Raw genomic sequence first — 121,951 nt, forward strand, 5'->3', positions numbered from 1 at the left:
TTTCAACTTAATCTAGCCCAGGGGTCAATTTGCAAAATTTTTAAAGGTTGAGGGACTTTGCATGAATTTTTTGAATAGGTTTTGATGTTAGTTGAAAGATTATTAGTTTTGGTAGTTAAACAAACATGTTTTGTTAAATGATTTTTAATTAATTTTGGATTTAGGGATTAAATTTTTAAAAGTGTAAATCTATGGATTTTATCATGAAATGTTGGTAAATATAGGTTGTTTCAAGATCCCTTGCAACCTTGGTTATTATGGATTTAGGTTAAAATGTATTATATTTAGGTTATGAGCTTAAGGACTAAATTGTGAAAAGTTAAAGTGTTAGGGGAAATTTTTAATTTTGCATAAATATGAATTATGCATTAAATTGAATACTAGAAGTACTTAATTTATTGAAATTATATATTTAGATCAAGATAAATCACATTCAGACTTAAATTGAGGAAAAGCTAAAGTTTCAGATTAGTTCGACCTTACTACTATGACGCTAGTTATCGAGGTAAGTTCATATGAACTGTGATCGTTTTTAGTGTTAGCTAAATTGAATGTTTACGATGTTGTTTTAATATAAATAAAACTATATATATGTAACCATGTTATGCTAAAATGACGGATAATAAGTCCTGGTTGAACTTTAAAAATTCCTAGGATACAAATGACGTGTCATTTGGGATTTCATGTTTCGGGTGCTAGTCTTGAATGTCCTACCGATGGCTGAGGTCCTGCATTTGTTACGAATCCTTCACATCTCATGTGAGCATCATCGTGTAGCTTACATTCTAACCCACAGCTTGTGTGAGTAGGCCCATTTCACAGCTTATGTGAGCATTAATGTAAAGGAAATGTTGCAGTTATATGTAAAGGCATACTATGTGTGAGCTTTCCCGAGTATCCGATGTAATTCTAGATGGTTCAACAGGTAAGAAAAGGGAAATGAAATAGTAAGTATGCAAATGGAATGAATCATGATCTTATGGCAACATTGATAAGTTAAATGTTATGTATATATATGGTAAACTACATATCTTATGGTTGATTTCATATGTATCATGAACAAGTATACTAACTAGTGAATTTGATGATGTTGTTAGGCTCTTACTAAGCTTATGGAATTGGTAATTATACTTAATCTATGAATTGTATTATTGGAAGTGGTAAGTTATGTTTAAAGTTATACGAGATTACTAAGTACTCATTGCTTACGTAGTTATTTTCTTTTGTTTTATATATTATTGGAAGCTCGATCGGTTAGAAGCTCATCAGAGACCTATCACACTATCCACAACTAATTTGGTAGATTTTGTGCATTTTGGCCAATGTTAATAATGGCATGTATAGGTTGTTTAGTAACGGTACTTTGAAAATGTGTTAATGGTGATTTAATATGTTTGAGCTTTGAATTTCATGTTTGGTTTGGTGAACCTTATCTTTTCACCAAATTATGCCATTTTGGTTATTTTCAAATTCTTGTTTATAAGTTTCTTTTGGCATGTTGATGATGGCTTGAAAATGGTTACTTGTGACATGTTTTAATACATATTTGAACTAAGTTATTATGTTTGGAAAATGGCAATATTGACTTGTTTAGGTAAATGATGTTTGGATGCAATTGTGGTGCCTTTGAATGGCATAGTGGTTAGGTGAATTAGGTTGTTTGAAATGGCATGATTATGTGTATTGGAATAATGCTTAAGTCCCTTAAAAGTTTGCACAAATGGATTGGTTATGAAAAGCCTTGATTTTAGGTAAATTTTGGGTTCACACGGCCGTGTGACCTACACGGCCTAGCGACATGCCGTGTCTCATTTAAGATCTTTTAATGTTCCAAGTTGGTAAGTTACATGGCCTGGGACATGGGCATGTGTAGCAACTCAGAGAGTTACATGGCCTAGCACATGGCCTGACACACGGGCATGTGGGGCATCTCAGTGAGTTACACGGGTGAGGACACAGGCTGAGACACAGCTATGTGTCCATTGTTCGAATGTTACACGGTCTGGGCTATGTCACATGGCTGTGTGACCCTTGTTTTCCAATTTTTGCAACTTTTCTTAAACTTTCTGTTTTGTTTCAAATTAGTCCTGAATTGCTTCTAAGCTATTTTTAGGTCCTCGAAGGCTCGATTTAGGGAAAAAATGCATGTCATTGAATGATTTATACAATTTTTAGTTTATTTAAATGTTAAGATTTTAATTATTTTTTGATTGTACAGTAATGTTCTGTAACCCTAATCCGACGACAGATATGAGCTTGGAGTGTTACACACATATTACTTTATTTATAAATTGATGAGTGCTAGACGCATATTACTTCAGTAATTACTGATGAGCATAAAGTGCATATTAGGTGTGGTGGTAGATTAATCCATGTATTCGATTTTAAGTTTGTATCCGGTTAATATGGGACACAAAATAAGTAAAACATGATTAATTATGCAAGGTGATATGTGCAATGGGTAGCTTACAATTGAATTGATCAAATGAATACAAATGCCAAGGTGATGAATGAAAACATGTAAAATATCATGTTCATTATTTATTATAAGCTCTGGCGGCCGATGATGTTATGAAACAAATTGATGTATTTGACTGGTCAAATGATAATAAATGTTAATATGAAAATTTCATATGCATTATGGAAATGAAATTGAGATAGCATTGGTATGATGAATTGCATCTAATTTTGATATGTGACATGGTAATGCAAGCCTTGGAGGCATATTGTTTTGTTCATATACGAAACTTAAACCGAATACAGATTCTATAAAAAAAACACTAAGTAATGAACTTGAGACAATGGTAATTGATATACATTTGTTTATATATGAATTTATAGCTAGTTTACATGCTTAATTTGATTATACATTGTGTTCAAAATATGTTAGCACCACTAAACTCTTTTGTTCAGCGTGTAGATTTGTTTATTTCCATGCTCAGGTGATGAATAGGTCTTGTGGACTTGAGAAGATTGGTAACATCTGGGATTTACTTCTCAGCTTAGCAATGCTTGTATAGCCTTTGGAATGTAATGTTTGAGTTGGCATGTACCTAGTGTCAAAGTTATCTCTGGTGTCCCTTTTGATAATTTGGTATCTATAATGCTAATGAATTGTAAATCTAAGTATTTATGAATATATGTTAATGATATGGTTATGTAAATATTTTGGTATGCATGTTCTTCATAATGTTTATACTATGAAACATATGTTGCTTGCTTGCCAACTAAGCTTATTTTAATATTTGAGTTTCGACATTTTGTGATCATGATGGTAGAAATATGTTTGGGTGTGTTTAGAAAAGCATGAATGGTGTTTAGAACATGTTTTTTTTGAGTTCCATAAGATTTGGAAATGAATTGGTAATGTTTTGGGTCAAAATAAGTGACTTTTTGGGTGATTTTTAGGTCATGGCATAGTTGTACTAGTATATGGGTCAGGTTGTATTCAACAAGTAAGTTTGTAGCCAAAAGTGAATAATAAAAGGAACTTGTATCGATACAAGTTACCACTTGTGCCGATTCATCTATGCTAGACAAGGGTTCCTTCTATGTTTTGAGTTATTTCGATCGCCAAAGACCTATACTCGGTCTCTATCACCCTCGTACACTTAAAATTCTTTTCTAAATATTTATAAATTGTTTTAAATACCGTAATAATGATTTTGAATCAGTGTGAATGAACTTTTTGGATGGTTTATATTTTGATATCTATGTTGGATTTGAAGCAGAAGTTAGTTCGAGTTGCTCTTGCAACGAATGTGGTGTTTCGCATTCAGGCCTGACGACTTGGTCGGGTGTGGGGTGTCACAATATGTGCATAAATAATAATTTAAAACATTCTTGTATTAGATATAATGGATTAAATGATTTATATATGAGAAATTTAGGGATCAATAATGAAATTAACTAAAATAATAATGCAATGGCATATATAATGAGGGACTAAAGAGGAAAAATCTCAAATAAATTAACCATATGTTTGGGTAAAAATGGAAATGTTGTATGTTTATTTTGTTTTGATAGATAAAATTAGTAAATGAAAGCAAAGTAAACATTTGTTTGGTTAATATATGGAAAGCAAAAGAAATGACTGATGATAATGATTTTTCCCAATTATATCCTTTGTTATAAAATAATTTGTGTGAAAAATTAATAGGATAAAATGTAATTTTCCATCTTTAAAGAAACCTTACTTTCCTTTCCATAACTTTATCCTATGTTTTGAATAAAAACAAGAGAAAGGAAAGTAAGGGAATACCCTTTCCCTTGTTTGGATAAATTTTTTTTCAGCAAGGAAAGTAAAAAAAGTTGAATATCTTTTGCTTTCCTTGAGTTATTTAGTTACTGTTTGAAAAGAGATCTAAGAATTGAATTTGGGTGTAATTTCTTATAATTACACAGAAGTGACATGTTTGGATAACCATTGTAATTTTTGTAACCCATTAAATTAAGTGTAACTGAAGTACCTCATTTACACTTTCTTATTCTTAGGGGGAGGGTGAGAATTGGAGTAATTACTTGAGCAGTTACACTCAAATCCAATTATCTTACGACTTTCTAAACACTCATATATAATTTAACTTTAAAAATAATTGGCCAAGAGTAGACTGGTTTTATTGCGAGAAGGAGCATTACTGAGAATATTATTATTTCCCAAGAAGTGTTTCACTCCAAGAAGATCAAGCAAAAGTCTATTAACTGCTTTGCAGTCAAGATTGATCTCGAGAAAGCATATGATCGTGAGCGATAGGAGTTCATTGATGCATCTATACAAGCTGCAAGTATTTTGAATTTTTTAAATAATGTTATTATGTTTGCTATCAAAATTTCCACTATGCAGATTTTGTGGGATGGCACACCAACCCAGAAGTTTCGACCGGCTAAGGGGTATGCCAAGGATGTCTACTTTCACTATACCTTTTCATTCTATGCATGGAATGGCCGATCACAGTATCCATTCAAGTATCAATTTGGGGTGTTGGAGACCTATTAGCTTATCTTGGTCACCTCTCCTCTATCTCACCTATTTTTTTTGTAGATGATCTCATTTTGTTTAGCCAAGTACAAGAGGATCAAGCCACAATCCTGAAGAGAATCCTAGACAATTTCTTTGTTTTTTTGGACACAAGATTAATGCTAATAAAACTAATATCTGCTTCTCGGATGGAGTAAGTGAGGATATAGGGGATAAATTCTGTAGTCTTCTTGGCTTTCGAAAAGTCCATATTCTTGGGAAATATTTGGGTGTGCCCTTGTTTCATGACAAAACAACACTTTGTGGTTTGTTGTTGATAAGGTTCAGAGCAAATTGCAGTGTTGGGATTACCTCTAGCTGGTAGGGCCATTCTGGCCCAATCGGTCTTACTGGCGATCCCCAATTACTTCATGCAGTCAATGTTGATACCCAAAGGTCTGTGTGAGGAAATTGAATGTATGGTGTGTCAATTTGTTTAGGAATCTTCGAGTAGTGGCAGGTAAATGGCTCTGGGTAGCTAAGATGATATCTATCAACCTAATGATTGTGGAGGTCTTGGTTTTCGGAAGCTTCAGGATCATAACACGTTGTTTATAATGAAGCTAGGTTACAAACTCATGGCAGATTCTAAAGCTCTTTGGGTTTAGATTCTCCAAGCTAAATATGGGGTTAGAGAGGGTTTGCGCGACTCACTATCACGCAGCAGAAGTTCATTTATGTGGAGAGCTCTTACAAAGGTTTGGCCACTTATTCGAGAGAATTACTTTAGTTAGTGGGAGATGGAAAAGTTTAGATGCTAGCAGGATCCGTGGGTACCAGGTATGAGGCCTCTTGTTAATATGATTCCCAGTTATCCGAACCTTAATTTGGACTGCGTTTTGATTGATATGGTACTCGGTAATGGAACTTGGAATCTGGATATGTTTCGACTTTGGTTGCCTGAAGTGATAGTTTGTAAGATTACAGGGATTCCCCCACCGCATTTAGCAGTTGGTACTGATAGAATTATATGGGGAGGCAACTCAACAGGCTCCTTTTCTGTTAAAAGTGTTTATGGTTAACTTCGGGAATCATCTTAGAAATTGAAGGAAGACATGTGGCAATTTCCTTGGAAGTTTCAAGGACCCCAAAAGGCTAGATTCTTAATTTGGCTTGTGTTCAAGCAGAGATTGCTGACTAATGTGGAAAGAGTTCGTCGAGGTCTAGGGCACAGTTCAGTGTGTGGGGTTTGTGGACATATCTTGGAAGATGTACTACATGTTATTAGGGACTGTAATGCAACGCGAAACATTTGAAATCTTTTAACCCGTATTGATAGACAATACATATTTTATTTTAAAAATCTACAGGATTGGCTCACCTCAAACTTACAGAGCCGTCATAATTTTTGTTTTGGTGAGGTTGATTGGCAATGTTTTTTGGGATTATTATTTGGCATAACTGGAAGAATCGTAATCTCTTCCTATTCTAGAGTATTTCTTGGAGCAATGTTGACTCCATCAGAGTTTCATATAGCTAGGCCAAATATTTTGCCTCATCTTGTAGGACCCTAACTTGTTCGACTCAGATTACTCATTGCACACATTTGGTTGGAAACTGGGCGTGTTTGTATATTGATGGCTCTATCATATAAGAAAGTGATTATGCTACTGTAGGGGGAACTGCGAGAAACCGAAATGGGGATTGGATATTTGGTTTCACTAGATTCTTGGGGAGTTGCTTAGTGTTTGAGGCGGAGCTTTGGGGAATCTTAGATGGTTTAAGCATTTAAATTGATTGGGGCTGTGATCACGTGACTATTCAGGCTGATAGCCTTGAGGTAGCTAAGATTTTTCAAAAGATACCTAAAGGAGGATCTAACTCGGCCTTGATAAGGAGAATCTTTCAACTGCTGATACAATTTAATCATTGGAGTATTTCACATATTTCTAGATGAGACAATCAGGAGACTGACAAGCTGGTCAAGTTGGCACATGGCGGAAGCCATAAGTTGCAAAATATTCAAGTAACCCCACTTGGGGGGTTGGGCTAGTCTTTGTAATCAATATTTAGCTTCAGTTCTCAAATTTCACCAAAAAAATATTTTTATACAAATTTAAGTTATCAAAATTATATTATATGCATGAACATGTTTGAGTGTTTGGAATGGTTATGAGAAAAAAATTCTAAAGTAATATTACATGTCCTAAAAGATTATATCTATAAAATATCATTTATGAGTATTTTATAAAGTTATAAAAAAATTATATTATTTAAATCCTATAAAAGTTTTAAAGTTATGACCAAAAAAGTATATTATAAAAAATAATTTAGTTATAAAATTTTGATTAAAAGTGTTATAATAGACTTATTTATAAAAAGTTATGGTTGAAAAGTGTGCGTAACACCCAAAAATTTTCCAGTATAGTAAATGGTACTATTACGGGACTTGGTATAGTGAAATATATAAGAAAATTTGAGGAATGATATTGTAACGACCTGTTTTTAGTGGTGTCAGGAGTAAAGGTTTTGGGACCACAATTTTGGTTAGTGGGTCAGTATATATTCATTATTTAGAATTGAAATAGTATTACAAATGTTGTGTAAAAATTTGGTGGTGAAATTTTAAGGTTTAAATAGTTGATTGAGATAATGTTTTGATGGCCTTAAGTAGCAATCATACCTTATTTACTATAGTGGACGGTTTTGGTTAGCAATTAAGGAAAATTTCTTTAATTTTTAAGGGCAAATTAGTAAATAAAAAATTAAATAAAGATAAGGAAAATTAAAAGATGAGAGCCATCTTCCTTAGAAGATTGACCACCGAAAATCACCATAAGAGAGGGAGCTTGAGGTTTTGGTTCCTTTGAAACCTTGCATGTAAGGGTTTTAAACCTCCATTTTTAATGAATTTTACATTTTTAAATCGTTGAAGCTAGACCAAGCTAATTTAGGGATTTATTTGATAAATTTAGGAAAGTATAAGTGATTTTTGGGAATGTAAATTATATTTGCAGCTGAAGATGAAATTTATAAATATTATAGTTCAAATTAGCTATTTTATGAAGTAATTGTTACTAGTATTCATCTCTAATGATGTGATTGATAGAAATTAAAAATAACGTGGGCTAAACTATAGAATTTCGATTGTTTAGGGGCTGTTGGGGGTCTTATAACTTTCGGTTAGCTAGAGATTTAGCTTAAAGATGATAATTGATTAAATGTGGAAGTAGGGATTAAATTGAATGAAGTTAAATTGTTAAGGGTAAATGTGTGAAGATTTTAATTATAAGACGAATGGATTGAGTTTAAATATTGTATGGTATGGAAGTAATTAATTAAATTAAATTATCGTATTTAGATCATGAATCTAGTAAAGCGGTCGTTAACCGAAGGAAGGAGAAAGTTGTCGAATAATCAACTTCGATCAACGAAAGCAAACGTGGTTTTGGTAAGTTCATAGTCCTTGAACTTGAACTCTATTTATTTACTTTAATTAATTTAATTGTTACTTGATATCTAATTCTATTGTATATGTAATCAATTGAGTAGTTGAAGTGAAGAATTATGGAGTTATATATACATGGTTATGGAGTAGATTAAAGAAATAATCATAGTCGTTTGATGCGAATGGTTGATTTATGAGATGAGAGACAGTGGTGATATATTAATTACATATGTATTTGTCGATATATCCAACTAGTGGTAGGCACATCAAAATTGTTGTAATGTCGGTATATCCAAACAATTCTAGGCACACCAATGATATCGCCGGTTTATTTGACCAGTGTTGAGCGAAAAACATCATCGGTTTATCTGACCAATGCAGGGCACAACTATTGTTAGTTTATCCGACTGGCGCTGGGTGCAAAACATTGTCGGTTTAACTAACCAGTGCAGGGCACAACTATTTTCTGTATATCTGGTTAGTGCTGGGCGCAAAACCTTACTACGATATAGCCATTAGGTATTGGGTGCCAATAATGGTATGATTGTTGATTTCGTAAAATTGATCCAATGAATGAGTTTGGCTAAATATTATATAATGGAATGAGTTGAGAATTGTTAAATCTATTTCTTGTAATATAGTATGTGATAAGGAACATTATATGTTATGAATACATAAATTATGGTTAATAAGAAAATGTTTAACTCTTGGAGTTTGCTGAAATTTAGTCCGTATTTGGTTATTCCTCTATGTGCAAGTTAAGTACCTATTTTTGATTGTCGACTCAGCATCCGACGATAATCCCGAAATCAACATTGGTGATGTCCTCTTTTTGTGTCTTGGCATGTACCATGGATATTAGTATTATTAGGAAAGGTCATTTTGTATATAGCTATTTGGTTATGAAAGTTATGTCTAGGGGTGCGCAAAATTCGGGTAAAACCGAAAAAATTCGATTAACCGACCGAATTCGGTTAATCGGTTGGTTAACCGAACTTTTTCGGTCGAGGGTCGGTTAATTATTTTTTGATTTTTTGGTTAACGGTTAATTCGGTTCAAAATCGGTCGGTTAATCGAATTTTTTCGGTTTAACTCAAAAAATTAATAAATAAAATTATAATATATAAATAGACCCACTATTCACCTAAACCCAATCCAAACCCAAGTATCCAACCCAACCTAACCCAATCACAAAAATTACAAATAATTTAATAAATAAAAATAAATTTTTTATTCTTGTTAATTTATAATCTATTCGTTTGTTTATATTATTTAATTTTCTTTAAATGCGTATACTTCTTTTATATGCTAAATTTTTGCACATGTTTTCTTTTGTAGGTTTAATGCAAATGGAGATCTTTTAGAGAGAAGAAATGGATACAAATGGAGAATATTAAAGACTTACATTTTAATTATGTGTTAATTTCAAGACTTATGTAATGTTAGTGATTCAAAGACTTATGTAATGTTTTTAATTATGTAGTGATTCAATTCGGTTAATTCGGTTAATTTGAGTAATTCGGTTAATTCGGGTAATTCGGTTAATTCGATTAATTTTTAACCAAAAATAAAAAACATATAATTTTCGGTTAACCGACCGAATTAACCGAAAAAATTTCTGTTCGGTTAATTTTTTTGAAAAAAATTTGGTTCGGTTAACAGTAAAAAATTTTGAAAGGTCGGTTAATTTGGTTAATGTTATTTCGGGTCGGCTAATCGGTCGGTTAACCGACTGAACACCCCTAGTTATGTCTATAGAATGAATGATATGTGGATATTGTATAGATTGTGCTTGTGCCAACACTTATGCATATAGTTGATGTATATGTTCTATGAAATTGGCTCTTTTGGAAGTGAATGATTTAAGTCATTTTGTTTGGGTTAATGTATGGTATGACATGGTAATTAAAATTGATGGTTCTTAATATTTGAGTAAGATGAATATATGATTTGGTTGTGGTTGAATGCCTTTGTATGTGAAGATTGAATTGTGGTGTCAATTAGGGCACATTGGTTAGGCACTTAGGTTGTATGGGATTGACATGTTTTGACTTATTTGAAGGTGCTTTTGGTGATGTTTAAAGGTTTGTTTTAGGCTTGGCTTGATACCCAAGGTAGGTGTAAAACGTGCCTTGTTTTAAAAGCAAATTTTGGTGTACATGGCCTGAGACACGGGCTGTCACACAGCTGTGTGTCTTATTTCTTTTCAGTGTAGGTTGGTCCACACGGGCATAGAGAGTTACATGGCCCGTCGACACGGTCGTGTGACCCTAAGCTACACGATCTAGTCACAGGGTCGTGTGATCTTATGTTACACAAGCATCGTAAGTTACATGGTCTGCGCACATAACCATGTTTCTAAGCCACACGGTCTAGGGTTTGTCACACGGCCGTGTGACCTCTGTTTTCAAAATTTTCAACTTTTTCCTAGTTTTTTTTGTTTTGTTTCGAATTGAACCCAGAATGTTCCCAAACAATTTTTAGGGTTCCGTAAACTTAGTTTAAGGCCCGTAAGTACATGTTTCTTATAAATCGAATGTGATTTGTTTATTTATAATTATTCTTGAATTATTGTTTCTATGCAATGTTAAATGTTTAAAATTTTATTTTCGTACTCTGTAACCCTAATTCGACGATGGAGATTGGAACACCCTATACCCAGCCTAGATGACAAGGCCAAGTCTACAGAGCCACATCAATTATTTCTCAAAACATAATTTCTAACACTTGGTTTCAAAGTCTTCCAAACCAAAAAGAATTTTAACAAACATAACATTTACTTCAAAAATTATCATTTAGAAAGTCAAATATATGGAAACTATTGAACTTGACTAATAATAATAGTTGATAAAAAATAAGTGTGACCCGGCTCCCAATCCGCTGACCAAATCAAGTCTGTGGGTTACCTGTAATTAAGTCAGCAAACATAATGAATTAATAAGGAAATAAGGAAATAATTACGCAAAGTTAAACCGATAAGGTCCTGAATTCATAGTCGAAATCAGATACAAAAGATAATCTGTTTAATTTAACAGATCAGAACATATTAGTCAGATAATAATTCAACTCATTCCAAGGCACAAAACAGACAAAAACAGACGAAATTCCTACCCTCGTCCACTACACACCATCACCGACCAACCTAACACAGCAAATTGAGTATTTAATACTCATCCAGCCCTACTCACCACATAGTTTCTTTAACACCCCTAACCATTATCCGTCGCCGGAACAAGGTTACAGAGCATTACCAGACTTTTTTAGAACAAATACAGACATTTCATATCATTTAACAAACATATCAGAAACTAATCATAATCACTCATATTGTCCCTTTTATAAGCCCTCGAGGCCCAAAATACACATCAGAAATAAATCGGGACTAAACCAGAAACTCAGAAAATTTTTCAGAAAATATCAACAAATTTCAATGGAGTAGGGGACGTAGGCCTGTGTGGCTAGACCGTGTGGCTCACATGGTCAAGAGACACGCCTGTGACTCAGGCTGTGTGGGCATTCGAAATAGGGGCACACGGCCGTGTCCCAGCCAGGGTCCAAATTAGGGTGCTTACTGACTTGGTTCACATGGCCAAGCCACACACCCGTGTGCTGGGCCGTGTGAGCATACTGACTTGTAATATTGAGGTGCAAGGGTCACACGGCCAAGCCACACTCCCGTGTGCTAAGCCGTGTGAAAATACCTGAGCATTCTATTTCTAAATTTTAAATATGCAGGGGACACACGGCTTATCCACAAACATATGTATCTCTGCCCGTGTGGACGAAAATAGGCCATTTCAAGGCCACATTTTTCACCCATTTTGATTTTAACCTAAAGACAACATTTTAACACATCAATAAATCCCAAACAAGCAATGAAAACAACCCAAAATCATGTTTTAAACATAACATAACATAACATCATATATACCCAAATACCTAAACTTACCTATTTAATCCATCTAAGTTGTCTACTAAAGTTAACCATAAATTGAATACAATAATAAACATATATCATTCACATCAATATCACCAATATGTGTCATTTCCGACCTAACACACATATATATAAGCAAAATTATAATTATTAACATTTACACCAAACATACATTGATTAAATCCACACAAACCCTATAAATTCCATATAAACTGTATTGAACGTAAAAAAAAAACTACCGGAATAGGCTAGATAGTGTGACTTGATATGCTGATCCGATCTTCTGACCTCACAAAAATCTACAAAGACATTAAATCACACAAGTAAGCTTAATGAAGCTTAGTAATTTCGATAGGTTAAACATAAATCTTACCGAACCTACTATAGAAAATCAATTAAATAAATTCATTCAATGTAAACTCCCTGCCAGTCACAATTTCAATCGATGAATACACTTATTTCAAAGCAATACCAATAACAAACAATATGTCTTTCAATTTCAATTACAATTTCATAAATCACTTACCAATCTTTCCAAATCGGAGAACGGCTTACGGATAAGAGTACATCATTTTTAGAAGCTTGAAGGTTGAGCAGAAGCTCATGGAGCTAAACAGAAACCCATAAGGGTTGAACAAAAGCTCGTAAAAGCTGAACGGAAACCCATAAGGGTTAAACAAAAGCTCGAAAGATTTAAACAGAAACTCATATAAGTTAAACAGGAGCTCGTGAGAGCTAAACAGTAAGTAAACATGAAAGTTCACAACAAATGCTGAACCTCAGTTTACTTGAGTAATTTTCCTCACGTTCCATTTAATCCGAATATTCAATTCAAACTTATAAATTTAATAATATTTCATTTTCAACAATAGGATAAATACATATTATCATTTATCAAATCAATATAAACATTAAAGTTTAACCATAGGAACTTACCTGGGTTAATTTGTGATATTTACAGAACTTTAGGGACTATTCGCTAACTTTTCTTTTTCACGAATATCTACAAGATCTTGATCTAAAATATAAAATTCTTCATTCATTAGCATATATTTCAATTCATTTTACAATTAATATCCATTATTTTTAAATTTACATAATTACCCCAAACTTGTACAACTTTTGCAATTTAGTCGTTAAGTAATTCATCTATCAAATTAACTAATTTCTTTCTCAATTAATAATCTATCTAAATATTCTCGATCATCATTAATAATCTATCTAAAATTTTATTAAGTAATTCAACCCTTAATAAAATAGAAATTTAATACCAAACCCTAATTCTTTAATTCTTCACAATTTTGTCTTAAAATCAATATTTAAAAATTCACTTTATAAAAGCATTATACAACAAAATTAAAGCTCTAAGTCCATGTTTATTAATCTAAAACATCCTAAATTCAATGATGGTAGCTTCCAAATTTTTCAATAAAAAAAGAAGAAGGTAATATTAAGTTAAACTTAATTGTAAAAGTTTCAAAAACATAAAAGTACAGGAAATAGGCAAGAATTGAACTTACTTGAAGCAAAAATATGGAAACTAGTTCAAAGAGCTCTCCTATGGCGTTTTTGGCAGAAAAAGTGAAGGTGAAATGTCTAGAAATCTTTAAAATCCGATTTGTTTAGTTTTAATTTCACATTATTTACAATTTTGCCATTGATTACATTATTTTATTATTTCTTTCTTTTTTATGCCACCTCAGCTATATAATTTGGGCATATTTGTCCTTTAAGTCCTCTCTTATTTATCAATTTAGCCATTTAATCACTATTTCTTATAATTAGCAAGTTTTGCACCTTTTTCAATTTAGTACTTTTTAATTAATGAACTATCAAAACGTTAAAATTTTCTAAAAAAACTTTTATCATAGATTTTTTATCAAACTGTTAAAATTTAATAACTATTTTGTCGCATTCAACACACATACAGATATTCAATCCTTAGTCTCATATCATAGAATAACAGTTTATACAGTCTGTTTCAGTTCATACAGACCCTACGGAAACCCAACATTCGTTTTCAATGACGTACGCAGCCTAAGGGTGAATTCCAATTCTTAATCCACACGCCCGTGTAGTTTCACACAACCTAGATAACTGACTCATGTCGCTTCACATAGCCTGGCACACGCTCGTGTGCCATACGTGTGTCGCACACGACCCGACACATGTCCGTGTCATTTGCCTATGTGGTCCTATTACGCAAACAGTGAGTCACACGACCTGGACACCCGCCGGTGTCCCCGGGCCGTCTGTCTCCAAGTCATGAATAGAGAGTTACACGACCTGGGACACACCCGTGTCCCTGGCCCGTTGAACCTTGTGCTAAACATTGCCACACACGACCTAAACTCACGTCCATGTCCCTATCCCGTGTGTCTCTAATTCATGAACAGTGGGTTACATAGTTTGCCACACGACCGTGTGGTGTCGACAACCATGTTTTTTGGCATCTAAAATTCACAGAAGTCGGGTTTTCGATACGCATGTGTTAGCAATTTGAAGTAGGGACAACGCAACAAACTTCTAAAGCCTAAAATGACCATTCAATAACACCATTAACAACTTAATTGAACTAAAATGCTAATTCCCAGTCAAAATTAAACTATGTCGAAGCTTCAACACAAAACCACGAACAAAATGAGAAATTAATGAGAATTTCAGGCATACTAACAATAATTTCCAACTTAGAGAGTAGCGTAAAAAATGAAACAAAATTACAGCAAGAAGAAACTTACGTAAAACTCTTCAATCGAAATAATGAACGACACAGTATCCCCGATTTAACCAGCTAGCACACTTACCAAAGTAATTGAACAAAAGAAAGAAAAGAGAAAGGTAGTAGAAAACGAAAACAAAAAGAAAGAAAAAGAAAAAAATGGGTTGAAGAAAGGAAGAATGTCAAATAAAAAGAAATAAACTAACCAAAAACGTTTAAAACTTTTAATAGATAGCAACACATAATGAATGTTTCTCTTTTGTCTGCGCAGAGATTTGAACATAGGACCAACAAATAAACAGAAGCTTAACCATTGAACTAGTAGGCTCATTCTTGACATAGATTCACACAGAATTAAACTTAAGTAAGTGGTTCAGGATTAGAGGTTAGTCTAAAATAAAATAGCAAACCTACTTAAAAGCTCTACTCAAATCCTCAACGTCACACACATATGAAAAGCACATAGCCACAGACACAAAGATTTAATTACACTGAAATTCAATGGTCAAACATTCAAATTTTAGGGCGTTACAGAGATGGGTTAAGGGTGTTACAAATATTATTAATGAAGTTTTAAAGAATTATTATGAATATGCAATCTTGGTATAAAATAGAGGTGATCATGGGCTGGGTCAGGTTCGGGTCGAGCCTTAACATAATTTTAGGTTCATTTTCTATGCTCGGGCCTAGCTCAACCCAAAAAATGGGCCTAAAATTTTGCCTAAGCTCGGTCCAACCCGCATATATTAGAATTTTTTATATTATTATTTTTATATAAAAAATAAATTAAAGATATAATATATCAAATACACTAAAAATATTAAAATAAATGTTTCCCACTAAATTGAAAAAAAATTAAAAAGTATTTAATATTTATGCTAACACCAATATAGGTGAAACTTAAAAAGCAAATGCCTCTAAAATAGCAGTAGTATTAACAATAAAACAATAGTTATATAATATCCAAACAATAACAACAAAATGGTAGCAATATAATAGTGTCATGGCAGCAAAACAGTGGAAACAACTTTTTTTTTGAAATTTGGGTCGGGCCAAAAAAAGCTTACCCTAAGTCCGACCCGTTTAGAAAATGGGCCTCATTTTTATTGTCGAAGCCCATTTTTTGTGCTTATATTTTTGCCCAAACTCTCCCACTTTTCAGGTGGGCCTTCAGCCCGAGCCGGGTAGGTCTAGTATAAAAATGATAAATTATAAAATTTAAAAAGTTATGGATGATGTAGTAAATCGATCAAATTAAGGAAAAAATCAATAATGATTGAAGGGCATAAGTATGTGTTTGATTGAGTATTAAATGGATGAAAGTCACTTTGGGACTAAACTAAAAAAGTTAAAAAGGATAAGGACCTACAATGTAAACTACCCAATAATGAAGAAATGAGTTGAACAAGCATTGATTAAGTCTTATATGATTAGAATAGTTTTTGAGTGCAAGCACAAGAATTTTTGGGACTAAACTGAACGAAAATGAGAGTTCAAGGACTATATTGTAAAATACTATTTTGATAAAATTTAGCCATGAAACAATATTTTGTTTATTTCTCGAGTAGTGCGTGATATGAGTAATATATTGATGATATAATTGATGAAAAGAATTAATATAGACCTTTATGATGTTAAGTGAATGTTAAATGTGCTAAATGTCATATTTGAAATTAATTGAAATGAAATGATAACAGAAAGGGACTAAAAGGGCAATTTCTCCATCAATGAGTATTCTAGACTTTCTATGATTTTTACCAAGAGGAATTTTGAAATTATTAAATATGATTAGTGAAAAAAAAGAATGTCCATAACTTTTGGATTTTTTTGCATGACAATGGCGGGTCACATGTTTAAATTTTTTGTTGGCTTTGACTAGAAAGAAAAGATGGACAAGCTTCTATCTTCTTTCGTGTCGTCCATACTTGAAGGAGAGAATTTTTTTCTCAAATTTTCTCAATTTTCTTCAAGAAATTTCACTACCCAAGTTACTTTCTTGTTAAAACCTTGCAGAAAACTCGTTTCTAAACTTAGTTTTATCATCTTCTACACCATTAAAATCATGGTGAGAGAAACCTTGAGGTAGTGTGGGAAAGTGAAGAAATGTATTCTTGTTATCTCTAATATAATTATTTAAGGTTGGTTGACATGGTTCCTTTATGAACTTGATTTTCGACATTATGTGTCACATGTGTTGTTGGAGAATAAAGAGTTGACTTTTGGGTGCTAGAGTAGAAACATAACATATCAGATTCAGAATCACAATCCTACCCTCATCTGCTACACATCACCCCTGACCATCCCTAAACACCATATAGGGTTTTATATACCCATCCCGCCCTACACACCGCTTAGTGATTATGAGTCACTTTTCAGAACATTTGTAGTCTTGCTGTTAGATCTTAAGGCGATAATTCGCCAGTAATAGAAATATATGTGTGGCTGAGCCACTAGATATGACAGATAGATTAAGCTGCCCACACTTCATCTGTAAACATATATCATATCCCACACCAATGCACATGCAAATACTAACAGACATCAGATGCACATATGCCATAAATATTTTTCACATCAGAACATACGAATAGAATTATCACATCACAAACAATTTACGAATTTCACATTTTAGACATTCTTGTAATTGAACCACAATCAATATCCCTATCACATACAATAGAAAAATATTAGATTTCACATTTTTGAGTCATTATTCAGCCCAACGGACCCGACGAGAGGTCTAATTATGAATTTCAAAGTCTAACGGGCTAGGTGAAAGTTTTCAAAAAATGGGCCCACATGCCCGTGTGACCTACATGGCCCAACTGGCCCAGCCCATGTGGTCCACACGGCATGAGACATGGTCCAACACATGCCCGTATGGGCTACACTTCCCTATATAGCCTAGACCGTGTGACACCGACTGTGCAGTTTTTGGTTTTATGCCATTCGTTATTTTTCGAGTTTTCCGTTATACACCTTACTGATTCTGAAACACGACAGTACAACACTTCTCCAGACCCTAGAACAACAGTTAAAAAGAATCAGTTAACCTTAAACACCAACAATCAATGCAACAACCAATAAACAAATGATTTGAACAACATGATTCAACCCCCTTTGAAAGCACTCAATTACTTACCCAAACAGACAACAGTCCTAAAAGGGAATCCCCTCACTCACTGGAGAACTTTTTACGCCTCACGAACCACTCCTATGTAAGCATCACAATGATCAATACTTACGTTAACCACCATACCGAAAAGTCTACTTAACCAAGCGAACCAATGAACAATTACACTACTAAAACGAATTAACAACCACCACTTACCAGTGAAAAACAAAAACAGAGGAAGAGATGACAACAATAGTGACAAGCAACTGTAGCACCTTAACAAATGGAATCTTCAAAGTGAATGAAAAATTGATTGTTTAAGAGAAAATATATGAAATAAGAAGAAAAAGGAAAAGAAAACAATAGAGGAAAAAGCAGCAAAAATTTTACAGTAGCAAAAACTAGTGAAAATCAAAATGGGAAAAATGAAAGTGTGGGACATGAAAGAGTGTGGGGAGAGAGGGATGGTTGTGGGGGAGGAATTTTAGGGGAAAATCCCTCACCACTAATTTTAAAACTACCCCACTAAATCCTATCATTATCCACATCAGATTTTTTTCTTCCGAATATTTTACAAAAAAAATAATCTTCACCTTACACACACACAAGAGATTCAAACACAAGACTTAGGGATAAGCTGACACCTTAGCACTAAACTAATAGGCACAAAAATAATATAAAAACTACAAGTTCAAATATAGGGGTTTAGGCAAAAATAACAAAAATTCAAGGGAAATGATTCAAACCCAGAACCTCGCATACACTACTCACATCTCTCAACCATTGAACCAGATTTATTCACTTAATAAAATTTTCACAATCTTAACTTAAAAATCAGGGCAAGACTACTCTTGGGTTCACGAACCTAATTTTTTCTAACCCGATTTTGAAATGTGACAACTCTCCCCTCCTTAAAAGAATTTCATCCTCGAAATTCCCGCTGTCACACCATACACTTAACCACAAAATTTAAAATTTTCTTATTCAAACTAATCACTCTATCGTTGCGCAACTCTGATTCCATTGCAAACCTGGCAATATTTCACTGCCAATCCAGACAATATTTCTAACGAACTCCTCACTCAATAACTCGAATTGTCTCCAGAAATTTTTAACAGAAGTAACACTAACAATTTCGCAATCCCAAAGTCTTAGCAATTCTAATGACAACCAAACACCTAAGTACCACCAAACACTTAATCAATGGAAGGTACATTTGACATGGATCACAAATGTACCTGTATTGTAACATCCCAATTTAGGGCTTAAACAGAATAGTGGTTTCAAAACCAAAATCTGAAGTAGAAAAATTTATTGTAATTAAGTTTTAATATTTACTGTGTAATTAAGTAGAAAAATTTATTGTAATTAAGTTTTAATATTTACTGTGTAATTGAATGACTGTGTGAAATTTTCTCTATGAAATTCTATCGATTGGGTGTCCAATTTGATGATTAGGGCTAAATTAAAATAGGTGAAAAATGTGTGTTCTAGTTCATAAAGCTAATTGTTTGTAATGGGTTTTTAAAGTGGAGGTCCTTAAATAGTAATTAGACCACTATACATTTGTTTGGACAAAATACCTAAGGAAGGATAAAATACCATAGTTTCTAATGTAGGGCATTTTGGTCATTTAGTTAATAAAAGAAATAAGAAAAGGGAAAATAATGCCAAAATTGTGTCCATCTTCTCCATGCTTGGCTGAATTTTTCTAAGTCTCCATAGCTAGGGTTTTTCAAGTTTCCAAGCTCAATAGTAAGTGCATCCTATCCCCGTTTTTAATGTTTTTTACATTTTTGAGATCTTCGTAACTCGATTTAGCTATTTCTACAATTATTTTGAACTAGGGTTTGTGTTTAAAAATTTACCCATGGATGACATGCATGTGTCTTGATGTTTTATGGAAGAATATGAAAGTTTGGAGTGTGATAAACAACTTTTACTAAGTGATTTTTGATGAAATTGCATAAAAGAACCTATTTGTAAAAGTTGTAAAATTATGTGTAGGAAAATGTGATTTAGTGAAAAATGTGGGCTGCTATAAGAGGGAATATGAATCATCTAGGCTTAGGATTTAAGAAAAACAAGTGCTTTTCATATTACGAGCCTAGGGGCAAAATTATAAATATGTAAATCTTTAGGGGCAAAAATGTAATTTTACCATAGTGTGATTTTTGGACTAGAATGAATAATGTGAGCATTAAATGAGTTAAATGTGTTATTAAAGATCAAGAAAGACAAGGAATTGACCTTGATCGGGGAAAAGAAAAGGTTGTGGACTAAATTACAAATTCGTCATATCTTGCACCAAGGTAAGTTTGTATGTAAGTAATACATATCATTTTTACTTATGTTATAATATTTTGTTATATTATATGAGATGTGGTTGTATATTGAATGATTATTTGATGTAAATTATGAATTGAGATTGACTATGGATGAAATTGACAAAGTGAGAATAAGTGAGAAATTTCCTGGGCGAACTTTCGAAATAGAAAAGGATACGAAGGACGTCATGAGAACTCGTGTGTATTACTATGTGTATGGCACTATGAGTATAAGATAGTTATGGTCACATTTGTAGTACTAAGTGCAGGCTACTATGTGTACCGGATAGCTTTGGTCACATGCGTAGTACTATGTGCTAGCTACTATGTGTACTGGATGGTATTGATCACATGTGTAGTACTAAGTGTACGCTACTATGTGTACTGAATAGCATTGATCATAAGGGTGTGCTATGTACGGAACCACCGTGTATCTGTTATTATTCCGAAGTGTTCATTGGGAAAATCGACTAAGTGAAATTATGTGTGACTATGTGGTGATAAGTGTAGATATATGTATGTGTATACTCATGAGCAATGTGTTCGGTATGTGATCAAAATGTAGTAAAGCTACAAAGGAGTAAGTGAAGAGATAAAGCCTTGTATCATCCATGCAAGTTGAATTATGTCATTGAATGTCGAGCATATTGTTATGATGTTTTATGAAAGAGTGAAATTTGAGATAAAACAGTTTTGGACAGCAACAGTTGTGTGATTTTGAAAAATCACCAAAAATGGTGGAAACTGAATTAGAAGTTGAATAAGATATTAAATTAAAGCTTATTGAGTCTTTTTTTCATATAAAAGAAATGGTGTAAACAAAAGAATTTCATATTATGAGATATTTGAATTTTAGTGAGACAGGGTCAGAATGATTTAGGAATCCCCTATCCCGATTTTGGAAAATCATTAAAAATTTTACAAAAATATTTATGGGTTGAAATTTATATTTTTAAAATCCTGAATGAGTCTATTTTCAAAAGAAATAAACAGGAACATCATCCGAATTTTGTACGAGAAGATAATTAATTTTTAGTGTAGAAAGGTCGAAACTGTCAGATAGTAGAACATGGGAAACTTTAAAGAATAAACTGTACTTATTAGCTAAACCAAAAATTCTAAAAATTTTATGGTAAGAAGATATGTGAGTCTAGTTTTAGGGAAAATTTGCAGAACTTAATTTGGAGTTCTTTAACTCAAGATATAAATAATTTAGTGACTACGATGCGAGTAGACAGCTAGATACGAACTTGAGTAAATATTGGAACTATGTGCTTTTATGATTGTATTATTTTGAGAAAATATTGTGAATATTGATAAAAGCATATTAATAATTTTTTTATTATTTACATATTCACTTATTAAGCTATATGCTTACCCCCTCTCTTTTCCTTGTCTTGTAGTGTCACTAAGCTAGCTTGGGGTATGGAGATCGTTGGAGTTCCATCCACACTATCAATACTTTTTCGTATTTTGAAATCAATATTTTGAATTATGGCATGTATAGAAGGCTTGGTTATTTTGTTATGTGTCTTAAATGATTTGGCCTAAAATGTTGGTCTATGTTATTTAATAATTTATTTTGTATAAAGTCATTGATGTTGGCTAATATTGATCAAGTTATATGTTCATGATGATGCATTTTGTGGATGTGCAAGCTTGCATGACTTGATCGAAAAGTTTAATAAAAAAACTAAAATATATATAAGTGTCGAAACCATTTTTTTGAAATTTGAAAAAGGGGGATCAACTTTTAAAATGAAAACGGGAGTCGCCACCGACCTTTTATTAAGGTGTGATCGGGTCACCTTGAAAATGATTTTGGTCTGCGAAATTTGAGAAAACAGGTTCGGGAGTCGGTTACACACGAGGAAGGGTTAGCACCCTCGTGACGCCCAAAATTGGTACCGAATTGATTGTTTAATGTCTTAATGTCAAAATTTTGAAAAGATTTTAAAATACGATCCTTTTCTTTTGACTAAAATGAATTAGACGATGAGATTCACTTATTTCAAAGAAATAAATCGTCACACTCAGTAAGTTAGAGTGCAACATTTTAAATCTTCAAAATTAAAATTATCTCTTGACTTTTAAAACTCATGCGTTTTGAGAAGGTTATCCGATTATTTGAACTAAATGAAAAAATCAAGACCCAGTAAGTTAGGGCTCGATTTCACAATATCCCTAAATATCTAATATTGCCTTAGTTAGAAAAATCCTCGTCTCGAGAATACAATACGTCATATCCAATGCATTAGGACACAACGTATTGATTTCTCGATAATGAGTTTTTATTTATGTTTTTTTATAAAAAGAGTAATCTCGATTGTTTAGATTCAACAAAGAAAATCAGAACCCAATATGTGAGGGTTCGATTCTCTCGAAGATCCCAAATACCAAGTGTTGCTTTTATTTTGAAATTTTTCGTTTTTGATAAATCCGAGTAAAAATAGATGCAAAATAATAATAATGATGACAATGTAAATAAAATGATACAAGCAAAACAATAAATAATAAAAACAATCATACGGGCAAAATAACAAATAATTAAAAACTAAAGTAAGAAAACAAATAATAATAAACATGTAAATAAATGAACAAAATTAACGAAATGATACAAATATAAAAGATATATAAACATAAATATGTATAAAATAATGAAAATATGAAAAACATATGTATGTGCATGTATTCATGAAAATAAAAATATGTATATTTATATAAAAATTATACAATATAAAAATATACGTAAGTATGCATCAAAGTTTAAAAGATATATAAACAAGTAAATGGTTATAATTTATATATGTTTAAATTAAATTAAAAATATGGGTGTAAATATATATACAAATTAGAAAGTATAAAAAATATATAAGTACGTACATATAAATATATACTTACAAAATTTAGCAAATATGTATATAGGTATAAATATATGTATATATAAATTATAAAAAATGAGTATACATGTATACATATATATATACACGTATAAAGTTATAAAATATATAAAATATAAAGGTAGGTATTTATGTACATGTATACAAATTTGAAAAATTATGTGTGTACGCATGTTAAAAAAATGTATGTATATGTATATATAAATTATAAAGCAATAAGTACGTACATATATGTAAAAATTAAAACATATATATATGAATTAGTATGCATGTATATATATATATATATAACAAAATCTAAAAATGGTATAAATGGATAAATAATAATAATAAAGGGATTACAAGATATTTAAACTTAGATAAACAAATAAAATAGAAATATGATAATAATAACAATGTAAAAATCATAGCATAATATGATAATGTAAAAGTAAGAAATAAATAAATGAATTTAAAAACTAAGTTAATTAATAAAATAGCAAAATAACAAAATAAAGGACTAATTTGAACTCAAAGACAAAGATTCGGGGCAGAATCGAAAGTAAAACAAAATGGGAGGACCAAATCAGTAATTAAACATAAAATTGGATCTTCAATGCCAATCACGTGAAACGACACCGTTTTAAACTGTACTTAATTGAAATCCGAATCAAATATAACGTATAAATTAAAAACTTAAGAAAAACCAAATTGAAATGAAAACAAAATGCGGAGGAATTAAGTGCGCAAATAGCCCCCTCAGACCCAAAACGCGTGGATCCTCCCCTCAGGTCGGGTCACCGCGCGGGTCAAAGGCTGCTAAACGGCGTCGTTTTATGGTCACTAGATCTGGCCCCAAACGACTCCGTTTTGAACACTTAAAAACCTCCTGAAACCCTAAAAACCTAAGAATCAAAAGGACCTCCCCTTTTTTCCCTCAGTCGCAAGTGAGAAAACATCTCCTCCGCCATTTCAAATCTTAACGACTTGTATTCTCAAGACCTCTGCCCCAAACTCCGATCAAGGTGAAGCGAGCAAAGATCTAACGGCGCTGAGAAGGTAAATCCCCTCTTCTTCTTCCCTCCTTCCGTTTTTCGTTTTCGTTTTAATAGATTCGCATAAAACATAACAAACAAACATAAAGAAACGAGCAAGAACACGAAGAGAAAAAAATGTTTAAATCAACCTTTTTTGTTTCTGGCTTTTTGATTTTTTAATAATCTCTGGGTTCGTGTGTGTGTGTTCGTAACAAAGAAAACAAAAAGAGATAAAATAGTGAAAAACCAAAAAAGAAAACCCTCAATCTTCTGTTTTTTGTATTTCGTGTTGATATTGTGTTTCTACGGAATGCCCTCTTCTTTTTTGATTCAGTTTTTATGGCCTATATAGCCGAAAATAAAAAGAAAAAGTACATAAAAATCTCCTATTCTTTTTGTATTTTTCCTTGCTGTTGTCTACCTTTGTTGCGTTGTTGCTCTGTGCAGGTACGGTGTCTTTGTTGCAGGTGTCGTTGGCGTGAGGCCGTAAGTTGACGTGGCACGGCTCGGCGCGAGGGCAAAGGCTCGGAGGCGCACGTGGGGAGGCCACACATGGGGGCTTGCGGCGGCTGAGATCTTAGAAACACTAGGGTTTCAGATTTTGCTTAGTATTGGGTTGTCGGGCTAGGGTAGAGATTTGGGCCATATTGGACCATTGTAATGGACTATTTAATTGTTTTTCATTTGGTTTGGGCTCCGGGAAAAATTTGGGCCCTACAATAAGTCTTAGTTTTGTACGATTGCATGTGTTTATGTTCTGGTAATGCCTCGTACTCTGTTCCGGCGTCGAACACAGGTAATGAGTGTTACACGTATTGCTACTAGATGCATCTCGATCCTCTTAACGCCTAATTGCACAAACTAGTATTCAATTCCCACTTTAAGCCGAAGCTTGCAACTGACTAAGAGAATGTCATGAACAATCCCTAACACGATGCTCAACAAATACACATTTAAAACGTGTTCTTGTTTTCAGCTAACATTCGTCCGTACGACATCTATAACAAAAACACAAATCAGAACCTGATTTACATTCACATCTGCTTCAACCCACTAAGGCTTGTTTATTCTAGCTTGTTTCCTAGGTCGCACATTCAAATCAGTAGGACTAGAGCTTCTCTTATTCCGCACTTTATTCCTTTCCTTTTTCCTCGCTCTCTAAGCAATTACTCTCTTTCATTTCCTTGATCACATTCAACTGAAGTCGCCGAGTCACTGACCTTGACCCACAAATCCAAATTGGACCCCACGGCCCTTTGCAGATCTCTAAGCATAACGCGAACACAGTAACATCCCTAGCTTCTTAATTACTGCCCTTAGATTTGAGCGTCTTAGCGGACTTGCTAATTTCCAGATTGGGCACACTGCTCGGAGTAAAAGACTTAACACGAGCCACTTAACTACGCTCACCGCGTCATCGCGTAGTGTATCCGTTTATACCGCGTGCATTCATAGTATTAATCTAAAATTAAGAAATCTAATGTTTAACTTCGGTTATTAAAAATCCTAAGTCTAAATTTTTATTGAAGTTAACTCAGTTTCTTTTCTAAAGCAGAAATTTATACTCTACAATTTCTAAAACTTAACAATTTACTAAACTACTACAGTAAATATATCTAAAGTAACTAAAGTAATGAGTTTCTTACTTGGATTAACGTCGGAGACTCAAATTCACATCTTATAACCAGATATCAAAATCAAAATTCCAAATTAAAATGATGTTCGTAAAGGAAAATTTGGAACCCAAAAATTATAGTCGAAGTTTTGTAACCTCGCTCTGATACCATCAAATGTAACACCCCAAATTCGACCTAGATGTTATGGCCATATCTGGAGAAGCTACCATGATACTTTCCGAAAATCCAAAAATAATTAGGGCTTGTAGAAATAACGTCAGATTTTAATAAAAACAATTCGGGTTTATTTTTAATGAAAATATCTTTCTTATTTAATTCGTAAATTCTATCAACTAAATATATATTTTCAATACATACTTATTTGTAGCGAAACTCTTAGTTAAATTCGGTTTAGAAAACATGAGTCGTGTTTTGAAAATCCAACATTTTGTTGATAGTGAACTTTAACTTTAAAATCGATAAACGCTTTAAAACAGTATATAAAAATCCAAAACCAAACAATCCCAAAATATTCAAAGCAGTCCAACAAAACCAAATCAGAATAAACCAGAATTTAAAATAGCATAATTAATAAAAATGTTTAATCGAGCTTCCGTCGCATCGGCCCGTCCTAAGTTTAGGGGTTACCTGAAAGTAAACAGACAGAGGTGGGCTTCTAGCTCACTTGTTTGTTTAATACATTTCACGTGGTCTTCAGATTTAAGACCGGACAGCGTGTGAGAGCTCGGATTAGTTTTCTGGTTAAGTAAACAAATCAATTTATGATTAGTTTATTTATGATCTTTTGCTTTGTAAATTTGTTTTATGATTTCTATTAATTTTCGTTGGATTTTGGTATTTTAAATGTAAAACGAAAATAACGTACGATTTATCAAATTCGAAATCGATTTTCAAAATTAAAATCGGTAAAAGGAAAAATCTGCTGTCACATGACTTGATGGTTTTACTGTGATGTAAAAGTATTCAAGTATAAGTTTTTCTAAAATATGTAAAAGTTTTACCATATTTACATTTTCAAAACACGCAATGAAATCAGAAGTTTTCAAACGAGATCAGGTTCGGAGTTTTCTATAAAATAAATATGTTATGTGCGTAATTTCCAGAAATAATGTATAAGTGTTTTGCTTGAGTTAATATTTTTAGAACTTATGGTTTCTAAAGCTGGGATTAGATCTTCTGGGATTTTAAACAAACTAATGTATTTTCTCCAGATTTGGTCGTAACGCCTAGGCCGGGTTTGGGGTGTTACATTTAGAGGTATCAGAATAAACTAACTTTAAAATAGCATAATTAACAAAAATATTTAACCGAGCTCCCATCACACCAACCCGTCCTAAGTCTCGGGGTTACTTGAAAGTAAACAGTCAAAGGTGAGTTTTTGAGCTCAGTGTGTAAATTATAAAAACAGAAGCACATACTTAATTTCAGATATGCTTTCAGAAATCATTCAGATATATTTTATAACAGAGCAAAAACAGAATATATCAGATATAGAATCACAATCCTACCCCAATTCGCTACACACCATCTTCGACCATCCCTACACACCATATAAGGTATTATATACCCATCTAGCCCTACACACTACTTAGTGACTGTGAGTCAATTTTCAAAACATTTGCAATTTAGTTGCCAGATTTTAAGGCGATAATTCGCTAATAACAGATATATATGTGTGGCTGAGCCACTAGATACGACAAATAGATTAAGCTACCCATACTTCCTCTGCAAACAAATATCCCACCCCAATGCACATGCATGAATAGCAAATATCGAAAATGTATATGACATACATACTTATTATAACAGATACAGAACATACTTAAAAGATAACATATTATACACAACTTATACAGATTATTCTTAATAGATAACAAATTATACACATATAACTTATTAATCATGCAGACATAAATAGAATTTACCACTAACTGAACACTAGAACTCATGCTTTGAAGCCCAATTTATACCGTATGGACCTTACGGAGGGCTTAGATTTGACTCGTACGACGAATACGATCCTAGGGAAAATTTTCAAAATTTGGGCCCACACGGCCTGACACATGGTCTCACACACGCCCATGTGGCCCACATAGCCCAATTGGCCCCAACTGTGCGATGTTGACAGTTTCAGATTTCGGCTTTCATCGTTTGTAGTTTTCTTGGGTTTTCGTTACACACCTGATCGGATCTTGATACGAAACCAACCACAAGACTTTCAGAACCTAAAAATGACAATTAAATTGTGAGAACCAACAATAAAACATCCAAAAACTAAGTCTTAACTCATCTCAAACACCCACAACACCACCCAACCAACGAAATCAATCCCAAACAGTAAATCACTTGCTTACCCCTTGAAGAATAGCAGCCTTAACGACGCCTAAGTTGCTGGTGTGGATTGAATGCTTCACAATTATTGCCTAACAACAACCCCACACAATTGAGTCAACAACCTGCGATTACCAAAACCATAAGTTACTCAAATAAAACTTATACCCAAAAATAATATTTAAAATATAAAAACGACTACACTTACCCGAAGAACAACAGAGGTTCGACAGCGTTGAAAGAAATAATACGATGAACAAATATTAAGATACCAAAATCGAAATAGCAGAATCTTTCCCACGTAATAAAGAGAAATAAATAGATGAAAATGTAAAGAACCAAGAGGAAAAAAACAAAGGAAAAACAAAGAAGAAAGAAATAAAAGAAAACCCAAAAATCAAAAGAAGTTGGACGTGTACAGAGGGAAAAATATGAAATAGAAAGGGGAATAATGGGGAGATTTTTTTGGGATTGAATTTTTTAAAGATAAAACAAAAAATAAAAACCAATTTTATCCTCACACTAACTATCCAATAGATTAAAATTCTAAATCCACCCCAACTCTTTTTAAATATACTCAATCGCTCACACGAGGGTTTGACCATAATATACTAAAGGTATGTAGAAGCTTAACCACTAAATCAAGAGGCTCATTCTTGTTAAAATTTGTACAGGAATTAAACTTAAGTCAAAAGTTCATAGATAAGGGTTGAGTAAAAAATTAATCAAAATTACCCAAGAGTGAAACTTGAACCTAAGACTTCAAACACACAATCAAGGCCCTAAACCACTAAAACAAATCACTTAATTTATGACAAAGTTTAACAAATCAAATGTAAAAATTTTGGGGCATTACATCAATTTTCTAATCGATATTGATACCATCGAATAAGTATCGATACCTACATGAACTTTTAGACATTTATGTTAAATGGGCTTTAAACATGCTTTTAACTTGTTTTAATGTTAATTATTGTATGTTTAAACGAATTTTAACTTCATCTAGGGGAGATTAGACTTAAACCTCATATAGTTATTTGATTATGATGTTAATCACATGTTAGTGAGATGTTTAGTTCTTTGTTGAGTGACGAGACAATGGTGTAGTGTCCTGTTACTCGGGCTCGACGATCAGGCAAGGTATAGGGTGTTACATAATCTAACAAAAAATTTTCTCCAAATAAAGTTTATATGAGTTTTGTAATAAAAACTACAAACTATTTGCATTGTGAACCTAAATATTATAGAGTATATATTAGTTTTTCAAATACAAAGTGTTTTCTTTCACCATATCATGGGGGTACGATTTCATTTTAGAGAATGGAGTGTTGGAAAAATAAAAAATGAAGTTACTGAAGTATAACAGCTTTGAAGTGTATAGAATACTTTCATTAAGGCTTTAAAATGCCCTCAACATTTTAAGCAGAACAGTCTAAATGACTAATAGAAAAGTCCTTTATATAAGATCCAATAGGTGTATCTTTCCGTGATATACCTTTTCATAGGAATATATCTTTTAATGAGATACCATTTCATATGATTGCGTTATTTTACAAGACAACTTTACATAAAGTTATATCTTTATAATATAACAATACATGCAAGGGTTATGTCTTTACAACATAACTATTTGATCAATAATTATAAATTATTAAACTCTTTTACATAATAAAATATTATTACCTACCAACATTATAAACTACTAACAATCTCCCCTAAGTTTAAAATGTTGGTATCTTACTTTATAGTCTTCCATGCAAACATATATTATGCATACAAGATGTTATCTCTCGATTTGAACCATCAATTAGCATAAATATATCAGAGTTCTAATAAAGTTGTTAGTGTCTGAAGATTGGACCACAACTCTTGGTATTAGAAGTTGAAATGCACCATACATAATATTCATTTATATTTCTATCCGAGGTTGTTCACTTTTAGCACTAACATGGTCATGTGCTTGTCTTGTTCATACTAATCATTTACAATAAAGACCTCACCTCTACTTGTGGAAGCGACACTACTTTTTTTTGTTTATATAGACAAAGTTCATTTAATGTCTCCAAACAATAAATAGTAACTCCATTAAGAGTATTCAAACTCATCATCTATATGCAATGGACTACACTAGTTTCCATTAAACTTGTTTTTAGAATGAGTTTTACTAGTGCATCACAGACACATAACAATAACTTGTTTTTACCCATTGAACTTTAAAATTAGTGGTTACTAATTGAAAGTTGGGTTCCCATTATCGATGTTTAATAATAGGGTGAAACTCTTTCTAATTGTATTATTACTAACAAAGAAAATTATTTTCTCACATTCGTTATCATAAATTAGAGATTAAATCTCTACTATATAATCAATTCATAAGCTAACATGTGCAAATGTCTATTTTACAATATTCTTTTGGACATTGTTTCCTTTTTCTAGGAAATAGTTAGCATCGGTTGTGACCTCGACTCATTCTCATTAATATGATTTCAACTATTCCATTTCCATAACTTTAATCCAACTTGAAGTTGGATAAATGATAAAAATAAGCCAATCACATTAATCCTTTAAGATTAAGGACAAATTCAATGGCTTCTTCTTTAACAATATACCTAAACTTATTAGCTTGTATAATTTCACAATGAATTTATATCAAATCTTACTACACTATGGTGATATTCATTAATCTTTTAATATTAAAAACAAATTCAATGGTTTCGGTTAATTCAATTAATACTAGTTCGGTTCGGTTAACTGTTTGAACACCCCTAATCTTAATAAACTAAATTCTAATTAATTAAAATCACTTATAAAATTAATGGCCATTAAACCTTAAGATTAATTTATGGTGGGATCAAACGGTTCACAAGGTTGAAGACCGCTAATCCATCCTTTATGAGGATTAATTGCCATTTGGTCCTAGGTTTAGTTACTCAATTAAACTCTCTAATATTTCTTCAATTAAATTTTATAATTTAAAACACTTGCGATTTAATCATTGTACTATCTAATTAATGAATTAATCAGCTTATTCACTAACAAATTTTCATTTCTTAACCCCTATTTGACTCATAATTTTCCCAATTAAATTCCTAGGCAACCCATCTTATTAATTCCCGTTCGAACTTGACTTTTCTAACATTGACAAAAATTAGGTGGTTACAAAAATGTATTTTTAAAAAGAAATTTAGGTGATGTTATGACATAATATTAAAGTGCCAAATCATCACAATCTAAGGGAATCCAAATTCAAAGACCAAATTAAGAAAAGTTGTCAAGTTCCAGGATTAATATAGAAAAAATTGTTCATAAACCAAAGTAAGAAAAAATGTGAAATTCAAAATCTAAATATTTCCTTATCCCTACAAAATTTAGGGTAAACTACACTATTAGTCACTAAACTATGGGTAAGTTTTCGTTTTGAATACTTAACTAAAAAAAGTTACAATTTGGTCATTGAATTATTCAAAAGTTTTTATTTAAGTCATCGGATTGTTAAACTCGACGTTATATGGCTTTCTTCGTTTGCATTTATTGCAACAATCGACAACTTTTTTTTCTCTTCTCTTCTATAATTTAAATTTTTTTCACGATACAACTTTGAACGTCATGAATTTGCGAACAAAATTCATACAACTTTTTTCTTTAATCTTCGACATTGACCGTTAGATTGACTTGGATCTAAAGTATATTTTTTTACTCGTCGATGGGTACTGATCCATCATATCAACGGTCTAATCATCGCTCGAAGCTCGTTTGCAAATTTTTTTTTATAAATTTAATAGCTTAGTTATTTAAATAATTTTTTTAAATAGTTCTGTGACTTAAATGACTTTTGAAAATTCAATGATCAAATTGTAACTTTTTTTAATTAAATGAACAAATGAAAACTTACCATAGTTTAGTAACTAATGATATAATTTACCCAAAAAATTAAGATGAAGATCAAAACAAATTAGTTCAAATCCTTAGTCAACAGGTAAACTTCAAAAATAGTCACTTTTGTTTGCCTCAGATTACATTTTAGTCACTTATGTTTGAAATGCTATATTTTAGTCACTTACGTTATCATTTTGTTACAAAGTGGTTACTCTGTCGTTAAGCCTCATTACTTCCTTAGCGACAATCCTACATGGCAGTCCAAGTGGGTTTTAAATGCTAACTTGGATGTCCAACTGGATGAGAATAGTTTTTTTAAACAAAATGGAAAATAAAACTAAAAGAAAAAAGAGACGAACATTTTTTTTTCCAGTTTAAGGTGTAATTAATTTAAAAATTTTCAGTTTAAGTTGGTATTTAAAACACATTTGGACTGCCACGTAGGATTTCCGTTAGGGAGATAACCAAATTTAACGGCAAAGTGACCACTTCGTAACAAAAAGATAACGTAAGTGACTAAAACGTAATATTTCAAATATAAGTGATTAAAATGTAATTTGATACAAACAAAAGTGACTATTTTAATAATTTACCCTTAGTCAACTAATCTATTGAATGATAAGAAAACCTTTCGTTACTAACAAATATTAAATATATTGATAAACTCAAATTTAAAAATTTAAAATTACATTATTAAAAGTGAGAATCAGAAAAAATAATGGTAAAAAAATATAAAAGGATACATTGGTTTAGAAAAAAAACAGTTTCACCGATTTGAAATGTTAGTTATATTAAAGTCTAAACCATCCCTTTTATATTAAAAAAAGAGAATTCATTCCTTGAATTGAATAATTGAACGAGAGGGTGTTCTTCAGCAGTAAATTCTATCCATGGCTTTTTTAAGTCTTGGATGTTGACTCTCGTCAATCAACGTTCAAAAATTTGAAGAAAATAATAATATTAATTAATACCACAATCCGTACTTGTGACAGCGATGGTGGCACATGCTCTGCTGTCATATCAGACCTGCAATGAACGTTCAGGATGTTTCCGTACGGATGAGTCAACGGCTCAGATTGTCTCTCCTCCAAACTCTCTCTCTACGTACTGCTCCAACTCCTGCTTTGGTCGGCTCCCCTATAAATACACTCTTCTTCTTTACCTTTCAGAACTTTTTTTTTCTGCTTCTTTTATTTTTCAGAGCTTTTGTGAGGTGATCGCGATACTCAGTATCCGTGGCGATGGTGCTTTTCTGGAAGAAGAAGAGGAAACTCTGTTATCTCCTTCTTCTCCTACTTTTCAACCCAAAGATCTAAAAATGGGTTTCCCTTTTCCCGCTTTCTTTCTTATTTTTTAGGAGTTTTAGGGTTTCCATTTCCTCTGCTATATGAGTGAGGGTTAGGATTTTTGTTGGAACTTGTAAATTTAGAGTAACACTTCAATTCCCCTCTTTCTCTCCTCTTTTTCCAAACAAAAAGCTAAGTTTTGATATGAAGCTTTCTGCTTCAGGCCTGGGTCAGCAGGCCGCTCATGAAGGTACTTTTTTTTCTTTACAAAAGAAATTAAAAAAAATTAAGTGATAAATTTTCATGGATTTTGATTTGGTTTCTTAAATTATTAGGGGAAAACAAATGCTTGAACTCAGAGCTATGGCACGCCTGCGCTGGCCCACTGGTGTGCCTCCCCACCGTGGGGAGCCGGGTGGTCTACTTTCCTCAGGGTCATAGCGAGCAGGTTCGTCTCTTTTGCTTAATCATATCTCTCTTTCTTTCTTTCTGGGCATTGCGTTTTGGTACTTACAAAATACAGTGGAAATGAAATGAAATAACATTCCAGGTAGCAGCCACCACTAACAAGGAGGTTGACGCCCACATTCCAAATTACCCTAATTTGCCTCCTCAGTTGATATGCCAGCTCCACAATGTTACCATGCATGTCAGTTACTTTCCTCTTCTCTTCCTTTCCAGTGATGGAGTGCCTCAAGACTTGTAACAGATTATGTATGTTATTTCAGGCTGATGTTGAAACAGATGAAGTATATGCTCAAATGACGCTACAACCTTTGACACCAGTAAGAAGCATCGCTTTCTTAATTTTCAATATACTTTTCTGGATCTTTTTGGTCTTCCCTCATCTATGTTTGAATATAGGAAGAGCAGAAGGATACATTTCTTCCAATGGAGTTGGGAATTCCAAGCAAGCAGCCAACGAATTATTTTTGCAAGACACTTACTGCAAGTGATACTAGTACCCATGGTGGTTTTTCTGTTCCTCGTCGTGCTGCTGAGAAAGTCTTTCCTCCACTGGTATTCTCTTTCTTGTATCTCTACCTTCCAACTGTTTTATGGGTGCTGATGTGTTGCTTATTTGTTTTTGCAGGATTTCTCGCAGCAACCACCTGCTCAGGAGCTTATTGCAAGGGATCTCCATGACATTGAGTGGAAATTTAGACATATCTTTAGAGGTTAGTTTTAATTGCTGTTCCTATCAAGCAGTGTTATTATGGTGTGTGCCTAGGCTCGCGTATGCCTTCTGCCTTATTGCTAGACAACGGAAGCATCTCTGACTCTTTTAGGCAAGGCTCATTTATCAGGAGCATGTGTGGTGCACCTAGGCACTGATAGGCATAAAAGACCTGCCTGATTGAAGTTCTTCTAGTTTCATTTATTTTGAACTTTTTTTTGCCTATGTGTATCTTTACTAGTAAGAAAGGGTTTAGTATCATACTTTCTATTTCCCACTATTTGAGTATCCAATAACATACATGGGACTATGGGAAAGTAATGCATACTAGCTACCAAAAATTTGCATGTTTTGTAGATAAACTGGACCACTCTTTAGAGTTCATTATCATAATTATATATCTTAAACATATTATACACACTTTCCAAAACACACATAAACTTATTGCACCCGACTTCACTTAGGCCAGCACTTTTTTCGCCATTTTCTGTTGACAGCCCTATATCAAGTATTCTTATAGGTTGTTTGTTGCTTTGATAATTTCTTGTCATAACCAATCGGTTGAACTTGCCAAATCTCATACAGCCCCTGTTAATATGGGTATCGTATTATTTCTTGTAGTCATAATGAGCTTTGTTAACCATGAACTAGTGATTAGGGCAAGTGTGGCATTTGCTTGTGCTTGTGTTGACATTGAATAACACTTTCTTTGATTTTGGTGGATAGCTGGATGCATTGGGCTTTTGTAAGTAGTACTTTAATGCTTTAAGAAAGAGTGAACATTCTCTGGAAGTTTCTCAAAATGTCTCACGCATATGGTTTTAAGATTTTTCTTTTTACTAATCCGATACAGTTCTCCTTGGTTTAGAGCTACAATGCTTTTGCTGTATGTGTTTCAACTTGGCTCTAAAGTAAAATTCATGGAACTCATGGTTGGATCTTGTGTAAAATTAAGGCAATGATCCATAGAGTAAAGGTACATTGCTCTTTGAGTCCATGTTGTCGAAACATGAATTTCTAAGTAATTTCCCCCCTAGAATCTATAAGGTACTCAAAGAGGTAAACCATCTTTATTCAAATTTAAGAAAATTAGAAGCTAGATCTGAGATTGATTTAAGGATGCTGATAGACTGCAATGGTCAATGTTTTTCAATTTAAGGGTTCAGTGCTAGAATCTGCACTTATGTATGCTTTACAGGGTTGAGGAAGTTACTGCTATGGTGTGTGGTCATCTTTGTAATTACAACTATGTTCAAGTTTTCACTGTATATTACAAAAATCCCGTGAGTATGTGGTTTAACATTGCAGGGTTAGGACCAAACAACTGCTAAATAAACTTAAAATCTCAAAACACATAAACTGAAGTTATGTACCCGAAGTTTCCTTCCGAGTTGATTAACTTGTATATTCTATAAATTTGGAGGTACTACTTTAGTGTATTAATTTTCCTCAACTGGTCGTTTTCTGCTTGTAGTTGAGGGAACCCTAGTTGTACCATATTTTTTGTAAAATGCATTGCATTCATGCTAATTACTGTTTTGATTTTTTTTTTGTTGCATGGTAAAATGGCCCATCAAAATTATAACCATTGTTTTTCTATTTAAGTTGACGTGATGTTACACTTGCATGGCTGCCTAAATGACACCATCTTAGTACTGGCTGGAGTGTGTTAATTTTCCTCAACTGGTTGTTTTGTGTTTTTAGTTGAGGGAACCCTAGTTGTACTGTCTTTTTGTGAACTGCATTGCACTCATGTTAATTACTATTTAGATTGTCTTTTGTTGCATAGTAATACGGCCCATCAAAATTATAACTGTTGTTTTTCTATTTAAGTTGACGTGATGTCACACTTGCAGGGCAGCCTAAAAGACACCTTCTTACTACAGGCTGGAGTGTGTTTGTTAGTGCCAAGAGACTTGTTGCTGGGGATTCTGTTCTTTTTATTTGGTATACATTTTCTTTTTTCCTAGTTCTGCTGTTGAATATGCCTTTGTTTTTGTTTTATACTAGTACATGCAGTTTATTGGGATACTTAGCGAGAGAGAAAGCTAGGAGGGTAATAGTATGTAAATATGCATTGTTGACCACATCTTTTCAATCATTGTCATAGGAATGAAAATAACCAGCTTCTTTTGGGAATTCGCCGTGCCACTCGCCCACAAACTGTTATGCCATCATCTGTTTTATCTAGTGATAGCATGCACATTGGACTCCTTGCTGCTGCAGCTCATGCTGCTGCAACTAATAGCTGTTTTACAGTATTTTATAATCCAAGGTGGTGATGGTTTCTTACCTCTTTAATTTAATCTTTATTTTGAATGTGTTTAACATGTTTTCTTTTCTCCTTAAATTCAGGGCGAGTCCATCTGAGTTTGTCATACCCCTTTCAAAATACATCAAGGCTGTTTTCCACACACGTGTTTCAGTTGGGATGCGTTTCAGAATGCTTTTTGAGACAGAAGAATCAAGTGTTCGTAGGTATAATAGTTCTTAGCGGTTCATTAAGTATTTCTTTGGTGGTTTATCTCGTGTGATTATTAGCATTTGTTTATATAATCATGTTCTTGAAAGCCATCTATATTCTTATTAAAATCTTTTGCTTACTTTTTGACTCGCTTGTGAGCTTATCACTGGTACACTACAAGATTTAGCACCCAACTGTTTTGTATTTGTCCAAAAGTAAGAATATGTTTTGACATATCCAAGTCTTTCATCTGAAAATGTCTGAAGAACAGATTTGAGAGCTTAGATACCTTCATTCTTACTAGCAGTAATAACAATATCATTAACATACACAACTAAAAGTATAATAGTTGGGATGCGTTTCAGAATGCTTTTTGAGACAGAAGAATCAAGTGTTCGTAGGTATAATAGTTCTTAGTGGTTCTTTAAGTATTTCTTTGGTGGTTTATCTTGTGTGATTATTAGCATTTGTTTATCTAATCATGTTCTTGAAAGCCATCTATGTTCTTATTAAAATCTTTTGCTTACTTTCTGACTCGCTTGTGATCTTATCACTGGTACACTACAAGATTTAGCACCCAACTGTTTTGTATTTGTCCAGAAGTAAGAATATGTTTTGACATACCCAAGTCTTTCATCTGAAAATGTCTGAAGAACAGATCTGAGAGCTTAGATACCTTCATTCTTACTAGCAGTAATAACAATATCATTAACGTACACAACTAAAAGTATAATAGCTGCTTTACTTTGTTTGTAGAACATAATGATCACAAGTACTCTTCTTCATACTAGACTTTTGAATAACCTCACTAATCACCCAGCCAAGCACAAAGACATTGATGTAATCCAAATAAAGATAATTACAGACCTAACCAAACTCCTCTTGAGCAACAAAGCCAAGTGGTTGCTCATGTACACTTCTTGCAAATCACCATTAAAAATGGTTTTTGAAAAATTAATTGGTGTAAAGGTCAATCAGTAGTAGTAGCAAGAGAAACGATTAGCAATTGAAGAGGTATCAAAATAACCAACACCATTTGCTTGAGCAAACCAGTTATCAAGAAACAAAACAAGCTTTGAGACAAGCCATTGAACCATCAAGATCAGCGATAAACACTCATTTACAGTTAATAGCTCTCTTTACCATAAGCTAAGTACCATTATCATATAAAGTCATCTGCTCTTCCACCATATGCTAAGTACACTCATTACCATTTAGCCATCTAGAATGTGCCAAAGCCTAATTGATGGTTTTAGGAGCAGATATAAAATCTAGAGAACCAATGAATCAATGCAAAGGAGAAGACAAATGCTCATAAGATGCAAATGAAGAAATAGGGCATGAAAATTGTCCTTTACCTTCTTGTTGAGCAAAAGAAGATCAAGATTGAGATCCTCAGATGGAGAAGCTAGTGGAGGATGTGAGTCAATATGCTGAGAACAATGAGAATACAATTGAGTAATAGGTGGTTCGGTGGTCATAATGGGTTCAACAGTTGTTGTCATGGTGTATTACCAAAATATCTTGCTCCTTCTTAGAATTATAGATAGTAGTTTAAAAAATGTAACATTAATTAAGGACCTAAAGCAGGATAGTAACATTTATACCCTTTTTGATGACGAGAGTATCTTAGAAAGACACAGTTGAAATACTTGGGATCTAATTTAGAGAGTTGAGGACTAACATCACAGGAAAAAAAGAGTAAAACTAAAATTCGTGGTTCAACTTGGATACCAGTGGGAAGGAAATAAAATGGATTAAGGAATATTGCTATATAGAATAGATGAAAGCATAGGATTAATTAGGGAACATAGATGAAAGCATCAGATTAATTAGGAAACTAGTGGATGATGTGAGTCAATTTGCTGAGAACGACAAGAATACACTTTAGTAATAGGTGGTTTAGTGGTCTCAGTTGTTTCAACTGTTGTCATAGTACATTACAAAATATCTTGCTCCCTGTCATGATTATAGATAGGAGAATCAGGAAAGAATGGAATAGTCTAAAAATTTTTAACAATAGTTGTAAACCAAGGACCTATACTAAGAGAGTAACATACTTACCCTTTTTGGTGTCGGAGGAGTCCCATATTCTTTACAGCCATTGATTAAAGAACCCTGAATATAAATTGCACTCTTTAATGAAATACTGGTTTCAGTATACACTATTTCTATTGTATCTGCTAGTTGGTTTTTATTGTCTGTCAGTTGAAACTGCAGTGCTAAAGGGTGTAGCTCAGTAGTGTGGACCAAAAAGCATTTGTTTCTGTGTTGCACGTTTATTTGCTCATACGAATGTCTTTTTTTTTCTCTCCAGGTATATGGGTACAGTAACTGGCATAAGCGATTTGGATCAAGTTCGCTGGCCAAATTCCCATTGGCGGTCTGTGAAGGTAATTATTAACATTTTGTTACATGGATCTCATAGTAGATGGTTTTTATTGTTTGGGATGGATAATATCATGTTCTATTTTATTATGCATGTCTAAAGAAATTTAGGTGTTTAACGTCCATGATTTCTTGTTTGATGTCTTTGATTTCATGGAGATTTAATGCTAATTGAATGATTATGTAATGTTAGAATCTTGAATGAAAGAGAGGTTAGGAATGAGTGTTTGACGTTGTTGGATTAGCAAATAAGAGTACAGGTAGCAAACAAGTGGGTATAATAATCTTTAGTTCGGATTATCTCAGGTGGAGGTTAATTTCAGGCATTTTAGCTTTTATGCAACTTGTACCATTTCAATCTCGACACATTATTGTTATCCAAGTGCATCTAGTCTTTATTTTACTTCTGTACAAGATTCTTGGATAAGCCTGATATTGCAGTTTCTAGAGTTCAAAGTAAAAAAGAAAAAAGAAAAAGGTACATGTATACTTACTTGCCCATGAGCTAGGTGAATGCTAGATCTGACATAGTTGGGCCTTGGACAAGACTATACATATTTTATTAATAAATTTATTTAATTTTAACTCTAAAATATTGATAAAGAAATGAACTTAAATGATAATGTTGCTGCATCAAAAAAATTATAGGTCAATAGTTCTCTAAATTGTAATCATCATAATTTATATTACTTTATCTTTGACCAGTTCTAATAAACTTTAAGTATTAATAAATTAAATTGATTTTTAAAAGTGTTATTGTCTTCGTTCACTTTCCCCTCGTCTTCTCCACCATGGCTTCAAACACCTAAAAGAGTAAGGAAATTAGGCACAAGGTAAAAACCCATAAATACTTGTTGCCAAATAAGTGTGATATCCTCAAAAAATCAAACAATAAATTCAATTTTAGCAGCAATCTGTTCAAGATGTGCAGGCATATATGATGGTTCAATGGTAAGGGTCAAATTTGTAAAATATAGGTGGTTGATTTTGTATTGCATATCTATATTATTTGTTATTTGAGCTAAATTCTAGAAAATGTAGGTTCAAATGTGATCAACTGGTACCGCTAATACTTTTAAGGATTATGTACTTTGTGGATTTACTTTTTTTAACGAGAGTAGGTGATATAGGACAAAGGTGAGAAAAGAGACGTGAAAAGTTTTCCATCTATTCATTTTCTATCAACGATAAGTTTGTTGATGGTGTTGAAGGAAGTTGTGGAAGAAGAAGTAAAAATGAGGGAGATAAATTAGAAAGAAACAAAAAAAAGAAGAACAAGTAGGTATGGAATACAATGGACAAGTTGATTGCTGAAAGAAAAGTGCAGAAAGATCCTAATATCTATTGCTCAGCCTGCAACTTTATAAAGCTTAATAGTACGTAAGTTACACATTTTAATTGTGTTGAAATGTTAGGTGATTGCATAAAGATAGAAGTTTTGGTTCAAATCGAGGGCAATAAAAACATAAGCTGACTCGTTTTGCTTTTAGTGCATCCTATAACTTTTAGCCTTTTTCGTATTTTTCCTTTTAGGCTAAGGGTTCTACTTGATTCACCTTCATAAGTGATTAAACTTGTCATGCAAATCTTAGGAAAGAAGAATGATGATCTTGGTAATTTGAACAATTCAGGTGTTCTTATGAGGTAAATTTGATGGTAAATTGATGAGAAATATCTTGGTCTGAATATAAGGGTGTTTTCTTTTTGGATTGCCAATGAGTATGACTGAAATTTTTGTGTATTATCTACTAACGGGTTGGTCTTCATTTGGTGCATTGTTCCTGACATACCAAGAAAATTGAAAGTTCATTGGAATTGATCTCTCTTGTTCATTTGTTCATGTAAAAAGGTAGTAGTACTTTTAAACGGGAAGAAAAGCATATGTTCTCTTGAATGCATGATTTAGTACACTCTAGTCTTTGTTTACTCAGCAACAGTTCATTAAAACTGAGACTTAGATTTTATACATTTTCTATTTTGTAAAACTGGCATTTGGGTTTGGGTATCATTGCTTTGTTTCTCTAATGAATAAGAATGATTAAAAAGGGAAAAAAAGGAAACATAAAGAAATGAAAAAAAAAAAAAAACTAGAATAAATCGTGCGATTTGATGTTCCTGTAACTTGATTTTCTGCCTGTGCAGTTTTGTAGTTCAGGCCCGTTATAACCCTACTTTATGTTTATGTTCACCTCTTATCACCACAAAAAACTTTTGTTTATCTTTCCAGCCTCTTAGTTGATCAGGCCTCACTATTTTTACTGTGTTTTGCCAACATTTGGCCTAATTCAACTTTAAACCAATCATTTTATGTGCATGGTAACGTCTTTAAAGGCTTATATGTTGAATTATGCCCCTTTTTTTTTTAAATCAAAAGGGATCCTATTAGCTGGAAGCTATCAAAAAGAGTCTAGTAATGTGTTCAACCTATTTAAAACTTATATTCTACTGACATTGCTATTTCAACAACTTCAACGTTGGGAATTGGTTATTTCAACAACTTCAACGTTGGGAATTGGTTTAAGTTTCTAGTGCTGGCTGTCAATGGTGGTGGCTTTGTGCTAAAAGCAATGTTGTGCTCTTAATAGTACTAGCTTTTAATGTCACGTGTTGCACGGGATTTTATACATATTTTAATTCATTAAATAATATATTTTTTATAATTTCAAAAAAATATTTTTGTACTAATTAAATGAGATTAACTTAATTTATACTAAAGGTCAATTAGTTTCGAAAAAATAATTGAGAGAATAAAATAATGTCTAAAAAATAATGAAATAAAAAATTGAATTAATACATAAAACTATTAAAATAATATACAAATTTGGAACTTTATAAGAAAGTAAATATGAAAGATATTTATACTAAATTAATGATCAAATTTGATCATAACAATTAAAAATAATTGTTTGAAATTTCTAATTATTTTAAATATCAATTTAGTAATATGATTGAAAATAAATGGTATACTCATCGGCTCAGAAGTATCTTCAAACTCGTGCTTTTATTGCTAATTAATTTTGAACTAATTATTTATATTTGCAGCATTTCCTTGGGCATGATTTGGGATACGCACTTTCTCCTGCAGTAGTCTAAAATTTAGGGTTTGAAGGCAATGTTTTGCATTATGCTTGTTATTAGCATATTAGTCCTTTAGGTTCAGTATCATTTATGCATGTTAATGTTTGCAGCATCTCATCAGGACCAATTTGAGAGATGCCCTTCATTCTACTATAGCCTCCATATTAGTATCCAAAAGTGCCTTAGGTTTTTTTATCATGTTTTATTGTATTTTGTATCATCAATGGATCAGATAGGATAGCAAAGAAGTACTTATTTGCTTACGCATCTATTACATCTATTTGCGTTGTGCTTCTAACACTTTCAAGTGTATGCCCAAAATCACCTTTCTTCTTTTTCTGTGTTTTCAAAGGTGAATACCATACAAAATGCTGAACTTGAGGATTGTCAACCTGTATTAGAGTTACTTTAAATTCAATTAGAATGCATGGCAATTTAAATGCATGTGTCTTCTATTTGACTACTAATTTGGGTGAAGAAAATTTGCTCCTAAATTTTTAATTGGCTGCAATTTGATTTCTTGCTCGCTGTGTAGGTTGGTTGGGATGAATCAACAGCAGGTGAGAGGCAGCCGAGGGTATCGTTGTGGGAGATTGAGCCTTTAACAACTTTTCCAATGTATCCATCTCTGTTTCCCCTTAGATTGAAACGCCCTTGGCATCCTGGTTCCTCATCTTTGCATGGTATTGTTCTTTTTGAGGTTCTAGTCTTAAGCCCCCTTTAAAAGAAATTTGGTTGACTTTAAAAGGAAAAAACAATTAATGCATTTGAGATTTATTAATCTGTCTTCTTATGAAGCTGTGAAATTAAGATCAGTTAGTTGGCTGAGGCAAGAGTGCTTAATAACCTGGGGGGGGGGGGATTGCTTACTGTTTGGACAGCAACAATAGGCTAAATTTGAAAATTCACCATAAATTATGGAAATCGAATTGGAGGATGAACAAAATATAGTATTAAATCTTATTGAGTCTAGTTTCTCATAAAAGAAACGGTGGGGTGGGGTGGGGATGACTAAATATAAGGATGTCTTTTTTCATTGAAATGACTTACGAAAAATATTTTGTACATTTTCCTGTGCTTGTTTTATTGGTTAACGGAAAATAAATTCCTTTTTTTTTTTTTGGAAAATGGCTTCCTCTTTTGAAAAATCCCTTTTGGAAAGCGTAAATCATTTTTCGGAAAACAATTCTTTATGAGAAACTTGATTTTTATATAAAAAATAATTTGAATAAAGCCAAATATTATTATATTAATAAAAAATAATTTTAATATTTAAAATATTAAAATATTTATATTTAATCATATAAAATTTTTAATATAATTTTTAGTTTAGTATTACAATTTTATTTAATTTATTAATAAATTTTAATATTAACAATAATTTTAAATTTTATGTAATATTCTTAATATTTTATTGAAAATTTATATTAATATTTTGATAATAGATATATATTACAATTTATAAATATTTTGTAATAAATGTTTTATCATATAAAATATGAATATTTTAATAATATAAATATGAGAATTTGTTTAAATAATCCTTTATTTCATTTATTCCTTTTCGTTCCAATATGCCATTATCTGCTCTCTTATACATACATATATATATACACATGTGCAACTTCAAACCTTGGTAAGAAGTTGAGGCATGAAATTGTGGGCTTTGGCTTTGCAATGCTAGAGTTCTTTTTGCATGAGATATATTGTTGTAACCTGCTCAAAGCTTTAAACCTAATGACTATTTTACTTGGGTATGAGTGATGGGTTTGGATATTAGATGCAAAAGCTACTAGTGTTACGTAATTTTTTTAGTTTGTCTTATTTATTAGTTTTTAAACATAAAGGTAGATGGCTAGGATTATAAGTTTTCTTTAGGATTAAATATAGAGTTAGGATTAAATGTTTATTTGTCACCCTAATATAAATAAGCTTTAAAATAAATTTACAGCCAACCCTAATATGTTCTTTGAATTAGTACTTTTCAGAAACTACAAGTTTTTATAGCCTTATGTTTTAGGGAGTTTCATCCTTTATCTTGTTTTTCAGCCTTAATTCTATTGTTGTTTTCTTCCTAAACCACACTGGTATGTGTCCAACAAGGGCATGTTCCATTTTCTAAGCTTTTTTCATGTATTTAGAGAGTCCTTAAAGGGTTACTTCTCCGTAGCAATGTTTGAAAATGTGACCTACAAGGTACTTTTAAAAAAAAGGTCGAAGCTATATATTCTAATGCTGCTTGTCGAGAAAGAGAATTTTGAGAGTCATTGAGAAGGAGAGTTTTTGAGAGAAAAAGAGTAGTTTTTAATATACATTTTGTGAGTTACAATAGCCTATATGTATACATGCTAAAATTTTAAAACATAAAACTATTACAAAGCATGCTATTAGGATCTAATAATGGGCACTAATACAAAATGCAACAGTTACTCCTAAATTATCTCTACCAACCACTAGTCAACAAATTATTCTTAAAGTCTCTCTACTAACATTAATCAACATAATTGCTACATAACACCTGTAAACATCCCTTGATTTCCTCACTCTCCCTTAAGTTGTGTTTTGAATATCTATCATGTCAAGCCTGGACTTCAAGTTCTTGAAAGTATTTTGGGGTAATGCCTCGTAAAAATGTTCATAGTCTATTGACTGTAGGTGTGTAGGCTTAGCTTGATAGTTGCTTTATTATCAGTGACATACAAGTCTTTTGGGGGATCAGTCTCCACATGATTAATTCAATCATGGTGAATGAGATTTTTCTCAATGCTTATAGTTGCTTTATTATCCGTGAAAAGTTTCATGGAACTTTCAATAGATTTCTTTAATTCTTTCAGCTTCCTTTGTATCCAGATTCCCTCACGGATGCCATGTGACATTTCTAATAAATTTAGCTTTTTCCCTTGCTTTGAGCTACAACAGATTGCTTCTTACTTCGCCCTGTAGTCAGGTTCCCCCTTATGAAAGTACAATAACTCCTAGTTGATCTCTGGCCTGTCTTGGAATTGGCCCAACCAACATTTGTTTATACATCGTTGTCTTTGTTTAATGTTTTCTTGTAGTACAATCCCTTGCAGAAACTTCCTTTTAGGTTTTAAAAGATACAATACACAGCTTTCAAATGCTTCTCAGTTGAATTGCTCATGAATCGACTTGCCATACCTACGACAAATATGATTTTCGGCCTAGTGTGAGCTAAAGTGAAGTAGTTTTCCTACAAGTTTTTGGTACCTTCCTCTCTCTACAAGAGGACTTCCATCCTCCATTTCCATCTTGTTGGTAGGGTTTATGGGAGTGTTTGCTGGATTGGACCCAAGCCTCATAGTTCCTTTTAAGAGATTGAGAACATAGTGGTTGACTGATTGAGATACCCTTTCTTGATTTTGCCAAATTCGTGCCAAGGGAGTATCTAAGTTGTCCCAAGTCTTTGGTCTCTTGTGGCTGTTAGCATGATATCATTGACTTTTACAATAGGAATTGTCTTTTTCCCTTCAGGAGAAGACTTGATGAATATAGTATGATTTGTTTGGCATTGTAAGAAACCATGCATCTTTACAATCTTTGTTAATCACTCAAGCCAAGCTTGTGGAAACTACTTGATACCATATGACCTATCAAGTTTTACGTGCTAATTTGCAACGAAGGGTAATCAAAACTAGCGGCGGCACTTTTAGGATCATCCACCAATTTTTCAATAAAATGTAGAGATATAGCCAAGCGCAACAACTAAGACATGAGAGACCTTTGACAACAAGAGCCAACAATAGACCTTCGTACCAACACCAAATAGAGCCAACAGTAGCAGGGATAGGCTGAAATGCAGCATTGAAGTCAACACAGTGATGATCGGAAGAAAGAACTCTGACGGGTGAGCTACATGTGCCGGCATGTGAACAACTAATCAGAATGCATTGGGAGGTACGTGAGATGCACGCATTAAGAGGATAGTTACTAGAGTTGTTGGGTTGACTGATGATGCTATGACTCCTCTAAGGCTGGGGGTGAGAACAGAAAAAAGGTCTAGAGGGAAGATTAGCAAATTTGGCTTTCTAGATTTTAAGAGAATTAGGGGAAAAAAATCAATTGGAACCCTAAATTAGTATTTAAGGCACTGGTACCGTGAAGATTTTTGAGAAAAAGGATTTTGGTGATCCTCTTATGTGTCTTTTACAATCAATTTACAGCGGTATTTCTACACAAGCTTGAAGCCTAACTAGGAAAGATACAATAAACGCAATAGAATCAAATCTCTACTAAGAATCTGCCTAAGATTAGTCGACATAAATTAGGGCCTAGGAATCTGCCTAGGATTAGTCAACAGAATCAATCTTTGAAGGAAAGCCTTTCCAATTCTTAATTGAACTTGTATCAGTGTAGCATCTACTCATTGAAGGGTGATGTGCTGCATAATTTAGAGTGTTCAAATTTGCCACCAGTTTTACAATTCATTAGGCTGGATTATTTCTATTGCATATGGTGGTTTTCATTGTTTACCTTAACTGTGGACGGTTTGATCATGATGCATGGGTGACATGTCTGTAACTATTATTTCTTTTATCTGTTTATGTGGATACCGGACCTTCATAATTGTCTCCTTTCAGATAACAGAGATGATGTATCTAGTGGGTTAATGTGGCTAAGAGGGGGATCTGGGGAGTCCTTCAGCACATTTCCTTGGATGCAGCAGAGAGTAGATCCAAATTTCCCTGTAAATGATCATAATCTGCAGTACCAAGCCATGCTGGCCAATGGGTTGCAGAACCTAGGAAGTGGGGATCCACTGAGACAGCAGTTGCAACAATCTTTGCCATATGTTCAACAGCCAGGCAACCATAGTTTACTGTTGCAGCAGCAGCAGCAACGAGGAGTTTCACAATCAGTTCCACACAACATTGTTCAGGTACAATCCCAAATTCTAAGTGAGAGCTTGCCTTCTGTCCTTGGACGGGAACAAGTAAGCAATCACCCGGAGGAACAGGCTCAGCAACAGCATAACATGATTCAAAGTGATCAGCTTCTGCAGAGGCAGCCAGCAAATTTGCCTTCATCATTTCTGAAAACGGATTTTATCAACTCAGGAAAGTTCTCAGGATCAGTCCCCCCTGTCCAGAATATGTTGGGTTCATTATGTCCTGAAAGCAGTGCAAATCTTTTGAACTTTTCCAGATCTGGTCAGTCAATGCTAGCTGGGCAGTTAACACAGCGGTCCTGGGCTCCGAAGTATACCCATTCAGAGGTAAATGCCTTTGGTAGCTCTACATCACTTCCACAAGTGTTTCCTGGAAAAGATGCTATAATAGAGCCAGATATTGGCAACTCTGGTGCCCAGAATTCTGCTCTTTTTGGTAATAACAATTCATATGGCCTTCTGCTTCCCACAATGATGCCTGCTATTGCAACATCTTCATGTGAAGCTGATGTGCCCTCAATTCCATTAGGGGACTCCTCATTCCAGAATCCTCTGTATGGTTGCATGCAAGACTCTTCAGAGTTGCAGAGCAGAGGGCAAGTTGACCCACCAACCCCAACTCCAACATTTGTCAAGGTATATATGAGCTTCTGTTTCTAAAGGTTATTTTCGTATCAGTCATAGTATGCTTAAGATTATAGTGATGATGGTTCTTTATTATTTATTTTGTAGGTTTATAAATCAGGGTCAGTGGGACGCTCGTTAGACATCTCCAGGTTCAGCAGTTACCATGAACTGCGAGAGGAGCTGGCTCAGATGTTTGGAATTGAGGGGAAGTTGGAAGACCCTTTAAGATCAGGCTGGCAGCTTGTATTTGTCGACAGGGAGAATGATATTCTTCTCCTTGGAGACGACCCATGGGAGTAAGTATCTTCTGTGCTGATAAATTAGTCAAACACTAAAGCAGAGGTAGACATGCATGCATGATATGCTAGTTGGTTTGGAGTCACACAAGTGAAAAACTGCATTTTCTAACCTATTTTTGCTATACTCAATGAAATTGAGATCCTTTTAATCGTTTCAAAGTTTGAATAATTGAATCTACTATGCCTTTTTACTTTTCGGCACATCTCATTGTTGCTCTTACTGAAGTTGCATTTCAAATGTTATGTTCAACACTATATTATAAATTGCTAAATCCATATAAAGAGGCATAAGTTCAATTTTCCTACTAAGTTCATCAATAACTAAGCCAATAATATGTAGTCTCGAAGCTGATTTTTTGTTCGAACTAGAGGTAGCAAGTAGAGTGGGTTTGAGCCATTTTAGAATTGAGTTTGAGGTTTTGGATTATTTGAACCCAGATCATTTCAGTCTAAATTATCAAGTTTAAGACTCGGAACATTTTAACTACAGATAATTTTGGGTCATTCTTTAGGATTTCTGTCATTCGGGTTTTGGTTGGGTGTGTTTAGATTGTTGATTGTTCCTAGTCCGAATGGTCAGCTTAGTATTGAATGGATTTTCTTTCCTTTTCTTTAAAAAGAAAATTCGCGCTGAATTTTAAACTTATTGGAAAAGTCTGTCATCTCATTACGACTCCTTAAGCAGTGTGCAATAAACTTGTTCCTTCTCCAAGACCCCTTGAATTCTAGTTCTTAACCAAACTATCATATTTTAGTAGTAGCTTGATTGATTGTTTTCAACGTTTTTCAATTTGATGATATTTGCTTGATTATCAATTTATGCAATGAAAGACTGGTTGTTGAAGTGATTAATTTGTTTCTTATTCAGGGCATTTGTGAATAATGTTTGGTACATAAAGATACTTTCACCAGAGGATGTGCAGAAGATGGGCGAGCAACGGGCAGAGCCTTTTAGCCCCACAACCCCAGGTCAAAGAATGAATAGCACCGGCACTGACACCGGCACTGGTAGACTCTCATCTGTTGGTTACCTTGAATACTAAACTGCCAACGGCCTCTGCCATGGCACTCAACTTGAGAGTATTAGGAAGTATTATCAGAATCAAACTTATTTCCACAATCTCCAAAGACTTATTTATCACCATCCTTGCCTGGACCAAGTTGTTTCTTAAGTTTACAGCATAGATTACAAGGAAAGATTAAATATTGTTATATCAAAGGCAAATTAATGAGTCCAACTTCAAGCAAATATGTTATAATAATTGTGCTATCATATTATGCCTCCTACTTTCTTTTTATATTTCTTAATTAATAATTGTGCTATAATATGTAGAAATATTTTATATTTAAAGTAGTAAAAATAATTTAAAATTCTATATAAAATTTCTATATAATACCAGTCCAACTGTAGTGTTTTTTTTTTTTGAAAATTTCGACACAAAAATATGTTTTATAAAAGCACTAAATATTATCCTTAATATCACCACTGGTAAATTTTTAGGTAATTTGTTCAGTTGAGCTTAGGGTCCAAGGTTTAAACAAGTAAAGCATGCAACACATTGTGTGTGGGATACGTATAATATAATATCTATACATGTAATACATATAGTATATATAAGGTATATAATGTAATATAATATAAAATGATGATTATAGCTGAGAGTGCAAAGTTGACATGCAAACAAGTTGATATTAAGATTAGCGGTGAGGTGGTTTTGGTTTTGATTTTTACATATTAATTTTTATTTTGAAAATTTGAAATTAATTTGAGAAAATGAATTTTACTTTATAGCTTCTGGATATTATTATTTTTATTTTCATAAAATGAGCATTATTTTATAGTTTTGGATATTATTTGTAAAGTTTTAAAAAATCATAAATGTTTCTAAAAATTATTTTATATAAAAATAATTTAGTAAATTCCATATGGTATTTTTCTTGAGAAATGCTTTTATATTTAACTTTTAAGTTATTTTATTATTTGAAATATAATTTTTATATCATAAAAATTAAAATTAATTACAAAGTAAATAAAATTTTGTTCAAATTGAGTGATTGTTATTTTTAACTTATATTTTATAAATCATTCAAATAATTTGGTTTGGATTGGTTTCTAATTTTTTCTCAATCCTAATTGACATGGTTTATTATGAACCAAATATATTCAAATATTTTTATTATCAAATTTATCGCAAAATATTCGAAATGGATTTATTACGATTTAAAAAGAGTTTAAACCATAGTTGTCCATCAGGTGACGCATTGAAGAACTTAACCGGATTTTAAATGCACTGTAATCCGTTATATATGAGATATTCTTATGAAAACCGGATTTTAATTGCATTGTAATCCATTATATATGAGATTCTTATGAAAAGGGCATACTCGTTGGGAAATGTTATGCTTGTGAAAGGCATATTTAAATTTGAAATGAATGGAATTTTAATTGTTTCTCTGTATATATATTTTTTAATGTGAGGTATGTAAGGTTGTATTATGTTAATAGTATGAATGGATTAGGTTTATTTCCTAAACTAGATAATGAATTTGGAAATGTAAATCATTTGGTGAAATATTTCATGCCTGATCTAATCGTTGGATTCAAGATGCGAGATGTCACATTCGTTGTTGAAGCAATTATGTTTTCATTTCAATATTTAATAGACAAACCATGGAAATGATTGAGTTTAATCATACATTTACTGAAATAAATAAATTTTACAAATTTTAGAGGTATTATTAATTCAATCTTGGATTCCAATTAAGCTTACGAAAGTTCTTATGAAACTCCAATAACAAATGAGGAACTAAAATATAAAAACTACTAATACAGGAGTCATGCTACGACATTGAAGGATGAGTATCGTGACACTGAGGGCAACAGTCTGATGTCGTGACCGAATTGGGTTAAGTCGTGACCACGAAATCAGGAACTTGACATTGCGATTTCAATAGGAGAATGTCGCGACCTTGAAGACAATAGACTCAATGTCACGATCTCAGCAAGGGAGAGTCATAACTATGGAAACAAAGGCGCTGACAGGGAAGTGTCGCGACCAAAAAGATAGTTCCTTAAATTTTACATCATTTTTCCTCAACCTGCCAAACACCAACGTCAAATGGTCTACTGTACACTTGTATTTTTTCGAATAGATTGATTTAACAAAATTATCTATAAATTACATTAATACCCTTTTTATATTGTCCTTAATGACTTTTGCATGCAAAGCAAAATGAAAGTAAATATTAACTCACTGGTTATCTAATATTTAACTAATATTAAGTGGTATTATGTAGTCAGATCATAATACAGAAAGATAAATTTAGTAGATGAACCTAAACATGTCCTTAGTCTAATCGAAAATGAGCAAACCGATTGAAAAACAAATATGTTGTCTATTAAGTCCACTTGGGGAGATGTTTTGTTTTGAGCACCAGAGCGGATGGCTCCCAGAAGATAAAAACATAGATGTGACTGACAGGACTAACAGTACAATAGACATGACCTTAGTAGAATAGATCTTGAATCCGTTTATGGATTTATTCACTTGTGACGTCTATAGTGTGACATACATTAGTCCTAAGTGGATGATGTGGAAAAAACCTGAGATAAGGAACCAAAAGCTAGTGCGTTAGGTATAAGATATGTTTAAATTATATAGATTTTATTATCACCTTTTTACTCATAATTTATGCAAATTACGAGCACGTGGGAAGCCAATTGAGCCATTTTAATTCATATTAAAACATTAGACATAATTTGAGTGAAGTTTGTAATTTTGTACAATTTAGTATTAATTTTACATAATTTTGCTATTTTATGCTACATGTTAATTTTTACTCAATGTGCTGTAGTTGGACCATTAAATTAATTCATGTGGGAGTCAATAATATCACACATGAACACAAGTTAATTTCTACTTCATGTGGACGACAAGCTCACCAATTGGATTCATACATTCAATTCAACCCAACTTGGAAGATGGTTGCTGAAAAGAATGAAGTCTACTCTTAATTGGGTTGTCAAAACCATCAAAAAAGGGGGTCTACTAAATTAATTAATGTAACAATTAATCGAGTAATAGAGTGTCACTTTTGTTGCCGGAGCAACTACAGACACATTCACAATAAAAACATCATCTTACTTCATCAATCATGCAATCTTATCAACATTATAACATTGAATAACATGAACATTCTTTCTCGGGTCTTATACAAGTATAAGAATGCTTTAGAGTCAGCCCAAGATCAAATAGGGACCATTTTGTAACATTTTTAAAATTCTTGGTCAAGTATACAATAAACAAGTCGTTCAAATATTCAATCATGTCACAAATACCTAGATGTTAAGATACACAATTAAATTCGAGCTTTAATCGAGCTTACGAAAGTTATTTTGTAGACCCGAGTATGAATAAGGACTAAATTGTAACATTTCTAAAAGTTAAAGATAATCATGTAAAATAGGGGTCACATGGCCGTGTGGACCAAGTTGCAAAATTTCATCAAAAGTTACATGACCGTGTGGCTGGAATGAACCAAATCTACAGTACTCACATAGGCGTGTGACTAGCCCATGTGACAATTGTGAACCATGTGGGTCCAATGCTTCCTAAATTCCAGTGGACACACAACCGTGTCATCAGCCCATATTTGACACACGACCATGTAGACAGTTCATGTGGTACAAAATATGTCATTATGTGCCTATTTTTTGTCAAGATAAACCAAAGGTTCAAACAATGCATATTTGGTCATTCAAACCTGCACAAAACCAAACCAAATGCAAGCCCAAACAACCTATTTAACCATTTCAACCATTCAATGAAACAATTCCACAATTTGACATCCAACATATCAATCCAACTTATACCAATTCAACTTACTTGACTTTGTCAAATAGCTATTCAATAATATCATTTAACCAAACCATTTCATATCAATCATACCATTTAAGAGTCATTCAACATGTCACCACATGTTACCAAGCAAACACATATATACAGCAATCCAATTTTGCCCAGCCCAATATATAATCCAAAAATAAAAAAAATAAAACCCAAATTATAAGCCCAAACTAATACAAAACCCTAAAAGCCCAATCAACCAAAGCCCAAAACCTTAAAAATTTCAGAAAACCCTAGCCACCCTAAAGCTTCCAGCCGCCACTCCTTGCCACGTCAGCGAGCACTTCTCTTGAAGTCACCCACGCCTCGAAGTCTGCCGCTCTACCATCGTTTCACTGAAATGGCTAAGGGCACACCTTCCCATCGTCGTTAACCACCGTGGGTACCTGTAAAGGAGAAAGAAAAGCACAGAAACAACATAGCACAGCAGAAACAAAAAAGGAAAAAAAAAGAAATATTGTAATTAAAACGGCTATAAAGGCCGAACTTTTGTAAGATTCAAACAAGGAAGAAATCAGATAGATTCAAAAAATATATACAAAAATGAAACGTTAAAAGAAAAAGGTGATTTATTATTTTTACATATTCGAAAAGTAGAATAAAAAATAGAGCTTTTTTAGTTGTTTATCGTCGTTATGAAATCGTCATCTCCGATGAAATGTGACTCTTTTTCTGATGAAAAGGTTTTCAAAACCCAGAAACCGAAGGGTTCTTTGGGATTTTTACGATCTTTGGCAGGTTTTCAGAAGTATTTGGCCTCAGATTTGAGCTAAGGGAAGCAAAACGGTCAAAAGGGGACCTTTTTCGTGAATTTCGGCCACCGGGGGCGGCGATCTCCGTTGTCGGCGACTGGTGGCTGCGACAAAAATTCACCAGACCCCATTGCCAACCTAAGGAAAACAACAGAGAAAAAAAGAGGAGGGGAGTGTTTTTTTTAAAAAACTAATATAAATGAATTTTTTAACATTTTTTTTCACTTATATAGCCTTATAAAACGGCGTTGTTTTGGGCTAAACTTTCGGATGCCAAAACGGCGTCATTTCAAAGCTTGACCCACCAACCCAACTCGGATCTCCTGGGATCCGCGTGTTTTCGTGGAATAGTCTATTTGCCACTTTAGTCCTTCCGCTTTTTAAATGCTTTTCAATTCAATCCTATTTTTAGCCTTTTTCTTTTTTAAAATTATACAAACTTAATTTTTTTTTAATTTTGGTCCTCTGGCCATCGATCACTCTTGGAAACGACGTGTTTAATGGGGTTGGGAATAATTTCCCATTTGGTCCCTGTTCCTTTTCGCATGTTCTATTTTAGTCTCTTATTTTGCATTAATAATGTATTTATTTATATTATTATAATTTATGCTCTTAATTTCATTTAAATTCCAATTCAATCCTTTATTTATTTAATTTCACCCTTTTATGAGCCTTTTTTATTTATTATTTCTTTACCCTTTTCTTAACACTTAAAATTTATGTCATTTACATTTCCTTTTATTTATACATTTTATTTTTATTTTACCCTTGTTATTATTGTTATCATTATTTTATTTATTCATGTTATTATGATAATAATTATGATATGATTATCGCTATTATTGTCATAAATCGACATTCGTTTTACTATTATAGTTGCATTATTATCATTATTTATCAACATGGTATTTTTATTTATTTTATTTTATTTTATTTACTTATTACCCTAATATCATCCTCATTTTACCTACATGGTTATTTTATTTTATTATCACCATTCCATATGTCATATTACAACATATTTATCCGTTTTACTAAATGCATATCGTTTTAAAAGTTATGTTCATTTTACATAACGCCTAGGAAATAATTAAAAACAAGGCAATGTTCATTATTTTTAGAATTTGGAGAGTTGTGCTATTAACTTACGGGGTATGGCCTCTTTCTAAAACCGAAATAATCGAATATCCTTTTTAAAAATAAAAAAATGAAAATGAAAAGCAAGAGTTAAGTAAAATGGTCATTATTCTTGTAATTGAGGATTCAAAGCATTGTGTCCTAACTTACAGGGCATAGTTTTTTCTTCTCGATTAACTCGAAATAGGGCATTTTCGTAAAATTTAATTTAGTTAAATGATTTTAAATAACATCATGCAAGGAGGGATCCTATTTTAAATTCTTTTTGGATTTTCAATTTGCAACATCAAAACATTAAGTAATCAACTAGGTACCAATTTTAGGCGTTATGAGGGTGCTAGCCCTTCCTCATGCGTAACCGACTCCCAAACCTATTTCTTGGAATTTCTAGATAAAAAATTATCATTTTAATAAATTTAACATTTTATTAAAATGATCAAGTTTTAAGGTGACCCAATCACACCTAAATAATAAGGATTGGTGGCCACTCCATTTTCGTTTTTTAAAATAAAAAGTCGATTTCCAAAAAGGTTTCGACAGCTTGGTGACTCCACTGGGGATAAAACAAAAGAGTCAAGTCACACATCCTTGCATTTCATCCACTGGCGACTCTACTTTTTGGTCTTTTTGTCAAAAAATGATAATTTGGTTTAAATTGACGATCCCATCATTGCATTCCATCCTTCATATTTTATTTTGGTGGTAAATAATGTCTTCATTATTTTAGGTTACATAATGATTCAATATGTTTGCTTTATTGGTTCAAGTTTCTCTTAGTATATTTTCACACATTGCATGGCATAATTGTTCCATTTTGCCCTTCTTAAATGGGAATGAGAAGCTATTCCTTCGTGAGGTCTTCACCTCCATACAGGATATTGGATTGCTTTCGGGATACATCCGTACATATGTCTTCGTGAAGTCTTCACCTTCATATGGCCATAGGGAAATGTATTCCCCTGAACTAAACTCGATCCGTATGAGCCTATAATGGGTGAGGATTGAGGAATCTGCTAGTTCAGGTACCCTTACTTTAGAACCAAACCACATATAATGATACCTAAAGAGTTCACCCTAGGTAAAACCATGTCAAACCTTTAATGGTCACCCGAATAGATGTTCTATTTGCTATTTCTTGCTTTGTATCCTAGCTTTGTATGAAATGTACTGGCTTGTTTTGTTTTGTTTTGTCTGTGATTGCATTGCATTTTTATCATACAAAAGGGTGTTGATTCGCATTCAGTTGCTAAATAGAGAATTTGTCATGGAAAAGAGATTTTTTGATAAAGTGAAAGACAATACGACCATACAAATATGGTCCGAGAGAACACAACAAGAGAAGAGTGACAGCTTGACGGAGGGGTACATGTCAGAATTATGGGATTTCACTCGCATCAGTGTAATTCAGAATAATTTTCAAGAGTTGAAAGAAATATGGGACCAATGGGATGATGAAACCAAACAATTATTCTACCGTGAATATGGTGATTTGCCTTATTTACTCGATGTCAAAGTGGATAAGAATTTATTTCAAGATCTTGCCCAATATTGGAATCCCGCCTATAGCTACTTCACTTTTGGGAAGGCAGCCTTGGTGCCCACCATAGAAGAGTACACAACTCTGCTCCGTTGCCCGAGGATCTAAGCTGACAAAGCTTATTCTAGAGCCACCAACGTCCTGACTTTCTTAAAAAAGTTAATGGGCATAACTGGGATGAGCGAGCAATGGGTCGTAGCCCGTATTGAACAAAAAGGAGATAGTGAATGCATCTATTAGAAAAGTTTGCGGGATTTGATCTTGGCACATTCGAATACAAGAAAAAGGGTCGACGTCTTCGCTTTGAGTATTTACGAGCTGGTCATCTTCCTTAAAGCACTAGGGCACATAGATGATGCAGTTTCAGATCTATTTGACCGACTTGACAAAAGGGTCACGCCCGTCCCGATAATTTTGCCTGAAATTTTTAGATCTTTAAGTGCATTTCGAAGAGTAGGTGAAGGAAGATTTATCGAGTGTGCACAACTCTTGCTAGCCTGGTTCCATAGCCACTTTTGGAAGATAGAAAATATCTTTTATCGAGTGTTCTCTGAGGACTACTTACCGTTGAAAGAATTCGTGGCTACCCCAAGACGAGATAGCATTTTTGAAGAAAACTGGATGGCAATTCTCCAGAGTCTTCAAGATAAAGACTTTGAATGGAAGGCCCCTTGGGTGGTCCCTAATAAAATTTTGTACAGATGTGGAGACTTTGACTGGGTTCCTCTACTCGGGATATAGGGAGCTATTGGATATGCCCCTCTACTTATATTAAGACAGTATAGGTTGAGGCAGTTTATATTGGCAACGCAAGGGTTGGCTCAATGTGAGTTTGCATACAAATGTGACAATTACAAAAAGAAGGTTCGTGAAATATCGAATGCTTGGAACCAAACTCACAAAATGAAAAGATTTACTGCAAATCCCATGACAACCCCCGAATATGATTGGTGGTAGGGTAAACGAATAAATGATAATGTCCCTTCATCAAGTCAAGAAAACACTCGACCAATAGAAGAACACTTGCAAGTGATCCCGTTTGAGTTAGATACCGTAAAGCAAGACTTCGAAAAGAGGAGTTCAGAGCTAGGAAAAATGATAGAAATTTTGGAAGAGGAAAAGATTAAGCTAGAATTAGATGTCGACCTCCAAAAGTTAGAAGCCGAGAAAATGAGAAAAGAAAAGAACAAGGCTGAGGAAGACTTGGTTAGCTTAAAAACAAATTATAAGAAACTGCGTTTGTCAATAAAGGCTGCCGGGTTGGGTAAAATATCGGAATAATGGCGGTAAGAAATCCAAAAAGAAAATATTAGAGCTGATTGGTAGGAAAAGAAATTTCAAGATGCTCGAGTCTAAGATGATGCTCTAAAAAATGACTTATTAGAAAGCTGAAATGAAAAGGTTGGTTGAAAGCCCCGGGTAGCAAAATTCGAAAGGTCACTGTAACAATATTGTAGCCGCAACTCTATGATTGAGTTGAAAGCAAGCCTGACTAAGATTTAAGAGTTGAAGGGAAAGATAAAAGAAATCAAGGTTGCACTGCAAAATTGTGAACTTTGAATTGAGCTTCTTGAACCGAACAATGAATATTAGAAAGAGCACTTACAACGCTCTTAAGTCAGATCAGGGATAGAGATCACATCACGGGAAAAGCTGTGACTCAAATACGAGAAGTAGCCGACCATCTACAAACCCTAGCGGTTCAAGCTGACATACTGAGCTTGAGATATGAATTAGAATCGGATCGGAGTCGAGAATTAGCTTGGCTTCTTAGGAAATTCAATGTTTTGCGTATTAGGGTAAGTCCATATATGTAAAGCGTATACGTTTTATCTAAAAAAAATATTTTTTTAGTAAAGTTGTTCTAATAGAATTGAATTAGAATCGATGCCTCTTTTTGCATTTATTCATCAGCATTACATTTCATCATATGCATTAAATTTCATAAAAAGACCCTAATTAATCGAAATTATGACAGTTACCATGGAAACCAAAAAGAACCTGCCAACCGAATGTTGTTACGGTACCCACGGTAAAACCAAAACCATGGATTAAATATTAGAGAGACTAGAACAAATCTAGAAAGACATGCAAGATCAGTTGCAAGCACAGCTGCAGTATCAATTAGCTAATGTACAGCAAGACATGAGAGATAAAATACAAGAGTCCCAACGAAGCATGATAAGCTAGTTGACCCAGTTACTGGCCGGAGGGATTGAAAAAAGGAAGAGTACTGTGATTAAATCTAGGGATGATAATGAAGACACTACATACCCCTAAGCTTCACCCAGTGAATATCCAAGCCCAACCAGATACATATCCATGAAGAGTACCCGTTACTATAAGACCACAACAATACCAGGTCGGTACCTCAGGATCGATGAATTACCCGACGGGTTTAGGTTCCAATCCTAGAGATAATCTGACCAACCCCATTGTTCCCATTTGGACGACATGGCTGAAATAGATATAGTATGAGTAAAATTACAAAAATAGCTAGAAGATCTGTGCAAGTGGTTGGAGGAGAAATTCAGAGCTATAGAGAGTGCTAACTACCTTTGCGGGGTCGATGCTAAAGAATTAAGTTTAGTCCCATATCTAGTGCTTCCACCAAAATTTAAAACTCTAGAATTTGAAAAATACAATGGGACTAGTTGACCTGAAGCCCATATCACAATGTTCTGTCGAAGAATGACGGAATACGTCAATAATGACCAATTGTTAATCTATTTCTTCTAGGATAGTTTGATCGAGTCGATTGCCAAATGGTACAATTAGCTAAGCCGTGCCAAAATTAACCCATAGAAACACTTGGCACGGGCTTTCATGAAACGATACAACCATTTGACCAACATGACACCCGATAGAATTACGCTGCAAAATATAGGGAAGAAACAAAGTTAAAGCTTTAGACAATATGCTCAAAGATGGAGAGAGGTGGTAACACAAGTTCAGCCACTTCTTCTGTAAAAGGAGACGACAATGCTTTTCATAAACACTTTAAAAGCCCTCGTTCATTAACCATATGCTGAGTAGTGCCACTAAAAGCTTATCAGGTATAGTAATGTCTGGGGAAATGATTAAGAGTACAGTAAGGAGTGGGAAGATAGACGCGGGGAAAACGCTAAAAAGTCTGCCTCGTGTAAGAAAGTAAATGAAGTAAACACCGTGAGTATGTATAATAAGAGCTATTCAAAACTGATTACTGTAGGTCAACCAAGGACCATGACAACCAGCTATCAATGCCCTTCAAGGTAAGAATCTAACTCAATGCCAAACTTGAAAAAACTCTAATTCACACCTATCCCAATGACATATAGAGAGTTGTATCAGAATTTTTTCGATGCTCAAGTGGTATCCCTGTTTTACTTAAAACCCATGCAACCTCCATTTCTAAAGTGGTATGATGCGAATGCTCAATATGAGTACCACACAGGAATAATGAGACATTCGATGGAGAACTGCACTACATTCAAGAAGTTGATCAAAAGGTTCTTCAAGATGGGGATTGTAAAGTTCGATGATCCCTCAGGACCTAATGTGGCAGGAATCTGTTACCCAATCATTCTGACCAATGAGTAAACACGATAATCGAGAGCGAAGGTAAGAGGACCAAAACCGATGTTCCGGAGGTGAAATCCCCACTAAAATAGATTTTGTAAAAAATGATAGACAGAGGATGAATCATTCAAGATTCAGATAAGATGCCCAAAGGAGTGAGGAGCTACTGTGAGTTCCACGCTAAAGAAAGTCATGAGATTTAGGAGCGTACTGAATTCAAAGCTTTGGTACAAAGTCTGATGGATAAAAAAGAGTTGAAATTCTTTGAAGATGTCAAGGGCTCGGAAGAAGAAGATGTTTGCGCCTTAGAGGAAGGATCAATGGAGAAATTAAACAAGGTTAACCATCTAGTGGTGATTATTTCACGACCGAGAAGTAGTGAAGTAGGAGCACAAGTTGTGCCAAGAGTCGTAATTTAAAAACCCGTGGCTTTTTCTTACTAGGATGGAAAAAAGGTTTTATGGAATTATGATTGTAACATGATGATCCCGAGAGAGGAGAAATTGATTGGCACTTCAGAAGAGGGTCAAGATATTGGTTTTTTCACGTGTATTGGGAGGCGCTATGACCCTGCAAGTGCGAGAACTGAGCCCATGAAGGAAAAAACCCTGGTAGTTGAGCATAAGAAAGAAAAAGCGGCTAGACTTGAATCTCCTGTTAATAAGCCAGTAACTGAGAACGAGGCTAAGAAATTCTTAAAGTTCTTAAAACATAGCGAATATAGTGTTGTAGAACAGCTACACAAACAACCAGCTCGCATATCAATATTAGCTTTGCTCTTGAGCTTAGAGACAAGTCATAACGCATTGATGAATGTGCTAAATAAAACTTATGTCATTGATAATATTTCTGTAAAAAAGTTAGACCGTTTGGTTAACAATCTGAGTGCTGACAATTTTATCTTTTTCAATGATGATGAAATACCTCTAGGGGGCATGGGATCCACGAAGGCTCTACACATCACTACCCGCTACAAATGATATACATTGCCAGGAATGTTAATCGATAATGAATCCGCGCTGAACGTCTTACCTTTATCCACACTGAATAGGTTGTCAGTGGATAGCTCTCATATAAAGACATGCCAAAATATAGTGAGAGCATTCGATGGTACAGAAAGTAAGGTGATGGAGAGGATTGAAATAACTCTCTTAACTGGTCTGAACACATAAGAGGTAAAAATTTTGGTAATGGATATCAAACCCTCTTATAACTGATTGTTGGGTAGGCATTAGATTTATTCGGCTGGGGCAGTACCGTCATCACTGCACCAAAAACTGAAGTTGGTAATAGAGGGTCGACTGGTAATGATAAACACGAAAGAGGATATCATTGCATAGAAGCAGATGAGGAGGCAATAGAATGTTCCTTTCGATCTTTGGGATTTGCTAATAAAATTTCATTGTTGAAGAAAACAAGATCCCAGTACCAAAAATATCCAAAACCACGATGATGAGTTTGTAGTTGACGGTCAGGAAGGGAGCCTTGCCTGGAAGTAGACTCAGAAAACACCTTCAAGGAAGAGTCGATACACCAATACTTATAGACAAACAACACCTTTTTGTCCTACGGTACATGCCAGGTGCGAGCCAGGTGCGAGACAAAAGAAAAATGAACTAGAAAAGAAGTAAGAAAGAAGAAGAGCACGACTAAGTGGTGGAGAGGTCAAATGGGAACCGGTGATCTTTCCTCATATATCTAAAACGTTCGTGTCAGGAGAAATAATTTATCTTGAACGAAAAATGTCAGAAAAAGAAAGCCTGTTAGTCAAAACTACTGGAGGAATGTTGGGAAACTTGAGCATCAATGCCATATCTAAAGAAGGAATTTGGGAAGAAAACCTACCAGGCATTTGTCCTTATATCCTTGGAAGTGTTCTGAACAATTGGACTACGGAAGAGATCTCTATAATTTTTAGAACTAATTCGGAGTAATGTTCAAAACATACTTATTGCTCTAAGCTTGGGAGCAATATGAATCCTTTTGTGAAAAATGCATATGTCCACTATTTTTATTTCAATAAAATAATGCATCCTTGTGTCTCATTTGGCAAATATTCTTCTATTTTTTCATTTCATTCATACTAATACCACACAAATAATTATTATTAGATTCATTTGTTCTTTGGGTCTTCTTTTATTCCTATAACAGGTCTCCAGATATCAATTATATGAGCGACACTACTGACTAAAGTCCCCTTTTGAGTAGGATATGTGTCCAGAGGAATCTCAGAACTTTGAAGATGATCGAGATTGTAACCTATCTCGTGATTTGTTAAGGATGGTAGAACAAGATGAGAAACAAATCCTACCTTACAAAGAGTCAGTAGAAATATTGAGCTTGGGAAACAAACAAGAAAAGAAAGAGGTGAAGATCGAAGCTTGCAGCACTGCAGAGACAAAGCGAGACCTCATTTAATTACTCCAAGAATTCAAATATGTCTTTGTATGGTTGTATCAAGACATGCCTAGTTTAAGTACTGATATCGTGGTACACTAGCTTCCTATAAAGGAAGAATGCAAGCCGTTTCAACAAAAACTCCAAATGATGAGGCTTGAAGTCCTGTTGAAAATAAAAGAATATGTTAAGAAAAAATTCGACACTGGTTTCCTACAAGTGGTTAAATACTCGGAGTGGGTAGCCAATATAGTCCCCGTCCCTAAGAAAGATAGAAATGTACGAATGTGTGTAAACTATAGGAATTTAAATAAAGCCAGCCCGAAGGACAATTTCCCATTGCCTCACATCGACACCTTAGTGGACAACATGGCAGGTTATTCACTGTTCTCCTTCATGGATGGCTTCTTCAGATACAACAAGATAAATATGCATCCTGAAGACATGGAAAAGACCACATTCGTAACCATGTGTGGAATATTTTGCTATAAAGTGATGTCATTCGGACTTAAAAAATACGGGAGCGACGTATCAAAGAGCCATGGTAACTTTTTTTCATGATATGATGCACAAGGAAATCGAGGTTTATGTTGATGATATGATCGCAAAATCTCGAACAGAAAATGAGCATATACAAGTCTTGAGGAAACTGTTTGTTGAGGTTGATAGCGAAAAGGTACCTTCAAGGCTATGTCAGAAAAATTGCTAGCATTTGTAGATAGGGAAAATGGGATCAAGATTAACCCAGATAAAGTCAGGGACATACAGGAGTTGCCCCCACTGCGCACTCAAAAAGAGGTCTGGGGTTTCTTAGGGAGATTAAATTACATGGCCCGGTTCATTTTATAACTAACCTAGAAATGTGACCCCATATTCCGTCTCCTTAAGAAACATAATCCAGGTGTATGGGATGAGGAATACCAGAAGACTTTCGACAAGGTTAAACATTACTTGTCCAATGCCTCAGTACTGATGCCACCTAGCCTAGATAAGTCATTGATACTGTATTTGGAAATATTTGGGAATTCTATGGGATGCGTGCTTGGCCAACATGATTAGTCAGGGAGGAAAGAAAGAGCGATATATTACCTCAGTAGGAAGTTTACTGAATGTGAGACAAGATACTCGCCATTTGAGAAGTTGTGTTGTGCTTTAATCTGGACAACCCGAAGACTGAGACAATACATGTTGTGCAATACAATTTGGCTCATCTAAAAAATAGATCCTTTAAAGTACATGATGGAGTCGACTGCGTTGAATGGAAAAATGACTCGATGGTAAATTCTGCTATTTGAATTTGATATAATCTATGTAAACCAAAAGGCAGTGAAAAGGAGTGCAATATCAGACTTCCTAGCTAGCAGAGCTCTAAAGGATTACGAGCCTTTAAATTTTGATTTTCCAAATGAGGATCTGATGTATGTTGCAACTACTAAAGAAGGTGCTTAAGAAAAAATCCCTGGAAACTAAATTTTTATGGTGCCTCAAACACTATGGGTAACGGAATCGGGCAGTCTTGGTATCCCCAGACGGAGATCATTATCCTTTTACTAGTAAACTAGATTTTGATTGCACAAATAATATTACAAAATACGAAGCATGCATCACGGGTATCCGTACAGCCATAGAACGCATGATCAAGGTACTAGAAATATATGGGAATTCTGCACTAGTGATCTATCAACTCAAAGGAGAACGGGAGATGAGAGACTCCAAGTTGATCAATTATCGAAGGTTGATTCTTGAGTTAATTAAGGAGTTTAATGACATCACCTTCTGCTACCTCCCGCAAGATGAAAATCAGATGGTCGACGCCTTAACTATATTAGCTTCCATGGTCAAAATGAACAAACAATAGGATGTAAAACCTATCCAGATGAGTATTTATGAGGCTTAGGCCCATTGTTACAACATCGAGGAAGAAGAAAAAGATGATCACCCTTGGTACCACAATATATTGCTATATATAAAGGATCGTGAATACGCTGATCAGGCAACCGAGAATGATAAAAGGACGTTGAGGAGACTGACCAATGACTATGTTTCAGATAGGGAAAACTTATATAAAAGAAGAAATGATTAGGTACTACTAAGTTGTGTGGACGCTGTCGAGGCCAAGAAAATCTTGGAAGAAGTCCATGAGGGTTTTTGCGAAACGCATGCTAATGGCTTTAAAATGACCTGGCAAATCATGATATTCAGATATTATTGGTCCACCATGAAAGGGGATTGTATCATCTATGCCAAGAGATGTCATAAATGCTAAACTTATGGAGAAAAAATTCATGTGCCTTATTCACCTCTTCACGTTATGACTTCTCCATGGCATTTTTCTATGTGGGGCATGAATGTCATTGGGCTGATCTCGCCGAAAGCTTCCAATGGGCATCGATTCATCTTTGTGGTCATCGATTACTTCACCAAGTGGGTAGAGGTCGCTTCCTATGCCAATATCACGAAGTCAACAATAAGCAAATTCTTGAAGAAAGAGATCATATATTGGTATGGAATGCCAGACAGGATTATATCTGAAAATGCATTAAATTTGAACAAAGTACGATATCAGAAGTCTGCAGTCAATTTAAGATCAAACACCATAACTCGTCACCATATTGCCCAAAAATAAACGGTGTAGTTGAGGAAACCAAAAAGAACATTAAGAAGATAATGGGAAAAATGACAGAGACTTACAAAGACTGGCATAAGAAGTTATCATTTGCCATTTATGCTTATCGAATGTCTGTCAGAACCTCCACCGAGGCAACGCCTTTCTCATTGGTTTATGAAATGAAAGCGGTTTTGCATATTGAATTTGATATTCCTTCTTTCTGAGTTTTATTAGATTTAAAGTTAGATGAAGTAGAATGATCCAATCTCGATATGATGAGTTGAACTTGATCGAAGAGAAGAGGCTAAAAGCTATCTGTCATGGTCAGATGTACCAAAAATGAATGATACGAATTATTGACAAAAAGGTTCTCCCCATGGAATTCCATGAGGGGGGACCTAGTATTGAAAAATATCCTACCCATACAAAAGGACTTCAGAGAAAAATTGATGCCAAATTGGGAATGACCTTATGTGGTAAAGAAAGCCTTTTCTGGGAGAGCGCTGATTTTGACCGAGATGGATGGCAAAAACTTTCACAATCTTGTGAATTCGGATTCATTCAATAAATACTTTACCTAAAAAAAAGAAGAGACCAAGTCAAAAACCTGTAAAGGGCGCTTTGAGACCAAAGGGTTTTGAGTTGAAAACCCGATAAAGGGCAGCTCAAATTTGGATCGAAGATTGGGCATATGGTAGTCGTGTCATCTTAGAAGGAGAAACACTACATCTTGGGACATCAACAAAGTACTCTAGATCTCCTAAACACATATCAGGCTTAAAATGGTCTTCAAGAAGTTTGTACAGAGAAGTTCATGCTGTGATATTTGGGGCACCTAATTTCATCTTACTCACTTTGTATTTTAGCAACATTTGCTATTTTGATTAATCTATTCATTTTGAGCTTTACTCCCAATAAATTTCAATCTTGTCCATTGTTACAACCTTTTTCAAGCATTTGTACATTGAATTAACGATTAATGGACTAATAATATTCAAGTAAAATAATTTTTGCATATTGCTCTGAAAGGTTTCTAAATAGTACAAGGACCTGAAACAAGACCACTAGTTAGAACTAACCAAATCTAAAGGCTGGAAATATCTGGGAACAAATAGTCTAAATTGTGATTACTTCTTCGGGTTTCCTGTCAAAGATACCAGATCTGAACAAGAAGGCATGGTAACACATCAATGATAGAACCTTGACGAACAACGAGCAATGTCAGTCTAAGCACTAAAAAGGGGATCATTCTCGAAAATGATATTCTGCATTCGTAGAAATATCATTCATATACATCTAATTAGGAGCATTTGATTCATTCTAATCATAACATCCTAATCATTTGGCAAAAATATAGGCCTGTGAAATGGATTCTACAAGTCATGTTCCCCAGAGAACGGTGTAACAGATTAGTGAAACCAAAAATCTTACACCTCTGAAGTTGCAGTAGGCCGGGTTTAAATTACCATAGCGAATCTTATCTCTCTGAGGTTGTAGTGGAGTAGATTGAAGCTATGAATCTTATCTCCCTGAAGTTGCAGTGGAGTAGATTGAAACTACAAATCATATACCCCTAAAGTTGTAGTGGGTTGGATTGAATCTACCATAGCGAATCTTATTTCCCTGAAGTTACAGTGGAGCAGATTGAAGCTACAAATCTTATCTCCTTGAAATTGCAGTGGAGCAGATTGAAGCGAATCTTACCTCTCTGATATTACAGTGGAGCAGATTAAAGCTACAAATCTTATCTCTTTGAAGTTGCAGTGGATCAGATTAAAGGTACAAACCTTATCTCCCAAAAGTTGTAGTGGGGCAAGATGAGGCTACAACTAATATATCCCTGAAATTGTAGTAGATCGGATTGGAACTACACCCCTGAAGTTGCAGCGGGTTGGAATAAAGCTACAACAACAAATCCTATCTCCTTGAAGTGGCAATGGAGCAAGACAAAGTCGTGATACTGAATCCTGCCTTCTTGAAGTTGTAGCAAAACGGATACAGTAAAGTAGAGTAACCAAGGATTGAAAGAATGGGCTACTTGAAAAAGAAAAGCACCAGAGAAGTCGAGATTCAATGGGACCAGACAAAATTGGTCATCATTTAAAGTCTTTGCTCCCTTCCCGTTACACGACAATGCAAAGAGAGGCAGCTGTAGCAACCCAATTTTGCCCGACCCAATACATAAACCCAAAATAAAATAAAATAAAATAAATAAAACCCAAATTACAAGCCAAAACGAATACAAAACCCTAAAAGCCCAATCAACCAAAGCCCAAAACCTTAAAATTTTCAAAAAACCCTAGCCACCCTAAAGTTTCCAACCGTCACTCCTTGCCACGTCAGCGGGCACTTCTCCCAAAGACACCCACGCCTCGAGGTTTGCCGCTTTGCCATCGTTTACCAAATGGCTAAGGGCACACCTTCCCATCATCATTGACCGCCATGGGTACCTGCAAATGAGAAAGAAAAGCACAGAAACAACATAGCACAGCAGAAAGAAAAAAGGAAAAAATAAGAAAAATAAATATTGTAATTAAAACGGCTATAAAGGCCGAAATTTTGTAAGATTCAAAAAAAGGAAGAAATCGGATAGATTCAAGAAAATATATACAAAAACAAAACGTTAAAAGAAAAAGGTGATTTTTTTTACATATTCGAAAAGTAGAATAAAAAATAGAGCTTTTTTTACCTGTTTATCATCGCTATGAGGTCGTCATCTCCGATGAAAGGTGATTCCTTTTCTAATGAAAAGGTTTTCAAAACGTAGAAACCGAAGGGTTCTTTGGGATTTTTATGTTCTTTGACAGGTTTTTGGAAGTATTTGGCCTCAGATTTAGGCTAAGGGAAGAAAAATGGTCAAAAGGGAACCTTTTTCGTGAATTTCAGCCATCGGGGGCGGCGGTCTTCGTCGCTACAATCGGTGGTTGGAGTGGAATATCATCGAACCCAATGGCTGGCCTAAGAAAAGCATCAGAGAAAAAAAGATGATGTGAGTTTTTTTTTAAAAAAAACTGATATAAATGAATTTTTTAACTTTTTTTTCACTTATATAGCCCTATAAAACGGCGTCGTTTTGGGCTAAACTTTCAGACGCCAAAACGGTGTGGTGCTGTTTCAAAGCTTGACCCACGGGGCCGACCCGAATCCCCTGGGGTCCATGTGTTTTCGTGGAATAGCCTATTTGCCGCTTAGTCCTTCCGCTTTTTAAATGCTTTTCAATATAATCCTATTTTTAGCCTTTTTCTTTTTTTTAAAATTATACCACTTAATTTTTTTATTATTTTGGTCCTCTGGCCATCGGTCACTCTTGGAAATGGCGCGTTTAATGGGGTTGGGAATAATTTCTCATTTGGTCTTTGTTCCTATTCGCAAGTTCTATTTTAGTTTCTTATTTTGCATTACTAATTTTTTATTTATTTTATTATAATTTATGCTCTTAATTTCATTTAAATTCCAATTCAATCCGTCATTTATTTAATTTCACCCTTTTATGAACCTTTTTTATTTATTATTTCTTTACCCTTTTCTTAACACTTAAAATTTATGTCATTTACATTTCCTTTTATTTATACATTTTATTTTATTTTACCCTTGTTATTATTGTTATCATTATTTTATTTATTCATATTATTATGATAATAATTATGATAAGATTATTGCTATTATTGTCATAAGTCGATATTCGTACTATTATTATAGTTGCATTATTATCATTATTTATCAACATGATATTTTTATTTATTTATTTTATTTTATTACTTATTACCCTAATATCATCTTCATTTTTACCTACATGGTTATTTTATTTTATTATCACCATTCCATGTGTCATATTACAACATATTTATCCGTTTTACTAAATGCATATCGTTTTAAAATTACGTTCATTTTACATAACGCCTAGGAAATAATTAAAACCAAGACAATGTTCATTATTTTTGGAATTTGGAGAGTCGTGCTCTAATTTACTAGGTATGGTCTCTTTCTAAAATCAAGTAATTGAATATCCTTTTTAAAAATAAAAAATAAAAACAAAAAAAGCAAGAGTTAAGTAAAATGGTGATTATTCTTGTTATCGAGGATTGAAAGCTTTGTGTCCTAACTTACTGAGCATAATCTTTTCTTCGCGATTAACTCGAAATAGGGCCTTTTCGTAAAATTTAATTTAGTTAAATGATTTTAAATAACATCATGGAATGAGGGATCCTATTTTAAATTCTCTTTGGATTTTCAATTTTCCACATCAAAACATTAAGTAATAAACTAGGTACCAATTTTGGGCGTTATGAGGGTGCTAGCCCTTCCTCATGCGTAACCGACTCCCGAACTCATTTCTTGGATTTTGTAGATCGAAAATTATCGTTTTAATAAATCTAACATTTTATTAAAATGACCAAGTTTTAAGGTGACCCAATCATGCCTAAATAATAAGGATTGGTGGCGACTCCATTTTTGTTTCTTAAAATAAAAAGTCGATTTCAAAAAAGGTTTCTGTAACAACCCAACCCGGCTGAACGTTATGGCCGAATTTGGCGGTGTCACATGGTAGTGTTTTTCGAAAAAATGAGTTGTCATCGAAAACCTCTTATCTTTACCACCTCTTTACACTCTCTTATACTTAATTCCAAGATGTGTCGATCAATTTCAACGTGATTCGTATTCAAAAGTTATTCTCTTTCAAAACGTTATTAATTTTCAAAACGTCACTTATTACGGAAGCTTTTCAAAACAATTTGCATGTTTGTGTAAATTTTGTTAAAATGTTTGATCCGTTTTGAAAACTCGATTATCCCTACTACTAGCAGTTGTAAATCAAAACAATAAAAACCCCAAATTAAAAATAAAAACCCAAAGAGGCCATTATTAGAGTAAAATACCCCAAAGTAAAATCAAAATTATAATTAATTACTAAGTCGAACTAAATAGGTCGTGTGGCCACCGTTGAGTCCTCTGTCGCTCCAATCCGCCTATGTCTGGGGATTACTTGTACAGTCAAATCAGAAGGATGAGTTTATGAAAACTTAGTGTGTAATCTCATATAAAGCAAACAGTCAGCAGGCAATCGCAATCTAGGCCTAAGCTCATTTCAGTACAATTTCAGTTTCAAATAGGGCCTTAACCCATTACAATACAGAAGCATTCATGCATTTGGGCCTTGGCCCAATATATTATCAATATTCAGTGCAGTAACAGATATACAGTTTCAAATCCTACCCAGCCAGCCTCTACACTCCAACTCCGTCCAACTCTACACTCCATGTGGGGATATAATCAACCTACCCATCCTTACACTCCAAAAAATACCAAATGCGGCACTGAAGAATAGTTCGCAATAGAGCTACCAGTAACTTAGGCTCGAGGCCTTTCAGTACACTTCCTCTGAACATTATAATTCCCCAACCCAATGTAATGCAATATACAGGTATGACATATTGTAACATAATATCATGCATGTAAACAGAGCATATAGTAGCAAATCATTGGAACATCATCAAGCTTAATCATATCAGTCATACAGTCATTTCAGTCAATTAGGGGTCTAGGTAAACTTACCGTCCCTACAGTAGGTTCACAATTGACTTAGGCGATCCGTGCAACCTTATCAGTCAAATAGTGAAAATGGGTCTACGAGCCCAAGAAATTTGCCCGTGTGGCCCCACATGCCCGTGTGGCCTACATGGCCCAAATTGGCTTTGGCCTCGTGATCCATTTTAGTGTAACCCATGCTAGATAATTATTCATATGTGTTTCCACTATTTACTTAGAATCTTTCAAAGTTGTCTACTTGAGTCACTGTTACTAAAATATTTGCATCTTAAGCTACAAGATTCCGAATTAAGGTCCATAAATTTTCCCTGAAACTAGACTCACATATCTTATTATCATAAAATTTTTAGAATTTTTAGTTTAGCCAGTAAGTACAGTTTATTCTTTAAACTTTACCCTACTCTGTTGTCTAGCAGTTTCGATCTTTCTGCACTAAAAATTAATTATCTTCTCGTACAGATTTTGGACAATGTTCCTGTTTGTATATCTTGAAAATAGACTCATTCAGGATTTTAAACATATAAAATATAACCCATAATTACTTTTATACAATTTTTAATAATTTTCAAAAGTCAGGATAGGGGATTCCAAAATCATTCTGACCCTGTCTCACTAAAATTCTATTATCTCATAATATGAAATTCTTTTACTTACTTTGTTTTTCTATGAGAAACTAGACTCAAATATCTTTAATCTCATAGTTTTTTCACCCTCTAACTCGATTCCCATGATTTATGGTGATTTTTTTTAAAATTAGTCTACTGTTGCTGTCCAAACAACAAGCAATATCGGCTTTTCACCGAATCCCTTATTTTTGTGTTTTGGGTACACACCTGGTATCGATTGATGCTACAATGATCCTCGAGCACTCAAGAACCTATAATTGACCAATTTCACTCAATTTATCACTTAATTGATCGAACTAAAACTAAATCTGAAACAAGAAATGCATCCCTTAAGCGATGAAAAGCTTACCCCAGCACCTCAAAACAGTTGGTTATGCAATAGCACGATGAGACCCCTAATCCATGCGAGATGCTGCTGCCAAATGCCACAAACCCCTAAATCAAAGTTGGAAAAAAATCGTAAGTTAAAGAGAGCAAAAACTCTACTTACCAGAACGTGCGACGAAAATTGACCCAACGGAACGAAGGTGTAGTAGCCAAGAAAAGAGACCGAAGGAGAAAATATAATGGAAAGAAAAAAAATTCAAGTTTGACAATAGAAAAACAAAAGGTGAAGAAGAAAGGGAGAAGGGATGGCGTTGGAAGGTGGGGAGTTTTGGGAAAACCAAAATTTTACAAAAGGGAAACGATAATGCTTAGAAAATCTGATAACCCCAAAATCCACTCCCATAAATTCTCCCTACCAAACTCCCACTACTCAGATTTCCAATACAACTCAAACTCTCCAACTAACGAGCAAATAAAAAAATATATTTGTCCTTACACTCACGCAGGGATTCAAACTCTTGACCCTCTACCAACCAACACTCCCCTTTGTTAGAGTATGCCCAAAGATCAATCATGAGATGGTTGTAATGACATACTTGATTTATCATGTTTATTAATATAAGACGGTACCATTATTATTTTAGTTTTTTTTCTGTATGTATAAATAAAATGTTTTATAATAATGTTCTGAGAATAATATGATTATTCTTAAAAGGTCCTTAGTCAAGTATTATTGTTGGATAGGACAACAATAATGCATTAAGACTAACATGTAGTTGATTGATGATAAATAGTTGTCATTTATATGGAATGTCAAAATCGATGCATGAATATGTGTGTTAGAGAACAACATATTGGACTGACTCGTTATGAGTATGTTTCTTGAATTATTATGTAATTGTCACAACATTACTCATAATGATTAATATGTATATGATCCTCAGACTTGAGATCATCATAATCCCAACATCGTGAGTTGTATATTTTGATACTGATCAAGCGTATAATCAGAATCTGGTTGTTCTATAAAGGCTGATGTTGGATATACCACGATCTATGTAGAGGGATATGGTTGATCGATATAGAATAAGTCCCTCCTACATAATGGGAGTGATATCTTAGGCCACTTGATTGAGTGAGACTAGAAATGCATGGCCATACTCAAATAAGCTGATATGAGATGTCATACCTATTTGTATATCATAGTCTACTTAAGATATCAAGGAACATGAAATGGACTATGCAAGTGTGACTATTCCATGACTTGTGTCCAATCCAGAGATAAAGGACATAAGGATTATTGCATGAAAGGTTAATCATAAAAAGGATATGTCGAATAATGATTTCTTGTGACTTAGGTAGCAATGATGCATTGCTAGGTGCCACTCATTATTTGTAACATTGGAATCGTTCTAGTATTACTGCTAACGTTACAAGAACCTACAGGGAAACACCCTATAGTTGAAATGAACGGAATAAAACATATTTGGTATTGTGTTTGGTTGTCGCTTGAATTAAATTAAGTATAGAAATAATTTAATTGGGTAATCAAATATCGAACACATTATGAACAAGGTTGTTGTACGCATAATGAGAACATGAAATTGGTTAGTATATAAATTGAAATAAATATATAGTTTACCGAAATCATTATTATAATTAATGTAATTATAATTTTCGGTTTAAAACATTGTTATATTTATTTAATTTCTAGAAACCCTAAAAATAGATATAAAAATCTCGTTTTTTCTTTGCTTGGGGTCGAGCAGCCGTCAAAGCGAAGTCTTTTCCAAAAATAGTTTTGGGGATTCCTTTCGTTCATTGTCAACTGGGTGGATTATGTAGAGGCCGGAGTCACGATAGATTGCGGCTTGGTTCGATAGGAGATCATATTACTCGTTGCTGAGGCGTTGCTGTCTACTCAGAATAAAGATTCAATAATTTTGAAACCTTTATTTCACCCCGATCTGTTCCTCACACATGGATCCATGGTTAGGATCACCGAATGTTTTATTTTTCCGCTGCGCCGTAGGGGTGCTGGCGTTCCAACACCCTTAACCACCAGACCAGCAAGCCCATTCTAGTAAGTACTTACAAACTTTTAATTAAAAGCCTACTAGCCAGAAATAGGGATTAAGTCAGAAAAATACTAGAATTTGCCAAAGTCAAGGCTTGAACTCAAGACCTCCCAGACTCACCCAGAGCACTTAACCACAAATGTTGATACACAATTGTGTCACATTTTCACTATAACAAAAATAAGAATTTTGGGGCATTACAGTTTCAACAATAAGTATTAACTTTTTCAAAATCAAGCACTTAACACAACCAGAATTATCATTCAAAGCAAACACATTCATTAACTCCTATGTACACAACAAATAACCATTCAAAATACAAATCACATTCAAGATTGACAAAAAAATAAATACATGCCACAAAACCAAACTTTAATCAATTAAAAGATTACCAAATTAAGAACATGATAGTGTGAGCTTCTCAACGATCCATCTGACACGTTTCCCAAGTTGGCATTATAGGGAAAAAGGAAACAAGGGGGTAAGCATTACAAATGCTTAGTAAGTTCATAGGTATTAAACCAAGTAACTTACCTGAAGTTATAATTAAACACCACATGCTACTTAGCTTGGTAAAGTTTACCTATCATGGAAAATCAAATATAAAAAAAAAGGTGAGTTAACATTTAACCTCATCATTTAACATTTCAATATGAAATAAACCTAGATTAACATTTCAATATCATTCTCAAAACCAATTCAACATTTAACCATATGAACATCATTCTCGTAATATCATATCATTCCATCTATTACCAATTATACATCCAATTTCAATTTTAATGTTAATTACTATTTCAATTCCTTATTCGAATCTTGAATTGAATTCATTGTTTCATCAAATTTCTATATTAGCCCTTCGGGCTCGTATAACTGGTTCATATGATTTTTCACTTGCCATCAATATCTATTAGTCACAATATGTATACAAATCATCAATTCATAATATCAGTCCAATACAAATATCATTTATCAAAATTTCACTTTATACCCTATTAATCTAACTCGGACTCGAACATATACACGGATCCAACCAATCACACCAATTTGGCACCCAGCGACCCATTGGACAATGCTTAAGTAAATAGTTTACGCCAATGTATTTGGCACCCAGTGTCTCATCGGTATAATCGAAGTAATTTGGCACCTAGTGCCTCATCAACACGTAGTCGAAATAACTCTGAACTTTTCCTATCCTATGACATGTGAATTATATCTGATTCTGCTCGAATAGATAATAGGGTAACAATTTACTCAATTTCATTTATACGCCAATTTCTTAATTCAATGTTATCATTTCATCAACCAATTATCAATTTGTATGCATAACATTATAACTTATCTTATCACAAAGCCAATATTGTATTACAACAATATACAATATTTTAAATCTATTCAATTTAGTCCTCTATCTTGAAGATAAAAATAATCATATCAATTTGATTCAATTCAACTAATCAATCTTAGACGCAATTCATTATATTCAATTTATCAGTCAATTTGTCATTTCTTTATGATTTAATCCATATTTTACCTTTTGTACCAAATCATAAACAATCAAAATTTCAATTAAACATATTTACAATTATAATTTTAAGTACATAACAACTTAACACAAACATACCGTATGAACTTAACTGGTCAAAACAATAAACGGTCAATTCTCTAAGGACTAATCAACAAATTTACCTTTTTTCTCGATTAATTCTGATTTGGTCCAATTCCCGATCTATACAATTGTTCAATTCAATTATCAATTTCAACTCTCTTATATCACCCTATTATAAACATATATCAGCTCAATTTCATTATTTGGATGTCTCTATTTTTTCATTTATTCAATTTAGTCCCTAAAACCAAAACTATCATAATTTTCATATTTAAGCCTCGATTTTCAATCCGATTTCAATTCTATCATTATACAGACCTCTAAGATCAATATTTATAGAAATCTCATGCCAAATTTGAAATATTTGTATTTTAGTCCCTAAATTTAAGACTAGCAAAATTTCTTTTACAACTTAGTCCTATTTCATTTCTAAGCTTCAAAATCTACCATTAGCATTCAAAAACTTCAATTAACATCAATAAAAAATTTTTACTAAACTTTAACGATTTTAAAAATGGAGGTACAATTTAGCTAAATTAAATCACAACGATTTCAAAAATATAAAAATTACAAAAAAATACCTTCAAAAGCCTTACAAGCAAGATTCAAAAGCTTGGCCGATTCACCCTTTGCCTAAAAATCGAGGAATCTGGTGGAGAAGAACAATTGAAAGAGATGATGGCTTTCTTTCTTTTATTCATGTTTTAATAATCATTTAACTATTATTTTAACCTTACTTTTACTTTATAATTCCACTAATTTATCAAGAATTAACCGTCCCATTTATTTAAAAGGGGTTAATTGCCACATAAAACCTTCCACATTAGTTAATTAAGCCTTTTAGCTAAGAAAAATCAATAGCGATTAAGTTTTACGATTTTTACAATTTAGTTATTTTTCCTTAATTAGCCATCCAAACTCTAAAATTTTTGGACTAAACTTCAATTCACCAATATAATAACTCCGTAAATATTAAATACTATAGTTTACGGGCTCGTTTTATAGAAATGAAGTCTCGATACCTCCATTTCTAAAACCACTAACTTTTGGAACTAATCACTTGTACCTTGACCAACAGAGCAATTAATAATATTTATAAAATTGAAGTTCACATTAACATCATATTTAATTCGTAAATATTAAATAATAATATTTACGGACTCGTTTGTCAGAATTGTGGTCCCAAAACCACTGTTTTCGACACCACTGAAAAACTAGTTGTTACAATTATAAAATCATTTTTTAATTACATAGTTACCGAGTATTGTTTATTTGAAAATATCATAGCAACGAATTTAATAAAAAAATAATGTTAACAGTTGGACCTGAATTTAAAAATCTAAAAAGTATAATAACTAAATTCCTAATTTTTAAAAAGTACAGATGTGGTATATTTTAACCATTTTTATAATACTATTAATTAGTTCAACTATCTATTATTTAAAATAGTTATTTACTATTAAAATATGAGTCGGGGTGGACTTGATCATGGGTCGAACCACCCGTCAAAAAAAATGAGAATATTTGGGTAAAATATAGGCTCGAAAAATGGACTTAGATAAAAAAATAATACTCGTTTTCTAAACAGGTAGCACCTCAGATAAGATTTTGTGGCTCGAGCTAGGATCGAATTTGTCTAAATTTTTTTTTACCGTTGTTTTGTTGTTGTTTTGTTATTATATTGTTATTATTGTTTGAATATTGTATGTTAGTCTATAAAGACTTTAATATTTATTTTAGTGTATGTATTTGATGTATTTATATTTTTTAAAATTTATTTTTATATAAAATTTAATATTAATTTTTTTAATAGGGCGAAGCCGAACGAGACTCAAATTTAATATTTTTTTTAAGACCTACAAAAGCCCGGCCATGATCAGTTGTAGTCGAGGGTCCAGCTTTGAGCTCGATGATATATTTCTCTTTTTCCTTAATCGGTCAAAGCCAGAAACACCGTAGCAACTAATCACAAAGATTTTGTGTTTGGAGTTTGCGGAGGAAACTTGGTTTAAACTTCAAATTAACTTTGGTTTAATAGAATCCAGTAGGTAGTAATTTGTAAAGAATGGTTTGGGCTTTGCTTCCCGTCGATCCTTCCTCAGGCAAGTAAAGCTTAATTGAAGTGTTACTATTGCTTCATTTTTGTATTGGATTATTCTCACAACCGAAACCCCAATCCATTTGTGCAGCTGAACAAGAAGAAGAAGAAGAAGATAAGTACTATATTTTCAAGAATGGAACGTATTCTGTGGGTCGAAAAGGTGATCTAATTTGCTTTTTTTCTTTTGTTTCTTTGTGGGGAAATTGCTAAATGCTAATTATTATTGATAATTGCTATTGGGATTCTCTCTCTCTCTCTCTCTCTCTCTCTCTCTCTCTCTCTCTCTCATATTTTTTGTGTGTTTTGATTTGTTGAAGGGTGTGATATCATCATTCACAAAGACAAGGGAGTGTCCAGAATCCATGCTCATATAATGGTTGATGAAATGACTCAATCATGTCAAGTTCGAATCAGAGATTTGTCAAAGTACGGGACATTCATTAACAAGAATCTTAGTTCTAACAAGAAAGTTCATCATTTTCCTAATAAACAGACCTCTTTAGAAGATGGGGACCTCCTTTCTTTTGGAACAGGAAATGCAACCTTTCGGTACGGCCAATTCAATAATTTCCTTATTTCAATGAATTCAGTGATTTCGTATCAATTCTCTAAATTCTCTGCCCCTTGTATCTATTTAGATTCTCTTATGTGCCGCTTGTACTCTATATCTGCTGTGCTGAGGCCTCCCAGATGAATCATCATCTTCAGGACAAAGTTTCATCCATTGGTTAGTTAAAATCCATCATTTGGCTTCAATCTTCACAAAGATTTTTTCCTGTAATTTCACCTTTAAAACTTATCTTTTGTTCCTTTTTTTTTCCTTTTAAATTATTTTATCCACATTCAGAAAATTTTAATGTTGCCTCTACGTCTAGAATTAAGAAAGGGAAACCAAAACTGATAATTAAATTTGATGGATTGAAAACTTGGAGTCCTTTTGTTCTACCCTCATATATTTTGCTTATCATGCTTCTAAGATCTGGGTGTTAGGAAATGTTGTCGTTATTTCCTTGTTTAGCATGATCGATAAATTGAACAATTAGAAAAAAACTATGATCCACTTCTCTCAAAACTAGGTGCCTTGAGGTTGAAATTAATTGTGGATTTTGCAAGTCATAGGGGAGAAACACGTATTGGAAGGAAGAATTGGCCAAAAGAATAGGGTTCTGTTCGTGTGATTTCATTGTAAAGACTTCACTATTTGAGTCTTAGAGTTTAACAACTTAGGCTACTCGATATCTAACATTTTATTGTCAATAATTTTGGCTTGACCAAATAAGGGGTGTACTGACTTCACTTGGATGGCTGTTGCATTGCTAGGATGCTGAAAAAAAAAATTGTTCACTAGGAAATATGGTAGAATGGTGAAAATCTTAGGATCATAATCTTCAATTCTTTACCTTTTGAATTTAGAACTTTTTATTTTTTATTATTATTTATAAATAGGAGGATAAAGGCACTTCAGTGCACTTAAACCCACGTCCTCTTGCACTGACAACTATGCCAATGCCAATTAGTATGTAGAATATAATATTGATTTTGTATTAAGCTCTGCTTGCTTTTTGACGAGAGAAAAGTTCTTATTATATTTTTGGCTGACTATCATTACCATGTCATGAAGGTGCTCGTCTTACTCATGTTTACAGTGAGGATTGTACACATGTGATTGTTGATCAACATGTGCCCCTGAAAAGGGATCTGCTTGATGCAATTGTGGCAAAGAAACCGCTCTTACGTACTAGTTGGCTTGAGGTACAGATAGTCAAATACCCTATCTTATCTCCTTTAATTGTAATGATGATTTTAAGTTGTTCAACCAAAATTAATAATTATGTAGGCATGTAATTTTGATTGGATGAGAATGCTTAATATCAAAATACCATATTTATTTTATGAATCTCTTTGTTTGAAACATTCAAGAATTGTGCTTATTTTTCTTCTTGGTCTTGTCTATGAGGTCACTATTAGCTGACTATAAGATTTCCACTCTCAAAATGTTAGGGATCTTATTCCTACTTGATGTTTACTGAATTAATGATAAATGTTTGAGATCTTTATTGGAATTCAAGATGCCAAACCTAATTGGAGAGTTTAGTTGTTTGATAGCACAAAGGTTTAGGAATGAAGTATTTTGTTCCTTACTGTGTAACTTTTATCCTTCAAGTTTCATGGAAGCTAGAGTTTGCTCCTAAACTCAGTATTTCAATGAATGGCAAGACTAAATACTCTCAATTTGGTAAAAGAGGAGATTATTTCCAAACATCCCAGACATAATTAGAAAAGACTACCCAATTAATATTCAGTAAAGAGAGAACTAAAGGAAAGAATTTATATGCTGGCCTTTAGTCTCAAATTAGTACAGTTTCCACCCACGCATCGCGTTGGGTTAATTATTTATTTCTTGACCAAATTATAGTGTAAAAATTTAAATGTTACAATTTGCTCAAAGTTTTTGTACTCTTCGCATATTTGAAATTTAGTCTCCATACTTTTATTTTTAGGAATTTAGTCTCTCTACTTTTCAAATTTAAAAATTTAGGTTTATTTGTTAACACTGTTAGAATTCTATTGTGTTGGTATGACATTTTGAAAAAATAAAGTAAACTTGGTATCCACCTAACAAAAAATAACATTGCAACAGACTTGAATTTAATAAAGAATTTTAATGGTGCTAACAATTCTTAAAAATTCGCATCATCATTTTAATTAGAATAAAGTATTTAGACTAACCAATGACATTATAAAAGTTGAGGTATCAAATTATGTCAAAATTAAAGTATATTGATTAAATCTTAAATTTGAGTGAAATATAGGGATCAAATTGAACTTTAACCATTCTTATAATTTAAAAAGTAGAGGGATTAGAATTGAACTTTACCCATAATGTTTTCATGTCAAAAAGTGGAAGGAAAAAATGGACCGGTGTCCATTGTGGAAGGCCTTAGGGCCTTCCTTTTATATATAGTTGTATAAATCATCATTTTACATTTTGCTACTAGTCAACCAGCAAGGTAAAATTCCTTGAGGTGTTATATCCTGTATTTTCCCAATACTCCTTTGGTTATTGAAGTGTATCTAACAACTTAAATAATCAGAGTGTTTAGTGAGGATTTCTCTACCTCTTCCTGGACACTTTTAATATGTTTGGCTAGCATTTTCTGCCTTGAAATGGTGCCTTTTTTTATGTTTGGATTACAAACGGAGACGGAGATATAGATCTATTAATTGAAGCAACTTATTTGAGCAATGTTTGTAAATTGTATTATATTTTCGTGTCTTGAATAGACAAACTTAACTTATTTAAGTAATGCTTGTAAATTGTTTTATATTTTTGTTCAAGGAAAAGAAAAAGTGAATTAATCTACAATGAACTCAACTATGAAAAATTTTTAATGTAATGGAAAAATTATCATAATACATTAGATTATTAGCATATTATCTTTGTTGAGTCCACCAACATTCATTGGCTATACTTGTTCTTCAAAATTACCACTTTGTAAAGGCGGACATTTAAGGCTAAAATACTGAGAATATACTAAAAGTTTTCTGAACTCAAATGGGTTTTTTTCCTTTTATTAATTTTAAAAAAGTGGTACATGAAGATGTAAGTTTTCAGTTGTTTGAATCACTAAGATATGCTGAAAATGCAAAAAGTGAAAGAAATTAGATTTGCTATGTTAATCTACATTAAACTCAATTATGCAAAATTGTTAGTTCAATAGGAAAAATTATCATTATAAATTAGATTATTAGCATATTATCTTTGTTGAGTGGCTCTGACATTCATTGTCTGTACTTGTTCTTCAAAATGGTCACTTTGTAAAAACAGAAATGTAGGGCTAAAGTACTGAAATGGAAAATAGTAAGCATCCTCTGAACTCAAATGCCTTGCTTCTTTTTTTCCTTTTATTAATTCTAAAAAAGTGATGGTACATGAAGAGTTAAGTTTCCAGTTACTTGAATAACCAAGATATGCTGGAAAATGCAAAAATTGAAAGAAATTATAATGGCTTAAGGCTTTGTTAGCTAGGAATTAAGTAAAGGTAAGTGTTTAACCTCCCAAGATGATGCATTAAGATGATAGTTTTCTCAATCAATTATTATCAAACAATGTGGAATCTAATATTTGCTACCATATCTGGTACAAGTAGATTTGTTGTGGAATTGCCTTGCTATTTTTACACATTTAAGAATATTTTTGTTGATCAAATTAATACAACTTTTTCTTTGATCCAATTCAAACTGTTGATGTTTACTTATTTTCTCATTGTACTTACTGCTGTACTTTTTTTAGCTTGTAGCTGAGAGAAGTATCCAGACTAAGTTTCCTGATTGCTGTTCGTAAGTATTATTTCAATGTTACATCTTTTGGGTTATTTTTACACATGAAGTTTTTCCAGTGTAAAGGTACTAATTTATGTTTTTGCTCTCAGCCATGTTCCAACAATTATGGTGGATGGAGTATTTGTTGAAGTTTCAGACCCAAAAACGCGTGAAAACTGTTTGGGAGGATACACCTTTCTCTTAGAATCTACACAAGTGGTAATATTTTCATATTCAAAATTGCTCTGAAGGTTTTATTTTCTTGTGTCCAGAGTCCACCATAAATGGGGGAGGGAAAGAAGAGACCATTTATATAATCATCTTTTGCTTTGGTAGTTTTGCTTTTTGTTCACTGATTCTCACATGCACATGTTAATATTGGGTGCTTACAAGTGGAAAAGTATTTAAATTTTTCGGTATCCATTTTATATATGGCTTGCTGGACACGTTGCTATATTAGCTTATAGCAAAATTGAGGATGTGACATACATGGACATCGTATAAACAATTAAAGAAAAATTCCACCAAATCCACAGAAAGTATATGTTAATGACAACACCTGTATCATTTTTTTTTTCATTTTTGAATTGGTATGCTTGCACCTAAATTGTGATAATGCAAAATTCTTGTTTATGATTTTTGTCATAAATTGAAAAGAAACTATATTTAACAAGTAAAGAATGGTACAGATTTATAGTAAATAGCCTAGCTAATTAGGGAAACAACCTAAATACATAATTAATAAAATCTCTCCAAATTATTTTCCATTTCTCCTAAAACTTTGCTGCTACTTTCGCCTGAAATCTGCTCTAAATCAAATCCTTGATTACAAGGAACAGATTAGTGAATTAAATCCTTGCATTTGAAGATTTATTTTTGCAGTTTTCCTAGACTTCTCTTCAAGCTGATGAATAGGTATCTTTGTATGCAACTTGGATAAAATAGTCTGGAAAACTGAGTTACTTGACCTTTTTATAAGAACATCAACAAGTTTCTATGTCTGGACACATAAGGTGTACATATCAATCCACTCTCTAATTTCTCTTCGATATACTATCTATCAACTTCAACATGCTTTGTCTGGTCATGTTGTACCAGGTTATGAGTTTTGCTGATTGCATATTTGTTGTCACAACAAGCTCATTGGGTCATTGCACTTAATTCTGAAATCTTCAATTGTGATCTTCAACCAAAGTAGTTCAGACAGGCCTTAAGCCATTACCTGAAATTCAACCTCTACACTTGATTGACGTACACTGTGTTTTTTTTTATGAAAAAACTTTTCCATGTCACAAGATTGCCTTCGAGGAAGGTGTAGTATCTTGACACTAATCTTTAGCAATTATTGATCCGGCATAATCAACATTAGTGTATGCCTCAAGCTTCCTTCATTTCCAATTCATTTAGTAAGAACAAAATACGGTTTATTGGAATGTGGGAGCTAAAAGCAGTACCTAATTTCACAAAGTTGGATGTTACACTAGAGGTAGAGTCAATTTGGGATAAAGACACCTAAGATGCTGAATTTCATTAGAAGAAAAGCTCTCAACGGGAAGTTGTCTCCTTAGCAGTATTTGCGGTTTCTGACAAATTTGCTTGAGGCCTTGTTGACTTACCTTGTTTCCCCCATGTCCACTAGTGGTTTTTTCACAAGTTTGTAAGAAAAGCTCTCATACGGTTGCTCTTGACTAGCGATCATCTAGCCTTCTCATCCAGTGCTATATAGAGCACAACACCTCTTGTGCTTTCTTCTTGCTGGACATAGGAACATGCTTGCTCAAGAGAGGGAGATGGGATTTTTCTAAGGACCTAAACCCTGATATGATCATACTCATTGTTTAACCTGACCAGAAAATCATAATCTCACTCCTTTCCTACTAGCTTTTGAAACTTTACCGCATCTCTAGTACACCCTGCTTGGAAATCTTGATAATAATCTAGCTTCTGCCATAAACCACCCAATTTAGAAAAATACTGAGAAATTGTCACTCACCTCGATTAGTATTGTGAACCTTATTTTGGATTTCAAAAATTTGAATGTCATTCCCAACATGCGAGTAGGTGAGGGAAGTTGCATTCCATATTTTTGCTATATTGTCAAGTATCAGGTATGTTCTGGAAATGTGGGGTTGTATGGAATTAATGAGCCATGCCATAACACAAGAGTTTTTCGAGTAGTATTGATTAAAAGTAGGGTTATTCAATGCTGGCTTTCTTGTATCACCAGTGATGTAACCCCACAATCCTCTTAACTTTCATGAATAACAAACACGACCTCAAACATACAAGATAGTTATTCTCATTGAGTTTTACGGGACTAATTTGTAATGGTGGGTTGTTGAAACTAGTTGCTATGATGTTTTTATCATCCACCATTTAAAAAAAAAAAAAAAAAAGGAGCAAGGAAAAGACCAAATAACAAAAAAAAGGGATATTCCTTTGAAAAAAAAAATGATAATAGCCAAAAACAAATTCCAAAATTCTGTTACCCAAATAGTGGCTTAATACTAGGATATCTAACCAACCCAATTGACCTCAAGAACAGAGGAGGACCGAGAATATGCACCTAGCTTGATGGCAAGGATGGAAAGAAGGAACTTTGGCAGAGTGGTGTTATGCGCTGATGTGTGAGGAAGAGTTTATAAGCTGACTGAGGTGCATAAGACTAATGTGCGGGTCTGTTAGTCATCGGAATTCAGGGTTTCATCGGCGTTGGGTTCCAACTCCTTTGGTGGGAGCAGTGAGAAAAAATGGTGGGCCTAAAGGGGTAAGTACTAAAAATTTTAATCCTAGGTTTTGGGATTTTGAAAATTTTTGAGAGAAATTCTTCTTAAATCTAGAAGTTTAGTTCTGATACCATGTTAAAATCAGAGGAGGCAACGAGATTTGAAGAATTTTCACTCTTTATTTCACAATCCACAGAGAAAAAATAAATAGGTATTTATATACACAAAATAAATAGGTATTTATATTAAATTCCTAGAAATCAGCTATGTACACTAATTTTTAGCTGTCAATTAGTCAACATAGGCCAACAAAAGTTTTCAAGACTTGACTAAACAAGTTCTTTTTTGGTAGAGGGAAAAAAACAAAGGTGATCAATTGGCAATGAAGGCCACAAAGCTTCACAAAATATATGACAATGAAGGTCAAAACTAAGAATTCTGAAAAAGAATCCTATAACTCTGATACCATGTTGTAAACTAAAAAGAGGCTTGTATATTCAATGGGTAAAGACTAGTAAATATTTATAGTACACAACCTAGGTTAATTAGCAAAACAAACTAAATACATGATCAATAAAATCTCTCCAAAAATCTGCTTTTTCTTCTAAAAATCTGCTACTAATTTCTCCTAAGATATGCTCTAAATCTAATACCTAATTACAAGGGAAAAAATCAGTGAATTAAATCCTTGCATTGAAGTATTTTCACAGTTTTCCAACAACTTTCATTGTCATTGGACGCCTCTTAAATATTTAGCTAAATCATTGTTTTATTGCTGTAAAAGCTCACGCATATAGTTGGGTCCGTAAGCACTAGAGTTTTATGGAGTGACCATGTTTTGCATTTCATCTTGATTTCCAAATTTTAAACGCATGCTGTTACCTGTGTATCCTTTTTATCCTAAGTTAGCTTTTACCGCTTAATCTTTGGATTAATATAATTAGTGAAAGAAAAGTTTCTAAAAACTTTTATGTGTGTTCCTAAGACTAGTTGGTATCTAGGAACATTGAATTGAAATGCATGCTACAGATTTTAATGTTCTTTTGTCTGATGTAGTACAAGTTTGGGGATAGATTGCAGTCTCTGCTGGAAGTGAGTGGCTCAAGGGTTAACTATGTTGAAGAAATTTGTTCAAGTAGTCAGGTATCTTTGATTTTTCATGTTTTCTTATTCATTGTTTTCTTTTCCAACAAACTATCAACTGTCTCGGCGTTGCAGAATATGTCATCTCTGAAGAAGTTACATAAAATCATTGTTGTGACATAAATGTTCTTTATGGCTTGTTTTATTGTATTTGATATATATTTTTCCTCGTTGTACTAGTTCATAGGAAACATTATTCAAGTGTTGTTTGTTCATTTGTGTTGTATTTTAAAACAGAATATCAATACTGTGATAACACCTAGAATTAAAGAGCTTAAGCATCGGTCACCTTTGGCTGAAGTTTTAGCCTAGAATTTTGTCATTTTTGTTCGTTTAAAGATCTGATCATTTGAACTAGATCTTTTGGTTGAATTTGAACAGGGTGTCTCAATAAGTTTTGGGGATTCTTAAATTCTTTTTGAAATGGTAATATTTGCATTTCAACCAGTAGTAGTTATAAAATACTGTTATTTGTACAAATAGCATGTGGTGTTAATGAAACTACTGTAGTTCTATGTAATTAGCAGTTGTTTATGTTTGGAGGAATCTGCTGTAACAATGTTGAACAATGCAGTCATGCTAGTTGAGAGATTAATTTTTCTAGGAATTTCTTTTATATTTTATTGGTTTAATCATCGTATAGATGAGATATATTAGAATGGTTAGGTTATAATAGTTTTAGGGTTAAATTTGGTATTGGCATTTTATTAAGGTTTTGGGTTTAGCCATAAGTATCTTCTTATTTTAGTTTTAATTAGGTTTTAGATGATGAATAGTTGAGATTTTGAGATGTCAATTATTGAGAATCTCACGCTCTTAATGATTCTTGTTGGGTTTTCTCCTTTCTTCTATTTCTCCCTTGATTTCCTCACTTCCTCTGTAATTGCTTCTGCCTATTTGTGATTATCATATAAACTTATTTTCTATCTCTGTCGCCTACTTGTTCTGCATGAAGTATGTTATGTTCCCTTATTTATTGGATCGAGAACATCGCAAGAATGGTCTTGGTATTTTGCCTCAGGTTACTAGAAGTATTATTTTTAAGGTCTCAAACCGTTTTCACTACACAATAATAAGATGGCAAAACTCGTGAATGTGAACGAATGAATTGTTCCTACCACAGTTTTGTCTCCTATGCCTCTTAACCAGCTGCCTATTTGTTAATTTCCTGAAAGGTAAGCTACAAGTTGGATGGCTTAGGTAGTTTGGTGGGATATTTTCTTTGGTGAGAGTGCTCTGACCATCAAACCTCTGATGCAGAATTAAATTACAGTTGATTCTTTTCTCTAAGAATGTATCATACCCAAAAACAATAAAATGAATAGGACGGAGTTTTGGGACAGGAAAACTAGTGGTTGTAGCGTTCAGGTGATGTTGCAAGAATGTTGGTTAACATGAATGAAAGAACGCAAGCATGTGTAGTAGCAAGTCTCCTATGTTATGAGGTAGCGACGTTAATAATAGGGAGGCCAGTGCTTGAATTTATTTGATGGATGCTAATCTAAATCTGCCAATAGAATGTTACCCAGTAATTGACTATTAAATATTATTTCTGTTTTTACCGTTGATTTATTGGTTAAGCTTCAAGTGATAACCCTGCAAATTTGTCATCTGCATGTGGGCTTGCTATTGAACATTTTTCTTCTAGGCCTTTGGGTGTGGAGAAAATACTTGTCTTACATATGTCATCCCTGGAAGGTCAGTAGACAAGTTTGATCACTTGGATAATCTCGGTTTATCATATAGAGTGGATGAGATGGCATTAATACGTGCTCTTTTATCTGGAAAATTGGATCAGTCTATATTGATATCATCATCAGGTATGTATTCATGTATCCAGATAATTGCACGTCAATTTTTTGTCTGTAAAAAATGTTCTATTTTTTAAATTGAAAGAGAACTTCAAAAATAGACTGAAGAAAAAGAAGAAAATTTAAAAAAAAAAGAAAAGAAAGAAGAAGAAACAAAATCAGGGATAGAAAATTAGAGGGGGAGGGGGGGGGAGGAAAGGAGAGAGAGAGAGAGAGAATACGGTGGAAGGGGGGAGGGGGGAGGGTACCTCATGCTAGGCACATCACATCGATCTGACCTTTTATCTATTGCCAGCGCTCCTTCTCTCTCTCTCTCTGTTCACTTACTCTCCTTCATTCTCCCCAATTTCTCTCTTAAGATTTTTTTCCCTGAAAGATCTTTTGAAAAAAACCTTAATTCAAAGTTCTAAACAATTTAGAGAAAATAAACTAAAAAGAAAAACATCATGACATTTTTAGGGATGTTGCTTGTTTTGCATGTTTTTTATTTAGCTAACGGAGTTAATAAGGCATACAATCTGCATAAACATAAAGAAAGTTATAATAATTAAGTGCAAATTTGACTATTTCACTATACTTTTGGTACAAAATAAAATATGATATATTTGGATGGGAAAATTTCAAATCAATGATAAAGATAAATTATAAATATTAACAGAAGTAAATACTATTAAAATCCATGTAATACTATTATTTGGAGGATGGAAAGGAGAGTTTAGATATGGATTTTGGATTAACATGCATAAAATTTTGGATTACCATGACTTTTTGAAGTTTGCTTTAGGATAAACTCTTCTCTTCCCCCCCCCCCTCTCTTCTTAAGTGAAGGTTCTTTAGCTGTAAAAGTTTGTAAATGGTGCCTACATATTAAAATATCCTATGATGCAGTTTTTTTCTCTGTAGTATTTGTATTATATTAGTTTTGCAGCATGACTAACTACAATTTGTATGCATATAGATGATTTCATTCCCAAAATTTTGACTGGATTCAATGGAATCATTTTTTAACTTTTATTTTTGAATTGATTCCTCTTATTTATTCTGTTCTTATATTTCGTGGAAGTAGCATTTACTTATAATTTATGAGTATTAAGGTTAGGCTAATGAGTTATCTCTTTGCAGTACCTGTTTCTTCTTCTTGCTCCACAGACGAAACTGTAGTAGCAGATTCCGATGAGGAAATTGAAATGGCTACATCAGTTAATGTGAATGCTACTACATGTAAAGAAGGGGCCCAGAATTATGTGAGCAGAGATGGAATTTCCATGGAAGCACCTAGCTGTGTGAGCAAAGCGGAAGTGCCTACATGTCAGGATGCTATTAGATTGAAGGATGACCGAGTGACCTCTAAAGATGATAATTGTTGTTTGACAGCAAGAAGAGACGAGGCTGACCAAGTGACGTCTAAAGATGATAATTGTTGTTTGACAGCAAGAAGAGACAAGGCTGACGAGTCTGAATATGGAAGTTCTAATATTGTTTATAGCCAAGTTTTAATAGTTAGAGATGTAAATATAACTTCCAAAAATAGCTTTAAAGAAGACAACGGTGTTATAAATTACAAGCGCTTTCGCAAGGTAACAATCTTCATGGATGCATTAGGTTTTATTCTGTAATCATGTCATCATGATTTTATGTTGCTAATTCTCCTTGGTTTTCTGTTGAGACATAGAAACACTGCCTTAGTTTTATGGTTGGGACTGGATTTGACTCTGGAAAATCATGCTTCTTTTTTCTTTTCCTTTTTGTTACTGATTTCTCAAGTCATCAATTTGTGCCACATGTAATTTGTCTGCTAGGAATTCCCCGCCAAGTAAATATAAGTTGGAAAACTAGAATTCATGCTGACTTCTACTTGCATCATGTATATGGTTGGAATATTATTAACTGTTCGAATCTTTATTATTGTTTGTCTTATATTCGTGAACCTATATAGGCAAGCATTCAGTCTGGAAATAGCTTCAACAATCTTGTTCCATTTTCGAAGCATCCTTACAAGTAAGATCCTAGATCAGAGCTCTATTTGGATTCCACATTATATTTGATTGTTTGGATTGGATATTATTGTAACTTATTTCGTTTCTGTGTGCATGGTTGTGTCTCCTTTTCTGGATCCTAGAGATTATGAATTTGGAAGTGGGGACTTGGCCGAATCTGTTAAGGAGGAGAAAAAGAGAAAAAAAATGGATGCCATTGCAGATGACATGTTTAACAGTGAAAAGGTTTTGTTTTGTTTAATTTATCCCTGGATTTGATTTGGTGATATATATATACACCTAGTAAGTAGCTTACCCTCTAATTTAACAATGTAGGGGGGGAGACAGCGTGGTTTATCAGGTTCTCTTCGTCGTGGACTTCTTCATACACGGGGTTGACAAAGGTTGAAGTATTTAGTGCAGTGCATTGTTTCCTTTTGTAACATTTGTATATGCACCTTTGGTAGAGAGACGCTTGACATGAGTTAAAGAGTTGGCATCATTGCACAATGGACTTTACCGTAGAACGTACATTTAAGTTAGTCCAGGATAGGATATTTGCATTATAAAATCTTCCTTTCTGCATCTTTTCTGGTTGGCGCTATAGAGCGCTGACTCAGATATGCATCTAGACAACCTTTTGTCTATAGTCATGTGCTTTTTAGTTATTTTATATATTTATACTTTTTTTATAAATTTATAAATTTTTAGTCCTTTTATATACTTATATATTATAAAATTTTAATATAATTTTCACTATTATAGGCTTTTTATATGTTTTTAACTATATATTCTTTTATTTTATTTTTGTAAATTTATATAGATTTTAAAATAATAATAACCGAAAAACTGATATTTTATAAAAAAAATTAAAAATATTTAAACTTATTAAAAATGCATCTTGAATGAATTTGGATAAATAAGTATCACATCTTAAATTTAAAAGATATTTTTTTTTTCAAGTGAAAATATGACACGATGTCAAATTGTTACATTAAAATAAATTTAGTTGCTAAGTTTAAATTGTTAATGTAATAGGGCCCAATTGACCCAGGCCCAGACATAAAAAACAGCTCAAAATAGTCCTTAGCCCAGCAACTAAAAAACCTAAGTGAAAAATAAACCCTAGCCACATGTCTGCCCTGATGCCGCCAGCAAGCATCCAACCGCCGCACGCCTCGGGGCCACTCCTCCACGAACACTCCGTGATACCTGCAAACACGGACTCAAAGAGTCCGAGAGAAAATAAAATAGCAAAATAGCAAATTATATTGGTTTTTTGCTTTTGTTTTCGGGCTATAAAAGGCCCTTTTGTAATCTGTAAAGGGGACGGATTAGAATAAAAGCAGCAAAAACTTGTTTTATTTTAAAGGTGATTTCTTTTTTATTGTTAAAAGTGTTTATCGTTTTTACATTTTTTTCTTTATTTTCATTTTATTTCATTTGAAATAACAAAAAGGGAGGAAAACATACCTGAAAACGCCGTGCCACCGCCATCTCTGTCGTGATCGGAGTTTGGTGAGAGGGCCGATTGAGCGGCGGCGCGTGGATGCTAGGGTTTAAACCCTAGCAGAGCACCAGAGATTTTTTTTTTTATGTTTTATTTTGTTATTTTTTTTCCATTCGGTTTCAATTGATTTTGGAGGGCAAAAGTTTGGTTTTAAACAATATTCAAAACGGCGTCGTTTTAAGCCTAGTGTGACCCGCGCGTTGACCCGACCCGGGGAGGATCCGCGCGTTTTGAATCTTGGGGGATATTTGCGCAATTGCCCCCTCCTGTTTGCAGCGCATTTCAATTAACTTGTTTTGTTTTTTAGAAATTGGGCCGCACATTTAATTTTTGTTTCAATTTGGTCCCTTGCTGCGCGGCGTTTTGGAAGGACGGGAATAATTTTCCTTTCGGTCCTCCATTGTTTCCTGCGCATTCAAGTTTTTTTTTCATTTATTTCAAATTTGCCCCATTTTTTCGTCTTTTGTTCAATTTAATCCATTTTTTTGAACTATTTTATTATTTTATTATTATATTATACTTGTTTTTTATTATTATTTATTATTTTCAATTATTATTTACGTGTACATACAAACATTTTTTTTCTTTTTAATTCCAAAACCTTTTACTTTTATAAATATGTATATACTATATATTTATTTAAATGTTTTATATGCACATGTTATATACGTAATTATTATTATTTTATAACATTCATGCATGGTTTTTATAATACATGTGCATACGCATGGCTTTTATATAATATATACATATATGCACTTTTTTTAAAAGTATATAATATACCTATGTATTTTATACATTTTTTATTATTTTGTTTTCTTATTTTCACATATATAAATAAAACTTTTTATAGTTTTTTTTGGTTTTTTAAAAAATATTTATGTACATATGTTTTTTATTTTTATTTTGTTTTTTTACGATATACTTATACTTTTCTTGGTAAATATATATACATATGTGTATTTTGATATTTGTTATCTTCACAATTTTCACATATACATACACGTGTTTTGCATGCATATTCTTAAAACTATTGTGAGCTTGTTGTATATATTTCTTTACCTTCTTTTTATATGTACACTTCTATGTATGCATTAAATATATGTGTACATATATCTGTAAATTTATTTGTATATTATATCTACTTGTATATGTATTTGTAAATACTTATTCATTTATATTTAAAATTAGAGTATTCGTTTCATGTTATGCCTTAACCTTTTAGCATCCATTTTAAAAACATATATTTTGATTTTCTCAAAGTATTTAAATGATCCTATTTTATAAACTCCAAAATGTTTGGCATTCATGATTCTCGTGAAAGATCGTGTCCTAACTTACTGGATCGCGATTATTTTTCGATGAGTTTAGAAAGCCAAATATTTGTTTTGCAATAAATTCAAATTTTAAATAAAACTTATTCTCGAATTCAAAATATTGGGTCCTAACTTCATCGGTCATGACATTTTCTTCCGAAATAAGAATTTTCAAAACAAAAGGCAATATTCGGGTATTTTGAAGATTTAAAAACATTGTGCCCTAACTTACTGGGTGTGGTGTTTTATTTCTTTGAAATAAGAATTGTCTTATTATTTTAATCCATTCATGAAATAAAAAGTTTCCTTTTAAAATCTTTTCAAATTTTCGACACCAAGGCATTAAAAAAATCAATTTGGTACCAATTTTGGGCGTTACGAGGGTGCTAATCCTTCCTCGTGCGTAACTGGCTCCCGAGCCTGTTTTCTCGAATTTCGCAGACCAAAATTATTTTTAAGGTGGGCCGATCACACCTCAATAAAGGATCGGTGGCGACTCTAGATTTTGTTTTTATTTTTAAGTCGAAAGTAAAATTTTTGTTTTCAAAAAAACGGTCTCGACAGCTTGGCGACTCCACTGGGGACATAAGAGAGTCGAGCCATAAACTGATCATATTTGTTTTTGTGTCGAAAATCAAAAAGTTTTTAAAAATTTTCCCTTTGCACTCATTGATGTTTTATCATGGAACTTTGGCAACTTTGCATTTGCATTTTGCATTTTACCCTTAAGTGGGAGCGAGAAACTAGTCCTTCATGAGGTTTTCACCTCCGTGCAGGATAATGGACCGCTTCCGGGATACATCCGTACCTACGTCTTCGTGAGATTTTCATCTCCGTGCAGCCATAGGGAAATGTGTCCCCCTGAACTGAACTCGTTCCATATGAGCCTATAATGGGTGAGGATCGAGGAATCTGCTGGTTCGGGTACCCTTACTCTAGAAACTAAACCTCATATAGTGAGCTTTAGTAACTTGCCCTAGGTAGAACTATACCGAACCCTAGTAGATTCCTAAATAAGTGTTCTTGTTATTTTATATTGGATTATATTTTTATATGTGATACTGACTTGGGTTTCTTTTGTTTTGATTGCATGACATCATAATTGCATGACATTTCATTATAAAGACGTTGGTTCATATTCGATTACTAGATTAGAAAGCCTATCATAAGAAAACGGGTTTCTTGATAAAATGGAAAATAGTACGGCAGCCTGAATATATTCCGAGAAATACAAGAAGGGCGATGGAAGAATTCGTGACTTTACTTCGGGGCCCGAGGATTCAAGATGATTGTCTAAGAGCTTTTAATATTCCAAATTTCTTAAAGAAGCTAGTGAGCATTGCAAGGATAGGCAGACAACAGATTGCGACCAGAATCAAGCAGAAGGAGCTAGCAGTGACATCCTTTGGAAGTTTGCGAGGTTTATCTTAACATCCGGATGAAAAAGGAGAAGATGTCTTTGCTTCGAGTATGAGGGCAAAGCCGTATATATATCCGCTTTATGTAAAGAAATTTGTCCTCTAGTAAGGTTTTCTAAATGGAATTGAATCAGAATCAACGTCTCTTTATGCATTCATTTCATGCATTCACATTTCATTACATCATATGCATCAAAGATTATACAAAGATCCTAATTAACTAAAATCATTGCTCAGTTAACCTGGAATCCAACCAACCAACCCAACACCGATACGGCACTCGAGCAAAGACAAAAGATATGGATCAGAGATTAGAAAAGCTCGAACAGTACAAGAAGGAGATGCAAGACCGACTTCAGCTACAAATGCAGGAGCGGTTAGACAAGATGAAACAAGAGATGTCTGAGAAGATGCGAGAATCCCAAGAAGATATAGTGGCAAAGTTAACCCAACTGATAACTAAGGGAAGTGATAAAGGAAAGGGCCCCATGGCAAATGTCGATGAGGGAAATGATGATGAAATTCTTTACCCTCCAGGTTTTACCCCTCCACATATGCGAGCCCAAGCTGAATACCCGCGCAAATCTACTGTCACTATCAGGCCTCAACAGTTTTGGGCTGGTATTTCGAACCTCCAAACTGGGCCGGGTTCTAATCCTGAAAATAATCCTGTTAACTCTGCCATTCCTGACTTTGATGAAGTGGTTGAGAAGGAAAGAATGAAGGAGGAGTTACTGAAACAGTTAGAGGAAAGGTGTAGGTGGCTCGAGGAGAAGTTCAAGGCGATGGAGGTCACTGAAAGTTATCGAGGCATTGATGTAAAAGAGCTGAGTTTAGTGCCAGATTTAGTACTCCCTCATAAGTTTAAGATGCCTGAATTCGAAAAGTACAATGGGACAAGCTGCCCAGAAGCTCACATTACCATGTTCTGTAGACGAATGGCGGGATATGTTAACAACGACCAACTCTTGATACATTGTTTCCAAGACAGCCTTGCAGGGGCAGCATCCAAATGGTACAATCAGTTGAGCCGTGCCACGGTTGGTTCGTGGAGGGACTTGGCGCAAGCATTCATGAAACAATATAGTCATGTGACAGACATGGCTCCTGATAGAATCACCCTTCAGAATATGGAGAAGAAACCGAGCGAAAGCTTTAGGCAGTATGCACAGAGATGGAGGGAGGTCGCAGTCCAAGTTCAGCCACCACTCCTGGAAAAGGAAATGACCATGCTATTCATTAACACCCTGAAAGCCCCGTTCATTACACATATGTTAGGAAGTGCCATAAAAAGCTTTCCTGACATAGTCATGAATGGTGAAATGATTGAGAGCGCTATAAGGAGCGGGAAAATTGATGCAGAGGAGAGTAACAAGAGGTTAGTCCCAAAGAGAAGAGAAAATGAGGTGAACAACACGGGTTACTCTAAATCAGTTACTGTGAGTCATCCAGGAAAGGGGGTTGCTAGTCAACAAAGTTCATTGAGACAGGAATCTGGAGTGAAACCAGGTACTAAGAAGCTCCAGTTCACGCCAATTCCGATGTCATATAAGGAGCTGTACCAAAGTTTATTCGATGCACACGTTGTTTTTCCTTCCTACATAAAACCCCCACAACCTCCGTATCCCAAGTGGTATGATGCGAACGCACAATGTGACTACCATGCGGGAATTACAGGGCACTCAATCGAGAATTGCACTGCCTTCAAGAAGCAAGTTGAAAGACTTATCAACATGGGTATTGTCAAGTTTGGTGACTCGTCTAGCGCAGGAAATCCGCTACCCAATCATGATTGAGGATGGAGGGACTGCAATGTATGAAGAAGTGGTGAGAAATTTGCACATCGATGCCATATATGCAGACACAATTTAAAGGGTCCTTGTTAGATAGAGGTGTTCTAAATAATGAGACTGCGGAGGAAACCCCTGAAGTATTTAGAGTCTGTTAGAGTAATGTTCAGAACACACTTGTTGCTTTCAGCCTAGAAGCAATAAGGATTTCTTTGTGAAATAGGCTCACGTCTGAACATTATTATTTTAATGAAATACATTATTGCAATCATCTTTGAGCAAATGTTCTTTCATTCTTTACGTTTTTTCATTTTTTTTTTTGGATTTTTTCTGCCAAACCATTCATTCATTCATTCATCATACATTCTTTTGTACATTCTTTGGTACCCACTATGGATCCCCAAATATCAATGACATGAGTGACGCTGCTACAGACTCAAAATTGCTTTTAGAATGAGACATGTGTTTAGAGGGATCTCATGACTTTGAAGATGTCATAAATTGTAGCTTATCTCCTGACTTGTTGATGATGGTAAAGCAATAAGAGAAACAAATGAGACAATAGAGACTGTGACCTTGAGGGAGCATGCATGACCGAAGAAATAAAGTAAGACGTTATTGAGTTACTTCAAGAATTCAAAGATGTCTACGCATGGCCATACTAGGATTGCCCAGGTTAAGCACTGTTATTGCAATCTGAACAACAGCACGATATCAGAAATTTGCAGTATGTTCAAGATTAATATCATGAATGATGTAGTGAAAACTCTACCGGAGTAGTGCCTCTCTCTTTAGTTCATCACGATTTTTTCTATTGAAGTTGCAATTCTTTCTTTTTGAGTTTTGGCTGAGCTAAAGTAAGATGAAGATCCAATCCTGACACGATTAGTTGAACCTAATTGAAGGAAAATGCTAAAGGCTATTCAGCATGGTCAGATGCACTAGAAAAGAATGATGCGAGCCTACAACAAGAAGGTCCGACCCAGAGAATTTCACGAGAGGGACCTGGTGTTGAGAAAAATTCTTCCTCTACAAAAAGATTTTAGGGGGAAATGGATGCCGAAGGGTCCTTACGTTGTAAAAAAGGCCTTTTGGGGAGGAGCCCTAATCCTGGCTGAAATGGATAGAAGAAACTTGCCTAATCCAGTAAATTCAGATTCGGTCAAGAGATACTTTACTTGAAGAAGGGAAGGAACCAAGGTGAAAACCTGCAAAGGGCATTTTGATTCCAAAAAAAAAAAAGAGGAGAGGCTAAGGTGAAAACCCGCAAAGGGCGCCTTAGACCAAAGGGGATTTGAGTTGAAAACCCAAAAAAGGCGGCTCAAATATTGATCGGAATGGGGCATGAGATTATCGGAGCAGCTCAAATACTGATCAGAGCGGGGCATACAGTGGTTTTGCTATACCTGAATCAATAGGAAAGGGTAAGCGGCATCTTGGGGCATCGACAAAGTACTATAGATCTCCTAAACACATGTTAAGCTCAGAATGGTCTTTAGGAAGTTTGTACAGAGAAGTTCAAGCTGCGATGTCTGGGGCACCTAATCCTTATACCATTTTTGCTATTCTTGGAACACTTCATTCATTGCCAAGATACACATTCCTAAATCAATTTCTTTGTTATCCATCTTTATTATCCTTGATAATTTATTCATTTCGAGCTATGCTCAGAGCCAACTCTATTCTTATCCATGATATTTTTGCAAGTATGTGGCATTAGAATAATGATTAATAGACTAATAAAACTTTTACAAGGGAAGTTTTGCATATTACTCTAGAAGTTTCTGAATAATATAGGAACCTCAAACAAGACTATTGTTTAGAACGCACCAGGTTGGAAATCTGATAAGGAAAGGTCTAAATTCAGACTATCCCTTTGAGTTTTTGCTGTCTAAAACATCGATTGATCAAAATGGCAAGATGTCATGGTTGTGACAAAGCTTCAATGAACAAGCTAGCAAATGACCACCGAATAACAAGAAGAAGTTGCTCTTGGAGAAGATTTCTTCATTTGTGTTTGAGCATTTGGTACAACACCCTGGGAATGGTGTAAGAGACCAAAGAGTTTCACATCCTGTATCCTTGAATTGTGATAGCAGAGGATTGAGAAAAGGCCAAATCTTTTACATCTTGGTTTACAACGGGAGAAAGATGGTACAAATTTTTGCATCCTAATGGATTAAACTTTGAAGGTTACAGTGGGGCAATCTGACTAAGTGTTTTTTGGAGACGCCAGCTGAGCAAAAAGGTGTTATAACACATTAGTGATGAAACCTTAATAAACTTGGAGTAATAATAACCCAAGCGTTAAAATATCATTTTCATGACATTCTGCATTCATTCAAATGTCATTCATACATGTCTAGTTAGGAGCATTTGATTCATTCTGATCATGACATCCTAATCACTAGGCATAATTAGGTTCATAAAGTTCATTATACAGGTCATGTTCCCCAGAGAACAGATCAGTGATGATAACAGATCTTGCCTTCCTGCATCGACAGTGGAGCAGATCAAAGATGGCAGATTTTACCTCCCTGCGGTTACAGTGGAGTACATTGAAGCCAGTAATTCTACTTCCCTGGGCAGCAGCGGAATAGATTGAATATTTTAGATCTTGCCTCCCTAAGCAGTAGTGGAGCAGATCGAAGATGGCGGATTTTACCTCCCTGAAGTTGCAGTGGAGTACATTGAAGCCAGTAATTCTACTTCCCTGGGCAGCAGCGGAATAGATTGAAGATTACAGATCTTGCCTCCCTAAGCAGTAGTGGAGCAGATCGAAGATGGCAGATTTTACCTCCCTGAAGTTGCAGTGGAGTACATTGAAGCCAGTAATTCTACTTCCCTGGGCAGCAGCGGAATAGATTGAAGATTTCAGATCTTGTCTCTTTAAGCAGTAGTGGAGCAGATCAAAGATGGTGGATTTTACCTCCCTGAGGTTGCAGTGGAGTACATTGAAGACAGTAATTCTATCTCCCTGGGCAACAGTGGAATAGAGTGAAGATTACAGATCTTATCTCCCTAAGCAGTAGTGAAGCAGATCAAAGATGGCAGATTTTACCTCCCTGAGGTTGCAGTGGAGTATATTGAAGCCAGTAATTCAATTCCCCTGGTCGGCAGTGGAATCGATTGGAAAAAGCAGATCTTGTCTTCATGTATTGGCGTGAAGTAGATCGAAAAATACAGATATTGTCTTCCCATACTGGTGGAGAAGTAGATCGAAGATACGAGTCTTGTCTCCCTGAAGTTGCAGGGGAGCAGACAAAAGTAACCAATCCCATCTCCTTGAAGTTGCAATGGAGTGGATTAAAACCGCAGATCTCATCTCTCTGAAGTTGCAGTAGAGCAGATCACGTCAGATTTACCCTTAAGTTGTAGCAGAACAAGTTGAAGCTATAAGTCTTATCTCCCTGAAGTTGCAGTGGAACAGAGTAAAGATAGCAAATTTTGTTCTTTTGAGGAGCTACAACATATGAATCCTATCTCCCTGACGTTCCAGTGGAGTAGATTGGAGCACCAGTTCCTATACCTCTGAGGATGCAGTAGGAAGGAACGAGGTTACTTAAAGAATAGAAGCATTAAAGAGGCTGAGGCTCAATAAGACTGGGCACAATTGGGCCTTGTAGTCTTTGCTCTATTCCCGTTACACGACAATGAGCAAAGAGGGGCAGCTGTAATAGGGCCTAATTGACTCAGGCCCAGACATAAAAAAACAGCCCAAAATAGTCCTTAGCCCAGCAACTAAAAAACCTAAGTGAAAAATAAACCCTAGCCGCATGTCTGCCCTGATGCCGCCAGCAAGCATCCAACCGCCGCACGCCTCGGGGCCATTCCTCCACGAACGCTCCGTGATACCTGCAAACACGGACTCAAAGAGTTCGAGAAAAAATAAAATAGCAAAATAGCAAATTATATTGGTTTTTTGCTTTTGTTTTCGGGCTATAAAAGGCCCTTTTGTAATCTGTAAAGGGGACGGATTAGAATAAAAGCAGCAAAAACTTGTTTTGTTTTAAAGGTGATTTCTTTTTTATTGTTAAAAGTGTTTATCGTTTTTACATTTTTTTTCTTTATTTTCATTTTATTTCATTTGAAATAACAAAAAGGGAGGAAAACATACCTGAAAACGCCGTGCCACCGCCATCTCTGTCATGATCGGAGTTTGGTGAGAGGGCCGATTGAGCGGCGGCGCGAGGACACTAGGGTTTAAACCCTAGCAGAGCACCAGAGATTTTTTTTTTATGTTTTATTTTTTTTTTCCATTCGGTTTCAATTGATTTTGGAGGGCAAAAGTTTGGTTTTAAACAATATTCAAAACGGCGTCGTTTTAAGCCTAGTGTGACCCGCGCGTTGACCCGACCCGGGGAGGATCCGCGCGTTTTGAATCTTGGGGGATATTTGCGCAATTGCCCCCTCCTGTTTGCAGCGCATTTCAATCAACTTGTTTTGTTTTTTAGAAATTGGGCCGCACATTTAATTTTTGTTTCAATTTGGTCCCTTGCTGCGCGGCGTTTTGGAAGGACGAGAATAATTTCCCTTTCGGTCCTCCATTGTTTCCTGCGCATTCAAGTTTTTTTTTTCATTTATTTCAAATTTGCCCCATTTTTTCGTCTTTTGTTCAATTTAATCCATTTTTTTGAACTATTTTATTATTTTATTATTATTATATTATACTTGTTTTTTATTATTATTTATTATTTTCAATTATTATTTACGTGTACATAGAAACATTTTTTTCTTTTTAATTCCAAAACCTTTTACTTTTATAAATATGTATATACTATATATTTATTTAAATGTTTTATATGCACATGTTATATACGTAATTATTATTATTTTATAACATTCATGCATGGTTTTATAATACATGTGCATACGCATGGCTTTTATGTAATATATACATATATGCACTTTTTTTTAAAAGTATATAATATACCTATGTATTTTATACATTTTATTATTATTTTGTTTTCTTATTTTCACATATATAAATAAAAACTTTTTATAGTTTTTTTTGGTTTTAAAAAAATATTTATGTACATATGTTTTTTATTTTATTTTGTTTTTTTATTTATATACTTATACTTTTCTTTGTAAATATATATACATATGTGTATTTTGATATTTGTTATCTTCACAATTTTCACATATACATACACGTGTTTTGCATGCATATTCTTAGAAACTATTGTGAGCTTGTTGTATATATTTCTTTACCTTCTTTTTATATGTACACTTCTATGTATGCATTAAATATATGTGTACGCATATCTCTAAATTTATTTGTATATTATATCTACTTGTATATGTATTTGTAAATACTTATTCATTTATATTTAAAATTAGAGTATTCGTTTCATGTTATGCCTTAACCTTTTTAGCATCCATTTTAAAAACATATATTTTGATTTTCTCAAAGTATTTAAATGATCCTATTTTATAAACTCCAAAATGTTTGGCATTCATGATTCTCGTGAAAGATCGTGTTCTAACTTACTGGATCGCGATTATTTTTCGATGAGTTTAGAAAGCCAAATATTTGTTTTGTAATAAATTCAAATTTTAAATAAAAACTTATTCTCGGGAATTCAAAATGTTGGGTCCTAACTTACTGGTCATGACATTTTCTTCCGAAATAAGAATTTTCAAAACAAAAGGCAATATTCGGTATTTTGAAGATTTAAAACATTGTGCCCTAACTTCTCGGGTGTGGTGTTTTATTTCTTTGAAATAAGAATTGTCTTATTATTTTAATCCATTCATGAAATAAAAAGTTTCCTTTTAAAATCTTTTCAAATTTTCGACACCAAGGCATTAAAAAAATCAATTTGGTACCAATTTTGGGCGTTACGAGGGTGCTAATCCTTCCTCGTGCGTAACTGGCTCCCGAGCCTGTTTTCTCGAATTTCGCAGACCAAAATTATTTTTAAGGTGGGCCGATCACACCTCAATAAAGGATCGGTGGCGACTCCATATTTTATTTTTATTTTTAAGTCGAAACTAAAATTTTTGTTTTCAAAAAAACGGTCTCGACAGTTAAGTTAAAAATTAAGAATTATATTAACACAAAATAAAATAAATATGACAAATATATATATATATATATATATATAAAATTATTTACACGTTATAGCAGTTCAAACATAAAACAAATAACACCAAAGCAGGTGTCTGTTTCTCTTCTTTTGTAGGTGAGCTTTACTTTGTATGTATTTTATGGTATTGATATTTTTCTGCATTATGTCAATTTTTTTATGTTGTATGTCAACTTATATTATTTTATTTTTAAGACATCAAATTTAAAATTATTTAAATAATTTATCATGGTGTCTCAATTTTGGGAAAAATCATTTTATAAATTAATTTTAATTTATTTAATTAATTTTATTTTCATAGATAATATTTAATACATTGTCAATGAAATGTTTAATTATATTAGAAGGTTCAAATATTGATACATGTCCTCTTTTAATTTTTGAAATTTTCTTTTATACCCTAAATCAAACATGGTCTAATAGAACCCACTTATGAAGTCTAAAAGCGCTATTGATAATGTATTAAATAAATTAAATTTAATTTTAAATGATATATTTAAATTGGTTGGTTCACATGTTAACTTTCACAACCAACCAGTTAAAAAAAGTTAATAGGAGAAAAATAATTGAAATAATTAATTTTAATTTAATTTAAAATTATATAAAAAAGTTAATCCGTACAGCAATTTGCAAATCGATTTAAGATTTCTACTTAATATTTTAACTTTTTTGCTTATTTAAAATAATCTACTTAAAGTAGTTAATTTCACACCTTCACTTGCAGATTGATTAAAAATATTAAGTATTCACATCATATCAACAAAATATTTTTATATTTAAATGATATATTTGAAATGATTCATCTAGAGATTAACTCACCAATTAATTTAAAGTCTATTCTCAATTTTAAATAATAAAAACATTTTCATAATTAACAAAAAAAGAATAAATATAGTTTTTTTAAAATTATTTTAGTATGAATTAAAATAAAATTTGTAAAAAGATTTAAAATCCCCAGGCATGGTGGAGGAGACAATAATACTAACAATAAAAACAATCCACGGTCTAAGGCATTATCTTACAGTATAACTACTGCAGTTATAGTGCACTCTAAAATGTGCACCTGGGAATCCAATATAAGAAATATCAACAGCTACACCACCACCACCTCGTAAATCATAATAGCAAAGCAATCAACAAAACAAATAGAAATCTCTACGGGCAAAGCCAAGGCTAAAGCTAGGCATCGGCCATTAATTTGAACACAGGAAGCTATTAAATGCCCTTAAAAGAAAGACCGTGCCAAACTCAAACCATCCATCTATCAAACATACCTAAATCATACCATTCTAACCTCATATCATATGATACTTCATTCCCTTTTTCCCCTTGAAATATTATCAAACATATATATATATATGTATATAAAACGCTTATGGCTGGAATTCTGATTCTTGAATTCCAAATGCATGCTCATTGCAACAACTAACATAATCATAACATAATGCCCCTCATTTTTCTCAACATCTGAAAGTGTGAGAGCAGCAAAAGCAAATACATCACAAATACATCACCTAAGAAAAAGAATGAAGTCAAGAAAATTAAGCCATGAAAGTTTAAACTAACACGGAAGGCAAAAAAGTGCAATAGTGCAATACAGAACTTACTAATCACGTTTCTTAAGTCTTAACATCTTCTTCAGTATCTCAGCTTTCAACTGACTCAGTTATTTTAGCTTAAATGCTAAGTAAGCCTCATACCTAAACCATCCTTAAGTAACTGCAATTATAAAAAAAAAATGTTTCCTAGCATGAAGTTTATACTGTACTGCCACTCTTAAACTCCATATTTAATGTCATGTTCCTCAATCAGAAACTAATCTTCACAAGGATTCAACCTAGAGAGGTGAGAAATTGAATCAGTTGCCAAATACAACCAAGTTTTACAGAGACTACCATGCTTAAAATCACTTTACAATTGTATAGATAACAGAACTTAAGGTTTGCAGAAACAATTTCTAGGCACTGTGCTTTTGAATTTATCTTCAAATGGAAAGCGGGAAACATTAAACAGAGGATACCGACACTGCTTAAGGTGATATATATATATGATAAAGAAGATTCATAATCATGAGCAACAGAACTGCATCACCAACATACAAGCACCTCTTTCGGTTTCATGTACCAGATAATTTTATGCCACAGAAGTGCAGATGACAGTCGATTGATGAGACAAACCGTTTGCAGGCAATCGCATGAAATATAATAAAATTAGCATCCAAGAGGTAACAATCCTAGGATCACAATACCATAGAACAAAGATGTAATCGTTACACAATCAAAGGTAGGTCAATAAGAAACTAATAATAAGCTTAAAATGTTGTATGAAGGCTTTAGATCGACATCACATAGAATGATAAAAAGATTAAAGCATATTAGAATAAAGCAAGCAGCAAATAGCGTCCAGAGTAATACAATAACAGTACAAGTGCTTGGATTGCATATTACATATTTTAAAAAAAGAAACTTTAAATAAAATGAGAAGTCAGAGACAGACATAGACATGATTTACCGAAGTACTGAACAATCAAACCGAGAACTTATTTAAATAATTAATAACAACTATGGCATTTGATCAAAGGGCTTCCTTAACGTTAACAGCAGGATTCGCAGGAATGTTAACATACCCCATTTTTTTAGGGCTAAATTCTTCGTCAGACTCATCATCCTCATGGTACTCGCAACGGGCCGTGAAGATAATCCAGACCAAGTAGATGGCGGCGGCAGTGAGAGAGCCGCAGCCGACGCCGAAGAGGAGAGCGACGACAACGCTGAGAATGTCCCTACTACGATCACGGAGGGAGCTGAAGACGTAGGAGGGCTTGGTATCGGCGGGCATGGATAAGGGGTTCAATTGACCGATCTCAGTGAAGACGGTGACAAATCGGGAGGAGACAGCGGAGGAAGGGTCATTAGGGTTATGGAAAGAGATGGAATAGGAGGAAATGAGGAAGGTCTTGCAGGGCCTCGCTGTGGCGGAGATAGAGAAGAGGGCCAACGCCATGAACGCCACCACACACTTACTCCACCACCGTCCCATTGTTTCTTCTTCGAAGCTTTTGTCCTATTTTTCTTCTCTTTCGCTACCGATTTGCGATTCCAAATTCCCTCTTTTTCCACACGGCACTCGCTTATACCATACTAAGTTTTTTTTATCTCCTGCTATTCTGTTCATGGCTTAATAGTGTATCTAAATTAAAATATATAAAACTGGTTAGATACATGGGGTGATTGTTTGTATTATTTAAAAAAAATACAATGACATTTTATATAGATTTTATGTTGGAACTTTTTCAATATATATTTTCAATTATATTTATAATTTGAGTATTCATTTGGGTGGTTATCTCCTACGAAGAGATATTCGCCTTTTATAAATAGGAGTGAAATTGTATTTACATAACACATAAAAAAAACATAGAAACAAAGTTTCTTTTTATTCTCCCACCATTTTTTATATTCTTAAATTGTTCTATAAAATTATTTATAGAAATTGATATCCTTGTTATTCTCTGCTCAATGCTCAGTGAATTGTTTTCGTCAGTGTGAAATATAGATAGTCATTGGGCTTCATTTATCCTCAAGGTTCATTTGCCAGTAACTCTTTTACACACCATAATATAAATGAGACGAATAGAACTTTAAAGAAAGTGACATTGATACACGCCTTTAAGCCTTTGTTAATTTCTCATCAATTTATTTTGTCCCCACACACCAACAATTTTAAGGTTCTATTTTCGCAATTTATGAGAAATCAAAGAAGGCTTGTCTGTTCACTGCGTACTCACATTCCACTACAAGCATGGTACTATGAGGATGGCTATTGACAAATGTTGTTGCATCAAGGTCAGTGATCTTGTCAAATTTCTATTTAGAAGAAATTATTATTACGAGAAAAGGTACGTCAAATTTATTGTTTTACTCGTATTGCATGAATTAGATTCAAAGGTTAAGTTATATTGAACTTAACATATTATGCCTAAAATATGATTGTCTCGTGGATTATTTTTTTGATAGAAATCAAATGCTAGTTTATCATTTACATAATATTTTAACATGCATAATTATTATTGGCATAAAATTATATATTATATATCATGCTAGAAAGAAGGAAGATGGATGGAATGAAAATGTACGGTTGGGAAATTATCTATTAATGGATTGAAACAATACTTTTGTTTTGAATGGTGATGACATTGTTCAAATATTAATTGAACAGCCTTCTATCCAATAGAAGCATTATGATCATTTAGGAGAGCTTTCCCAAACCAAAAAATTGCATTATTGAATTCAACGATTACTTTCAAAATGTTGGGTTGAAATGATCTCTTGAAATAAAAAAGTGCAACTTGAAAAGTGATATCATTTTAAAGAGTTATTTAGACACCTATTAGTGCATTATAAATAGACAATATATTTGAGGAATTGAAATTTAATTCGTTCCATCTAATTTCCGAGTGAAAAGTTTAATATAAAATTATTTTTGTGATATATATTTAATTTGAGTTATGAAATTATTTGTTTATTTAAATCATGATATTAGTAACTAGCATTTGGATTATATTGATGAGACATTATTTTCATTACTAAAATGAAAGTTTGTAGATTATCATATAATATTTTGATTGTTGTTTTGTTAAATAACCTTAAGCTAAATGAGTTTTATACATGATTTCACTTTTTTTATTCTATATTATAAAGTTTGGATTAGAAATGGAAATGAAATAAGTCATATGCATATGCATGGTTAATTTTCCTAGTCAATGTAGAATAGTGGAAAACATTAGCTTGTATAATAAGATCACTATTCGATATGAAATCTTTTGTGAGAATATATAACGTGATAATTATACATTTGAAATCGAGATTCTATTTTGCATATTTATGATGGTGCATGTGATTTTTATATATTGGATATGATTTATAATCTCGTGATTCTATAAAATTTTTAGAAGTAGTAAATTTTGAAATTTACTTTGCAAACCATGAATCAAAGATCTTGCAGTATAAATAGCAATATGAATGTTATTTGACCCATTTACTTTATCGACAAGATTTTGATCATAGTTAGAAAATAATTGATAATGTCCATGGTGAATGATGAATAAATGTGTGATTTTATAGTCGCTTGATTGGGCAATTGATGGTCCTCTAATATGACTATATACGTTACCCTTTGCATATATATGGTGTGTTAAGAAAAATAATGTTATTTGACTATGAATGCAAAAAAAAAAAGTTTTAAAGTCATGTATTGACTTTGAAAAGAAATTATGACAAATAGCAAATATGTTGTCTAGTTTCACCAAGGGATTCGAGGTCTCTTTATAACTTAGTTGGTGAAAAGACATGATGCATGATTTCATATATTAAGTAATTGTGAAATTAATTTCTTGGATATTAAGAAATAAATAAAGTAGCTAAATATGAAATTGTCATGATAAGAAAAGATTAAGTGGTCATTGTAATTTGACAATGGTAGAAAAGATATCATTGATAACATTCTTTTGTGAAAAAAGGATAATAGAACTTGGTGGGGATGTTGGTCTTCTGAATTTTCAAGATACAAATAAATATAAAGTTTCACCATGTGGTATAGATAATTAATGTAACACCCCCAAACCCGAATCCGTCACCGGATTAGGGTTACGAGGCATTACTGATCAAAACACGGTTCAGAACAGTCATTCATTACAATTTAAGCACAAAGTAATATAACCTCCTTTGCTAATTTTTTTTCGAACTCAACTAATAACCGTCCTCTTATTCCTACTAATCAAATTCGTAAAATTGAATCACATAGTCAACCCATATCACCCGACATATTATTCATTAGCATGTAAGAAAATAGCTAACATTACAACATGGCCAATATACTTTTGATACTACTAATTTATGCGCAATTCACCAGAATAACAATAGCTATTTCTAAGTTCAATTGTCGAACCAAACATACCAAATTTATATGCTAAGCATCATGCCAAAATTTCATATACACAACTAATTCACTTCTTATTTATTCGGCTAGCAAATTAGCCTCAAAATTCATGTCAATTTCCATCATTCAATATTAAGCTAATTATACTATTTCATAACCTAATTCAAACATCAATATGTCACTTTATAACTATATATATAACCCAAAAAACATACTTAAAACATAGTCATTATTTACCAATTAGAACCGTACCTAAATAACCAACCAATCATTCATAAAACATATTCATTCTTTGCCATCAAAACTTCACCTATCATAATAGGCATGCTAAACACATAGCTAATATACATACACATCAATTACCATGATTCATCTCATAACATAATCCTAAACACAACTCCATCATATATATCATTTCCAAGCCAACTCACATGGCTAGAATTACAATTCAAAATATACCAAAAGTTCATTGCCTATACATGCCATATACCATATATACAAAGCTCCAAAAGTACCAACAAGATGATCGATAGTGTGATGACGTTTCCCGACGATCCCCGAGTCCGAGCTTGCTTCGATAATCTATAAAACAATGCAAGAATGCACAAAGTAAGCTTTGGAAGCTTAGTAAGCTATAAGCAAATAAATCATTTCAATGATATCTATAATTCAATTCAACCAGGTCAAATTCAAATATATCTCAAACACATATACATTTAACTAACTCATATTAATTCATATTATTACATTAAGTACTAAACTTACCTTTATATTTCATAAACATATAACTTCACACATACATGAACCATTCAGCTCAAATTTACATTCAGATTTGTTAAGAACACAAAGAAATCATATAAAGCTCGTACAATGTCATATCCTGGATATGGTCTTACATGTTAATGCATATCGATGCCACTGTCCCAGATATGGTCTTATACGAATCATATACGATGCCAAAGTCCCAGACATGGTCTTACACGTTTTCTTACTTCGATGTCAATGTCCCAGACATGGTCTTACACGAAATCACACCTTCGAAGTCATAATATCATGTCATCAATATCAAATACATTTTCTAAGGTTCATTCAGATTTATCGGCTTCGTAATTAAATCATTTCATACACGAAACCAGTCATCCAATGCTCAAATCAATTCAACAATATATATTCATATACGAATCAAATTCGGCAATGTATAATCATATACAAATCAATTTGGCAATGTATAACCATATATGAATCAAGTTCGGCAATGTATAATCATATACGAATTAATTCGGCAACTTATATCCATATACAATTCAATTTCAACAATGTATAACCATATACAAATTAAATTCAAGAAAGTATAATCATATATAAATCAATTCGAAACTTATCTTCATATACAAATCAATTTCGATAATGTATAACCATATACAAATAAATTTCAGTAATGTACAACCATATACGAATTAATTCAAAGAACTTATATCCATATACAATTCAATTTCAACAATGTATAACCATATACAAATTAATTTCAAGAATGTATAATTATATACGAATTAATTCGCAACTTATCTTCATATACAAATCAATTTCGATAATATATAATCATATACAAATAAATTTCAGCAATGTACAACCATATACGAATTAATTCAAGAACTTATATCCATATACAATTCAATTTCAACAATGTATAACCATATACAAATTAATTTCAGCAATGTATAATTATATACAAATTAATTCGGCAATATATAAAACAATCAAATTCGGCAATATAAATATCTATAATTAATCAAATTCGGCCACGTATTTTAAATTCAAAAACATTTATTTACTTATGAACTTACCTCGTTTAGAAACGAACGGATCGGAATGACTATTCGACAACTTTCGATTTTCCCCGATCCAAATTTGATTTCTTCCTTTCTTGATCTAAATCAATTCAAATTTAACTTATTTAAAGACATATTCATTCAATATCATCCAAAAACACATAAATGGGCATTTTGCACTTTAGCCTCTAACATTTCACATTTTTACAATTTAGTCTCTATTTCACAAAATCACAAATTACACAAAATTTCAATACACCCATGCTTAGCCGAATTTATTAGAGGTCCCTAGCAGCCCAAAACTTGCATTTATTTCACATTTAAACTACTCAATTTACACATTTCTCAATTTAATCCCTATTTGACATTTTCATCAAAAATCACTTTATAAAATATGAAAATCTAAGATCAAATATCATATTTCACCATTAAACACCAAAGAACACATAAGCTCATCAATCACAACTATCAAAATCTTTAACAGTTTTGAAATCGAAGGTACGGGTTAGCTAGTACTAGTTACAACGACTCCGAAAACATAAAAATCATTAAAAATGGGACAAAAATACTCACCATGCACCCAAGGATACCATGGCCGAACCTTAATAGCTTAAATGGTGTTCTTAATTAGCCAAAATCGATTGAAGATGGTGAAGAAAGATGATAACTATGTTTTGTTTTATTTAATTTATCTTTATTTACTAATTTACTTTAATGCCATTAATGAAATCATTATAAAATCATATAATGGATGACCATTTATGTCATTATCCACTAACTATGGTCTAATCACATCATAAGGACCTCACATTTAATTAATCGTAGCAATTGAGCACTTTAACAAATAGTATGCAACTTTTATATTTTACGTGATTAAGTCTTTTTATCAAATTAACTAACCAACCGGTAAAATTAAATCACGAAATTTTAACACATTTTATATAACATACTTTAAATACCAAAAAATAATATTAAAATAATTTTACGATCTCAGATTTTTTGTTCCAAAACCACTGTTCTGATTTAGCTAAAACCGGGCTGTTACAATTAACATAGTTTTGTTGAAAATTTGGAAAATTAGGAATGATGTACAATCCTATAATATTTAAGTCACCCATGATGGAAACTGAACTCAATTCAACTCAATGTTTGATATAACATCAAGACTTGAGTTCAATGAGACGGAGTACATCATCAATATGTGTGACTGCTAGCAATATAAAATAATATATGATATATCATCCCAAGATAAAAAGTGTTAGGTACCCGTAATGATAAGGAGAGTGATGAGTATTATACTCTTAATATACCCATATCATAAATATGTTAAAGTGTTGTAATTACAAGAACACTTTCGATGGGATCTACCTATGTGAGCGAAAGTATGGTCGCTTCTAAGAGCTTAAGGGCTTGGCTTTGACAATAGTCATGAAAAGAGGTTATATACACATGGCCATAATAGTGTCCCTAGATACTGTGCATTGATTGGTGTTGAAATCATTGTATGAGATATGTTCGGTTAATCAAATGGAATAGTTGGTTTGAAGCATAATCTACCATACAATTTCAATTAACTTTAACATGTTTTCACTAAGTGAAGGTTCAATCGTAAGACACTTTCATTTATGCAATTGATTTCTAATATTATAAAAAACTAGAATATTTTGAATATGGGGGAGATTGTTAAAAATTAGTGCATCTTACTGGATTTTTTAATTTACATGTTTTCTTTATCAAATAAGTTGGTTCCTATTTTATAGGGATATGATCAGATTATGTTTTGTTAGTTGAGGTTTTAGTGGGCTATTAGTTGCATTTTTTAGCTTTAACGTTACATGTAGTTAAGCTATGTATATGTCATTTTATCTAATGTAATTTTGTGTTTTTTCAGTAATCAAAAACATTCTTCAATACTTTGAGCTTTTCTTGTTATTATTTCTTTCATTACCTCGGTCATTCCCTTTTGTTTTATGGTATCACAGAGCCAAGTTATTCATTGCTTAATTGTGGGAAAGGGTATTTTGCTAGTTGCTGCAAATGGAGGTTTCAAATGGAGGAAATAATCAGATTGGTATGGAGAAGCTTGTAGGCACTAACTACAAGTATTGGAGGATATGTATAGAGGCATTTCTTCAAGGCCAGGACTTGTGGGGATTGGTTGTTGACGCTGATACAACAATCCCTCCCGATATTCCCGAGAATGCCGAGTCACAAAGGAGGTGGAAGGTCAAGTGCGGTAAAGCTCTCTTTGCTTTGAGGACTTCTATTAGCAAAGAGTTCATTGATCATGTTCGTGATGTTAACTCTCCAAAAGAAGTTTGGGAAACGCTCGAAAGGTTGTTTACCAAGAAGAATACCGCAAGGTTGCAATTGTTGGAGAACGAATTGGCCGGGTTAAAACAATGAGGTATGTCAATTTCAGAATATTTTTTACGAGTTAAAAATATTTGTGCTGAAATTTCAGAGATAGATACGGATAAGAAAGTTAGTGAAGCTTGTTTGCGTCGTTATCTTATCCGTAATTTGAAGAAGGAGTATGGGCCTTTTGTCACTTCTATTCAAAGGTGGTCGACAGAGCCTTCGGTGGAGGAGTTAGAGAATTTGCTCTCTAATCAAGAAGCTTTGGCAAAGCAGATGGCGAAAAGTTTCGAATCTAATGCCGTTCTATTCTCAAAAGGGAAGCCAAGCAAGAAGAATGAGTTTGGAAATAAAGGCAGATCTGAAGACTCTAGTTCGGAAAAAGATGGCAACTCACAAAGCAAAAAGTCTTTCAAATGCTTCAGATGCGGAAAGATTGGACATATCAAGAGAAATTGTCGTGTGAAGATTTCCAATGCCAATGTCGCGTCCACGGAAGAAACCGATGATCGACTCAATTGGGAGCATTGCTTTACTGTTGAAGCTATTGAACAAAAGTCATCAAAAGCTTTTGTCAATTATGCTGATAACAAGAAGGAGGAGTGGATCATTGATTCTGGTTGTTCTCACCATGTAACCGGAAATGATACTTTGTTCTCGGAGATGCATGAACACCGTGGAGATCGAGTTATTGTGACTGCGGATAACTCCACTCATCCGGTAGCAAAAGAGGGTGTTGTGGTGATTGATGTTGCTGACGATACGAGAACCGAAAGTGTCAAATTGACTGATGTGTATCATGTTCCAAGTTTGACGAAAAATTTAGTTTCAGTTTCTCAAATTACTGATTCTGGAAAATATGTCTTGTTTGGCCCTAAATATGTGAAGGTGCTTGATAATGTGAAAGAAATTTATGTTGATGTTGTGTTTTCTGTTGAAAAAGAGTTTGGAAAGAAGATTAAGTGTCTTCGAAGTGACAATGGTGGAGAATACATGTCCGATGATTTTTTTCAGTATTGTGATGACAATGGCATCTGTCGTCAAATGACTTGTCCAGATACTCTACAGCAGAACGGAGTTGCAGAAAGAAAGCTTGGTTATCTTGCTTCGATTTGCCTTTCATAGCTGCAAAACAAGAATCTTCCTCGAGAGCTTTGGGCGGAAGCTGTTCTTTATGCATGTCATGTGACAAATAGGTTGCCTCCTTCGCCAGGTACACAGAAATCTCCTTTTGAGATTTTATATGGTGAAAAGCCAAATGTGAATTATTTTCGAGTTTTCGGTTCTATTTGTTATGTACATGTTCCGAAATTGAAAAGAACTAAACTTGATCTGAAAGCAAAGAAGTGTGTATTTGTTGGCTATGATTCTTACAGGAAGGGATGGAGGTGTATGGATCCGGATACGAAGAAGTTTACTACTTCGAGAGATGTCGTGTTCGATGAAGTATCATCTTTCTACTCCACTCAAAGATTTGCTGCAGAAAATATTGTTCTTGAAGGTGATGGTGAAAACTTGGATGAGTTATTTCCAAGAGTTAATTTGCAACCATTCACTGATGATGAGTTGGAAAATGAATCTCCAACACCAACTCCAAGTCAAAATGTTCAACGACATGAGGGTGGTGAGCAACAGAGTGAGGAGGTCTACCAAAGAAACGAGACAACCTGAGTATCTCAGAGACTATGAGGTGCAGTTTAATCATTGCAGTATCACTTCTTGTTTCTTTGTTGGAGCGTCTAATGAAGAACCAGTAAGTTATGAAGAAGCCAAAGGCCATTCAAAATGGGAGGCAGCCATGGAAAAAGAAATTAAAGCTTTAGATAAAAATGAGACGTGGGAGTTGGTTCCTAAACCAGAAAATTGTAAGCTGATCACTTGTAAATGGATTTTTCACGTGAAGAAAAAATTGGATGGCACCATTGATAGATTTAAAGCTCGTGTGGTGGCTCATGGTTTTTCTCAAAATTATGGATTGGACTATAAGGAGACGTTCAGCCCAGTAGCAAAGATAGTGACGGTGAGATCGATTATTTCGCTTGCTGCGTTTAAAGGTTGGAGACTATGGCAACTTGATGTAAAGAATGCGTTTCTTTACGAAGATTTAGATCGTGAAGTATTTATGGAGCAACCTGTTGGCTTTGTCTCTAAGGAATTTCCCGATTGTGTTTGCTGTTTGAAGAAAGCGTTATATGGCCTTAAGCAAGCGCCACGAGCATGGTATGGTAAAGCTGCTCAATATCTCATTTTTTGTGGCCTTAGAGTTTCTGAATCAGATTCTAGTTTATTTATAAAATTGGAATCAGGTGCACATCTCTTGGTATTATTATATGTTGATGATATGATAATAACTGGAGATAATGAATCAGAAATTTGTAATTTGAGGAATGACTTGTCTGTTCATTTCGAGATGAAAAATTTGGGGGAGATTGGATGTTTTCTTGGTCTAGAAGTGGAAAAATCAGATCAAGGTTACTTTGTTTCTTAAAAAGGCTATGCAAGGAATCTCTTGGAGCGTTTCGGTATGGGGGAGTCGAAAGAAAAAGTTACTCCGACGGAGCCGAATTTGAAGTTGAAGAAAGATGATGGGAGGCCGTTGGAAGATGCAAGGAAGTTCCGACAACTTGTTGGAAGCTTAATCTATTTGACCATTACAAGGCCTGAAATTTCATACTCTGTTAGTGTTGTTTCTCAATTTATGCAGAATCCAACAACTATTCATATGGATGCAGCAAAGAGGATTTTGCGTTATGTTAAAGGAATTATTGGTTATGGTCTTCTATACAAGAGATGTGATAGCTTTATGTTGAGTAGATTTACTGATGCCGATTGGGCTGGAGATACAAACGATCGTCACTCGACTTTGGGATATTGTTTCAGCATCGGTTCAGCAAGGGTTTCTTGGTGTAGTAAAAAGCAAGGTGTTGTTGCTTTGTCGAGTACCAAAGCCGAGTATGTGGCAGCAACTATGGCTGCACAAGAGTGCATTTGGTTGAAGAGGTTGTTTGGAGCCATATGCAAAGTTGATTATGCTGTAAAAATCAAGTGTGATAATGAAAGTGCTATTAAGCTTGCATCGAAACCGGTTTTTCATGCTCGAACGAAGCACATCAAGGTTCGACATCATTTTGTTCGAGGAAAGGTTCTAAGTGAAGAGATTGAGCTTGTATACATTCGCACCAACGATCAAGTGGCTAATATTTTCACTAAGGCTTTGGTGAAGCCTAAGTTTCAGCAATTTAGAGATGCTCTTGGAGTTCTTGATCGTAAGCATGCACTAAGGGGGAGTGTTAAAAATTAGTGCATCTTACTGGATTTTTTAATTTACTTGTTTTCTTTATCAAATAAGTTGGTTCCTATTTTATAGGGATATGATCAGATTATGTTTTGTTAGTTGAGGTTTTAGTGGGCTATTAGTTGCAGGTTTTTTTAGCTTTAACGTTACATGTAGTTAAGCTATTTATATGTCATTTTATCTAATGTAATTTTGTGTTTTTTCAGTAATAAAAAACGTTCTTCAATACTTTGAGCTTTTCTTGTTATTATTTCTTTCATTACCTCGGTCATTCCCTTTTGTTTTGGAGATTGTTGGAACATTTTCAATATGTATAGGGTTTCAATAGTTGTAAATGAAAAGTTATAAATAATCGAAAGTTATGTCACTTGATTATTAACAAATAGTCATAATTATTCAAGTAGATATCTATTGTATAACTATATATGTTTATTACTAAAGATATGACTATCCATTTGGGTAGTTATGCCCTATGAAGAGACATGAGACTTCCTATAAATATGAGTGAAATTTTATTTGCATGACATACCAAAAACATAGAAACAAAGTTTCTTTCTATTCTCCCACAATTCTTTATATTCTTAGATTGTTCTATAAATAATTACACCATCTTTTATATTCTTAGATTATTATCTAAAGAATTATTCTTTAGAAATTCTTTATAGAAATTGATATCCTTGTTATGCTCCGTTCAGTATTCAGTGGATTTTTTCCATAAATGTAAAACGGAGACAATCATTGGGTTTCATTGTATCCTCAAGGTTCATTTGTCAATAACTTTTTTGCACACCATCATATAGGTGGGGGCGAATAAAGTGGCATTGATACACGCCTTTAAGCCTTCGTTAATTTCCCATAAATTTATTTTATCCCCACACACCAACATTTTGTAAATCTTATTCTAAGTTTAATTATATTTTACATACATTTCATATAGACTTTTTTAATTTAATTTTTTTTAAAAACAAGCTATTTTATTGAAAATAATTTATAAATATAAATGGTTTTAAATAATTTGAAAATATGATGTTAATAATTTTAAATTTGTATACATTTTAACAAGATGTTTTAACCTTTCAAATAATTTTTAAAAAGTTTTAAAATTTTTAAATATATTTGTTAAAATATTTTAAAAATTCTATTAGAAATATGTTAAAAATATTGATAGTGTTAAAATAATTTAATTTTAAATTTTAAACATATTAATTAAAAATATTTTTAAAATATTGACAAAATGTTTATGGCAATATGTATCATTTACAAAATTGTTAAAGAAACAATTAACATTGTCTATATGTTAAAAAAATTAATTGTTATAAATTTTAAAAGAAATATAGAACGAACAAGAGAGAAGAACAGAAGATAAAAAGATTATTCAACTTTTACATTGGTATCTATTAGGCTTTTACGTGCCCTTTATTTGTAGGGCTTCAAAAACCATAAGTTACAAAGCATTGATGACCAATATTAAGGTACCTTATAAATTATTTAGGAGTTACAATATAATGAATTTAAGGGTTATAGACATTCATATTTTAGGGGTTACAATAGGATAATTTTGGGGGGTTATGGACATCCATTTATCAATGGGTTTACAATACTCCCCTTGGGTGTCCATCAATGAAAATGTGTTTCGTTAAAACCTTATTGAAAAAAACTCTGTGGGATAAAAACCTAATGAAGGAAAAAGAGTGCACAATCTCTTATTACAAGTTGCCTCATTAAAACCCTTTACCAGGAAAACTCAATGGGACAAAATCTTGGTTAAAGGAAATGAGTACAACGTGTTTTAGACTCCCTCTTATGGCAACATCACATTACATATTTGAGTCGATGCATTCAATCTTGTAAACTAGTCTTTCAACCGTTTTGATTGGCAATACCTTTGATATAGCAACCCTTCAATTGAAATATACATGATGTATTATCTTCATATAAGATAGTTGACATCTTTTCCTATAAAGGCAAATCACATATCTTCTAGATATGTTGGGTCAATAACCTTAGCCAAACACATTCTCAGCTTGCCTCATGCATTACAATTATTTCTGTATGATTTAAAGAGGTGATAGTTAATGTTTGCTTTATTGAATGCAAATAAATATCTCGTTTGAGATCGACCTTTATATAGATCCGACAAATATCCAGCATCAGCATAGTCGACTAATAGGGATTTTGAATCATTTGAATAAAATAATCTCATATCAATAGTCCTTTTGAGATATTTGAATTCATATTTAATTCCATTCCTATAACACCCCAAACCTGACCTAGACGTTATGCCCAAATCTGGAAGGTTACATTAATACATTGAAATTTTACTTTCTAGAACGTGCCTTGCAACAAAATCAAAATCAAAGTTTTATAAAAACTCGACACAATTTCTTGATAGAAAATTTTGACATTCTTAAAACGTTTATGTAAATTTATTAATTGTTAACTTAAAAAACCCAATTTTATGAAATCATAACGCTTAAGTCACTTGCTTCGTCAAACTTGTAAAATTCTGAAAAAAAAGAAACTTTGCAGCGGAAATTTTGAAGTTGATATTTGTAACTCGTAATCTTGATAAGTGAAAATGTATAATCTTGCCAATTGTGCGTATTCTCAAACTTACATAATTTAACTTTTGTAAAACTTTATATTTACAGCGGAAAAACCTTAGTTTGTTTAATTTTGGAAACTAAGCATTTATTGTTAATTAGCAAAAATCATGTATAAATATTTGATTGAATAAAAAAAACCAAAATGAAATCCGAAACTTAGTCCAAAAACCAAAAATCCAGCAAATTTAATTATGGACAAAACAAACCATTTTATACGAGAAAACCAATCCGAGTTCCCAGACACCGCCCACTCCTAATTTTGTCGATTACCTGAAATGGTGAAATGAAAGAGGTGAGATATAAAGCTCTGTGTGTAACTAAACTCAAATAGAAACACAAATAACATAATAAACAGATCAAAACATCGTAGAGAATTTTATCAGACCCAAATGAGCAAAAATTGTGCATGAATGGTTATGTCAATGCATTATATTTTTGGAAAACAAAATGTAGATTTTTCAGAAAACTTCCTACCCAATTCTGCTACACACCAAATTAGAGTTCCTCGGAACTCGTCCCTCCAAAAACACACCAATTAAGTCATCCTGGGTTGCCAAGCAACGATGACCTACCACCTCGAGTTACCCGACAACAATGGCTTATCAATTTGTCGTTAAACTACCAGATCAGATATATGTGGTCAAGCCACTAAATTGCAGTCAAGCTGCCAGAACAAATATGTGGTTAATCCACCAGATAGTACAGATCATTAAACTCTAGAACTTCCTTCTAACCATATTAACCCAACCCTATGCAATGTGACATGCCATGCATATACAGAATCAAAATAGTAAGCAAGTTGAACATGCATTTATTTTTTTAACAAAAACCAGTAAGCACGCCATTTTATGCTATGCAGAACAGATTTATTATATTTCAATAATTACAGAACACTTAAATAAAAAAAGCCACAGTGTCACATGCTATGGGAAATTGAACAAAACATAACTTACCAATAATTGTATATACTTAACTAATCAGAAACATACCAATGATACTCATTAATTTACATATCAAAAACACATTGTATATGGCAACATACCCCAAATTTTATGCAAACAAACCAGAACAACAATTTTCTTTTAACTGACATCATACATATCACTTAACAAACCTACAGAATTACTGACCATGAAACGCACTTCAAAACACGAACCTAACTAAAATTTACAAAAAAATGGACCCACATGTCTGTGTGGCCAACATAACCTAGCACACGCCTGTGTAGCCCACACGGCCCAGTTAACCCAACCAGTGTGGCTCACACGGCCTAGCACACGATCTGTCACACGGTCGTGTGACTCACACGGCCTGTGTCATATCCTAAAAATTAGGGATTAGCAAAATTGGGTTTGTGAATAAAGAGAAAGTGGTCACACCCTAATTTTTGAAATTATCTGTGCATATTTAGAGAAAAAAAGTTACTAATCTAATGGTTAAGTGTTAGTGGAATGGTCTTTAAAACCCAAGTTCAAATCCCTTTTCTCACACTATTTTTATTATTTTGTAATTTTTTCTTCAAACCCCTAGTATGTGTCACGCCTTGTTTTTAAAATAAATATTGTAAGGTTATAACAGTAATGAGTAATTGACCTAGTGGTTAAGAGAAAATAAGAAGACTGTGTAATTTGCTTAGAAACCTGAGTTCAATTTCTTTCCCTTGCAAATTTGCTTAAATTTTGCTAAAATTTATCCTTCTCCTTATTTTGTGTCACCCAAGCCTTGAACCCTAAGTTTTCTTCCTTTTTTCCATCATAGTGTTGCCCATCAAGCCCTCTCTTCTTACCATCCTTCCCTCCTCTATTGATAGTGAATTTTTTGTCAATTTTTGCATCTCTACTAGTGTTATTTTTTGTCAATTTTTTAGCCTTAAATATGATATTTTTATTACTCAAAAATTAGCCTCCATTGTTGCCACAAAGATCTCCATTGCTACCCATTTAATCTTGCTAGAGTAAGTGCATTTTTCCTTCCATTTTCTTATCGAATTTTTGTGTAAAAGACCCATTTTTTCAAATACGGAATTTTGGTGATTTTTAATGATTTAAAGGGTAATTTTCCAGCCTTCAAACTCATTTTTATTAAGCTCTCAAAATAGCCCCAAATTGCCACCATTGGTGGTGGTGCGTCGCGCCTAGAAGCACCAAAAGGGGATTGTTGTTTTTATAATTTGTTATCATTTATTTCCAAAAATATTTTGGCCTCTTAAACCCCTTCCTAATCAGCCTTTGACTATGTGTGATTTAGGAAAATTAATTTTGATCGTTTGACAACTCAAATCTGACAAATCAGAAAGCGTAAGTGCAGTTGATTGCAGGTTAATGTGTAGTTTCGATTTGATTACTAGGAAATATGTTAGTTGATAAAATTAAGGTTTTAAATGGATGTTTAGCTGCTGATTTTTCAGTTTTTTATTTTGTTAGGTGCTGATTTAAACACCCCAGATCAGCAGTGAAGCCGTTAGTTGTTTGATCAAACGTTTTGCATCAAGTTAGTGTTAGTAGCCTAGTCAAATTGGATCTAAAAATTGTTATGGAAATGTTGATTTGATTAAACCCTTAAGAAGGTGTACTAGGGCTATTTTGGCAACGTCTTAACTCGATAAATATTGTATTTTAATTTAGGATCAATTTAAGTCTAAAGGAGGAATCGCGGGTTCGCAAGTAGTGTTACGGTTGTGCGAAACTAAGGTGTGGGTTCTAACTTACTAAATTAAACGTTAAATAATTATTTTTAGTATTTAATGTGGTAATTAAGCTTGTTGGTCAACTTGTTTAAATGTCTCATTAAGTGATTTAAAGATGGCCGAATCAAATACGTTTCGAGCCCAAACTAAATAGCGTGAATGCAAAACTAGTTTAGTTGGTTGATTAATTGTATGTTTAGTATTGGTATAAAATGGTTGATTTGGATATTAAATGTTGTTGGTTGTATGTATAGCATGTGTTTCTATAGAATGATAAATTAGATGCTTGAATTACATGCTTGAGTGAAATGTCATGGAATGAACTCATTGAAAGATTGCTATACATGCACTGGACAATTCTTTTGTAACATGTTAAATTGTGAATATAATGATTAAAGTATCGAGAAATGATATAATATGTTAGCTCGATTGATCAAACCGAAATTACCAAGAGAGGGTGAATTGACCTTTAAAAAATTTGGTGGAAGCAAAGAAAGAATATGTAACAATGACCACAAAGATTTAGAGTGGTTCGGCCCCAATTGCCTACTCCACTACCTTAGCTTTCCACAACTAAGGATTTTCCCAAATTAACTAATTTGTACAACCTTTGAGGACAAGGTTTATCCTTACAACTCTCTCAAGATTTCTATCCAAATCTTAATATTGCAACTCCCTTAAGGTTTCTACTCAAACCTTAAGACTCAACCCTCTCAAAGAGAATAACAAATAGCAAACTAAGAAGTAATCCTTACAAGATTAATGTGTTTTCCAATTAAGCACAAATACAAATAATAACACTTGAACTGAATGAATACAATGAAAGCTCACAAGTGTTTTACAAGAAGAATATGAAATAATTAAGCATTAAGATTGTTTTGATTGATCTTTAAACTTGATGATCTATCTCCTTGTTGTAGGACCTTTGGAACATGATATTTATACATTCTAATACATTTTCAACCGTTGGGGTTGTTTTGAAAGTTAATAAAGCCATTGGGGATGAAAATATCATATCATTAAATTTACCTGCAACAAAAGGTATCGATACATTTTCTACGAGTATCGATACTATTAGCATTTAATGTATGATTCAGTGACCGTTGAAATTAGTTTACAATGATACCAAAGACAAGTTTTCGATAGCTAGTAAAAGGTATAGGTACTTTTTGTGTAAATTGAAAAAAAATGTCAATTTAGTATCAATTTTAGAATGGGAATCGATACTTTTTAGCCTGGAGCAATACTGACTTGTTTAAAAATAGTTTTAACATGATTGAAAATTTTTAACTGAATTGAAACTATTTTAACTTAATTTTATCAATTTTGCCCAATTTTGTTCAACTTTAACTTTTATTCAAAAACACTTTAATTTGTTATATCAAAACATATTATCAAATAAAGCTTAGTTTAACAGAATATCATTGGTTTGATTGTGAAATTGAATGCATGGTACGTAT

The 121,951-nt window shown here is 33.4% G+C and overlaps 3 protein-coding genes across 5 annotated transcripts; 2 read left to right on the top strand and 1 right to left on the bottom strand.

The window, feature by feature from the left end:
* Positions 1 to 33,410: 33,410 nt before the first annotated feature.
* LOC105763131 (auxin response factor 8) lies at positions 33,411 to 49,775 on the top strand. Of its 3 annotated transcripts, XM_012581227.2 has the most exons (15): positions 33,411 to 33,799; positions 33,885 to 33,997; positions 34,100 to 34,198; positions 34,278 to 34,334; positions 34,414 to 34,569; positions 34,643 to 34,727; positions 36,583 to 36,673; positions 36,837 to 37,001; positions 37,082 to 37,204; positions 39,508 to 39,583; positions 43,192 to 43,339; positions 47,255 to 47,998; positions 48,092 to 48,198; positions 48,295 to 48,485; positions 49,357 to 49,775. In XM_012581227.2, the coding sequence occupies exons 1-15, from the start codon at positions 33,754 to 33,756 to the stop codon at positions 49,529 to 49,531; spliced, it is 2,376 nt and encodes a 791-aa protein (XP_012436681.1). In that variant the 5' UTR covers positions 33,411 to 33,753; the 3' UTR covers positions 49,532 to 49,775. The 3 variants fall into 3 exon arrangements, with proteins under 3 accessions (XP_012436681.1, XP_012436680.1, XP_012436682.1); XM_012581226.2 differs by having other exon boundaries at positions 33,419 to 33,799; positions 47,255 to 48,198; XM_012581228.2 differs by lacking the exon at positions 33,411 to 33,799 and having other exon boundaries at positions 33,886 to 33,997; positions 34,073 to 34,198; positions 47,255 to 48,198.
* A 27,667-nt stretch (positions 49,776 to 77,442) lies between these two features.
* On the top strand, positions 77,443 to 90,350 carry LOC105763133 (nibrin homolog). Its single transcript, XM_012581229.1, has 13 exons — positions 77,443 to 77,676; positions 77,764 to 77,835; positions 77,993 to 78,224; positions 78,314 to 78,402; positions 79,297 to 79,427; positions 81,970 to 82,016; positions 82,109 to 82,217; positions 85,781 to 85,867; positions 87,516 to 87,687; positions 88,801 to 89,255; positions 89,615 to 89,676; positions 89,798 to 89,900; positions 89,991 to 90,350. Exons 1-13 carry the CDS (start codon positions 77,640 to 77,642, stop codon positions 90,051 to 90,053), a joined length of 1,659 nt encoding a protein of 552 aa, XP_012436683.1. The 5' UTR covers positions 77,443 to 77,639; the 3' UTR covers positions 90,054 to 90,350.
* A 13,783-nt stretch (positions 90,351 to 104,133) lies between these two features.
* Positions 104,134 to 104,959, bottom strand: LOC105763134 (uncharacterized). The gene has a single exon (XM_012581230.2). The coding sequence runs from the start codon at positions 104,817 to 104,819 to the stop codon at positions 104,355 to 104,357; it is 465 nt and encodes a 154-aa protein (XP_012436684.1). The 5' UTR covers positions 104,820 to 104,959; the 3' UTR covers positions 104,134 to 104,354.
* Between the last annotated feature and the right edge of the window lie 16,992 nt (positions 104,960 to 121,951).

Source organism: Gossypium raimondii, chromosome 12, assembly GCF_025698545.1.
Source record: "Gossypium raimondii isolate GPD5lz chromosome 12, ASM2569854v1, whole genome shotgun sequence".
NCBI classification, from domain to species: domain Eukaryota; kingdom Viridiplantae; phylum Streptophyta; class Magnoliopsida; order Malvales; family Malvaceae; genus Gossypium; species Gossypium raimondii.

Bases quoted from the DNA above. Each gene is read 5' to 3' on its own strand.
- LOC105763131 (XM_012581226.2), top strand. From the start codon at position 33,754: ATGAAGCTTTCTGCTTCAGGCCTGGGTCAGCAGGCCGCTCATGAAG. The intron at 34,199-34,277 runs GTCAGTTACTTT...ATGTTATTTCAG, and splicing joins TCCACAATGTTACCATGCAT to GCTGATGTTGAAACAGATGA. The intron at 43,340-47,254 runs GTATTGTTCTTT...GTCTCCTTTCAG, and splicing joins TGGTTCCTCATCTTTGCATG to ATAACAGAGATGATGTATCT.
- LOC105763134 (XM_012581230.2), bottom strand. From the start codon at position 104,819: ATGGGACGGTGGTGGAGTAAGTGTGTGGTGGCGTTCATGGCGTTGGCC.
- LOC105763133 (XM_012581229.1), top strand. From the start codon at position 77,640: ATGGTTTGGGCTTTGCTTCCCGTCGATCCTTCCTCAG. The intron at 77,677-77,763 runs GCAAGTAAAGCT...CCATTTGTGCAG, and splicing joins TCCCGTCGATCCTTCCTCAG to CTGAACAAGAAGAAGAAGAA. The intron at 78,225-78,313 runs GTACGGCCAATT...GTATCTATTTAG, and splicing joins ACAGGAAATGCAACCTTTCG to ATTCTCTTATGTGCCGCTTG.